General features: G+C 40.0%; 3 protein-coding genes across 3 annotated transcripts; all 3 read right to left on the bottom strand.

The window, feature by feature from the left end:
* Positions 1 to 560: 560 nt before the first annotated feature.
* On the bottom strand, positions 561 to 1977 carry LOC137907045 (probable pancreatic secretory proteinase inhibitor). The gene is made up of 4 exons (XM_068751350.1): positions 1926 to 1977; positions 1578 to 1609; positions 1309 to 1418; positions 561 to 662 (listed from the first exon to the last, which is right to left on the bottom strand). Exons 1-4 carry the CDS (start codon positions 1975 to 1977, stop codon positions 617 to 619), a joined length of 240 nt encoding a protein of 79 aa, XP_068607451.1. The 3' UTR covers positions 561 to 616.
* A 207-nt stretch (positions 1978 to 2184) lies between these two features.
* Positions 2185 to 29623, bottom strand: LOC137906817 (phospholipid-transporting ATPase ABCA1-like). The gene is made up of 49 exons (XM_068751107.1): positions 29564 to 29623; positions 26773 to 26881; positions 25758 to 25851; positions 25164 to 25305; positions 24804 to 24922; positions 22057 to 22178; positions 20939 to 21130; positions 19701 to 19790; positions 16798 to 17041; positions 16560 to 16699; positions 16353 to 16469; positions 15189 to 15383; positions 14385 to 14593; positions 14125 to 14301; positions 13811 to 14033; positions 13432 to 13653; positions 13046 to 13250; positions 12819 to 12932; positions 12552 to 12726; positions 12291 to 12422; positions 12067 to 12206; positions 11813 to 11950; positions 11458 to 11687; positions 11230 to 11302; positions 10920 to 11122; positions 10754 to 10805; positions 10544 to 10657; positions 10174 to 10322; positions 9895 to 10019; positions 9532 to 9630; positions 9211 to 9400; positions 8946 to 9040; positions 8790 to 8822; positions 8584 to 8689; positions 8290 to 8364; positions 7944 to 8113; positions 7669 to 7846; positions 7368 to 7483; positions 7124 to 7268; positions 6893 to 7016; positions 6669 to 6798; positions 6379 to 6562; positions 6108 to 6214; positions 5793 to 5934; positions 5576 to 5710; positions 5358 to 5461; positions 5129 to 5221; positions 4788 to 5031; positions 2185 to 4704 (listed from the first exon to the last, which is right to left on the bottom strand). Exons 2-49 carry the CDS (start codon positions 26836 to 26838, stop codon positions 4561 to 4563), a joined length of 6816 nt encoding a protein of 2271 aa, XP_068607208.1. The 5' UTR covers positions 26839 to 26881; positions 29564 to 29623; the 3' UTR covers positions 2185 to 4560.
* A 34329-nt stretch (positions 29624 to 63952) lies between these two features.
* On the bottom strand, positions 63953 to 142671 carry LOC137906594 (zeta-sarcoglycan-like). Its single transcript, XM_068750880.1, has 7 exons — positions 142462 to 142671; positions 124898 to 124999; positions 108117 to 108204; positions 94416 to 94538; positions 92836 to 92908; positions 73781 to 73904; positions 63953 to 64159 (listed from the first exon to the last, which is right to left on the bottom strand). The coding sequence occupies exons 1-7, from the start codon at positions 142669 to 142671 to the stop codon at positions 63953 to 63955; spliced, it is 927 nt and encodes a 308-aa protein (XP_068606981.1).
* Positions 142672 to 144179: the final 1508 nt, after the last annotated feature.

The following is a 144179-nucleotide window of genomic DNA, read 5'->3' as shown; positions in this document are numbered from 1 at the left end:
TTTGACCGCGGGATTCCACACTTTATCTCTGTTGGTTTTTTTATGCCCTCTAACTGCAATAAACTTTGTAAACTGGACACTTACCCTTTCACACACACACACCCACACACCCGCACCTACATACACACCCACACACACACACACACACGGTGACGCATGTGCACTTTACTTTATTGACCACTATGTTACTCATTATAAAGAGTGCAAGTATTTGCCTCCAAGCAGACATACCCAGCCGATTATTCACCTCCTCCTGCCTCCACATTACAAAAGAACGGTTTCAGATTTAGCTTAATTTCAGCTTAATTTACACCGTGTGTAATGACAATAAAGTACTATTCTATTCTATTCTAGATTTGTTTTGATTTCCCTTTAAATATCTGAAATGTAAAAAATAAAAAAACCTTTAAGATTCCTTTTCCCAATGACGCTGATGACTCAATGACTGTCAGGTTTGGTGAGATTTGATCAAATAACAAATGAAGATATTAGACAGTTGTTTACTGCTGCTGATATTTAGTATTTATTTCAAACAAACATTTTGGACTAATCCATGTTGTGTTGAAAGTCAGATTGCCACTGGTGACCGTAGCGGTGACATCATCCCTGCTGCAGTTCAGCAGCTGCCGTCTTTGATGATGAAAATTTCCCTCTGGACGTCTCTGCAGAGAGAGAGATCACAGCATGACTGTCATTCATTGTGTTCTTGCTCATGTAGGATACATTTAGTATAGTAGTAGCACCTCATATAAATTAATTATGTCTGAATGTGGAACCAAGTTCTAATTGCAGATAAACCACTGAACAAAACACAATAAGTACATTTTTGGTTATTTCAACAAAAATGCTAATTATTATATTTGTAGTTTCTCTAATGTGTCATTTTTTTATTTTTTCATGACTTTGTCATCAGTAAGTTTCATTCCCCCCCCCCCCCCCCCCTTTTTTTTTTCTCTCTTTTGCTCTTTTGCTTTAGGGTCCTTTTTGATCGGACACATCCTTTCCTCTACTTTGTAATGTTCTCCATAGTCTGTTTTTTTTTTTTCTTTTTCAGCAATGAACACCTGTAAAGACCAAGTCAACATGGACTAACCTGGAAAGTTTTCACACATTTGAATTGGCTGCTCTGGTCAGTTAGTTTTCTATTAATTCATCACCAGAGGTCAATATTATATTATTCATATTTATTACATATATTTATTAGTCTTAGTATTAGTATTTAATTATTTCGGTCACATTGAGTCAGCTCAGAGCGCTCATCTGTGAACGTGTGAACGCTGGGAGAGTGGAGCGGCAGCTTGTACTCACTGAATGTGGGCACACAGGGCACACTCGTTGGGATAGGTCATATTTTCGCTGCTACAGACCGGAACCAGGTTCAAAGGGCATGCTGGTAGCTCAAAGTTTTGACAGGAAGGCTGTCAGAACATAAAACAACAAAAACAGGTGGCACCTGGTAAGACAAATCTTATTGACAAGATTTTTTCATCATTCTCCTTTTCTCTTCCCCCCCACACTCACACACACTCACACACACAAACACACACACACTGTCACTCTGAGTAGAAATACAGCACCTCTCTCATTTGACTAGAGTTGTTCACAGCATCTGCAAAAGGAGCAGACAACTTCTGAAAAAAACTTACATAATACATTCCTGCTTGTAGGATATATAAACTAAACAAAAGCAACCATTCATTTTGAGACTAGATACTGTAGAGACCTATAATAATCAATAAAATGTACATTTAGGCAGGATTGTCTAATATGTAAGAACATACTGCATATTGCCTATAAAGAAGTATTTCATAATTGTATCTTTTTCTGGTATACGACAAATCGCTTAAAATGGCTCTTTGCACACTTAATTCTTAATTCATCACGTCCCTCAAACCAACATGTGAACATTTGTTTTGTTTTTTTACCTGAAGCCACACAGATGAGCAGAAGCCCCAGAAAAACAGCCCGTCCAGCCATGATGTCGGTGATGAATAACAGGGTGAATAAAATGTTTTCTAGCAAAGTGCAGGACAAACTGTGTGCGTGGGAGTGGGGGTGGGTGGGATTGCAACAGGTGAAAACAACACACACACACACACAGCAAACATAGCCTTTTCAGTCATTAACTTCCATTTGACCTACATTAGCTTTATGGCTGCTACATGAATAAATAAAAAGTTGTCGTTTTTTCCAAATGTACTTCTTTATTTCTGAATGCAAAGAGCAACTATACACAATGAGTAACAGAACAGCTGTATAATACTTAAAAATGTAAACAAATAATAATAATATAATAATAGAGCGCAAGAAGAGGAAAAATCACCATCGTGTCCTGCATTTTCTTCCCCCATCCACAACCATCTTTGCTTTTTACCGTTTCATTCGAAATCAAAGAAGGCGTTCGTTCTTCATTTCAAGTGTCAAACACATGCAGTGACGTGGCTTCGTCCCGTCTTAACAATATCTGTGCTATCCAGTGAAGACAATCGTTTTGAAATGTCTAATTTGTCATACCCAAATGCCCCCACTTCTACATCTCTGACACGACAGTCTATAAAGTGCTCACATTTTAAAAAGGGCAAATCTGAAGCAGTGATTAGATCCCCGAGATAAAGGAAACCCCTTAATTGGTTTTATATGACACAGAGCACCAGAAATGACAGTCCGTCATCGATGGACGACTTTTTGGCCTGTAAAGCATTACAAGTCCAGCTCTAATTGGCGTGGTCCCTCCTGTGTACGCTAGCCTTTGGGCGAGCATTTGAAACTGGGTTCCTGGCAGTACAGTTAACTTCAGTGATGTGGCTCATTAATGTGAAAAAGCACAAATATTGGAATATCACCAGAAGATAGATTAAATCAAATCAAATATGCGAGATTGAATGAGAACAAAGGAGGAGAAACCTAAACTTAAAAGACAAATAAAACTTGAAAAAAAAAATGCATTGCCTCTTCAAGATTATGCTGGTGAATCAAAGATACATATTTAGCTCCATTTGGCACAAATATTCGCTCACTCCACTGGTAACATTTTTGTTTTTATACTCCACATCACAAGATACTGCTGCTACTGTACATAATATCCACACCGATGATGAAGACTCAGGTCTGTAATGCTCCCCCCCACGGAGGCACGTAGAAAACCACACAGAAGCATATAAGTTACCGTCTTCCACACCAGCAGAGTAGCCGTCCTCCCCTGCATGGGAGGAGTGACAGTTTCATCTGCTGATACAGATACTTTTTACTTTTTTAACAACAGAAGCTGAATTTAAACTCCACATCATGTGTGCTGGTAACATTGCAGCTTGATTCTGTCGTATATCCAGTCTTTTACAAGCTGATCTGAAATCATGCTCAAATGCTGATGAGTCCAGATGTGCGGCCCAGCAGAAAGCATGCAGTAAATATATATCCACCATCCCTTCAGTTCAAATCCTTCAACACGCTTCAGTGTTACCCTGCGTCCATGCCGTTTCCGTTTCACTTGAAGAGGGCAGCACAAGTAAAAGCAAGCCGGCATAGCAGGCTGCGTCATTCGCAGACATCAAGCAATCAAAAGTAGTTTTTAATTATAATTTTAACAAAACATATGAAAAAGTAACAAAACCGTATTTTGCTTTTGCTGTCTGTTTTTCTACATTCCTTGGCAGCCTGCATATGCTGTTGTTTTTAAATGGAGTGCTCAGTTTTCTCTCTCAAACCACAATACAGTATAGGCACCGTGCTGGCCAATGTCAAGGACACCGAGAACGGCGAATAAAAAGGACAGCTTGGCTATCAATCAAATTATTATCCATTTAAAAAAAGAAAATAACGGACTTATAAAGGTTACTCTTGTCTATTAGAACGACATTAAGCAAATTAGTAAGAATGAAAATGTTGCATGATAGCATGCTTGTGACTGAGACCACTTGCATTATAAATTCTCTTTAAAGATGAGCTGACGAGAGATTTGACCCTAATAAAGTAGTCAGTCCACCTTTAAGCAGTTGGCAGTGAATAATCTGAACGTTTTTCTTATCTTTTTTTTTTGTTTTGTCACATTTTCTTGATACAGCCTTGCACAAACACACAACTGCTTACTACTTTTAGGAGCAAGGATTTAAATCCTGCAAATACTTCCTTCTCCGTGAAGACAGAGGGCCCATGGAGTCGTAGGGCTGCAAAACTGTCCAGTCTGACATGGCATTTGAATCCTGCTGTCGCTTCAAGTGTTCTCTCTCTCTTCCCATCTCGTGAAGGAGAAGCACCAGTCTCCTACCCTCACAGGAATATCTCCTCACTTTAAATATCTCTATTTCTTGCATTGATTTGCATTGAGTTCTCATTGTTTCAGTGTTTGTCGCTATACCTGCAGTCTCTGCCTTTTCATCAGGCTGTGCACTGAAATGCAGGTCCACTGAGAAATGGTAACAATTAAAAAAAGACTAAAAAAAATACAAATACAAACAAATGAACACAGTCAATCTCCCCGACTGGTTTGTGGTCCATTCTTAATGGATTGGGGTATGTGTGTGTGTGAAAAAAAGCAACTCCCACTGATGGCATGTTGTGGAATCAGACACAGCTCTCCTTGGTCTTGTTGTCCACGAGGAACGAGTTAAGCTGGGACATGTCCACTACCACAGCATCCCGCTTGTTCTGATGGACATCTTTCAAATGGTCCTCATCACTTTGGTCCTTGGCAAAATTTACAAACACCTGACGGAGAGAAAAATGGGGAAGGAATAAGACGGAATCTGGTACAGCGGTTGCAGTTAGAGCTCTTGCTAAGACTGTCTTACTTGGTCTAATGTTGTCTGGGAGACGGAGTAGTCCTCTATGCTGAGCAACTCCTTGTTCGTTGACAGCATGGAGAAGATGCGGGCAAGAGAGGTGAGGGAGGTAGGCAGCTGGTACTGCAGCATGTTGCGATGTTTCTCCTTCAGTGTGCTCCCAGGTAGCTCCTTCTCTATGAACTCCATTACTGGCTGGAGGTCTGGGTCTGGGCCAGCCACCCGGAGGATGATAGTGTATCCGTCACCGAACCTGAGAGGACATAATGAAGGATGTTTCATTCTTGAATTGAAGTGATATTCTGGAAAAAAGGGGCTCTTTTAAAAACTATTCTGATTTGTGTTCACACCTATTTTTGAGGTGCTGCACGCTTCCCAAACAGCGGAACCTGCCGTTGACCATGATGGCCATTCTGGTGCAAAGTGCCTCGCACTCCTCCATGCTGCAAAAAAACAAACAAACAAACCAGACACACCCGTATGGCTTAGTCAGAATAGCATGATGCATGGAATCTGGCTATGTACGGTAATATTCAGTTCCTTTATCTGAGCAGATGTCATAGAGCCTGCCGGTCTAACCTGTGAGAGGTCAGGACTACAGATCGTCCCTCTTTGATGATGCTCAGGATTGTGTTCCACAGAGCACGACGGGCTTTAGGGTCCATGCCTGTTGTTGGTTCATCCTGTGAACGGAAAAGAACCAATACTCGGTGCTCCAGTCATGATAAATGCTATGGTCACATTTTATGAAAGACCATTCATATGTATTGAAGAATAAAAGAACATGTTCAACTGACCAGAAAGACTACAGGTGGTCCTCCGATGAGAGCGATGGCGGTAGAAAGTTTCCTCATGTTTCCTCCACTGTAGCTGCCAGCAGCCTTGTCCACGTATTTGACCAAGCCCAGCTTCCGTATGCCCCACTCTGCCACCTAGTGCACAATGCAAATATAAGCCTGATCTATTTTTAAAAGAAATTAAGAGTAGGGATTGGTATATGTGTTTGCTGCTGACCTCACAGACTTCCTTCTCAGGAATTCCTCTCAAGATGGCATAAAGCTCAAGGTGCTCTCTGCCAGTCAGCAGGTCGTTAATGGCGTCAAACTGAGGACAGTAACCCATGTTCTGATGGACCTCATCTATCTCCGAGGTTACGCTGCAGAAAATAAATAATCAGATATAATAAGAGATAGTAAAAGTCAAAGAAAAAAACATTTCTTGCATTTAAGCAAGAATATGATTTCCCCATTCACAAAAGGTCATTATATAAATCATTATCTTTACTTTCTGCAAATGACTGGATGTATTGCATAATTAAAAGCATCTCACCTCTTGCCAGCCAGGTAGGCCTCACCACTGGTGACCACAGAGTCTCCTGTCAGCATTTTAAAGGTGCTGGTTTTTCCTGCTCCATTCACCCCAAGTAAACCAAAGCACTGCAGGAGAGGAGGAGAGACTTTCAGCACCAAGGAACGTTGTGGATTTACACTGAAAATGATGTCCATTACTTAGTCTTGCATATTCATTGAATCAGGGGAACCTTCTCAACCAATTACACGAACTAGACATCAGAAAGCCTGGTCTGTGTTGTGTATCGTACCTCGCCAGGGGGGATGCCAACACACAGCCGGTCCACTGCTGGCTTCTGTTTCCGTTTGTAAATCTTGGTGAGTTGTCTAAGCTCCAGGATGTCTGTTTGTCCTGTTCCACTCAGAATCCTTTGCCGCTCTCTGGCCACGTCCTCGTCTTCTTCTCCAATAGGTTTCAGATGACTGGTGGATGACCTGCAAGGACACCAGTGGAAGAGGAAATTAAATCCTCGTAGTTTCATTGTGGGGGATCTTTTTCATTTGCGTGAATATTTTAATGCAGTAATCCAAATTCACCCACCTGGCCTTGATGCAGAAACGGTACTGAATCAGGACTGTAATGAAGAAGAAGATCACGCCCTCTATGGCCATCGCAAACAGGTTCTTTCCCACCATGTCCCAGGCCAGAGGGGAGCGGAAACGATTTTCACCTATAGGGACCCACAACCAGAGCCACAGATCAGATATTATAAACATTTACATAATATATAATATTTCAATTGTGACAGTCGGTGAAATACTGACCAAATCTCTCCAAAGCGTCTGCCATTGCCTGATTCTTCACCATGTCAATCAGTCCTCTCCCCAAACAAAAGTGCGGGAAGATGAGGAACACATTCTTCAGGATGTCATTGATGCCACCAATCTCCTTAAAGGGGAAACATGTCAGTATTCACTCAAAGAATACAGGAATCAAAAGCCTTGCTCTCAACACACTGTTGGGATCGGAATGGAAATGATTTGATTATTATTTACATTGCTTCCAAACAGCTCCAGAACAAAGGTGGAGACACTCCCGTTGATTCCTATCAGTATGTTAACACTGGTCAGAACCACATAGGCAGTGCTGGGGATCTTAAAGAAGAATGAGGCCGGGTACATCAGAGGGGTGATGGACCATCTGGGAAGAAACGCAGAGATCATTTAGGATGCAAACAATGGAGAAAATAAAAGGGAGGAAGCAAAAAAAAAAAAAAAAAAAGAATGTGTAAGAATGTACCCGTAGAGCAGCAGCAGAAGGGCCAGCACGGGCAAGTTAGTGGAGGAGACGTAAGCATCTTGTTGGAAACACACAAAGATGATGATGACCAGTGTCGCTGGCACAATGTAGTTACACTGCAAAAGAGGAAGAGGAGGGGTTTTGAAAAAGTGGATTCAGTTAGATTTGACAGACGATGGTTATGGACCTGCATTGTTTCCTGATGAGTTCAGATTTTTCTATTCTTTTGTCATGTAATTTGGACGAGAGGGAAAAACGGGACAAAATGTCCAGCCTTGACCGATCTTAATCTGAATCTTACCATATCCCAAACAAAGTTGGCCAGCCAATACAGGAAAGGCTGCACTCCGCTGATGAACTGCAGGTGTTTGGCCTTGTTCACTCGCTCCTGGATGAGGAAGACCACAAAGCTGGCAGGGACGAAGGACATGGCGAAGATCACACAGATGGAGACCAACACATCGACTGATGTTGTCATCCTGAGAGAGACGGAGCAGAGCGGAGGAAGCAATGAGAATGGATGTGTCTTCAAAGCGGTCGTTTTTAATGTACTCCCAGATTAGCACTAAAACGTACAGAGCAACTTGGGACAGCTGCTCCTTGGTGAGGTTGAGGGGATGATTGTGGACAGTGATGCCAAACTTTGTGGGGTCTTTGCCAGCTTGCAGACTTTCCCGCAGGATGCCGTTGTTCATTACGTTGAGGAAAGAACCGATGCTGTGCCAGCCCTTGTTGTTGAACCAGATCTGAAGAGAGAGGAAGAGTCAGACATTTTTGCCAATCGTGCAAGATACTTGTAATATTTATATGAAGATATTAGATACAAGACATGTGCAGTAACAAAAAGAGCAAGAAATGCAATTATTATACGAACAAATGAAAAACTACGACTGTGTCTGTGTTCGAGTGCCTGTGTGCTAACCTTGACGTTATTCTTGGTGTCCAGACCTTGAATAAAACTGGAGAGACTACGAAAGAAACGATCTGCTGCAGTTCCCTGGAGGTGGGCGAAGAAAAGGACAATATGCGTAAACTGACACTGTTTAAATCTGCAGTGGAAAAAAACAAAGCTATAAAGTCTAGTTCCTACACAGCTGAAACTATAAAAACACTGCACACAGCAGCTGTGAAACCGTAGTAGTAAAATCTCTGACGTTAAAGAAACGTATTACGGTATTTAAGTATATATTTAAGATAATGTCATGGAATCTCATACTCTCTCCAGATCGAAGCGTCGCCTCAGCTCGTCAATGGCACCATCGATTTCATCTGTGTGAGGCAGAAGCTGAGAACTCCTGGCACCCAAAGAGAATCCACCGTATCTGTGATAAGAACAATCGCTTTAATATCACACAGCAGAGACGCCATCCGATCAATACTTATGACAAATGAGCTCAAAGTAGAGAATTTCTGTTAATGTACCTGAACTCGTTGACCCAAATCTTGTTCTTCAGGCTGTAGGAGTAACAAAAATGAAACGACTCAATGTTAATGCAGCTCTTCATGAGGAATAATATAATGAAGCAACAAAGCGCATAAGCACAACAACTGCGTCACACAAATGTGTGAAGCTGGTACCTCTTGCCAATGATTTGAGCGTAGGTTTTGACCAGATAGTCTGAGACATTTCTGCCAGTCAGATTTTGCAGAGTGTCGTTGGCACTGATCTTCATCTGGATTCACAGAGAACATTTACATCATTAACAACGTGTGCGCTTAAAAGTGATAAAGGTTCAGTGTCCATTTAAAAAAAGATTTGCATTTTGTGAATGACTGGATGGATTGATGGATAGATGGATTGATGGATGGATGGATGGATGGTTAGCGGTGAGGCTACACCGACCTGTGGAGGTGGCAGCCCTCCAGCACCAGCAGGACACTCTGGAAGCATCCTCTTGCGTCGTTCACAGCTGCACGCACACAGAGGCGAGGGATTCTCCATTGACCAGTTGCCTTTGTCGAACATGTGCTTCACACTTTCGGAGACTTGTGGGACCTTCCATTCATCCTCAACTGGTGTACAGGCACTGTTCCTGAAACACAAAGAGCAATTTATTTACATTTTCAAATACAGATCACATTTTTTTCCTATGTATTTATACCATATATGTGATCTGTATATGCTTTTTAGAATTCTTTTTTAATTTCTACTCTGAAAACTCACAGTTTAGCTTTTCCTTCCATGCAGCGTGTCCCAAATCCTGGTTTGTCTGTCAGAGCTTTCAGTAGTTTGTTGGTGTGAGGGTCCTCAGGTAAGTCGTTACTATAAAGACAGAGAGCGAACACGTTGCCTTACGATACATACCATCTTGTATTTGTATTAACTGCTTTGGAGTGGAAGCAGTCAAACCAATGCATAAGCCAGGACTATCCGTCCCTGGCTTATGCATTTAGTTGTTAAACTGATAAGTTTAATTAATTGAGATTGGGATATTCTTTGATAATTAGCTTCTGTAGTACAAAGACTGCATAGAATGAGCAGACTTATGAACAAATTACTGGAAAGGAAGGAAATGCAATATATCACCTGATGAATGTAAACTGTTCTCCATACATGCTGGGTTCTAGAGCCAGACTTGGGTACTTTCCAAATGGAGGAACAATCAGACTGAACACCAGAGCGATGCATACGAAAACGGCTGGAAGAACAATCTGAAAAAACATCATTATGCCTTTTAGTATAAATGACAGAACTAAAAAGTAGCACAGCCCAGAACTATTGCTTTGTTCTAACGGGCTTACAACTCTTACATAAATCTTGCATGCTGGCATTCACAAGGACCTTATGGAAATATTGTCAACATACCTGAGCAAAGAAGCCTTTCCTGGAGCGGCGAGCATAAAGGAATCGTTTCCAGAGTAGTGCAACAAACTGCTGTCTCTTCAGACTCCAGCCTTTAACCTGGAATGAACCTTTGCCATCTGTTCCGCTCAGCCAGTCGGTCTCACGGGATTCTGGACGCAGTCACATCAATGGCAAATGAGCAAAGTTACAATGTTGAGTCTATATACTCATTTTATACATCGTACAACAAGAAGATAATGTTATATGCTGTATGTCAATGTCAACGTTTATTATGTTAAATATAGATTTGGTTACAAACAAAAACTAAAAGCAATGATAGCAACAAGCTTGTCGGTATCATTACACTGCATGCTGGGTAGTGCAGTTCTACCTGGGTCACCTTCAGAGTCGTTGAATTCGAAGTCATCCTCAGTAAATGGCTTCAAGCAGTTCTGGTGGTCTCCAAATGCATGACGGCGACGAGTTCTGGTCGGCACGACTCCATCTGCAGACACATGTTCGTTGAAACTAACTGAGTTTAAAGTCTTCTTGAGATGGGCTGAGACGGAATATAGGACTCCAAGAAGGGCATGCACCTCACCTGAAAGCTCCGCAGAATCAACGCCACTGTCCTCGGCTACTTTCAGGAAAATCTGCGTGTTGCAAGACACGTGATTAAAACATGAGCAAAGACGCATATAAACAAATAAACCAGACAATAAAACGACCAAACAAGAACATTGTGCAAGCGCTTTACTGCTCCTCACCTCTTCAAGGGTGGTATCAGATATTCCATAACTGGATATTCCCAAGTCGGTTAGCCGGTCATCCAGCTCGTGGAAGAGCTCAACAAAGGCTCCATCTTTAGCTGACTGGTAGGGCAAGACATAGGTGAGCTCGTGTCCAAGGTCTTCAACCAGGCGAGCTTCAGAGACATGCTTAAAAATGACGTTGGAGATGAGGGACACATCTGTAGGAAAGACATTGGTAGAAATAGAGGGGTTGGCGAGAGAAAGCAAAGCAAGACGTTGCCATCTGATATTCCCTTTAAGGAGCCATTTGTGCTCCAGTTCTCACCGATTGTGGTGGTTTCACTCTCGGGTTCACTGCCAAGACCAGCATCGGAGCTGCTTTCTGATACGCAGTCCTCCTGAAGCAAACAAAGAGCTAAATCAGTTTAGACAAAACAAAACGTCTCCCTTCCTGATATTCATCTCGGGCTAACTGAGAAAGTAAGTGGCTATTTTGACTGAAACTGATAAAACCTGTCTTGTGTTGTCTTAAGCTGCCTGTAATATCCTTTACCTTCTCAGTCTTCTTGCTGTAGGAGACGGTGCTGGATGAATTCCTGCAGGACTGAAGTGTCAGGTCGTAGTCTTTCTTGACCAGGGTCAGGTAGTAGCCTGTCCCCATCTGGGTCTTCAGGAAGAGTGAGGACCCGACACAGCACAACTTGCCGTGGGAAATTATGGCAATGCGGTCTCCCAGGATGTCAGCCTCATCCATGTGGTGAGTGGACAGGATGATGGTACGGCCTGACAGCGAACAAACATAGTACAGAAGTGATTGGATTTATTACATCAGTTGTGAAATTGTATTTAAAAAAATTAATGTATGACTAAGAACCGGCTACAACTATCTAGATATCAAATGTATTCACCTTGTCTGTATTTAAGCAACAGGTCCCAGATGCCCCTGCGTGCATAAGGGTCGACCCCAGCAGTTGGTTCATCCAGAATTACAACCTTTGAGCCACCAACAAAAGCCAGCGCCACTGACAGCTTCCTCTGCATCCCTCCTGCAAAGACAACAGGAAGAACAAGTCCGTTTTAGAGAATCTTGCTCTAAAAATTGTACTCTAAAAATATACTTTTGTGTAATATACAATCCAATTTGTGAAATAATCCAACTGACCAGACAGCGTGCTGGTGCGTGATTGACGTTGATGAGGCAGTCCAACATCATTCACTATTTGCTCCATCTCAGCTTTCACTTTCTCCTCTGGCAGGCCCTTCAGACGGGCATAGAACCAAATGTGTTCCTCCACTGTCAGCCTGGAATACAACAAATCACCCAGTTCAAAAACACAAGACTACAACTGTACAGAGATGATTGGCGCCTCGTGATTTTATACATACATGCTGAAAAGGACATTATGCTGGGGGCAGACGCCCAGATTTTGCCGGATGGTGCTCAGCTCAGTGCGAATGTCCTTGCCGAGAATGTAGGCTGTACCGGACGTGGGTGGAAACAACCCCGTCAGGATTGACCTATTTAAATAAATAAATAAAAAAGCAGACAGGGACATAACAGTCACAATTAATTCCCACTCCATTGATTCAAACATACAATTAGGAGGGTTTATAGATCTACTGTAGATAATGCATGTATTATCTTACATGGTTGTGGTCTTTCCAGCACCATTGTGGCCAAGAAAGGAGGTTATCTGTCCGTTGTAGAACCTCAGAGACAGCCCGTCTACAGCCAGCTTGTTGCCATGGCTGTAGACCTTCACCAGATTCTCGATGTAAACTCCTGGTTCAATGTGGCCTGGCTCCTCCTCAATACACACAGCTATGGATTAAATAAATATGGGCACAAAGTGTTTTAGGAAAGGCATAAACTTAGGTTAAATAATAATAACCATCACCCATTATGCTTTTTACCTTCAGCATTGCCCTTCTTAGACAGATGACTGGAGAGACTCCGATTTTGCCTTTCTCCACACCAGTATGTCCTAGTGAACGGAAAATACCAAGGCCTGGGGATCCCATACTGACCTGGAATAGAGCGATCCAATTATCAATTGATTGTTTTATTTCTCATAACTCCCTGCACCATTTAACCGTACGTCACTTGTGCATTTTGACTCAATTGTAAATCCGAGACTCACCAGGGAACACGGCTTCGATGTACCAGGTCATTGTTGCATAGAGGAATGCATCAAACAGCATCAGGCAGATAGAAGTGGTAAGGTTGTAGCTGTCTTCCTCAAGTGGACTGGCCAGCAGATTTGACCACTGGATGCCCACTCCTTGCTCCTCAAAAAGGGCGAAGTACTCACATCCAAAACCAAAAGCCACAGGGGACAGCAGACTCTGGGAGAAAGATGGAGAGCACAGAGGTTAGCAGAGCCAAATACAATCATTCCAAATATACGACAGACCTTCATCGTATTTAACAGTGAAGTATTTCTAGCCATGGATGTAAAGGTGGAATAACACAACTCAAATCAGGAATAATGAATATCCCAGTGTGAATTTGATTTCTTCAACTCACCACCACAACTTTGGCTCCAAAGCCTACATAGTCTTGCCAGGCAACACACAGCACATACGGCAGGTAGAGGGTGAAGTATATAATGCCACCACAGGCAGCTGCCAAATTGGCACGAGAAAACAGGGTGCTGATGAGGAAGCACTGCATAATGGTTACTACGCCGAAGGATCCCAGGAAAAGAAATACCACTCCTGGGTCGCTGTAAGGCAGCAGGTTGCCCATCTGAGAAGGGAGGCAGAGGAGAAAAAGAAATAAATCAAGCTTAAATGGTGTCCTGATTGGAGCAGTATGATGTCACTTGTTTTCCACAATTCGATGACATTGCTGCACGATGACAGAAAGCATAGGAGAGCATGTGTGTATTTGTGATAACACCAACCTTCAGTAACACCACCAGCAAGCCAGCGCTGATCAGGAGTGGGATTAAACTGCTGATGAACCAGCTGAGCCACAGGGTGCCGTTGTTAAGTCCCATAATCCTCATGGTCTCCTTGAGCCTTGCCTCCTTCTCGTACACCACACCTTTGATGATGATGGCGACTGAGTACATCCAAGCCAAGGTCATAAAGAGAGGCATTGAACGACTCATCACCCGCAGGAAACTGGGAAAAAAAAAAATATTTGAAAAGTTGATTAAATATATGTTACAGTATCAGCAGTGAGATATAGAATATTCCTGTACTTTTCACTTACATGTCATCGACATAGCAGGGATAGGGCATCTGCTGGATGTAGATGCCCGTCTTTTCCTTCGTTCCAGTGAGAGCTCTGATGATTCCATGTTCAATGACGTCTTGCAGGTAAGAAAATCCTCCCCAAATGTATCGAAGGTCTTCGAAGGGGTCTGCCCTGGGACCAGGGTCCCAATAGCTGCAGTGAAAGAAAAAGTTAAAATCAGTGCACTTAAAAAGCTAAAGATGCACCAAAGAGCTGAGATTAAATTCAACTCTCACCCATCTTTGATCTTGTTTGTCCTCTCCACATTATCAATGTCCATACGGATCTTATAGTTGACTTTGGGAGGCAAGTCAGTGCTGTTGTTATGGTCAATGTCCGGAAATACAATTCCAGCCCAGAACTTCTGGTTGTTCAGGAGCCCCATGGACTTGTTGACCAGTCTCTCCTCATTAGCTACTGGTTCCAGCTTGTCCAGGTTCACACACTGAAAGAAAAGAGAACAAGTGGAGTTGTGTTGCTATGGGGTTGCGCATGATGAAGGATGGCTTGTTTCCCCTAAATAAAACAACAAACTCTAGAACATTTTATCAGCAAATTATCAGCAAATCAGCCAAACAACTCAGAGTTGTTTGGCTGATTTGCTGACTTCATGAAACGACTGGGTTGTCACGGCGAATACAGGCACGACAAACTTAGACGGTTGTGTAAGGCCATAATATAGTTTCACAAATTCATTTTACAACAGCAGATAAAAGCAGTTCAAGAAAAAAAAAACAACCCTTGAAGATTTTGAATTATGGCTGCCTATTTGTTCAAGCATATTTTCAGACAAGCTTGTCTTATTTATTTCGAAGATATGTGATATGTAACAAATTTAAGAAGCAAACAAAGATGCATTTACTTCGAGACTCTCTGACAATTAGCATCGCTACGCAACATAATGATTTTGCACATCAGAAGTACACAGACTGAACTTGTCATGTGAAAAGATGTTCCTCTTCACAGGGTTCACGTTTTTTCTGAAATCTAATTTGTTTGAGAGGAGAAACTGTTGATGACTTCTGCATGAACTTACTAACCTCCATGAAGCGTGAGATGGTCTGTATGGCATGATCCGTTTCGTTGAAGACGTCTCTCCAGGTGTAGGCGGAGCCGGCAGGTCTTCGGTCCTCTGAGACTTTGGTCAGAAAGTCTGAAATGTCTGACACACGCCACTCAGTCTCGCTGAGTTGGGCATTTAAGAACGCAGCGCTGGCGTTATTCTGGAGCAGCGTCTGCAAAAAAGAAGGTTTACATTGGTTGCTTTTGTCAGTGGATGGATTACGGCCTTGCAAAATAAATACAGATAAAGAAAGGAACTAATCTTACTTTACCGTCATTAATCCTGATTAACCTGCTTTTTCCTCTTTCTGTTAAATGAGTGTCAACAAACAAAACAAACATGAATCTCTCTCCCTCTATTATGTCTTAAGGCATGTTTAGTTTTGTGACCTTCTATTCTTCCTAATATGCCCTGTGACTCTGTTCGTGACTCGTGACCTATTTTCATTATGTTCAGAGCCTTTCTCATACCTCTCCTTCCAAAACCATTTATTACTGCACAGTGGTTAAAATGTTACAGAAAGCCATCTGTCCTCATTCTATGAAACAGAATATACGACTGCATTTTCAAGAGCCGAACAATTAGACCTTTGACCACTAGGTGGAGGTGCTTCTTAACCGTTGGACTCAGGAAGGGTGGAGCTGTGACTAAAAGCAAGAGCCATCTTGAGCACCTGATCCCAGCTTCTTTCTCTAAACACCATGAGGTAGAAGCTCTGACAGAGCGACTGTAACATTATGTCCCTTAATCTGTACAACTTTAGTTCTCCTTTGTATAACTAAATGCACTCCTTGTGTGCTTGCCCAGTGTGAACATGATTTGGGGCTTATAATTCTCCTTTCAGGCTGCTGCCAGATCTGCATTTTAATACGACACTTTATTCACTCATTTCTATGGCCGATCCAAACCTTTTATCCCTTTACGCTGAATATACCAGTCTCTCTTTTTTCCTTATCTCATCCTCTATTCTAGTCAAATAGTCAAATTTAAATAGTCACAAAGATGGGCCAAACCTGAAGTGGTCTAGCAGAGAGATAATTACACTTCACTCACAGGGTTGCAAAGAAAGAAATAATCATATGTTCTGAAGTGTGTCTGTGAGTGTGTGAGTGTGTGTGTCTGTGAGGACGTCTGGACTCACCCTGACAAAGTCCATTTCCTCGCTGTTCTCCATGAAGTTCCAGATTTTGGGTCTCATCTCCTCCCACATCCCACCGAGGTCCCTCAGCAGGCCGAGCTCCTGGAAAGTCTTGTTAACCTGCAACGAGTGCAAACACACTCTGTGTCGTTCCATAGGACTTGCCAGCGATTCTGAAGGGGGGCCTTAAGGGAGGGTTAGATGCTGTACCTCTTGGATGATTCGTTGTGTTGCTGGCGTGTCTGGGGTGTATAGGATCTTCCCCATGAGCAGAGGCTTCAGAGCTCTCCAGATCATCCTGGAAATGGGGCTGGACTCCAGGTTCCGCATCATGTTGTTACAATAAGGAGCTGGGGAAACACACACGTTCTGAGTCTGTTTGCTCTGCAGACAGATTGTTAAGGATTTTATTTCTTTTAAATAGCTGTTAGCAGATTTGGACACTTACTGGAGGTGTTATCATAAGAGGAGAGAGGTTCACTGTCATTGCTGTTGCCATGGTTTCCAAACAGGGCCTTGTAGTTATTGTCTTCATACCAGTTGAGGGACTTGATTTTGAGGCCACCTCCCTCAGGGTGTCCGCAGACGATACGCGACACGGCCTGGTACATCTGGTTTGGCGAGCCTGTTGCGTTGGCTGTGAGGTACAGGATCTCCGTACGCATATCCTTCCAACTATTCATACTGGAAAGCTAGAAGAAGGAAGGAAGGCACACATCTTAGCTCGCAGCTGCAATAGCTTCGTTTATCTAAAGCAGGTAATCAATGAAAAGGAAAATATAAATGGCTCAACACCAAAGTATATAAACACATATCTGAACAGCTTTTTGTGCTTTTGATGACAATATAATGAGAACATTACAATGTAATCTTATAATAGGATTGTATTCATCCTGTCTACAGCCGCTTATCTGACAGAAGGCACCTTGTTGTGAGGCAACAGAACTACCCACTGTGCCACCAATATGCATTATAAAAAGCTTACATTTAAAGTCTGAAAAAAAACCTTTTATACTATATATGCTTATAGTGTGAGAGTGACAATAAAAGGTACTCTACATACATTATACTATCATCAATTATAAAAGAGGGATCTAATATGACCCCCCCCCCCCCCCCCCTACCCGCGTGTGTCTGTGTGTGACACTGCAGGGTTTGAAGCCATTAAAGGCTATCATCTGTGCTATGAGAAGCATTTTAGACATGGAAGTCAAGCGCCATACTGCAGGGTGGAGACGCCTCACTCTCAACTGTCTGCATGACAAAGATAAATTTAACAGCTGCTCTCAGCTCTGTCTCTTCCCTCACTGGGGCCATGACGTGCAAATGTACGAGGTGTTGTATTTCTGTACAAATAAGCAGTCAGATTCCAACCAATGTGGCGTGTCGGTTTTAAATCAGCATAATGTATGAAATATAGTGTAGATAAGTATTTAAGTTGCATTTGCCGGTGTTCAAGAGTACTTTTGTTTTACTATTGTAATAGGGACGTGCCTGTACTGATTTTCAGCCACTAATAACAGATGATTATTTGTATTAATGTCAGAAATTAAATATTTCTGCAGTATTCATAGCAGTATTTTCATTTTGCAGGATGAGCCACTAATTTAAGAATGGTAGTCGTGCTCTTCGGCGAAGCAAAAAAATAAATAAATAAGGGGAAAACAACTGTCAGTGAAAACAAAATCGAATTATATTTTCCTTCTGGTCAGGAATTCTTTCCTCCATTTTCCTCAGACAACTGGTGCAGTATTTGTCTTTGTCTTGTGACATTTAATTTTGTGGAATAATTGTTTGATATTTACACAAACCAATAAGTAAACAATAGGCGTCTTTGTCGCATCCCTCTAGATTCCAGACAAACTGTCCTTGATAATCTGGGAATGTCGACTGGAGGGAACAGGGAGTTCCGTTTGCTTCACACAGAGGTTACTACAGGTCAAGAGACAAGTCCCAACGAGTTCCCGGTTACTGTTACCAAACACGTCAACAGCTCTCACTGTTATGTCACCAGCTCGTGATACAGGAGGAAAGACGTGGGCGGTTTTGTCCAAGCTTATCCAACAAAGGGAGAACGAAGCGAATGGCTTTAGTTCACACTCCAAAGGAAAAAAAGAGCTGAGGTGTGAGAGCTGAGGAAGGTTACTGTCGGCCATGCTTCTAATAAGCGAACATCCACAGGCTCCACCAGCATAACCAGATTAAACTAATGAGTGTACTGTACATACACACCAATGGGCAGGGATGGCACCGGAACATAATGATCCTGACCCATTTCATCAAGGCTGTTTGAGAGGAACAGTGTGTGAGTTTTGAAATCAGCTTTCTGCAGCATGCAGTCCTTCTTCTGTCCGACAACAGGAGATTCAACGCTGCGTCTGGCGTCTGCCGCTGCCTCTCACGGCACAGACACACGTTCTATACACGGAACCAGCTCCCACATCCGTCACGACAGCCTCTCTCTTTCTCTGTGTGTGTGTAAATATATGTCTTAATGTCCTCACACATTTACAGTAGCTGCAAAGACAATGACTTTATTCTGCTCTGTTGTTAACACACACACACACACATAAATGCATAACTTAGTAGGTGTGTGTTGCTCAGGGTATTCATTCACCCTTGCTGAAGATGCTTTTATGAGACTGAATAAATGAACCATTTCCCTCAAGCGGTGATGACTGTGTTAACTTGTGTGACTGGGCGGAAACAACACCTTGCACACATTCTCTCTTAAACACAAATTCACAGACGGGGCAGGCAGCACGACAGAGCTGCGCCAGAGTAACCCAGAGAGGTTACTAAGGTTCAAATATCCGCAGCGATAGACAGCGGTTTAGAACGGCGCAGTGCAGTGTGCCTGTGTGTGTGTGTGTGTGTGTGTGAAACGGAATTTTAACTGCATCTAATCTGAGCAGTGACCTGAATCTTGCTAAACATATCTCAAAATAGACACAAACAAGTAAACAGATGAAAAATATTTGTTAATAGCAGCAGTACAGACGGAATAGATGAAATAAATCCTAATAATTAACCTACTGGTTTTGTTCAGGATAAAATAACATGCATTTGTATTTTGAGTAGACAATGTCAGAAATGACAAACAACAACAATCAACAAAAAACTTGGTGTCGGTATGTTTGTTATTTGGATAATATTAATCCATCTGTAGAAATAATGATATCAGACCCATAACATGAACGGCCACAGGCGATCGTCTCTTGATTAAAAATAATTTGCATTAACATTCTCACCGGTTTGTTGCATGAACACAACAAAAATATTGCTGTTGTGTTTGTGTTTGCATCTCTTGCTGCCTCTCGGCGTGGGCTTCTGTGTGTGCCGTTTGCCTACCTCCACAGCCAGCGCTCCCAGGCTCTCCAGAAGGTAGTCGGTGGCAGCGGAGACTTCCCGAACGACTTTGGGGTCGGACCTCACGTCCTTCTGTTCACGAGAAAGGGGATCGTGACTATGTTGTAGAAATTGACAATGCATTATATGACTAAAAAGAACAAGAGCAGAGCAACTAACTAATCATTGTCCTTGATTAAATGACAGTCAGATCAAATGAAAACTATACTTACTCTACTAAGGACAGTTTCTAATTTGTAACCCTTAATTGTTAAATAACTTCTATTTTTCTTGTGAAAAGTTTAATTTGCTATCTATTATACATTATTGGAGTAACATGTTCCATTTCCATACACGGATTCATTTCACATTTTAATGCAAAAATTTCTCAGGGGCAGATAAAATGCAGAAGTGGAAGAAAGTCGTGGGTAAGCGGATGTGAGACAAAGAGCGGAACAAATATTAGAGTCAAAGGTGAAGGAAGGGGAACTGAGAAAGAACAGCCCAGCCTTTGACCCCCTATGTCCCTGTCAGTCAAACTGTGTGTGTGTGTGTGTGTGTTTGTTCTCTTCATTTACACTCAACTGTCACATGCTGGAATTTCCAGTAGATAGAGCACGTGTCTCCGAGGATAGAACAACTCTCTAGGAACAAAGAAAGCGTCTCTCGCTCACTCTTCAGTTTCCTTTTTTTACCCTCGATCCCTCTCGCACATTCACGCACCCACATACAGAAAGAAATTCGATAAAGATGAACAGGGTCTTGCTTTTGTAATTCTGTAAAATTCTGAGCTCTTTCCACTCTTGAATTAAAGTTTTGAGTCTAAAAAAAAAAGAACACGGTGCTTCAGGGAGAATCGAGTCCACAGAGAGCCACAAAAGAACTCAATGTGATTTTTAATGCCATGTGTTTCTGTCCCTTTGTCTGTTTCTCCTTCTCTCAGGATCGGCAATAAAGCACACGGTGTTTGTTTTAGCACTTGCAATCCGTCAACATCCTGACTCATGCTTCGGACAGTGGTTTTATGGGAAGGGGGCTGGCTGTCCGGGAAGATAATGACGTGATAGAAAAGAAGAAGTGCAGGAGAAGGGAGGATGAGAGGAAGGAATTTGCAAGTAAAGAGCTAACAGATATTTGTGAGGCTGACAAACCTGCTAGTTCTTTTAGTCATTTTGACTATCCTCTTTGAATCTAGAGTCATTTTCAAACTACAACTTCTTGGTCTAGTCCACACAACTCACCCGGATTGGTTTCAGGAAATCCAAGTTGGACAGGAAGTGACTTTGTGCCTTGTTTAGCCAATCTCTGGATGATTTGCAGATGATTTCTCGAGTCATCGCTGACACGTTGCTGTCAGCGATGCGAACAAAGTCCTCCAGAGGTGTGGTGTTACAGAGATCTCTAAGGTGGAAGCCGAAACCTTTAGTCAGCACCTGGGAGGCGAAGAAAGGGACAAAGTGGTTCAGAAAAAAAAACAAAAGAGAAATAAAATGTGATGTTTTTGTTACATGCTGCTTCTGAGAAGAGGCAGCAGAAAGCAGTTTATAGATAACACAAAGAAGAAGACAAAAAAGAAACAAACATGTCCAATAAGGGGAGAGCCTCACCCTCTGAGATGAGATCAACCACCGAATAACAGGAAAGATGTTCTATGTTTTTGAAATGTTATGTCATTATTTACAAAGCAATGCTCAATATAGTCTAAAGGCTGCCGAGTTAAATCGCAGTCTGGGGCAGCCTTGTGCAGAAGTTATTTTCAGTTTAATAAAAGAAAGGTGGATCGCGTGTCTTGAGATGCCGCTGAGTCAAAAGGGCCGTTTCAAGTCATTTCATCACAACCGGTTCCTTGTTGGATATTTCCAACTCTGTGAAGATCAGCTTTCAAAAAGTTCATCATAAATAGAAAACAATGTTTTCAGAAAGTTTCCACCAGAAAATACAAAAAAAGGAAATCTTCAGAAAATAAAAAAGTGTCTTTTCACAGTACCGGTAGTTGTCTTCCACAAGAGTCTAAATGTGTGTGTGTGTGTGTGTGTGTACCGGAAGAGAGCAATAATGGGGCTGGTTTTGTGAGGAACATTTTAATTAGGGGAGGCAGATGGGAGGACGGGGGGGGGGGGGGGGGGGTGGGCAGACTCTATAACCACTTACCCCCCACCTACTTTGGTTTGGGTGCTGGGTATTAAGATCTTAGCCGGGCCACAGCAGATACTGGGACAAGCCAAGGTCATTGGATCTAAGCATAAGCACTGCACTCAGGGACTCGTGATTATCTTGTATGTGAAAAGGGCTGCAGTAAAAAGGCGAGCAGACACAGCAGCTGATACAGACTGACAATGCAAAAATGAACGATATCTACCTTTTCAAGATTGACATCAGCCTCGACGATCTGCTTCAGTGCGTGTCGAGGAAGCGAAGCATTGTGGTGCAGGAAGTGGGAAAGGGTCTCATTGTCTCGTAAGAAGTCCTTCAGCTTGAAACCTGTAAAAACAAACGGATAGACTCAAAGTGAGATTATAAAAGCGCATCATTAAATTACGTGATGGATTCAAAGCTAATGCTAAAAATGCAATGATGAGTTCACTGACACCATGTCCTTTCTGCACCGTGCAAACTTTTTGTCCTTTAGCAACAAAATCTTTAGTCAGCTTTGTAGTTAACACACACACACACACAGCTCTTGTGTCCTTGAGGTTACTACAGGGCATTCTACTTTGCTGAACAGCAGCAGCCTCTCTCTGTGTACTCCATTAATTCCTGCTTCTCCACTGTCTCTCGTTTGCTATGAGGAATCATACAGAACAAGACTCATGTGAAAAGCCAACAGGCCACAGCGTTGTCTCCATCTGATGCCTTTCTTTTCTAATAGCATGTGTCAAAACAACACATTTTACATTTAAATGTAAGATTTTTAGGACCTACTACCCGGCATTTCCACGATGTGAATTATTAGTGTAGCGCTCTGTTCACACGACCAAACAGGAAACAACCTCATTCGATTTCCCTTGGGAGGAAGTGAAGGCGGGCAGAACATTTCTTTGTGGTAAGGGGGCTTCAGGGTGTAAGTTATTTTACTGCGATGTCTGTCTGTTCACCAGGAACACAGTTGGAGTTTAAAGTTTAAGTGTGTGTCACTTGTATCTGCACGATTACTGCTGTGTGTGCACGGTGAGCGCTTGTGCCTGAAGTATGCACATACAGTATGTAACAGGAACTCTCAGAGGTGAACGGCAAGGGAGCGTTAATAAGGCCTAATCAGTGTCCCTGAAGGAAGTCACAGCTCCCATGGTGCATTGCATTCACAGGCTCATGAGGACAGATTAGACTGTCTGACTGTGGCTCAGATTGTAGCGCAATGCATCTCCAACTTGTCCTTGGGCAAGACGCTGAACCCCAGTTTGCTGGTTCATTCAGCCATAGTGAATGAATCAGTTTACATTTGTGAAAATAGATATAAAGATTAAAAAAAAAATGCACTAAATGAAAAGCTCAACATAAACAGTCTATTCAGTATGAAGAGAACCTTTCTCGTCTCAAATATTGACGCAATTCTTCAACAGAATGTCCTCCTTTTATCTACAATGTCTGCCGTGACAGAATTGCATTTTTTTTTTTTATCTCCATGCTGACCCCACTAGTATATTGAATTATTAACTGGCAGGTGAGGGGGGCTAGACTCTCAGCTGGTTGATTCATGCTGCTATCATCATCACACATCATAAGCAGTAGCCTCTGCTTCTCTACACATCACACGTGACTGTACACAAACTGCATTAATCAATTCCCTCGGAAGGAGGGATCGAGCACCATCAGGCAGCTGGCATTTAAAAATCAATTGTGATGAAATCCATCGTAATAAACAGGGCCAAAAAAAGAGACAAAATATCAATGCATATTTCTGGTACTGTTGACTCCTTTAGGAATAAAATGGACCTCAGATTGTAGACAAGATGGCGAACTAACTGGGCTCTAACACGCCCTCCCAACATGATGGACAGGAAATACTTATAAAGAAAAGAAAGGAGACGTACTCGAAAGGCTGTGGAATTCAAAAATAAACAGGATGTGTGTCCTTTCCTTTGCTCTGATTCGTCATCCCTCTGCTCTCTCCAGTTTATGCTATTCTTTGTAGGACCATTTTGCATAAGGTTTTGTGCACAAAGGATTTGTACTCTGTTTTGATAACATTAGTTTTTTTGGCTTTTTGCCTTTTTACTCAGTTAGCAGAGATTACTTGCTGCACCATCAGTGGAATTGATGTGTTTGCATTCAACAAAACCCAACTTTTTCTTTTCATGTTAATTTAACTGACTGGCTGAGTCATCAAAAAGATGAGAGTCAGGATCGTTGTGATGATTGTCTTCCTCTAGTCTAGTGCTATATTTAATAAAATATATTCAATGTACTGGTTGAGCAGCTTGAACTTTCATTTGTGACATGGTTCTCAGTATTGCAACTTGCAGTACTGACCAGATCTATGCAGTGATTGTGCAGAAACTGACTGGGTGGTGCACATTTTTCTGTGCTTCCTGCCTTGAAAGATCACCTCTAGTACGTAAAAACAGAGTACTGTAACCCCCACTGGCCTCTGGAAGCTGCCCCCCCGCCCCCACCCATGGCTGGCAGGCAGTGATAAAGGCATTACACACAAGACTGCATCAGCTAGTACGCTGAAAATGTGACCTCAGCAAGCCTCTTTATCAAGTTCACACATGCCGATGTTCTATTTTTGTTAGCCTTACCGATCATCTGTGATCCGCTTCATTTACTTTGCACTTTGTACAGTAGGAATGAGAAGCATTGGTTGAACAATTTAATCATTCAAGTAGCTGAATGGGCAAATTACCTCCAGGTTTTTGTTTTGTTTTTCATTGAGGTAAAGATAATTCATGATATCTTGACTTTCTTGTACTTCATCATGTACTTTCATCAAGTCAAATCTTTCTTGAGGCGAAAGGTCAGAGGCATTAACGGCAATGTGTGAATAAACTGTATGTCTGCAACACCGAAGCAGATCTAAAGGAGGGAGCCGACTGTTTACATCAGATAGTTCATCGGTTTAACATAACCCCAGATTAAGCAGAACAGGGAGGGGCGTGTCCTTACGAGCAGTGTTCTTCTGCAGCTTCCTGAGGCCGTTCAGCAGCTCCCTGTAGCCCTCGTAGCTCTTATCATTCTGAGTGTACAGCAGAATCTTCTTGACATCAGTGAATAGACGGGAGATTCTGGTGAAAATGTCAGCGAGACAAGAAGGAGACAAAATTACATCCACTGCATTTCATCCCTCGAGAAATCAAGCCCCGAGACACCCTCTCCTCCTTTCTATCATGCTGATCGAACGAATAATAAGCAAATGAAGCAACATGCTACACAACTCTTTGTGCTGGAGTGAATACTGGGAACGAGTGAATGCAGCGTGCTGACTTAACTCTGAATTGTTAAAAAGGCCGCGTTACTCTTACTCACATAGAATCGTTGAAGTTTCCCACCACCCCAGGACTCTCTCCAGGGGTGGGATTACGAAAGCAGGGGTTGTTGGCATTACAGATGATGCCTTGTACCCAGGGAAGGGTACCCGCTGAGGGCATGGCCTTGTTAGGAAAGTGGCCTGGGAGGGGGGAAACGTGTGATTTAAATAGCAGAGAAATGGAAAATCAGCAGTTCAGAAATATTTCTAGTGTCTCACTAGACTAGAGAATAAAATAAGTTAGCACATACACGCACACACACACACACACACACACACACACACACACACACACACTGTTGGCACTGCCTTTGGAATCAGCTTTAACTGCCATTATCTTTACAGTTGTTTGCAATCTTATCAATCAATTTAAATGAAGTTAACAATTTATACCCCTTTATAATGAGTTTACTCGGTTAAATGGTTTTGTACTGGGCACAAACTACAGCAACACATGCAGGTTTTGGATAAATATTTCTGATGTCGTTGATCATTTTCTTGTGCTTGACAAATCCAACTGATCCGTATTGGAGGACAACATGAAAGCCTTGGATGAGCAACATGTTAATCCCCCCCACCACCAGTCTGCTTACATTCATGCTGCTCGTAGGGTGGATAATGGATTCGGACAGAGATCAAGATGAAGAAGATGAAAAGGGGCCAGATGATCTCGATCACCAACTGGATCTAAGGAAGGAAGACAAAGAAGGATGATGACAAAAGTTAAACATGCAAAAAAAATGAGGTTTTACGCTATTAAGAAATGGACATTTATGACACAAAGTCAACCAATCAGTCGTCTCAAACACATTGCATTTCTTTCCTTTGAGCTTTGCAGATTTTGAGCATTTTAAATCCAACAAAAGAAGTGCGTGCGTCTGGTTTACATGTAATCCCACGATGAGTCCGGGTAAAGTCTATGGGTTATGAGAGAGGTCTGTGAGTTTGTCCATCTGTTCCGCATGCACCCCTCTTCTCGATGTGTCTGTGAGTCAGGCTTCACCAGCATGGCAGACGTGCACTGCACTGTATTCTTTTTGTTGGAAATGAATGTCCTGATTGTCAAACAAGCTTGGTTGTCATTCTGAGAAGAAAGCTCCACTTGATGCTCAAATGATCTGATTGTGTGCAAATGAGTCTCTTCGTGTAGAGAGAATCATTGTGCTACTACTTGGAGCAGAATTGTATTTGCATAACTTGGAGAGTGTGGGACTCAACAAGCACATGATAGGAACTGGACAATGGACCTGACATGGAAATGTGTCATCACCGCGTCTTTGACTGATTTACAGTATGTCCAAACCGTAACGGGAACACGACTGTGAAGCAAATTGACAGTCATATGGCGCTTCACCTTCTGCGGCTTCACTTTATCACGGGTTTTCTTGCCGAGCATATATGCATTTATATATCATGGATATGTATAAATGTTTACATTTCCAATATTTTCGTTATTTCATTGATAAAATAAGTATTTTCTAGCCTAAGAAAAACAAAACAGTAAAAAGATAGTCGAAAATAAATGCATTCAAACATGTTTTACTACACATAGAGATGCGCCTCAGGAAATGGCGCCGCCGTCAGAATTTTTGAACCGCTCCTACTTACAGTCTGCCTCCGTCTGTAGGTGAAGTTCTTCCAAAGCAGTAAACCCAGTTGAGTGGAGACTGCCATGTTGCCGTCTAGCCAACCTCACTGAGCACGCTCCAGCTCCTCACTGCGAAGTCAACGAGACGAAGAGAAATCAGCCATTGTCATCTTGTCATGATAATTAGATATAACTAGGGCTTGCACAGATGGCAAATACTTTCATCAAGGCTACAGATAAAACACAAACAGAAGAATCCCCCTCAACAGCCTATCTTTGTTGGCATGGAAGATAAAATGTTCACAAAGGAAATTACACAATTGCAAAAAAACACTAAATCCATAACCAAACCTTTGAAGATATGAAAGTGTCAGATAAAGAATGAGTGTTAAGTGAGCGTTTAAAAAACAAAATGCAGTAACGTCCATACAAAACAAAATAATTCACCTAATCCACACAAAACGGTTTGACTCTGAAACACAGAAGAGTCAGAACTCGAGCAACAGTCAGCGAATGACGTTAAATGATGACTGAGGAAGGAAGCTTATCACTGCTGACTTGGGTCCGTTTGATGCATTTGTCCAAAGGTCGAGTTCTGGCCCACACCCACAAAGAGTGGGTGTGGGCATTTCACACGTGGTGAAAGTTGTTAGGAACCTCATAATTGTTGAGTACACAGCGGTCCTTTCTACAGCTTTCCACCATGAGATCTAGTGGAATCACAACGAGACATCTAATCCCTCTAATATGTAAAGCTAATTTAACTTCACCACCAGATTTCAAGCCTTCCAGCTGTCACTGGAGCAAAGAGACAACCCTCAGAATAAATGTAAAAAATAAAAATGAAATAAAAACCTGGTACATGTGTGAATATTTTACTTTTACACCACTTGCTCACTGGCGTAGCAACGCATTTTCCACACTTACACACACTGTTGGCTATCTTGAGTCAATCTATTGGAATGCATGAAATGTTGCAATAAAAACAACAACATCAAGTTCAGGATCAACAATCAACACAAGGAGCCATGCAGGTATGCAGGTGTTCTGTGCTTCCCTTGATCTAAACGCAGCATATCCAACAGTTTAAATGACCCAATGACAAACAGACATCCACCAGCAACCAACAATGACACAAGATACCCTGGAAAAACCACAGAAAAAGCAGCTATGCTTTTATTGTTGCAGGCTTCTGCAAAAACAACATAACCAGAAGAAGTGAATATTTCCATCACATTCGGAACAAACTGCACTGCGTCCCCCCCCCCCTCTCATTTCCTCATATTTGGATTCTAATTTTGTCTCTCTTTTAAATTAATGAATGAATTATCTTTTTTTTTTTTATGACTCTTTAAGGTATGTGTGCATTCAGAAACATTTAAAGATGAACTCTTCCCTCCCAGTTTCATGTGAAGACTGGTGCCTTGAGGAAAAAGATTATAGGACCGTATTTTTAATCTCTTACGTCATCTGGGTTCTGCTTGCAATTTCTGTAATCATCAAAACTGAGGAGCCCGGCTCGTTTCAGTTCAAGCTCGATGCATTGTGAGCCTTTGGTAAACACGGGTAGGAAAATGCAGAGAAAATGATTGGATGAGGTTCTCAAATGGTGCAGAGCCAGGGCGCCTCTGCTGGTGCAAAGAAAAATCGTCATTATTATGATACTTGTTTACCATCAGTCATCGCTCACCTGTTATATCACATTCACACAGAGTTTTTCCTCCCCTGAAATCTTTTGTCTTAATTTCTTCTTACTTATTTGACTAATTATTTCCAAAGAAAGACGAGATCATTTTTGCACTGACGAAGATGTACGCAGTTTTAGAGCGTCGATGCTCTGCATCGTATAACTGCTTGTTCAAACCCCAAAGATAAATCAGGATGAATGTATTATATTACACTCTATTTGCACCACCACTGCAAAAACAGTTCATTATCCCGCAGATAGGACAATAGCACACACAAACAAAGCCAAAAGCTGAATTTCATAAAAGACATTGGCTATTTTCATAAAATATATGTTTTTACTGCGACAAAATGACAGCATCAAGACATCGTTAAAAAACGAATCGTCTCTTGACCGATTGATGCTGCTATGTTTCATTGTTCTTCTGAAGTCAGGTTACTGTCGGTCATTCCGTTTCGCGATGCTTCGTTAAGTCCGACAAAATGACGCCACGTTCACGTTATTGGCCTTTCCGCACCCCGCTGCAACAAAGGTGCTTCATCATAACGCACGCCAGACATCCCTTATTGTAACATTTAATACGGTTACATATGTTTTTGTTGAAGAGTTGCGCACGAAAATATTATATATGATTAAAAATTGAACCTTTACTCCTTAAGGTTTATCTGGTACGACAAAAAAAAAGAAGTCTCATTTTATTTTGAAATATGTAACCGGAGGTTATGCGCTTAATGTGTTGATTCTGCTGTGAGTCACAGGAGATGATACCAAGGATAAAAACAGTCAAATAAAGGAATAAATAAAATGTGAAAACACAGTACAGTCAACGCTTATCATAAAAAACAACAACTTTAACAAACAGTATCCATTCATTAAATTGCGATTTGGTCCAATTTTGAAAGCTAAAAGAAAAAAAGAGAGAAAGGAAAACTCGGCACATAATTAACAGGCAGTAATTATTTATTAAGCAGCAATTAATTGCGGATGGATTATTAGATACATTTTTCATCAAAAAATGAGCTGAGAAGAGTAATTTGAAATAAATTCTAATAAATCTCTTTGTTGCTCCAACAAAGGAACTCACGAATTTCCCAAACTCCTTCACAAAATGACTTCAAACTCACCTATCGTGAACTCCGTGAATATCCACTGTTTCTCTTTTCATAAAGCGGATTCCTTTCCCCACATCAAGTAATAAAAGACAAATGAACTGTACTCCTTTGCGTTCCTGGGTTTCTCTGACCCTCAGTGTCTCTGACAAAACAGTTTTTTTCTCCTCAGCAGCGTTTTATAGGGCTGCTCGATGCGGAGCAGAGCGGAGGAGAGCGGAAGAGAGCAGAAGCAGAGGTAACTATCGGTCAAGTGTGACGCTGCTCCCATATAAGGCAAGCACGTGCTGAGTCAAAACATGACTTAAAGGGCCAGAAAATGCACAATAATTAGAATCATAATAATAATAATAATCAGTAGGATAAAACTAGCCTCACGTTCCCCATTAATGGGAGAACAATACAACGTTTGGTGAATTCTGCTTCACATTATTAAAAAGAGCTGACATTGAAAGGATCAAACATTGACTCAATATTATCCACCCATCTTCTTGTAGATGACATGACCTCATTCTTTGGGTCATGAGTGTTGCTGGAGCCTATCCCAGCTGACTACGGGCGAGAGGCGGGTTACACCCTGGATGCATCGCCAGCGCATTGCAGGGCTTATTTCCATATGAAAACCTAAAGTCTTTTACCTGTAAATCCAGTTCCATAACTTCTGTTGTAAGGACAACCACTGCTACTTAGCCTTTTATGTTTCACCATGCTTCCCAAAGTTCCCAGCCTTGATACCTCTTCTCTCATATAGATTTTAACACCAAGCATCACCGTGAAATGTATAATGCATTTTATGCAATCGTGCCAAAAGTCAAACAAACAAATCTCAAATCAATCAAACAAACAAACAAAATAACCTAAAGTATAGTAGTAGTAGTACTAGCAGTACAAATGTAATAACTATATCTACATTACACTTTTCAAAGACAATTTACAAAGTTGGCTGTTTGCTGTTCTGTGTGACCCTGTAATGAAAGAGTGACTTATCCGCGGTGGGTACTTTCCACCCAATTCAACTGGATATAGACCCCATCCTTTGCAGAAAATGAATGAATGAATGAATGCATGCAAGGGAAGGCAAGGCAAGGGAAGTTTGTCCTTGCCTCCGTTGCCAGAGTGCTTGCTCGTGTGGGTCAAGTTGGGTTCTGTGTTTCCCTGCAGGTCTTTTCCCTGCTAATCCTGTAAAGTGCCTTCAGATAACTTTATGTTGTGATCTGGCATTATATAAATAAAACTGAACTGAATTGAATTGAATGAATGTGTGAATGAATGAATGAATGAATGTGTGAGAGTGTTCTGTCAAAAGAACTCAGTTTCCCATGATATCATTACACTTACAAGCAACAGTCCTGTCATATGAATTTTGGACAATGAAAATCTCCCATTTGCAATAATATAGTTTTCATTTATGGTGGCTTTGTTCACACTAACAACAAATATAGTTTTTAAAATAAAATAATTAACACCAGGTTAAGGAGAATATTACTAAGTATCACTGAAATTATCTGTGTATGCAGCTGGAGTAAAAAACATCAACGAAGATATCAAAAAAAAGTACCGGTAACACACTTAACATGCATAGAACAATTTGTAGAGCACGAAAAATTTGGTAAATACTCAAAATGAGAAGTATCAACTAAAATTTGATAATGGAACATCAATTAAATCAAACGTATGTGTCATTTAGATTTTATGGGGATGTTATTGTGCATTTTTGGTCCAAGCATTGTCGATATTATCAACGCAGGATAGACAAACACATTTTACCTACCGGTACACACATCCTTTGAAAGTAAAGAACCCTTATAAATAAAAGACCAGAGGATGATCCCGATCACAGCCAAAATCGAATGCATTGTTCTTTTCAGAATATGTTTTTCCAAAAGAACCAAAAATCCATTCATAACTTTTGGAGTTAAACCTCTAACACACAAATAAAACAACCAATGGAGGCCACATCAAACGCTCTGTTCCACCGAATCGAGCCCAGAGACAGTTCTCTTATGAGGGACAAATGCTCTACTTAAATCTCAGATCTCAGAGCACGCCACCCAGCTCTCCTTAATTTACCTGCAAATTCTAGTTAGAATCAGAATCGGAACCAGAATCTTTCTTGTGTGATGGCAAGAATGTCTCGCTTTGAGTTCGAGAAGTCGCTTTTTATTACACTTGATTATGTATTGTATGTTTTCAGGTTTATTTAGTCCTACTTATTGTGTAAAATGGTTTGTTTTGGCTAGCACAGTATGAGATATCTCTTTAGCTCAGGATTGGGATTACTTGACTGTGTCGACCATTTAAGATATTAAGACTCTCTTTAAAAATCTTGTAGTTTTTCTTGTGAAGATATGAAATAGACAAACCAAGTGTTCAAATTCAAATGTGCACCAGACAGCAGAGAGACACAAAGCAGGTTGAAGCAAGTGTCTGTTACAGCGAGTACACATAAAGAAACAAATTACTAATTATAGGAGGATAATAAAAAGGTAATAATAGTCTTTCACCATCAAAACTATTGAACAATCTTGGTATGTATCAAATGTTAAATGTTAAATCAAGTATTTTGCTCTAATGAACCACATTGGATTATTCAAGAGTTTATTAAAGACAATTTAGCTTAAGCTGAAAAATGTATCAAACAAACAGTATGATACAGACGTGAAGATGTGAGCATAGAGAGGATCAGGCAAAGAACCTCGGCAACCTGTTTCTTTGACAACATCAATTCAAATTCAGTTTTTTTTTGTGGACTCGAGTCAAACACAATTTATGTTTGCACTGAGAAAAACAGCCTGTGGCTCATTTCTCTTAGACAGCGGACGAAGAAGGAAGCAGTGACTTGATTTAAATGTTGAAATACTTTTTTCACATTACGGATGAAAATATATCAGCTTCCGCATTATTTTCACCCATCGTAACCCCGGATAGAACTTCAGCTGAATGCATACAACAATGTTCTGTGTGAACCTGCAACGCATCTCGGATTTCTCTATCATTTCTGTTACCAAATAAATAATGCTGCCCGCAGGAAGGACATGTCATTGATAAAACATCCAAAATATTCCGCCATGCCAAAATGATGGGAGTGCAGAGCAGCAGAGCGAGAGAAGGACGAGGATTGAAGCTTTGTCCGATAGTAACCCCGAGACATAAAAGGAAGGAGGAGGGGAAGTTTGTCCGATAGTAACCCCAGCACAGGCTTGGATGAAGGGAAGCAGGATTGGAGGGGGATGGTGCAGGAATTGCCTATATTTATCGACACAGTAAAAATGTGTCGTATTTGTTTTGTGGACTAATTATGTTCCACTTGGTTTTATCTGTCCTCAGATTGCATGTATGTAATGTAACACATATTTACGTTACAGCAAAACTCGAGAAGAAAAAAGCAAAAAAAAGAAAGAAGCTGACTCCACCGGGAAATATTTATATAGTGCTCCTAAACTGACACATCATACACGCAAAAAAAGCAGGACTTCAGTGTTAAGTAAACATTGATGCTGCTCGACTCTTCTCCTGCATGCAGCGTCTGCAATGAGGTGGCATTGAGGAACTGCCGGATATCTAAGAGGATGGCGGCTACAGATTTACAGGATGCCGTCAAAGCCGTTCATTCCTCATCAACTCCATACGCAAGCCCCATGAAAATATAACTTGATGCATATTAAATTGACCACATTAATAACCTTGTGATATATATACGCATTATTCCCTACGATGAACACATATGTAGAAAATCACAATGTTAAATATAGTGTGGGGGGGGGGATGGATCCAGAAACAAGCAAAAACCAGACATATAGAAATATAAAACTAAAACTTGACTGTTCTATCAAAGTTCCACTTGCATCTTTTGGATATTTAAGATTTACGAGCCTTTGAAGAGCCCCTGAACTCATCATAGTTCGCCCGCAAGTTACCTCGCACTGCAGCCTTCGTGGAACTGGGTGAAAGGGGAATGATGTCACTGGCTGGCTGGATGGGGTTGTTGGGTAGAAATACAGCAGCCAAGGAGCAAAATTTAGCTTTTTGTTGATTATGTCTACAAAAACTACAATCATTATTGAATATTTCACTCGTGAAAGGGAAGCATTGTACCAGAAAATGTGTAAAGTGGCCGGATTTGGATTACATAAAAGACACAGGACCTTATTTTTTTAATTGCTTGGTTTGGTAGATCAGAATTATACGGACAGCTTTGAACAAAACCTTATGAAAAGATAGAGAATGGGCCACCCCCCCCCCCCCCCCCCCAGCTATTAAATTTTGGTGTGGATCCACTATATTTTCCTTACTTTCTTCAACATTATGAAGTGTGGTAATTCATCTACCGGTAATTACACAAAAACTACTGAACCAATTTACCTCTGTGAAGAGGTGGGTTTACTACTACTACTTGTTGCTGGGAAAACATGAGACAATTCAGCATCAACCTTCATATTTAAAAAAAAAGCTGCGTGTAACGTTGCCCGTGTCAAAACATCATTATGCAGTAGCCTTAAAAAATTTGTTGTTGTTATATATCAGAAGCAATGTCACCATAGAATGCAAATAGAAGCAATGTGTGTGGTTGAAGGTGATTCGTTTACATTTAGTTCACCGTTATCAACAAAGGTCACTCGGCCATAGCTATAATCCAGCTGTGAGAATGAACTTCGGTCTGTGGTTCTTTGACCCACCAGGCCAGAAATACTCCAGATCACACATTAACTGTCAGCAAGTATATCTACTTGACCTGTGAACACAAATGAATTGCCTCCCTAGACACACACACACCCACCCACACACACACACACACACACACACCTACACACACACACACACACACGCACACACTCACATGTTGCTTCCTCTTGCCTTGACCTGGAAGCAGGATTGAGTCACATGGGTTTGTGCAAACATTTGATCATGTGCGTGTTTCTTCTGGTAAGACTTCACTGATCTACTTCCTGCAGGTTGTGCTGACATGAGCAAACATCCTCCTTCTTTTAACGGCGTGTGTTAAAGCGTTAAGTTTGTGAGCAAGTCACATGGTGTGAGTTAATGCTAGATTACAGTAAGTATAGGTAATGTGTTCTTAAAGAAACAGAATTATCCATGTTGTTATCAACAGTTATGAACCGTCATAGATTTTCTGTCCCTGATTTTCTGTTCCTGGTTGGATTACTCAAGTATCCAATTTACTGTGGGATGAACAGAATATGAACGAATATGAAGACTTAGAACGTCTAACATCCCTTTAATTATGTTAACCAGATTAGCAAATCATGCTATTACATTACACATTTAATGCACCTGCCATAGATAAACAAAGATTTAAACTTTATTTGCACATTATCGCTGTGGATTATGCTACTTTATTTGACCCAATTTGATTCAGAACATCTTCATACAGACTTTACAATCATTAAACTACTCTCCAGTTTAGTCTCCTTGTAGAAAAACAACTCTTAATGTCTGGAGAGAATGCAACATTTTAGTTTTCCCATGAATTCCTCAGGGCGTTCGGTAGCGTTCATCTTTTCTGTGCTTTCCTTCTCCCTCAACTCTCTGTACCAAAGTTAATCTGCACCTGCCGATCAACTTCCAGCTCTTTTAGCAACTCTGGTCTGCGTTTGAGAGATAATGCTCTTTTGTTGTGTTTCACTAATCCCATATAAACCCTATCTCACTGTTTTGAGCCTCTCCCAAACCATCAACATGAATAATTGTCCCGTATTTTTCTCTCCCTTTCTGCTGCAGTGGTTGTTTTCTATCTGATCCATGTCACGTCTAGCACACAAACAGACACACACCCTAAAATCACATCGCTGTTTAGGAAACCTCAATCTGATGAAGTGAGCGGTTTTCCATCAGGTTATGGCTACAGTCAGTGAAGGCCTCCTTGCAGCTGTTTCTCTTTCAGGATTCGGGGGCACACACACACAAGTTCTGACAACACTATTATTATAGATTATTTATGTAGCAGGACAAATCATTCCAGAGGAAAGGTTTCACTTTTTTTCCCCACATGTTTTTTCAGGTGCATATGTTTTTTTACATAATCTTTTTTTATTTTTAGGTTATTCATTGTTTCGCTCATTCTGTTTTATTCTCGTTTGACCTTTTTTAAGTCTTTGTCTAGATAAAAAATACATAGAACTAATGGAACTTCTGAAAACGCACAGTCGCAAAACCAAATTAATTCATGTTTCATGCACCTAAAGTATCACATTTAAGCTTCAAGTTTTGATGATTGAGATTATACAACACATAACAGAACACTGATCATTAAAATTGGTCTAATTCTAGAAGAATAAATGTCCTCATTAGTTTAAAGTCATCATGGTGATCATTACAGAAACAGCAAGATCAACTGTTAGAACCAAAGGCTTCATTTTTATATCCTTGTCTGTGGCAAAAACACCTCAGCAGCTTTTCCAATGTAAATGAATCAGCAGTACACCATGCAGCTGGATCTATTTTTGAACAGGAGTTATGCTGATAAATTATTTCTTTCTCATGAAAGGAAGCTCTGTCAATGAGAGCCCTGCAAGAACTAAAGTGCACGAGTGTTCAGCCTGTGACCTTGAAGGCGACTCATAAAGCACACAAAGATGAAAACAACGAGGAGCTACTTGACAAAATGAGGAGGAATAAAAAGCAGAACAGAAAAGGTGTGGAGGGTACAGATGCCCCAGAAAACTGCTGAGCCTCTTTATCCATCTCTCCTCACGCTCCCATCACTGCATCCATGTGAGGCAGGGAGGAGGAACACAAAGGGGATCAGGACTCATGCGAGGAGCTGCCGGCGCCATCCTTTGCCCACAAATCCAGCTTCATCAGTTGTTTGGCAGAATATTTACACAGACTAAGTTACTGCTGCTATTATTGGTAACAGATGTAAAAAAAACCCCATCAACATTTGAACATTTAGTACAGAAACACAATTAGACAAGGCTACATGATTATAGATACATATTTGCTGTGTTTACTTCACATAAATTGAACTAGGAACTCATAAATAATGTGCGCCAGTTCTTAGAGGGGAATTATGTCTTCTGGCTGCAAAGGACTGCACCTGTATAAAACATTTTTTGAGTGTGTTTTTTAAAATGTATTCATGATCATACCCAGGTACATGTTTTGTCTAAAACCCGTGTCCCTGTTCCAAAACATTTCACCTAAGGCACCGTGAGAATCAATTCCTTGGAATGACTCATCCTCATCTCTGTGGATGGCAGAAGCAGAAAAGCTTGACTCTAGCTCCATCTGCTGTGCTGCTTGTGGAAGAGCACCTCTACGAGGAATAAACACCTCTCAGCTCAAGCTGCTACAGAGGGACCGATTGGGTTTTCAATGTCCTCCCTCAGGGCACTTTAAAACGATGGAAGGAGGAGGTGGGATCAAACAGTTAACCCCGTGATCTATTTCCTGAGCTGCGGCCTTCACATATCTCTCCTAAAGGTCATGCCAAAATGTTTGCAAAACCCCCAGAGGGTTTTGCGCAGATCAGAAGGTGTCGCCAAATCCTCAATTCATATCCTCCAGGGCAGAGCAACAGCATGACCGAAGCAATGAAAGGAGGACTCACAGTGCTCCGCTGCATCTTGGAGGATTGCATCCTGGAAAGGGACTTTAAGGAGCAGTTTTTCCACCTCAGGAGATTAGGACATGATATTAAAAGACATCCCACAGTTGCAACCTTCAATGTATTATGTTGGTTAGAATGTTACGTTTTATGTTTGAGTTTGTGCTTCTCCAAAGCAGAAGCTGACACTGCTGGGAGTTTTTGTATTTTTTTTCCCCACTTGGCTCTTCAGAATCTTAATATCCTCTTTTGGCTGTTGGTGAAATGATCCGACCGTAAAGAAAGTGGACATAAAGATATATTATAATAACGTGTCATAGACATGTACTTAGCATTGTGTATTACATACAATTTGAATTTACTGCCAAGTTTAAAGTACATTATGAAAGCTAAACTCAAATTTACTTATCTTTACTACAATATGCTGACTTAAATCCACAAATTGACAAATTGATTTGCAATCACACACACACACACGCACACACACACACGCACACTGGTGTCAGATTAAAATTGTGAGAACACTATTATACTACCAGGGCAGAGGCTAAAAAAAGGTGCCAGGAGTGATAACTTGTGGGAAAACACGATGGTAGAAGAGCCACGAGGATAAATTTGGACTCAATATCTCTGCCAAGGACACTTTGCCTTGCAGACTGCAGGGGCCAGGGCTTGAACCACCACATTCTAATTAGTGGATGAACACCGCACTCCTGAGGCATCAGCTGCTACTGAGTCAGCAAACACACCCTGCCCCTCATGTCCAGATGCCCGGAGGGTGCAGCAGGCATCTCCTGTACTCGAGTGGCCTGTAAAACAAAAGTAACAGGCCCCAATTAGAGCACTGTGGAAAGCTGAGGTGGAGCTACGAAGGACAAGACTGTGGTTTCCTAAACTTTCACTTAGCTTTGACAGATATGTAGCTAGAAGACACGATAATCATAATGAGGGACATATGGCATCCTGAGTATAACTTATGCTGTAGTGAAATAGAAAATCATGCAACTAATGGCTCCTTATGAGGCTCTTATAGCAGCAGCTATCAGCTGCTGGTTGCTGTGGCAAGGGAATGAGAGGATAGCACACACGATTGATGATAAACTTTCATTTAGACGAATGCTTAAAATCTCATGCCACAAGGAAAGAGATGGAATCTGTTCATATCCAGCCAAGCGCTAACTCAACATATGCACGGTGAGAATGTGAGAACTCATAACCACGGCTTTAATAATAAGTACATATGGCTCATGAATTATTCATTCATCCCATACAGTCACGCTTGTTAATGTGCAAACGTCGTTGCCTGGATATATTATTTTCTTTTATCCTCTTTTGTTTTCTCATCAAACAGATGGGCCAGGATCAATATTACATTTTTTATAAAGTATTCTATCTTGGCAACACGCAGTCATTTCGTCTTGCTGTTTGTTCTCCATGAAATTGGGTCTTGGCATGGGGTCAGACACAGAAACAAACAGCTGGGTTTGGTTGGCGGTGCAGGAGTCGTGATGAACATGCTCCAGTGTTTTCCCATCTTTGGAACGAAAGAATCCTCCGACGTTTGCAGGGGCTTTACAGGTTACACAATCATGTCCAAGCATACAGCATTTATACACACAACTAAAGCCCTTCGACTCAATTTCCTCTCCTCACCGTCTCTCCTGTCACTCTCTTCACAATTTCACCAGCTTACCATCTTTCGCTGCCATTTTCTACTCCATTGTCTTGCTGCCTGTTCTGCTTCAAAAGCAATAATTATCTTTGCGTTTGAGTGCTCAAATAAATAAGGGGAGGAACAAGTTGTGTTTTCCATTTGGAGCTGGAAGCAGCAGTCTCTTTGAACTGGATGATCTGCATCAGAGAGCAGAGAGCAGCAGCATGGGCCAAGGAATGACCTATTACATTTTGGAGGGGATCCATGGAGCGGATACATAATCATTTTTCATTTTCAGAGAATAAGGAGGATTCGGTTGGTCTCTGGTACAAGAAAGGAGAGGGGATCAAGTGAGCTACTGAGTGAATGAAGAGAGAGAGAGAGAGAGAGAGAGCACAGCAACAACAAAGCAGCAAGTCGAAAATAGAACGCCATTGTCGTTTCTTCCATGACACGGACAGAGCAGAGGAGAGACAAGGGCACGCCGCTGGAAGCTAATTAGCCCTATTGAATGAAAACTTCTGAGGGAGTTCAAAGGACAATTGTGTGAATTAATCAAATATTGTGTCACACAAATATCATGACAATTACCTCCATCATCACCGATTTTTATTTCGGAAGATCAGACATTTTCAGGGAGTCGGCGCATAAACACGTTGTAGGATGCACACGCACGCACGTACGCACACACACACACACACACAGACTGACAGATGCTGAACAAGGGGGTCATAAATATTTAAAAGGGGTACTCACCAGCCCAGCTCCCCTGTTGGAGCTCTGGGAGGTGCTCTGCCCACAAAGTATCTCCATGACCTCATGACGCCACTGAGAAGTGTGTCAAATGAATGATGGAAAGAAATGAAACGAACTTGGACTCATTAGGAAGGATGGAGATGCAAACAGTTGTGTGTGTGTGTTTGCTGAAGTATGCTAATTAAGACGGAGTTTGTTTGAAAGTTTACCTCAGGTCTTCAAGTCACTTCAACAAACGGCAAACTTTACTCTGCGTTTTAGAAACCCATTTTCTTTCTTTCCCACCCTTTCCTTCTGGATAAGGCTTCAACATGAATTGTTTGTGTGACTGAACGGCTCGCCCTATGAAAGACTTGGTGACCTGCGTTATTTGTTCTACAACAGCACAGGCCTCATGAGTAGCCACCCAGCCTTTAGCTGTTTGGGAGATCAGACAGAGGCCACAGTGAAAGTGGATTTTTATTTCCGTTCAACTCTCTGAAATTCCATTTAATGCATTAAAAGTGTGTGTGTGTGTGTGTGTGTGTGGGGGGGGCACAGATGATGTAGGCATGCAACCCCCACAAGCAAGAGGACTGTGGCCATGGGGTCAATTCCCATCCACTCTGTTCCATGCCAGTCCCCCCCCCCCATCTAACTCCCTTCAATCAAAAAAAAAAAAAAAGCCCCCCCCAAAATATTGTTAAGAAAGGCATTTTCAAAAGTTTAGATTTATGTAGATTTTATTTAAAAAGTAGAGACCTCACCCTTCCTTGGAATATTAATCCTAGTCATCTACTGTATGTTGAAAACTGAATCAGAAGTTGAGTTTTCTTCAACAACAGAAAACAGACGCTCCATCTTGTGCTAGCGAGTCTACTCATCGTTCTTCTACAGAACTTCCAAAAGGATCCAGATCAAGTAACCTGGGCGAGTCTTTTCTGTTCTCGTTTGCACAAAGAAGGAAGCAGCTTCAAAGATGTAAGCCGTCACATCACGGAAGTGGGTTTGTGCAATTAACTGAGCTCCGATAGAACACCAACACGCACTGTAAAGAGGACTCTACTAGACTAATCCATTTAAATGGCGCCAAGATAATTAGTGGAGCCGTCTGGGAAGAAGATGCTCACTGGGCCATTTGTACACGAGTGACTGTGGTTGTGTGTGTACGTGTGTGTGGGTGTGGTTGTGTACGTGTGTAACAGGTTTATCATAAGACAACTGAATGTTGCTTAACAGTGCTGATGGACTTTGATTCTGAGGATGAAATGAATTAAAGGCAGACACACTTCTGTAAAACTCTTTTCAGCTCAGTACCATTATGTTACAGAGAGCTGAAATTGAGATTCAGTGAGCCTCCATTGCAGCGATGCTTAAGTAGACCGAATACCCTCATCTAATCGCAAAGTGGGACCAAACACAGAATGAGAGCCTCCCGTGCCTGCAAATGGAGACACTGCAGACTCACCCTATTTACCCGAATGAAAGTCTGGTATTGAGCGTGATAGCTGCTGGAGATTTTACTTTACACACAAATCGTGACAAGATGAAACCCATTCAACATCGTCATCATCAGATCACACGGCAAGGCAGGCATTTAATGGAGAGGATTTCTTGTTGACCTTTCCTCTGCGACCAATTATTACTCAGTGCCACTTGGAGCCAGATGCAAACCTCCTTTGTTAAATAGTATCAAGGGAGGTGAGTAAAACAGGGGCAGTTAAAAAATGTGGCACAGTCAGCGAAAGGCAGGGACTTATACTGCAAAGTAATGTCAATTTCAAATGTTATTATAAGTAAGCTGAGGAGATGAGGGGGGGGGGGGGGAAATGGATGAAAAGAGAAGTGCAAAGACTGCACTTCAGCGGCTCTAAACTGTTTGCATGTGTCGATCACTCATCCGTTATGGTGTATGTGTCTGAGACTCAACCATTAGTCGCTGAGTACTTCCTATTGCTCGCGCCTTCCTGTCATTCATCTTTTTCCTGGATGTTCCCTTTCAGTCTCTCTCTTTTGCTGCACAGTTGAGTTTTGTGTCTCAATCTGGGTTTGGCTTTTCCACACAGTCAGAGTTGAGCACATGCAAGAGTGCATGACTTCGAGTATTACTTTTCGGTCCTGTATTGTGTAATGCATTACAGTTTTGAATTCAGTAATTACAGTGGCTAGTTCCAACAATTTCCCAATATGCAAGCAATTCAGGGGTTTATGTTCCTGCTAATTATCCAGACCTCAGAGGAGAGTTTGGTCTCAGAGAGACTGAGCTTTTTAGATTTCAAAAGAGAAGAGAGCGTACCGTTAGCAATCCTGATTTTAATGAAGCACCTTCTTAGGAAACACCAATGCATTTTTTATTTGGTTTTTGATATTTTTCCTCACCTTGTTATTTCATCACTTCTTTCATTTCACCTCTCCTCTCCTGTTATAGGACTAATCCATCCACTTTTCCTCCAATTGGACAAACTACGATGCAGTGCCAGGATTCAAATTTCGGTTCAGTACCGAGCAAAATAAGTTTAATGAGAATTAAAAATCAGATCATTTGTTTTATACATTTTACACAGAACCTTTCCTAAAACATTGTTGGTTCCGCTGCCATTTCCTCGTGTTCTTGAAATATCAGGCATTGAATGCTTGGAGTCCTAATCTTTCGCTAACATCAATGCTTGCTTTTAACCATGATTAATGACTTAGCAACGGCAAATCTTGAAACAGATTGTCACGCTCTCACGGGGAAATGAGGCTTCAAATAGATGGGATATTTACAACACCGTCATTTTATGCACAAGCAAATGTTCCTCTCCCGATAATCTCTACACAGTTATTTTGGAAAATAAGGCATTATTTCCTCTCAGTTTTCATGAAAAGAAATGTAATAGGAAATGTGGACGAATCAGAGAAACTAGTTGCAAATCATTGGAAGAGGTAAATCCAAGGAAATACATTTTATTATAAATGTGCACTTTACTAGTTCCAACCTGATAACTCAAGCAAATTGCAAATAGAGAAGATGACTTTTAATACAATAAATACAAGGCAAGGGAAAACAGCACAGTTATCCTGAAGACTTTATTGCAATTTTCTGTTGTCATTCCTCTTTTTAATGTTCATCTTTTGCATACAACATTTACTCAGATGTATTTAAAAACAAAACAAAGTTGCAGACTTTAGTGGAATAAAAACTGTAGTAATTAAGAAGAGCCTGATTAGATTTCATGGTATAATTTTACCCATTATGCTATTATGTTGAATCTTTTTAATTGTAATATTTAATTAATTAAATACATGCTGCATCCATGAAACCACAAGCCTCTCTGCATACTGCTTTACTATATAATGCAACAAAAAACTATCCACTATTTTAAAGAATATGCAAAATGAACACAATATTTGAAATTACAGCCCATGTCTCTTTTGTAGGAAATTTGATAACATTTTGGCTTTTCTCAAAGACCAATAAATCTTCTTGAACTTGTTCTGGATACTTCGGTTATCTTCCATGCAATATTGCATTAAATGCAAGGCCACTGTAACAGCTCTATTTTAGTATAAAATGCTGTTGTCATGGTTCATGGCTTTGAAAAGTTCTTAACTATGAAACAAAATTTTGACCACTGAGACATGAATTACACACATTTAAAATAAATGCGTATTAATTAATGGTGTTACAAATGAGCAAAGCCCCCCCCCCCCCCCCACACACACAATTTCTCAGTCTCCAAGTTGTTTTCCTCTGCCAGTAGATTATTCTTCTAATCAGTCTAATGCTCTCCAACACCAAATCTACTTTAAACAATTAGTTTTGACAGTGGCACTATTAAGAGCAGTTCAGTAATCCTGTTTGCATGGACACACAAAGTGGTGGTGGTGGGGGGGGGGGCTGCAGCGGTGAGGACAAACACATCAGTTATCTGCTGTCCCCTTGAGAGTCGCATTAAAACTCCAACTCCCTTCTTGCATGCCATTCCATACAGCATGTGGGTAATTGCCACAGAGTGCAGGCATCTACAATCGGCTATAATTAACCCCACATGTTCACCATGCCGCCGCTTAATGACCTGCTCTTTTAACCCTCTCTGATCTGATCACTCTCTTCAGACGACCAGTCTTCCACCACATCTCACTCTTCAATTACATTTTTGCTAGATGCTTGGTACAGATGACGGTCAGTGGTACTGTGTGCGTTACTCGGAGGTTGTTGTCAGATATTGGGTCTCATTATCATGGATTACCTAAAATAGGTTGTTTGATCGATCAATCCACACTTCACATATGATGACTCAATGAGTCTTATCTATTTACTTTTGTCTACTTTTGTCTTTATTGTATAGTTAAAAGTGAATTTTACATTTAAAGATGGTAACAATAGTAAGATGGTAGCAGTTTGGTTGCCGTTCCTGTCGTCAGTACTTTCTGCTGAATCAGAACATAAGAGCCTTTAGCTGACAGCTTGCTGTGTTTCTATGTACAGGAATGAAATCAGACTTTTTCCAACACTTGCAGAAAACACACAGGCGCACAAAAACACAATGTCACAAACAATAGAGTGTGGAGGCAAGCCCAATTATTCATATTCACATGGAATATGAAGACACAAGAGGGACTCAAATCATGACAGGAGGAGACGCAGATAAATGTGTGTAAGAAATCACAAAAATATCGCGGAGGATTTGGAGGGAAAATGTTCATCACGCACAGTGAAAATGTATCATATTCAAGAATCAACCACATGGAGGCTTTGCCAGTTGTCAACCTGTGTATGCGGCAGCAAAAGCTGTTCTGCCAATCATTGCTGAGAGGCACTTTGATTATGTATGAACATCATTCAGCAGACTATATATATCAACTCTACTGCCTTTGGTACAAAGACAGTTCAACCTCGATTCCAGTTTGCAATATGAAAAACATGTTTCCCCTTTATCTCATCTCTGATGAGCACCGTCCGTCAAACTGCGGTTTATAGCTGAGCCGTTGTCATTTTGAAACAAATGACTGCTCAGAGCTTGGGTCATCTTACAGGCCTGACAAACATTTTTTTATGTAAATGTTTCCAGGATGCTTACGCACCACCTTTTCCTTATTTTATTTTGTGTGGCTGTTGCATAAAAGTGTTTACGTATAGATACGAGAAAATGATCAAAGCATACAGGTGCAGAGGTGAATTAAATCCTTAAAATTATCTTTTTGCCAACACTTTGCCACATCAGAGACCGACTCAGCAAGAGCTAGACTGGCAAATACATCAGTACAAAGAGTCAGAGTTGCACTCAGTAAATTGCATGCATAAGTATAATGGCTTGGTGAGCCCTCTGCGCCCTTACAGTGACAAATTATCAGTTAATGCAAATATTAAGGATTCGAAGGACATGTGGCATCTGAGAGTCTCACCCCATGTTGATGGTCTATCCATCCAGTTTGCTTTCTGTGTGTGTGTGTGTGTGTGTGTGTTTGTGCACTACTTCCCAAAGCTCAAGGGTATTAACTTTCCCACCCTTGAGCTAAAAGGCTGTGACTGTCCCTTTATTTGTTTTTGGAAAAGCAAGGTGGCGTTTTCATCCGGTGCACATTTGTGGGAAAGAAAAGTTACTGATGCAAAAAAAAAAGAAGGAAAAATAAGTACTTTCTTGGAGTTAGTTAGATATATATATATATTTTTTAAATCAAATACAAGGTCAAAGAAAGCCGCAAATAGATGGAGATTAAAGTCCGGTGATTAACTGAAAGGTTTTGATGATGCAAAATGAGATTTTTTTCATGTCTTTGTGCACGTTGAAAGAGTTCAGCTTTTTTGAGTAATTTGTCTTGAATACATGTCTGGAAGCAAAAATGATACAGAATTGTGTTAAATTTACTTTTATTATGCTCTTGTTTTTCGTATCTGTTTAGATACACGTAGTTGCATATTAATATAACTGTAGGCATGTACATTTATCTGGTGCGTAGGAACAGATTAATCCAGTTTCCATTATTTCATATGGGAAATATAGTTTCAGATTGTGAACAAATCGGTTTTTGAATAGTATTACGGCACTAATTATGTTCGACAACAGAGTTTCCACTGTATAATATTAATAACCACATTAATTGAATGTAAACTGGCCTGCTCTGTACTGCAAGAAACACCAAGGAAACAGAGCTAATCCATGGCTGGTTTCACACCTTTGCATGATGGATGCAGGTGGAATAGTTTGATCAGTTCTTCTTTGTCCACCTACATCAGCAGCTATTCTCTGTCTTCCTGTCTCCTGAAGCGACTGAGCGATGGGAGCTCTTTCTACTGCATGTCCTGAGCTCATTATTTTCTGCCCCCATTTTCACTCACATCTCGCACTGTGACGCATAACGAAAGCTCTGTGGTTGTTTTTCCAGTCACAGCCACGGGGTGGCCACACAAACCCAGATAAGCGTTGCCTCGCCATTTTACCAGGGTCACTGTGTCCAGCCCCCTCTTCCTCATCTGCATGGATGTCTGCCACCTGACTTACATTTTAGTCAAATTCACCGGCTGTACCGGCAGGTCTGGAATAACAAGTATGACCAATTCAGAACATTACATCTGCGAGAGTATGCTTATTACTCAAATAACACGGACAAGCCAAAGTCATCAAATATACAGCAAGAGTAAAGATGAAAGGAAGACTGAAACTTGAAAAATGAAAGCTGAATGAGTGCTGGCTGCGGGTGCATTCATGGCCTTCTCCACACACTTTTTGCACTCATTTGCTTTTATCAGCAGGACCCCCCACTGTACTACATGGCGTATGCTGTTCCTCTCCCCTGTCAGGTCACAGCAGGCTCTTTCCCTGATCTCTCGCTGCTCACTGGACAGTAACAGCCTTCATGTCCAGATTCTCGCTTGTATGACATTTCAGGCAAATTCTACTTGCAAAAACTAATTTAGCAAAATAGTGCTTTCCGAGACAGGCATACGTTCCTTCTTTTCCTACCACACTGCCCTCAATAGAGAACTGATGCCACACTTATAGCTCCAAAATGACTGAGACAGAGAGATGCCATTGAGCAAGACCTTGACGTGCTTATCCCCCATTCCATTCGGGTTGTACCATTAGTCACAATTACTCCTCATCTACATGCATCCTCCGCTGTCTCCTTCAGTTTAAAATTACCCATCGTCAATATTTTACAAAAGCTAAACTGTTGAAAAGGCTTTCAAGCGCTGACGCGAGCTGTCTCAGATCAGTCGCCTGGGACGATGGGCCATATTCCTGGTCATTAATCAACTTCATTACCTGAATAATTGATGCATACTCTTATATTTAAAAGTGGACAAGAGTTCCAAATCTATACAGGATGATAACTGCAGTATCCACAAAATAACATAACATAAAATTACTTCATACTAATGATATTTATCCGCCAGCAATATTTAATCCTCATCAAATGGAAGGCTTCCTGTCCCCTGCTTCCAACTGAAGCAGTGCTGCGTCTTCAAATGGAGGTCTCGTCTACTTGTTTATCCGTTTCCTCCCCTTTTCTAATATCTATATTCCCACATGTTGATGATGGAAATGCTCTACTGAAAATGGATGGATTCAGTCTTCCAATAAGATGCTCAAATGGATGTTACATTTGAATGATTTCATATGATTGTAGTTATTTTTTTAGCTTGAGATTGTTTTGATATAGAGATGCCTTATGGCTTATTGTCTTGTTATTTTGGATGTTGTCACGTTATATTATGTCTTGTTGGATGTTGTCATGTTATAAAATAGCATCCTTTGAAAACAGATAAAAACTAAATACAACAGTTCAGATAACATCATCTTTACAAATCACAAAGTGAAGTCTTCCACCCCCCATTTCATGCATGTCGTTTGATAGAGGGCAGCCGACAGTGAACGGCCCTCCAAACCTTTCAAACGTCGCTCCACTGTGCAACCCTGATGGGGGCAGAGCCATCAGAAACTGACGGACAGCGGGAAGGACTTCTCAGTGATGGATCTGGTTTGGGATATGTTGTGACACCATGGCACACACACATCATATACGCACAATATACTCTTAGCTGTATACATTGATGCACACACTCAGGATGACATAATTCTCTCATCTCACTCTCTCCAACTGGGCTTTTTCAAGTGTGTCTGTGTGTGCACCTCTGCACACTGGCCAACTTGTATGAGTCTCTCATGTCCAATCTCACACCATCAGGTTGCAACACCATCACCCAATTTAGGAAGCACAAGTGTCAGCTTCACAATAAAAGCCCTCCTCTGCCTTTTTGATTGGATTTGATGAGGTTTGAGCCTGTAATATAAAGCTCTCTTGGCATTCTCTCTTTTCCGGCCCTGCCTGCAGGTATTTCTGAAGGTACTCACTCAAACACAGAGCACTGCTGAAAATGGGGGAATGACTACATCATAAAGGGTTGGTTTGTGCTTCGTTAGAAAAAAAAAGGGAAGTTAAAATAGAATTATTGGGGGGAAGTTTGCTTGATCTACTGTATCTAAGAACAGTCTCTAAACTAGTCTCTGAGGTGAGATGAATCGATTGTGTGGCCTCAATCCATCCATTGATCTGTTCCCAGTTCATCACATGGCTAAAAGGTTCGTGATTTGTAGTCATGAATTAATTATTCATCATGTTTTGAGTCTGCAGGAGAAAGCCAGGGAGCCCTGAGGTAACCCATGCAGACACAGCCACCTAATATATTTGGTGCCACATTTCATCTTTTTTTTTGCATACATTTTTTATCAGTCTGAGAGAAAAATGCTTGCAGCACGGTGGCGTAGCGGTTATCAATCTGTATACACGAGGAAAGATATGAAATGTGGTGCCATATATATATGTGGTTATTAGCATACAGCAGCTTACCTGGGTATAGCTGAGAGACCTGGGACAGAACGAGACCGAGAGAGGTGCTTAATCTGTGGTGGGAAAAGATGATTCAATTAATTCATGTGTGGGAAACCCCGTTAAATCCTGCTGTGTGCTGTCTATGCAGCCAAAGATTGAAACTGCTCATTCCACTGTTGCCTTGAATGTTAATTGTTGTCCACAAGTTACACTATTAAACTGTTATTCTGGGCGGCGTGCTCCTCTTTACTCACTGGAGTTGAGTCATTCCTGTATGTGATGTACTGCTGCTGTAAATACTCAGCAGCGCAGCAAAGGGGTATTATTAGAAATAATCTCAAGGCAAGTGATGTTAATTAAACAACATATTTCCAAATAATTGGGTGTCCATTAATAAATGGTTTCCTTATTGATAATAATAATAATGTGTTGGTTTTATACAGTGCTTTTCAAGGCACCCAAATACGCTTTACGTTGTGCATTATTCATTCACTCCATACTTGGTGGTGGTGAAGCTACTGTTGTAGCCACAGCTGCCCTGAGGCAGACTGACAGGAGCGAGGCTGCCAATTCGCCCCATCGGCCCTCCTTACCACCACCGACATTCACTCGCTCACTACATTCACACAGGCAATGCAGGTGAAGTGTCTTGCCCAAGGACACAACAACAGCGAAGCCGGGAATCAAACTACCACCAAGATGCATCCAATCCATTATGCAAACACATCCTTGGTCCCTTCCTGCCATAGCGATGGAATTCTAAAATTATATGGTCTTTCACATTCTCTCCACTTGTTTCCAACTTATTTATAGAACAGGAGTGCAGCGCTATACTGACTCTCACCATCTACCTTCATCCCACTCATGGCAAAGACCCTCGTGAACTTGGTAATCTGCGGTTATATAAAAATAAAGAAAACGTCGAGAGAAAGTGCATCTTGAACTTGGGGTCCTGCTGGAGTGCTGTGCAGTTCTTAATATTTATCATTGCTATCTATCCGTGTTATGTTTGCCAATGGCAGCATGACAATATACCAGAGTTCTCCTTCCCTCATAAACACACACGGTTCGATATAGACCTTTGGCAGTACAGACAAAAAGAAAAAAGTTTAGCTGTTGTAGCAACAAATAATAACAAAAATGTGGACGAGTTGACACTGTTGTTGTTGAAATCCCAGGATATTAAACTTGGATACCACGCTGATAAGTCTCCTTTTTTATTTTTTGATTAAAGGATGGCAAATAGTGCTTGAACAGTAATTATCCATACATGTTTTTAGTGCATATTTATAGTTTGTAGTGACATATATTTGCAACATTGGGTTAAAAATGTGGTAGATTGTTGTTGTTAGCAGCAGCAGCTCACTTTTTAACAACATGCAACTCTAATTTTATCATGCAAGGAAGAGACGAAGGAAGTAAGATAACTTCAATGAAGCAAATTGTCATTTAGATTTAGAGAACTGCATAACATGTAAGACTTCACACAATGAACAAATCCTGGTGATGGAAGGAAATGAAATGTCTTTGATTGTAAGGAACTATTTGACCATAGAGTTCTCTCCCTGTCTCGCTCCTGTTGTACGGCTTAACTGCACTTGACATGCATCAGTCTCTTTCGTTCTGCATTCCGGACCGCCTTTATTGATGTACGCAGAAGCCATTTCAAAAGGAGTGAACAGAATTTTGAAAAGCGGTGAAAATTCAATGCTGGAAACACAGCTGCATTTCAAAAGATGAAGCCCTGTTGGACACTCACTGAGGTTTATTCCTTTGTGATTTTGCAGCACAATATTCAACATGTTGTTGAGCAATTTGTTGTTGAGCAATTTCAACCCAAGCATCTCAAAATATGAGTGGAAAGGCCATAAATTATTTAACTGGAATGTTAGCAAAAAGAAAAATGTTCATAGAATAAAGGGTTATGCACCTGCTTCTTGAAGGATGTCTTTTGCCACTCACTTGGTCAAAAAACATAAACTAAAAAGCGTTTGGCCATAAAGAAGCCGCAGCTTTACAGAAATGAAGTGTACTATAGATACACTGCGACCAATGGTTCACCTTATTCACCAGTCCCCGGGTCACGGGTCGTGCTGGAGATTATGCCGGCAGCCTACGGATGAGAGGCGGGGTACACCCTGGACAAGCCGCCAGTACATCGCAGGGCGCAGTGGGACACATATTTATTAAATCATTTACCGTTGCAGCTTCTTCAGGAAGAGATTGCTGGAAAGCAAGGATAGGAAATCTTAGAACAATGTCTTAATATCAAAACATAGATATAGACAAAATATTTGATATTAATGTCTACACTACTGTGTCCACCATAGCAGTTGCTTCCTTGTTTCCTTGTTCAATTTACTAGTGCCTTCACAGTCAATGAACAGTGTTAGTGAATGTGAACAGAGGATTATGGGAGTTTGAAGTTTGTCAACATCGACGTGTAGCAAGGCCAAATTCACTATTGTTATATTTGCTTGTCTTTTGCTAACATGCAAAACTATACATTGGCATAAACACCCGCCGGCTCTTTACTTCTCAACATTTACATTTCACAAAAATACTTCAACGCAGACCTATAAATGTGTACAATTACACAGCTGGAAATGAATTCACATCCACACATGCTCAGAAAGACACACATACTCACATACACACACCTAAATCCTCTCTTGCTTGTTATGAAAACCCACCGCTTTCCAGTAAATCCCGAATAAGCTGATCCCAGAACATCAACAAATGCAATTTTCAGCTTAGTATGAAACACACACAAATAGAAGGCGACCTCGCTTCACCTTCAATATAAGAATGCATGTGAGTGGATGTGTGGGTTCCTCAAACCTGGAGGTGATCTCGGATAGAAATGGAGAGCAGACGAGGAGGTGACCAGTAATAAGAATTCACTTTTACGTTTGCAAAACACTTGGATTTGCTGAGGTGTGAAAGAAAAAGAGAGGAAGAAGAGACAATGTTATTGAAGAAAAGATGAAATATTTTGTGTCACCAAGAGTTTTTTGCAATGAATATCAAAAAATGAGGGCTGAGTCGAGGACGCTAAGGCATTTTATTAATTGATGTTACAGCGTGTCACTAATTGCGTGGGCTCCACATTGCTCACAGCCGTGATCCTATTCTCAAAAACCGGCTAGTCGTATGTGCTTACCCTTAATGGCAAGAATCCAAGAGGAAAGAAGGAAATAAAAAGGCAAACACTGAAACTAATCTATGCTGGCTGTGGGAGATGTGATGTGGTGTGCAGATATTCTAAAATGTGGCGACCAACCCGGGACTTCTCCTTTTAACCGTGTGTGCTCATTTGCAGGACATCAACAGAGAATGGCTCGGTATGGCAGCACTTTTGCTTTGTTTTGTTAGTTCGGATTCAGCATTTCATCGACTGAATGAAATCCCATTTCAGATGGACTCTGCTCATGAGAGTCCGCAGGTGTAAGGGAATGCCTCTGTGTGCTTATGGACATGTCGAAGGGAATGTTGTAGTGTCTCCCAGAGCTATGTCTGCATTAGTGTGTGAGTGTGTGCGTGCATGCACAGATACATCTGGTGTGCGATCACATTAATCATTAGCCCCACCATATGGTGTCCACGTTCATGAAATCCCCCCCCTGGCGGGAAGGGTGACCTATTCTGCAAAGAGGACACATATGTTCAGGTGACAGGACACATGCAAACACACACACACACACACACACACACACACATGGTTGAACTCACACAAACCCAAAGGCCTAACAAGAAACTCAATCTCCTCTTGCTGTCACCTTTGGGTACGAGTCAGTCTGCAGATATAATGCTCCCGATGCCAACAGTTGTGAAGAAGAAGAGGAATAAACCAGATGTGATCTTTCCTTCGCTCACCGAGATCTGTTTGTAGTTTCTGCCCCCCCCCCTCTTTGTGAAGACTCCTGACCCATGCAGAGTTAAACCAGACAACAAAGGCATCAAATCATGAATCATTCAACCAACCCAGATAAGACAAATTTCAAATTTGGGGCACAATCATTGTTAAAGTTTGTCTCCAATAATAAACTTCATCAAATAAACTGCAGTACACAGAATTATTAAACGAGCAGTGTTAAATCTCTAACAAATGGTCAGTTTTAAGTCATACGTTAGCACACATGTTATAAAGATTGTGTGGCAGGAACACCTGCAAGCCCTGGCCATTAAAGGGAATGATTTGTGTGTCGGCCACAGACACGGATGTGTTGTGCTTCAGGATACGACGCACAAGGGTCTGACAAAGCTTCAGAATGTGGTGAGCCGGGATGTGAATATGTTGGCTGCACTACACGCAGGAAAGATTAATTGGGCTCCATGGGCCTCTAAATGGTTAGATATTTAACAGTTCCCAGAGCATGTTCATTACAGAGGAGCAGTGGTTTTAACATCTGTCTCACATAAAAAAAACAACTTAAATTCTAGCCAAGGTTTGTAAAGTTTTATCATGAATACATATCTGTTTGCGTCGTTTTGCCCATCCTTACAGGTAGATGGGGTTGTTGTTAGTGCGTTTGCTGTCCATACATTTTTCTACAACTTCCAATTCTCATCATTTAAGCATCACATTTTGACATTTCGGATCTTCCACTTTTAAGGAGATCACATAAGAACATTCCAAATGCACATGGGGAATGTTTGGGTTTCAAAAAAATGTCTTTAGACTTGAATGGCACTCAAAGAGTTGAAACGTTCTAAATTTGATGTTTGATGCAAGTTGTTCAGATAATGCCACAAATCCACTCTAACTCATATGATATGCCCTTTATCTGACAATTAAGAAATTGATTGATGGTCCAAGGTGTCATTTTGAGATTTTCTTTGCCGCTTCCTTTTTCTCATTCCTGAAAAACAAAAAATAAATAATTCAATGACTTGTCAGCCCTCTTTGCTTACATGTGTGTGAACTTACTGGTGTGACATTAAATAGATCTAATCTATTTACACTCTGTGTGAGTGTGTGTGTGCACGCGCGAGACCCTTCCTCAGCCCCGTCTTGTTAAACAGAAATAGCTACAAGAGCAATAACATCCCCAGCAAGGCAGCAAGGGATTCAATTCCCGAGTCATTTTACAAAAGCGTGGTGTGATGAGACGGCCTGCCGATTGAATTTAGTATTTAATTTCCTCAAGGTCTCAGGAGCCATGTCTCTGTTTCCAATTTCTTCTCATGAGATCAGAATGGGGTGCTTAATACAGGGCTTTTTCTTTCTCTTCTCCTTTATTCAGTCCATCATTTTCCCTTCTTCTGTAAATGCTGAACGCTCAGGGTTGAAGAGCAGGGGGCAGGTTAATGAGTGTCCTTGGTGTAAAAGCTCTTCCCATTATCATCATTTCTCTCTCCTTCTTGCCTCTGTTAGAGCTTCAACAGTTTTAATTCTGGTTTAATTTTCTTTTTATATTTGTATGCTATAAAATGTATGTGATGCATTACAAGTACATTCTAGTGTGATTAAATTAAATACATCTACTGGATTGATCTAGCAAGAAACAGATGCTTACTTTCACACTGAGCGATTTGTTTATCTCGAATTTTGGACTTTGTCCAAAATTGGACTTTGTCCAAACTTCTCTCTCTCTCAGCTTTATTTTTGGTCTCCGTCAGTTCTGAGGGAAATATGCGGCTCATTTGCACCCGTATGCTCCACAAAGTCTTTGACTTTTTCACTGAAAACAACAGCTTGCTGTGGGCAACAATGAGAGAATGAAAACTGAGTAATAATGTCACAGGCCAAACAACTGAGCAAGGCGTGCTTGATACTGCAGATAAAAACTTGACATGATGAAATATATCACAGGAGCGAGATACAAAAACACAATTCGTGCCCAAATTCAAAATGAAGTGGTTAGTATTTCATAAAGATAAAAAAAAAAGATGTGAGCCTATATGTTTAATGCTAAGGACTCCTCCTGTAAACAATAGCTTCAGAGGAAAATGGATACGTACTAATAAAAGGCAAACATTGTCTTTGTTTTTGTTGCAGAGGATGTTCTCTGTGAGCCTCTAGTCAATAGTATTGACAAAAAGCCAGACGACTACTAATGAACCAAAGTTGAAAGCCCAAATTACTATTCAATCGCCAGAGGTTGTACTTGAAATGCATCACAAACTCTTGTACGTAACAAGCAAAATTGATTTAAATTCCAAAGGATATACCTTAAAGTCATTATCCATCCCTACACTTGCAGATAATTGGAATGTAATTGCAATATGTCGTAACTGGGTCATAAGGCCACAGAGACATTCAAAGCTGCATCTAAACCAAGGAACAGAGCAATAAACAAATCCAATGGAAGGTGAGGAATCGAATCAGAAGAAACTGTTTTCATATCACCTGAATCTTTGATGTCTCAAAAAAAAAAAAAGCGTGGTATCACCTTTTATCCCGGGGTGAGTCACAGTGTGAAACACAGTGACATCGTGGACAGGTTATTACATTTGCCAACCAATATACGACATTTTACCACAGGAGTCAGGGGCTTTAACTTCAACAAAGAATCAAAGAAAAAAGACACATGGAGAGCCTGAGCATTTGTTTTTCTGTTTCTTGAAAAATATCTGGAAAAGTTGCATCCAGTGATCTTTGTCTTATGTTAAATGTTCTATTTTAGTTCTACGATGTAACAATGAATAAAACATCCGTTAAAAGAACTGGAGTCATGAAAGCGATCTGTGGGCGGCACATTTGGTTTTTATTGGAATTAGACAATATTTTCCTTTTTCTTAAAAAGAAAATGTTTTAATCTCCAAGACATTTTGATTTTTTTTAAATCTTGTAGTTAAACCACAGTTAATAATAAAATAGAATAAGTAAAAATAAATAAAATAGTTCCAGTTTAAAGCGTTATTTTGATGGTGGACTCACCCCTGCAGTCGGAGCGATCCACATGGCGTTTGAGTGATTTCAGGACATGGATTTCAGGTTGTTTGTGTGTGACAATAGATCTGAAAACGTGGCAAGGGAATGCATGATATGAATCTGAAATGAGCTATAATTCGCTGACATCAGAAGTGCAACTCAGGGTGACCAGGTGGTAATTGTTGGGTTTGACCTCAGGGGCATTTTGAGTGGCTATTAACTAATTAGCTTAGGGCACTTTAGGACATCGGCACGCTTCTAACCCTGTCAATTTAGTTTCAGAACAGAGATGGGAAAGGTGTTTAACTGGCTAAAGTCCAATTTCATTTGAAGTAGAGTGCAATATGGAGTTTTTCTTCCAGATGAATGTAAGGAGGAATTCCTTCCACTCTTAAGCTGATAGTGTGTCTCATTAGACTGAGTAGGTCTGCAACTCCCTCTCTGTCATTGTCTCTGTCTTTCTACCTCTCTCTCTCTCTCTCAACCCAACCGGTCAAGACTGATGGCCGCCCACTATGAGTCTTAGGTTCTGTTCAAGGTTTCTGCCTGTTAAAGGGAAGTTTTCACTTGCCACTGTCACCAAAGTGCTTGCTCTTGTGGGACAAGATGGGTTCTATCTTTCCGTATAGGACTTTTTTCTGCTACACCAGTAAAGTGCCTTGAGATAACTTTCTGTTAGGATTTGGTGCCATATAAATAACAATGAATTGAACTTAAATAATTATATATGTCTTCCGCTTTTATATCAAGGGTGTTAACATTGGTTGGTTTCTTTCCAACCTTTTGGTCTCACATCAGATTATTGAGGCTACACTTCCTTATCTCCGTCGAGTAGGCATGCTTTCATGCCATATTGCATGCATAGCTGCGTTGCGCTGTTCCCATTTATTTTTGCACTACAGGGAAGGTTCTCAGGGGCTTCCCCTTTTTGCACAGTACTTGTCAGACTGGCTTATCTCTCCTCTGGAATGAATCCCCCCCAGAAAGCATTTGAACCCGCTCTGCCAGAGGACGTTTTTCCTCCGTGGAAAAATGGAATGACAGTAGAAGACATTTCTGCATGTTCTTTCATTTGTTTTTATGTGCACAATGTTTCCCCGTTCTCTATATATCCTACTTATTTTATGAACTGTGCTTATTCTGATCAGGAGGGTTTTTTTTCGTACAGGATTTCTCTGTCCCTATCCTGCCTGTTAGCAGACCTGAGTTTCCTTCTACGCTGCTCCTCACTGGATTGTTACAGTGAGTAACATGCCCTCAATTCCTTACAGTGAGAATATTTGCTTTTTCTCAGCTCCCTTATCCCATGTGACAAATATTGGATATTCTATTATGCTATGCAATCAGTTCTTTGTGATGCATGATCATGCACAAAGCTTCAACTGATCGGCGCATACTTAATGCAGGTGTGGTCATACTTGCTGTAAGAGAACCTATCAAGCATAGACTTACATTCTGCTTAACTCCTAACCTGCTAGAAATTGCCCGAGGCCTATAGAGGGACAAACCTGTATGAAATATAATGCTAGTTCTGCACTAAAACTCCAGATTTTAGCCCTCAGGGCGTGTCTGCTTCTGTGCGCAGCTGAAGAAAACTTGTTATTGGGAGCTGATAATGTGGCCTCATTACAACATATGCTCAAGTTCAGACTGTAGCAGCCGACACAGCAGGTGGCCAAAGACCATAAGATAAATCAGTGATCTAACACTATTATATGTAACACAATGCTTTGGCAGTCTGTGCGGTGTTATTGGCTGGGAGCTTGAATATATTTAAATATATGCTGCATCAGAAGTGAAAATTGAGACAATTGTAAATTCTTTAGCAGCAGAAAACAATATTTAGGTAATAATTGTATTACTTTAGGAAGATGTTGACACGTAATGATATCAGCCAGAAAATATTGTGTATGACATTAATAAAGCAGAATAAGATTCATGTAAGTTTACATCAACAGCGTAGCTGGACTTTTTTAAATATAAAATAATTTACTTATAAATCTTTGAATGGGATATGAGACTTGAATGATTAGCTGTTTGTATTATGCGCTATTAGAAGACACCAGCTGAGCACACACACACAGGAAGTAATGGTCCGGTCTGTCTGCTGCATCCTATCCTGCTGACAACGCTCCATCTCCTGCTGTGACTCCGCACCAGCCGGTGCTTTAGCCCCAGCTGCTATTTTGTGCTCATGCTTCAGTTATCATCCCTGTAGTCCCCTGAGAGCTGGATCTCAAGGAGACCAACTGTTTGAATAAATAAATAAGCTCTGCATAGCTGATTTAATTGGTTAGGCACAGGTAGATGACTATAAATGAGAGTTCTGAATCAGAACAGGATGCTATATTATAGAACAAAACTTAACATTTGCACAATTATTTCTGTACAAAATCAAGTCATGCAAAAAAGCTATTTTATTATTTTTGAAAGACTTCGGTTTTTGCATTCATAAACATTCATCTTTCCATTAGTATCATTATCGGATGCTTGCTAACATCAAACATAATTTAATATTTAAATTAGAATATTGCGCTAGAATTTAATTTCACGCAGAGAACACACAGTTGAGGCTGTCAAAGTTACCAGTTGTTTTTGACACCTAAACATAAGCCGGGCTTTACCATAGACCACGTTGGTAGAAGAGACAATCTTAGCTGACAGGGGCATTTCCCATGATTATTACCTCTCTGCTGCCATTGCTGAGTTCAACAGCACTTAAAACAGAGCAAGTAACAGTGGCCAATGAAAGCAACAGCATATCTTGTGCAACCAAGGTTCTGAATTTACGGCATGTGGACATCCCAAAGCAAATATTGACTGAAAAGTGTTGTGAGTAGATGAGTTGTTAAAATGTATAATTTATCACCAGTAGGTTTATGCAAGTGCATGAGTTCTATAGAACCAGATCAGTCCATTTTTTCATATTTTAATAAACTATTTATGTTATAAAATGTATGATCTGTACAAACACGAGTATGTTTTGATGCTGAAGATTGCCGATCCTCTGCTCTGGGCTTTGCTTGCTCCTTTCTTTGCTGGCCTTGATTTGTGATCACTGGCGGTAAAACATTGACTCGTTTGTACAACCAAACACAGATCATCACTAACAATCATCAGTCACCGCTGTGGGATCAAGTCAACGATACATCGCTGTCCTCACTTTTCCCACTGCTTTGCTTCTTCTTAGTTACCCTGAGATGGCAGCATTTTCATTTGTCCTTCATTCAAGACATTTTGTAATGCCATTTCCCCCCATTTTGTTTATTTCTCAGGCTTGGGTTGGACTCTCCTCTCCCTCGATGAAGCTGTCAGCATCCTATCTATCCCAAAGGATGCATGAAGATGATTGAGCCAGCAATGAGTGATGCCAGCTATCAGAAGGCTAAATGATAATCCAGTCCTCAACTCATTCCACAGTCGTGCCTCTGGTTATGGAATGACTCAAAATGTGTTGGTTATTCATGGGAACAGAGCAACTTATCTCACCTCAACCTCTCCATCGTCATCACAAATCTTTCTATTCTAATCCTCTCACCCCGCTTTATTCTCTTGTGCATTGTGACAGCCACCCCCATTCTGTTCTCTCAGTTAATGTTCCTCAATGTGCACGGAGGAAATGAGGGAATGTTATCTCTGTCCATTCCTGGCTTTGACGGGGCTTGTTGTTCAAATACACTCTTTCATAATCGACTGGTTTGTGTGTATGTGTGTGTGTGTGGAGTCATTTGATAGATAAAAGGAGGCTTGTCATGGCAGCTCAGTTAATTCTGCTGCTTGACACTGCAAGAAAAGGGCTGACTGCCGTCATATCATCACATTGAAGTGAACAATGGCTCTATTGATCAACAGTGTCTCATTTATGTTGTGTATAATCTAATGGATGTTGTCCACAATCTGGGAAAGGATCACCCCTGATGGTCATGTAACTCTTGCCCACTTGATATGCTGAAATTACTGATGCAGGTTCTTTGTATGAATCTGACCCCCCCAACTAAGATTTTGTTATTATTTACTCCTGTAATTTTGATTTCAGGTTATATTTGTTTTCATTAATAATCGAACTACATCTCTCGAGTCAGGATCCTCTGCTTTGCTTTAAATGTGACCCGATGTTCTTCATATGATAATACTTTCAATATTTACTTTCTAGCTTTTACCCTGTCAACTTATTTTAGCATGTAATGATTTGGATATGTCAAACTGCATTACAAATGATCATGTTTTCTACATCTGTTTCATTCTAGCCTCAGTCGGTTGACTTTAATAATAATAAGGATTATTATCTTCCACTTTTGACAAGTATTTTTAAATATGGCATGACTTGTTTCATCACTTTGCATTATTTCCTTATAGCTTATATGTTTATGCAAATTTTTGGTCATGTTGGTGGCTTCCACTGACATTGAGTAAATGTAAAGATGACACTGGTGTCTAGTTTACTTAGTACAAGTATGGCAGCCTATAGTCTGTTCATGGCTGGGTAGGTGAACGCTGTTAGATTTAACCAGAGTAATTATTATCTTTGCCTTATGTCTGCATGTAGAATATAAACAAAATTTGTGATTTATCACCAGAAGATTGCATGTTTGAAAATGTCCAGTCTTCTCTTCTAGCATTTGAGGAAATGCAGACAGAAAACAAATGAAATATATCAAAGATAAATTTGCTTAGAATAATATAAAATTATCTCAAATTAAATCATGTCAGGCATTGAAAACAGAGAAGGTCTACATTCCATACTAAAGATGGGAAATGCACCTCACTTTTATGAAGTTATCCCATAAATGTGAACTGGCTTATGTATCAGTGGGCACACTGGAAATGATAATAAAAAAGAGGTGTCCATTGAGCGCTTCACAAAGCATTGTAATAGAAAAAGATTGCAGCGGGACGCACGCATTTAGAGGCACACCGTGCATTTTGGTTTGCTTGTGTGTGTGTGTGTATGTTCTATTTCATGGCTGGTTCCCAAGCATGAAGTACTTTCAACACCATTTTACTGCCACTTAAAACCAGTGACAGGGAAGAAGGACAAACAGAGGAGGAAGGGGGGGGGATTCCTGCAAAGGAAGGACGAGGCAGTGTGGAAATCAGAAAGAAAAAGGTTAGACAATGAGTCTTGCTAGATCAAGATGAATGAAGTGATGAGAGATTAATTAGAATTAATCGGCACTTTTTGCCCCGAAATAAATTGTAATAGAGAATGCATTAATGAAAGGATTATTATCGCTTGTAGAGGAAGGAAATAAACAGGGTGCACATCCAAAACTATGAGAAATGGAACAATGATGGCAGAGAGCAGGTTGTGTACTGTGATCAATCACAATATTATTTTTCCCCTTCAGGCCAAGACTGCAGCAGCTATAACTACATATCCATTAGATGTCGTGAAACCTGTTATTAACAAGGCCAGGTCAGAATAAACCTGTTATAAATTATTAAGAAAGCTTTAATGGAGTTTTAAAACACTCAGTAAGATTTTATTTTCTAATACTTACACATGCTTGTCTTTGCTTAGCTCCCTAAATAAATCAAAGGTGCTTGATCCTTTTCATTTTCAGTAATGTGTGATTCGTTATTAAAGGTCAACCCAAACAATTTGTACTTTCAGGGATTTATAGGGGTACAACAGCTGCTGGCACCGCTTCAGTTTTGTGCAGACAGTTTCACGAAAAATACCGAATAGCGTTTGAGGTATTTGAGATCTCATTATCCCTGTCCTCACTCCATTCCTTGTGGGGGATAATAATGTCATTGAGGGTTGGAAATAATTGTCAGCCAGTGACTGATTTTGTTCAACCGTTGAACTGACAGGACTGTCAGTGTGTCAGCCAACCCTGTGAGACTGAAATTATGTTCATACACTGTGACTTCAGTATAACAAATGTGCTGACCCCCCCCATACTCGCACACACATTTCCTAGATTAAATTTCCCATCAACAATTTGAAGAAAGGTTTTTAATACTTTAACGCTTTTGAACAGAATGTTGATACTGAACGTACAAAAAAAAAAAAAAAAATCCTCTCTATCCAAATCTAGGCAAATGTTTCCTTAACCTAAAATCATGTTGGAATCAAGTGATGCCGTCTTGCCATGGCTTCGATTCAGTCATGCCACTATAAATAATTACAGCACCTTATTACCATGATACAAAATAAAAACAGTATTTACTTCAATTATGTCAGTTGGGAAACTGTACACAGACAAATCATGCAAAAAGCATGAAAAAGGAAAATATATGCCAATTTTCTCAACTGTGAAACAGGATATAGGATAGATTGTATTTTTATTTTAAGAAACAAAATAATATGGGTATTCGGTAATCTGGGAATGATTTAATGTTTTTCTTAAAAAGACATTTGAACATGATTAGGCTCCAGTTGGAAACATAATAGCAATAATTTGGATTCATCCTAAATAGAAGACTCCAGAGGCTATCTTTGAAAACATTGTTTTATTTTGTATTTTATATGTATAGTTATATACATGGCATAATTTGTGCTTTTTTCTTATCAAGAATAAAAGTGGGAACATATTGGAAAATTAAACCAGGACTGAACTGTTCTTTCTTCAGCTGGATCTATTGAGTTCTACAAAACAAGGAGAGCAGGGGAGAAGAACACAGGAAAATAAATAGATAGTTAGGCAAATTGATAAATACATCGATTTTTCCAGAGACACTTGCAGGTCCACTGAGAATAGTGTGAGGGTTCAGACTGTGATGTGCTTTTACCAACAGCAGCAAAGGCACCTGTGTATCGCATTGTTTAAAAAAGAAAGTATGCCTCAGGGCCTTTTACCAGTAGAGTCCATACATACACCATCATTCATGATAATATGATTAATCCATAATTACCTGGAAGGGGATTGTGGGATTTCTGCCACAAAATTAGCCAATTTCCTATCATTTCCACCCAGGTTAGCCGTACTGAGGCCATCACTACCAATTCCACATCTGAGACTGATTAAGTATATAAAAAATAGGCCCCCCAGATAATATTGTGGACCTTTTTAATTATTGGTGTTTAGTTTGCAGAACCATTGCATGGGGACTTACTTAGGAGGTGAATGGACATTATTTTTCCTGATTGTTCAGTTCAAGATGCCCGAGGGAGATTAAAGACTGAACACATAACCAGTGTGAAGAAACAGCATCACAATCAAGACATTTGGTGGGTGATGGTTAATCAAGGACACAAGATGATTATAAATTTAAGTGAAAGAAAATAGAGAGGACTGATTAGGTTGATGGAGATATTTGAGGTATAAAAAATATGAAGAAGATGAAAAGGGACAATGAGAGCAGAGACAAGAATCAAAAAGTTCTAACAAAACAAGTGAAGCAACTCATGATGAAAAGTTACAATGCATAATTATCCATAACTCACCTGAATACGGCTGCAGTCTGATTGGCTGGGCTCAATATGATAAAATGATTGGTCTGCTATAGTACCCATTTGAGCCTTAATTTAACTTAGGACTTTCTTTTTTAGTCCTTTTACCGTCTGTCTGTGACAAAAAAAAACAATTCAAATTCCTAAAGCATGCTGGAAGACTGAAATATGTGGGGGTCATGCAGGGAGGGGCAGAAACTGTGCAAGTTTTTTTGGGGGAAAAGCCTGCATGTTTTTAAACAAACCCAATGGAAAATGAAAAAAGCAGAGATAGATGCATAGACAGTCCACCAGAAGTAATTATACAGAAATGAAAATAAAGCCCCAGCAGCCAGCAGGAACATACTGAATATGAAAAACTACAGGAATGTTGAATGGAAAGTAATTGGACTCAAAGTCGCAACAAATAGAATGAAAATAATCTAAAAGTGCATGTCAAAAATTCAGAAATATACAGTATGAGGGAAGAGCTGGTGAGGCAAGGTTGAAGCACAATTATTTGCATTAGTTATTATATGAAAATTGGGGTCAGAAAACATATTGACAATCAGATGTAGGTGAAACAATGCAGAAGAGCCATACATAAACTTTTGACGATTCAAGGGAGAGGAAGGGGAAGGCCTTTCCGGTATAGATTGGTCCATTAGCTATCCTTAGCTTTTTAGTACACTAAACCATCGTCGGACTTACCGCCACCCACAGGGCTGAACCAGGAGCCACACTGATGCCTGTTTGACATCAGACAGATTAAACTAGAGTCCTTCTCCTGCTGTCGGTGTCCATCACCATATCTATCAAAAACAGGAGCACGTTTTCCAAGATATTTTGGTCATACAGTGAACACACCACCCACATTAACTGCGAGAGAGTTTCCCCGTTTATAATATAATCCTTATGACTTTCAGAAACTGGCAGCAACAATGGCAAAGAGGGGCAAAGAAAGCCGCAGAATGAAATCGTCCTTCCATGTTCACAGGGTCATACGCATCAGTTAACCTTGTTGGCTGTTGCTTCCAACAAGTTATTCATCCTCTTAACTAGCATTAGCTGCTGACCAATCCATATTCATTTGGTTGGTGAGCTCGACTTGAGTCTGTTGCTTTTGCTGGCAGTAGCTTCACACCAAACTGCAGTCTGTGTCGATTTGTCCTGTTGGCAAGAATTAGCTTACTCCTAAACTGTAATCCATATCATTTGATTTGTTAAAGTGACAATCTTGTCATGTTGATTCGACCTGTTATTTTGGATTATCTTCTTTCCAAATCATAATCCACACTGATTCAGTCTGATGACCTGCGTTAGCTTCAAACTCTTATAGTTCATGTGTCCTGAGTGTCTTTCAACCCCCCCCACTCTCAGCTCCAGAGACAAAAGTTGCTGGTGGTTTGGCAGGTAGACCCCTTCTCGGCTGGGGACAGGTAGACCTTGCCGTTAGCACAGGAACAAAGCTCGTACACAGTCTGTTTGGTGTAGGTGGTGCCTGCTGGGGCTCCTTCTAGGGGGTCCACAGCACTGCCAAGAGGAATGTTTCCCAGCCTGATGGTGTTGGCGTCCAAAAAGATCTGTCCATATAAAAGAGATAACATTTTGAATATTAGAGTACAATGTATGGGAATAAATAAAAAAAGAGAAAGATAAGTAAAGACTTAAGTTATACATGAAACACACAGATTTAACAGTTATACATTTAAATGCTCCCACAAAGGCTTAAAATAAATGAGCAGGAGAAATATTTTTTTTCTCCTTCCCAAACAGTTTAAAGAATATGGAGTTGGATACAGACAAAAAGAACACATTTCACAAGGGATGAATACACTTGCAGTGGTCGAGAGGGAGTGTCACCAAGAAAGATCTATGAGAGAGAGGGAATACCTATTTAGAAAAAAGCCTCTGGCAGAGGAGAAAAGTGGGAGTAAATAAGGTAGAGGGCTGGTTTTATGAGGATGGAAGCAACGGGACCAGCGAGAGAAGACTGCAGGGAAGAAAAATAGACACAAGAAAATATACAAGCAAGAAGCAATAACAAAATTACAGTATGCAAAAAAAAAAAAAGACAATCTTTATGGATGACTCACTGAAGTACATTATTTAAAACCATCAAACAAGAGAAATCTGCCGAACAAAAGTAATCACTCACCAAAGAAACAGTGAACTGCAGTTTTCACTGACTTGGCATTAAAACAATGGACAGCTAGCTCAACCCAATGATTTCCAGTTCCAGACCTTCAGCATAGTTTCACCCTGCTTGGGCCAAAGGGGTTCAAAGTGACTGCATTTTGATGACAGCCAGTGCATTTAAAAGATCATGTGCCGAGTCGGGTATTTCTGGAATTACTTTATAAAAAAAGCATCTGCAATGCACAAATACCAAAGGTCAGTGAAGAAGATGCCCTGCACTGCAGTTGCTAGCCTCCTGCCATGAGCAGTACCACAGAGAGAAAGACTGCAGTGAAACCGCTAGTCAGCGCATCCCCAAACCTGCAGCTAGGTCTTCTACATTTCCAAACCATCAACATTCTGATGACCTTTCAGAGTGGCTGATGCATGTTTCCAAAATTAATATATTAAACTTTTTTTTTTTAAACCTTCCACAGATGCTTGATTTTTGCAAATATATTAATTTTAGTTTTAAACTACCCAATAATAATTTGCTAATTAAAATGAACTACTTTGTTTCTCAGGAGAATTATGGATGATTCTATGATGTTTATGCATCAAAGGCATTTTTCTTTAAAAAAAGTTAGCATATATATTCCTTTGCCTGCCAAGAAATATTGGAAATATTGTTTACAAAAATTAATAAATGCCACTGAACCCATGCTAGATATAAGCTGTGAAACAAGTGTCTACTCTGATTACACCTTCAAAATAGTTTTCTATTTTCTCCAATAAGTAAAACTAAAAACAAACCAGAAAATCAATTCAAGAATTGTCAGATAATGAGCACATTGGTTTTAATCATAAATAATTAATGCAATCGTTTAATGCAGTGTTATAACATTCACATAACAGTGTATATCAATATGTGCACATCTCTCCCTGTGCACTGGGCGCACAAAAATAGCACACTACCTTTCTGAATGTTGAGGCATGACTGAAACAGTTCCCTGGTGCACCCCTGTCATCTTCCCTTTTGCTCAGCAATGAAAGTTGCCAGGGCTCAGTTACAGCCTTACAGGGGAAAAGACTCAGTTACAGCTCCCAACATATCCCCAATTTAATCCCAACAGGAAACTTGCTAGTTAGCAAAAAAACAAAAAAAAAACAGAAAGGTTGTGAGAAAAGTAGAAATAGTCATTGAAATAGATAAATGTTTGCTAGTTTGCATGACTAAAGGACCAGGTGAAGAGGGAAAACTCAGGTATTCAAACAATTTGTGGTGAATGACAAGTTGTTTCTTCTGGCAAAATAAGATTTTGTGTTTCAAATTCAAATAAGCTGCTTATATTGGGGGTTTAACGAAGATGGGTCACTTTGACCGGGAGGACACGGGGTGCATACAGAATATGAGGACAACAGGAGGGTTAGAATAATGTCAATGAGAATTGGCACAAAGGAGTACTTTTTTGGAAAAGATGATTTTATGTGAATGTGTTCAGCAAAATTTCTCCATTAATTAAACCTTCAAAGGAACAAACAGTCTCTATTGTTTTAAATGCGTATGTTCATATAAATTTACAAAGACACTGGCAGTGAACAAAATTCTAGCCTTAGGGTGTGTTACTGCAGGGCTAGTAGGGGTTAATATTACTGTATATTCTCCACTCCCTGCACAGAAACATACATCTATACCAGTCTTGTCCCTCATGCATTTTCCCAAAATGTACAAATCTGTGCTGTGCCATGAAGTGTGCATACAGTATGTTTCTGAGGCTGTCTCTCTCAGGCGGTTAGTGAAAGCACAGTTCCAGCATTATGAAGATGAGAGGCATGCAGGAAGTGGCAATTAAGGAGGGTCAAAACATGTTTCATGGATGATTTACTTTGGCACAGCTGAGGAGCAGGCACAAATGGGTGGGAGGCGAATGGGCTGGGAGAAGGGGAGGAAGCACAGTAATGAAAGGAAGCGGGAGGAAGGTGGAGTGAAACAGACTGCACAGGAGAATAGAGGGTTAAAGTGACTCTGGGGGCAGATTGCGAGGGAGAACAAGTGTTGTAGAGTTTGCTGAGAAGTAGCTTAGGAGAGAAAACGAGTTTACGAAAGTGTTTAGAAGGAGACCAGGAGGAGGAGGGAGTGTGGTCTGGGAGGAGAAGACAGGAAAAGAGTCCAAAAGGCAAGATTAAGGGAGTTATTATTATTATTTTTTTTTTACCATTTTCTTAATGTAACCAATGTGGTCCAATATTTTAGTAAAGTCATTATAAATTCAGTTGCAAATACCCAAAATACACTTTGACAAAAGATTTAACTTACAATATATTGTTTTAAGCTGTCAGTGTCCCTGTACAAGAAAAAGCATGTTAGTGTTAACACAATGTTCCCCCCAAGGGAAAAACAAAGTAAAGAAACAATAGCTGCCTCTTGTATACCTGTGGAGTTAAAATACAGCAAAAAATAAATAAACTAAAGTAAATAGAGAAAATAGGAAACAGAAAATCAAAGCAAATAGTGTGCATCTTTAGAGCATTTACTTATATATGTTTTTACAACTGTAATGTTCATTATACCCTCTGAGATAAAAGTGACATCACACATGATAGTTTGTGATATCTTAGTAATTACAAACGTACACAAAACTTGAAATCTTTTTTGTTGGATTCTTTGTGCGCTTTGGTTTTTTTGTGACAACTTCAGCTGACAGGATGATAAAACAACATTTATATAGATATTCACTGAGATGATTGTTTTTCAAACATTCCAGCTTGTATTGCTGAATTTACAGACTTCATGTTACAGTTTGGTCCAATCAGAATTTAGTACAATTCAATGTCAACTGAAAATTATCCACTCTATATTCTTTGAGATGGGCTAGGAGTGGTGGCGGGCTGTGAAAGAGGCTGAGATGACAATAAACATAGAATATCACCAGTATACATACATGAACACACACACACACACTGTTCAATCCATACATTCAGAGAGCCGCAACTCACTCTGTCTGCTATTATCCTTTCCTTTCTCTCTATTGTTTCCGTGTGCATTCGCATGTAGAAAACACACACACACACACACCTACACACACCAACAACACAAGCAGGTGGGAGGGGTTGAAGCCATCTGAGCGTATTACACAGACCATTACTTGTGTTGACTGGACAGGTGCTGAAATGGGACCTGACAATGGACTAAATGACAAAGGCTGTAGTAACCAAGATGTAATGCAGTCATAAAGTGATATCAGCTCACCTGTGCTATCCATACACACACCTGGAAACACGTGCATTCACACATATAAGTCACCAGGAATAGCTGCTCACAGTAAAGCACTGCGAGACCAAGAGAGAAAGCGAGTGAGCGAAAGAGAGAGAACAAATAATAATGGGGAATAGATCAAGAGAGAGTGAGAGAGAGAGAGAGAGAGAGAGAGAACTCCCACACACACTGAAAGACTGCGACAGAGTTACATCACACCCAGTACGGGCGAGTGCCTTGGGTGTGAAGTACAGGCTAATGAATTTTCCGACGTTAATCATGCCTTCCGTGCCGTCCACTCCTTATTGACGAGTGTCTGCTAATCTGTTGCCTCTCCTTCACAAGCACACACGTTCACATTTTTCAATGCACACTCTCAAAGAGTGGCTGGGCTGATGAAAACAGAGGATCTTGCTACTGATTGTGCATGTGTGTGTGTGTCCCTGCATTTTCAGTTGGTATGCATATGTGCTTGACTGGCTGCCAAAATTATTATTATAGAGGCTGATGAGAAGTGTGTTTCTGAGTATGTGCGAGTATTTGTGCTTCATCCACTTGCATTATGCCTATTTGTTTTACAGTGTGCATTTGTATTATTATACTCAATTATTCCTGCGGCTTAGTGTATTTTTAATGTGTAAACAAAGATTAACATTCAATAAAGCCACCTCTGGTAATAGTTCCTGTTGCTAACTTGATTTCACTCAGCATCAATGTAATGAGATTCTTGTTTTTATGTATCGAATATAAACTGATAGAAACAATCATTTTTCCCAGTGTCTGTCATAACATTAAACTAATCATGTATTATAACTTGCTACTTATATTTTTTCAGGTTCTGTATGAATGAATTCTTGAAACTAGCACAATTACAATTTTAGATCTGTCAATCAACCTTTACAAAACATAACTAGTTTATTACATGTTCGACAGAATGCTCAATTCTAAACATCAACCAATCTGATAGCCTTTAATAAAGAGTTAGGGTTGCTTATTGTATGCTGCAAGACATTTTAAAGGAATAACATTTGCCAGTTTAGTGTGTGTCATTTCTTTCCTTGAGCAAAACAATGCCATTTGCCGAAGTGATTTTTGCTTGCTTATTTTATGAACAATCTGCTATTTTCTTTCAACACCATATTGCAATTAAAGTAAGATAATTAAATGGTATATAGAATGACAAAAAGGAGAAACCTGGATTCCCTCTGGGACAAAGCACCTTTGTTTGTTTCTTGACTGTCTGATTCTCTGTCTGACTTGTGAATCCGAATGCTCTGTAGTCTCGCCCTTCTTAAAAAACATCCAGCACCTGGTCGGGAGAAGTCACTAAAATTAGTGTGTATGTGGGGGGGGGGGGGGGGGGGCATTATTTATGGTAAAAACAATACTCTTCAAAGAGGTGTTTCAGATTTAATTTAGCTTTGTGAACTTTACCTGCATAAATACTGATTTATTTCTTCCCAGTAAAAGCATAAATTGCACTGGAGCTCCTGCTAAAGGCAATTTAGACAGTATTGAATAATTGTATTCTAATATAACAACCATTTCCAGCTGTCTGTGTCTCAGCACACAGCAAAAAATAAAACAACCCTCAAATGGTAACCATTTTGAATCTCAAGTGGTGTTCTCGTGCCCTGGAACTTTCCACTTGACTGCAAACGTAGCCTTTCTGACACTAACTGTACTAATGAAGGGAGTATTTGACTACTAACACTGCTGACAAGGAGCCTGCTGAATATCAAAGCTATGATTTAACAGAAGTCTTGAGTGGAGATAAAAATGCATTCCACTGATGTGATCTGGCTCGACTGACACTGACGCAGGAGCTGAGGCAATACTGCACAGCAACATTCTCCCACTCCTGATCAGTAGCCTCATTAAGGAAGTCATGTTGTTACTGACAAAGTCAGCTGTCCAATACAGAGAATCCACAGATCCAAAGATGTTATCAGGCGGGTAATTGCAGACTAACAAAGCTCTGGAGTTAGCTGAATACAATGACAGTTCTACTGGATTTTATAGCAAGAGGCCAATTTGGGATAGATTAATTCTAGGGACAAGGAATGACCGATAGCAACGTCTGGTCTCCCCGCCTCTTCCAGTCACTGGCAGCATGAAATTAGACCGAGGCAGGCAGCTGCCACTCCCAGCTAGGGTGAGATCGTTGCTGCTGCTGCAACCGGACATGGTCATTGCTTCAGAATTTACCAAGACATTGATCATGTTGGAAGAAACCAAACTGTCCAATGTGTACAGAAGTAACAGAAAAGAGCATGAAGCACACAAAAAGACATTTGTGAAAATTATAATCAACAAAGAGATGAGTATAGACATAGCTGGCAAGTGATCAAATGTGAAAGAGAGAAAAAGAAGATGACAAGAAGAAAGAGATCATGATCGTAGGTTAGAAAGAGAGTTGGGTGAAGAGAGATGATGAAAAAGAGCCAGGAGTACTGCAGAAATCCTGGGAAGATCTGTCAGGTCTTGTTGGCTTTGATTTTAATGGAAGCCAGCACTCCCCCACCTCTAACCCATTTGGTCCTAATTCCAGCACTGCTTTCCAAACTTTTTAAACTTTAATGGCCCTTTCTTAAGTGCCAGCTGCTGACAACATTGATTTGGCTAAGCCTCGCTGTCTGGCAAATTTTCTCCTGCAAAATCAACAGAAACATCTATTTTCTTCCATTCTCTTCCAACTTCTGCTCATTCGATCCTCCTTCCATCTTTCCGTCATCCTGCTCTTCATTTTTCTCTTGTCAGCGGTCGGAGGAAAGTTTGTGTGAGAATGGATGAAAAGGGGTGCTATTAGGATAAACTGTTTATTCTCAAGGAAGTATATTGTTGCTGTGATGGCAGACTGAAAGGGGATATTTTCCCTTGCAGACTGTGGGTGAGATATTTCACCAGCTGATATACAAAGACAAATGAAATGGGATAGGTCCCACAGCCCCGATGGTCCCAGCTGGGCAGGTGGGGACAGGTAGGGGGATATTATAGGTTGTAAGACTACTAATCAAGAGAAACATGTGGATATTAACGATTGGATGCATTATTGCTTCAATGAATTTGATTTTGCTGAGCCATAGAGAAGATAATTAATTGAGCCATTAAATGTCATTCTCTGGAGTGAAAGGGTCTTGCATGTTATCCAAGCATACTGCTGATTAACCTCCCTGGCATTCAAAGTTAACATGCAGCATGGACAAGTCTTCATGTTTGCAATGAGGTTCCTGATCTGGACGGTGAGACAGTGCAGACAACTGCTGGAGTGTATGTGAAATTAAAAAGAGATGGGTTTAATCAATCGTGGGCGTGTTCTGTCAAGGAGCGAGATAGCATCAAAATAATTAAAATAATTTTGATAATGATAAACGTTTGCACTAGAAAATCTTCCACCTCAATAGCAATCAAATGATTTCCTCCTGTCTGAAAGATAACAGCATGCCCTCGTAAAAGATGGACCCTTAGAAAATGGATTGTCTGATGAAGAGATAAAAAGATACGGCATTATTGCCATAAAATAGTTTATGGGTATCGCATAATCTCGAGAACAGAAGTGCCACCAGAGGACTATAGCACATGCAGGAAATAGGCAGAAACATAAAACAATAGTTATGCCCGATAGAACTTCCATGAATGCCAGCTTCTCTTTGTTGAACTGATCTATCTGCCGTTGATGTTGCTTTTCCTTGGCCTCTCTGTCATGTCAGTTTCTATTAATTTGCCTGACTATTTGTGCCCTGTTGTCTCCATAAAATACCTTTAAAATTTATTTTTAGAGACATTTGCCTGTTTTATGGCACACTTGGGTGGTTTTTTACTGACGTATGTCAAACAGTGCCAAGACAACTAAGGTAATGTGACTGATGTAACCTGGAACCTGGTATAAGCATCAAAGAAAGTTAAACTCCCATGTATTTGATGATGTTGGTGTCAAATGTGTATGTTTTCCAGTGTGTCTTGACCGTATGGAAAATAATTTCTTTATAAATGGAGAACATGTGCTATGCTAAAGGGTGTCAATAGTGGTTCAGCATTTTCACTAATCGAAGACCATTTCAGGTTACCCATTGCGTCATGATGTTGTTGACCATCAAGAGAAACCTCTGTTTATGTAGGAATACAGATATGAGCGAGAGAGAGAGAGAGCGAGAGTGTACATGAAATGTAGAGAAATGAGGGGAAAGAAAGAGATGACAGAAAAGAGGTAAACATTATCCTCCCCCTCCTTTCCCCTGGGAAGTGACAACTTCTGTGATGTATAATCCTGGCGGTGGAAAGTTAATTAGATGGGCTGGGCTACTTAAACATCAAGGACCAAGAGGCTGGGAAGGAGAAGAGGAAGGGAAGAGAATGAGAGGAAGGCGCAGAATACAAAAGTGAAAAAAAGAACAATTGGAGAGAACTGATACCAGTCAGGGAAGATTTAGGAAAGAAAGTGGCTGACAGTTACTACAAAGTTACAAAAATAATCGGTATGATTATGATAAAGTTGCAGTTGCTGTGAGAAGCAGGCTACGCTGTCATTCTCTGGGTTTAAGTAGAAAAACAGTCTCCTTCACACTCAGGAATGTGTGCAGATACTGATAAACCTGGAGGACGAGGAAGAAACTCTGAAGACAACAGGTCAAACTGGCCGGTACTTAAAATCAAAAATAATAATGTAGATATTACAGAAGTATTTTTTGTTAAAATGTAAGTAGTAGATGTTGCACTAAAAATATTCATTAAAATAAAGTATATCTACACTTCAGATGCATATTTTATGTTCTCCTGTTTTTTACCAGTGTTCTCTGGGGTTTATGCTCACCTCCACACAACTGTAACAGACTGCACGCTACGCTCACGAGGCTTGGGTGCACCAAATAACAGTATATTTGTAAAGTCCATTATCTCTTGCACAGCTGGCGTTCTTCCTTATTATTTTGTTATCACTATGACAAATGGTGCCGAGGGTTTGGTGACCTCAGTATGCATAATTTAACTTCAAGTGTCTGATACTGTTGATGAAGTTTCTGCTTTTCAAAGGTAAGGTCCAGCAGAGGAAGATAAGGAAATGAGAGGGACGAGGTGGGGAGCAGAAAAAGACAAGAAGGAAAAAAGCTGAAGAGGAAAAACATGTGATAAAAGGGAGGAAATGAGAAATGAGTTCGAGCATCAAACTTTCAGTGTTGTTTTCACAGAATTCTGTTATCCTGTGTGTGTGTGTGTTAGTGTGAGACTGACAATGAGAGTGTGATTAACAAGGGGGGGGGGCGGCGGGGGGGGGGGCATTCTACTGTTAATTACTGAGGTAATGACACACTATGCTCCAGCAGACATGACTGACATGCAACATGGCAGGTTTATGTGCACACACACCTACACACACACACACACAGAGAAAAGATTACTAATTCTGCTTTGGTGCACACCCAAGGAGGCAGGCTGCTATGCAAAGAGCTTGACAGTGAAATAGCAGGATAACACATCAAAAACAGACACAGAGCAGCGGTTACTGACAGAAAACCTCATCAAACCAGCTTTAATGAAGTCACTTCCTCCCAACTGAAGAGATGAGGGAAGGGGGATGAGCGGAGGAGGGGAGAAAAGGAGGACAAGGTCATCTGGATTGATGATGCTCATTAGCCTAATAAGGTACTTTAATGAAGCAAACCCAACACTGTAGAGTGTCACAGCATCTAAAGACACACAGCCACATACACTTTCTTTCTTATAGTGCTTTCTCAAGCATTTACTGAAACATACAGCTATTTTGTGTTATTTTCTTTCCTCCCACAAACACCAACACACCCTCAACTCAGTTGTTTATTCTCAGGAACACACTCACCTCTCCTTCTGATGACTGCAGGAGGAGATCTTTCCTACACAATGCCGTGAAGTCTCCCACTCCTGCATTGACCTCCACCCCTCTGGGGGCCTCCAGGGTCAGGGTCCGAGTTGGAGACTCCAGCCTGAGAACCATGCAGGTAATTTAGTCACATACTTAAAGCTGTCCAAACAGTCCAATCACACAACTGTGGAAGAATACAGTGCAGTACGAAGAGACGGAGGGCTTTAAGTGTGACTCTCCAGCTCCTTTTATAACAGGATCAATAATAAGTTGAGTGTGAGAAAGCTTCTCAATTCCTCGGCTGCTCAGTCTGAAGCAGCAGAAGATTACCTTGTACTGGTAAAGCAAATATAACAAAAGAGAAAATCAGCACTTGTTAAATTAATGTTTAGTCTTGAATAAAGACCTCAGTGGAGTACAATCCCCCCGGAGTTACATGAAATGGAATCTTAAACGACATTCTTCTCTTTAATACAGGACGTTAAACTGAAGATATTCCTTTTGGAATATCTCACAATATTTCCCTTTCACGCCACTATTTGAACTCCCTCAGCCCTGTTGGGTGTGGACTTGCACGGAGGTAGGAACATGACACTTCACTTTATCCTGTTTTACATGTTAATAGCACAATTTCCAGACTGTGACAACTAATTGTAAGATGTCTTGACATGTTAAATTATCTCTCTGGGTGGACAGATAATTTGAACAGAATTAAGTCATTCTCTTCCCTTTTGTAATCTATCCACTCTTTTTTGCAGCGTGTGAAAGATTAAACAGTTTAGGCATGTTAGATTAGGACAGTGCTGCACTCAAGGGCAATCTGGCATGCAAATTAAATAAAGAGTGCTTTGGGCAAAGCTGACAGAATTCCTATTTGTTGAAGGGGGACCATAGCCTATAATGAGCTAAACAATCAGACACATATAAATATAAAATACAAATAATAATAAAAAGATCTGCCTTGAGGGCCATTTTCCAGATCCTTTTCACTCAATAAGTTTCTCATTCCCTGATTTAAGGTTATACATCTATCTTAGGGGCAAATTAACTGAAGCCATGATGTACCGCAGGTCAACTGAGATAACCAGGAATCAGTGCCTTGCTTTGCGGTACTTTGTCTCAGAAAGATGATCCTGGGCTTTCGCCGTTAACGCCGTTCCATTCACTAGCGACATATTTCAGGGCTGCTAACTGAAAAACTCAACATTAGCAGACAATCGTTTTCCATGTTTGTTTGCACCCAAGTAAGGAACATTGATTTTGTACTGCTTTTATTTTCGAGTTAATAGTTCATTAGTTAGCTACTTTATTTTCCTCGCAAAGATGCTTTAACTTGAGAACCCATCTCACTGAGCGCTGAGTTTTAAAAGTCCTCTTTCTAGACAAAATGAACACATCGACTAATTGATTCCATTAACTTCAAATTGAGATTCTTTGGGTTTAGATGTTCCCTCCATTAAGGTGCAATATGCTTAAGGAGACCACAAATATTAAGATAATGTCACTTTACTTGAGAAAAATCCTTCAAGCAGAATAGATTGCATCAGAATTAAGTCATCTCGCTCCACTAATGTCCCACTTTTATGTTGATGAAATTGGCAGTTTATGAATGAAGGACTTAAAACAAGCTGCGACTGGCAAAATGGAAAAACAACTACATGAGAATTGGTCTATTTTAATAAGAATCTCCATCTGTCTTCTATATGGAAAATCCAGTCTTTAATTTAGAACTTTTGAATAGTTTGTACTTCACACATGAAACCTTTCCTCTGTCAACTTGCTCGAGTTTACCGTGTGTGAGAGTTCACAATGGGATTTTATTTTCCTCCCTTGAAAGTAAAGCTATTTGAGGTGTAGAGGAGTTCTGAGGTGGGTGGCTGGGTGAGGGAATGGTGCCGTGTACAGCATCCAAGTGATATAATAAGTGCTAGAAGCTGTAAAAGCAGAGTATATGCTACAGCGCTCAGGCATAAACAGGAGAGAAACAGAGTGACAGGGAATAAGACAGATTAAAAGGGAGTTTGAGGGAATGAGAACAGGGAAATTTATCCTATCATTCCCTATCCTAAGGTTTTGCTTCCGCATGAGAGGGACAGAGAGCGAAAGAGAGAGAGAGAGAGATTGCTTGTGTAGCCAACAGTGAAGTGAGGCTCTTTGGCTGTTTGACATTGAGGCAATTACAGTGACACTGCTGAAGGCTTAAACCAGCTCTGATGGGCAGGCACACACAAGTAAACTGGCTATCTGTCGTTCAGTGTGCGACGGTTTCTCACCCACGATCTCTACCGAGAGAAAATTGGCTCTTACTACGCTGCTATTTTCCGTATTTGGACGCAGTATAATATACTTACGGTAATTTTAAATGGGGGTGACTTTACGGCCGTGTCAGCACACGGCAAATCCCATGGAAACAATTGCCGTCGTACGTCGACAACACCATGTAGTAATGTATTTAAATTTGTGGAAAATATTGTTTAAATATATATATATGTGGGTGTGTGTGGCCTAGTAGAATTTATCAGGACTTGGCCTTTATTGATAATACTACACTGATTATTGAGAAAGAAATGTCCTTGATTAGATTGATTAATTATTGAGATGGTAATAAGTTACAGTCTGGTTATTCAGCATATTTACTCCATAAGGCTGGTCTATCTCTAGAAGAGGAACAGTAATAATAATGGTGGTTTCTGCTGTATGATTGGCAGACTTATCCAGTTCCATTTTAGAGTACATCACACGTGAACAGGAGCAAATGACTTATATAAAGTACCGGTATGTATTCTATGGCACTGCTATTCATTGATTGTCACTTACATTCCTCACCTTTACTTCTCCTTGATGCACGGCAAGCTGAAATAAATGCCTCTGCTTAGCCTATCATATATCTCCCGAGACCTCCGTGCCTCAGTTCAATAGATTTCCTTCACAGTTCCGAAGCAGAAATTATATAACATGCATCGTGACCGATGGCTGTTTAAATCATGTTAATGGCATAGGTCTAAGGAAAGCAATGAGGTTGGTCACTTTGGACCAACATGCCTCACCTATTGCTCTGGAATTTTGCAGAGGCATGGATAAGCGTGATGGTGATCTCTTGACATTTCCTCTAATGAAGCTATCAAGATCCTAATTCTGAAATTTCTTCACAACAATCTGCCATAGACAGTCATGTCCCTCTTGGGAGGAGCTTCACTAACTTGATCAATTCCTTTCATTCCATTATCTTGACTAGAACTCATACTTCTAAAGATACCTAATACGCGAGAGACTGCATGCATTGCCATGAAAGGTTTTACAGACATTCATTTTCCTAATGGAAGTATTCCTACTTTCTTCAATGATACTTTGTTTTTCATTCCAGCAAGGTCACTTGTGGTTTCAAGTAAACTGTCTCAACAAATGTTCGATTGATTTCCAAAGCTTCAGGCCCAGACATTCATGTTCCCTGCAGGATGAACTGGAATAACTTTGGTGATCTCCTGACTTTTCATCTAGGGGTCTCCACCAGAGTGTCATTTTCTTTCTCCAAATACTGCCAAATACTTCCAAAGATTGTGGCTTCCCTTCTAGGCATAACTGTATGCTCTTGTTAGCACATGTTAGTATCCTAACATGATAAACCAACATTACGCTTACTTAATATTGGTCTGAGCATACCAGCATGCTGAGAGTGAAACCCCACATAACCCCAGGATATAGACTTATCCTAATGGTCTTGTTAACATTGCAGACATTCAGATAAATAATAGATTTTATGCCGAGGCTAATGCTGAGACTCATGCATACATCCTATCTAAATCTTTCAATAATACAGAAACAGAGTCACAGAAAGATACAAAAAGTTGCTCATCATGACTACTACTACTTGTAGTTGTTTTTCACAGTACAGATAGCAACCCTTTGTGGCTAAGCTGTTATCTTTTCAATTCATAATGATAAAAGAAAATGTCTTCCTTCCCTCCCTGCTTCCAATTCTTACGTCATTCCCTTTCTCCCTCGGGCTCAAGCAAACCGTCTGTCCCCTCCTTTCTTGCATAGATTTGTCATAACCTTCAATTGCAACAAGGCCATTTCATGCAGCGTCCATATTTGTCCAGCCTGACAAGATAAGCAAGAAAGAAATACATCAATATGAATGGTTTTTTTTTTATCTTAATTGATTTTCAGGGAAAAAAAGAATTGGAGGAAGAAGGATAGGGGATGCTCTAAGATAATAAAAACAAAGGCAGTGAAACAGAGCAGGACCTTTTCTTTTTTTTTACCCTTTTTGAATGAGCAATAATTAATCTAAATAATAATAATCTTCAAATTTCAAGATAAATATGGATTTTTATGGTGCAACTAGCAATGATTCACTCATTGTATTCCTTATTTCCATGAAGATTAAATACTATCTGAGCCTTGATGGACACCATGGCGTTACAGCACCATATAGACAGAGCATCTGAGTACAATTTGTAGACTGAAATATTTAAGTATTTTGTTTTTTAGGTCTACTTAAATCTTGCCAGTCACTATCAGCATCAGCAGCAAAACAGAATAATTGCACACTTTGCCTTTGCTGTTGAAAGTGTGTGACACAGGTGGATGATGGAGGAGGAAAACTACTCATTCTTATAGGTTTCTTAGCCCCACCAGCAGCAGCACCTTAACGCGCTGTACAAAGCAGACATGAAGAGTTTGATGACGCCAAGCATGGGAGTTGGTGTGCTTGGGTGTTCCTACACCAAATCTTGTTCCCCATACGAGTTAAAAATGTAACTTTAAATTGTGTTAGTATAGAGAAAGATATATACAAACGGCTGGTCCTCACTTAACGACAACTCAGAGTTACGGCAGGCTTTCCAAAATGTAAAAGTATGTGGTCAGAGACAAGGAATCACTGTGATGAGCAGAATGCAGTATGATTGTTGAGATAAACTTTATCTTTAAAAAAATTGCATAACATTTGTCTCAAGTAATACAAAGGATGCAAGTTGCATAAACTGGTAGGGACACATTTTTATTCTGGTATGGCTGCAGTGATATATGGAAGAGATTTATCCAAAAGGTTTAGAACTGCTGAAGGTTGGGGGAAAAAAAGAAACAGAAAATGTTTTATGTTGCTGAAAATATTCAAATTGCATCTTTTTTAGTGTGATTTATTTCCCAGAAGTCTTGGCTGGCATTCATCCTGCCCTTTTCATCGTCAGTTGCAATGAAAGCCACATCACCTTATTGCCACCTTGCCATTTGGGGTAAAAACCTTTAACCTTTTCATGTTCCATCCTCTGCCTCGGCACTTCCATTCAAAACTTTTTAAGTTTCAAAAACTTGTACTGACTGCTGCATTGAAACAAGATTGAAGATATGAAACCTGGCAGCTCTTGGGTTTTATGCAGGACTGAATGCAGAAATGTTGCCTTTCTAAGGCTCTTGACTTTTGCAGTCTTTGGATGATTGAGCGTAATGCGGGTCTGAATTGCTCCAAGAATCCCGCAGTTTCTTTTTTTTTTAAAACTAACTTCAGTTATTCAGGTGGGACACGAGGGAGTTGAGGTACATTAGAGGTTCGTGTTTGTAGTAAGGTGTGTGTGTGTGTTTGTGATGAATGCTTAAGAGGAAGTTATGTCCACTGAAGAATAAATGTTGTACTTCGGCAACTCTGGGTGTTTTTATATTTGAATTACATCCGAAACACGTGTGTGTTAGTGTGCACTATTTATGTGTAGGTGGGAGTTGCCGTGCTTTTGCAGCAGTCTTTTCATGGTGCTCAGCGTCCCGTACATCTGTTCATTTCGGCACAACATTCTGCTTGACGAATCCTTGAGTTTGTCCAAAAGGACTTTGCTGTCCTCCTCACTGTGAAATGTAGCTGAGGAAATAGCTAATGGTGGAGTGCCACAGAGAAAAAAATGTGAGGCAATTTCATGCCTTTGTGCCTCCAATGTGGCACAAAGCTGATAATTTAATCAGTGTGGTGAAGGACTATTTTCACTCCTCTGCAAATTGCCATTCCATCCATTGTTCATTGACTTGTTTTTGGCAGAAAATAATCTAAAATAATAGCTGTCATGATATCTATGAATAATGCTTGAGTTAAAATGTATGGAAAGCAAACAGTGAGATCGATACAAACAAAACAACTCAATATAACGCAGTCCATGCATTTTATAGGCTTCGTCCTCTTCTGGCCAAGGGAAACTGATCTTGTCCTACAACCAAATCATCAGAAGGTGATGACCTGATTTTTCTGATGAGGACATCTGCCATCATCATTTAATAACTGACTGGTATAGATCAGTTAATTGAAGAAACAGTGGAATGTGTTTATGCATAAATACTGAAATGACCTTTTTCACAAATTGTGAACTAAAAGTCATAATTGAAATGAAACATAGCAAGTATTGTATGTAATTTGGTTTTGTCGTATGCTTTTTTCTCTTCTTCAAATTAAAGGTAATATTCAAAACCAAATAGGTGATAAGATCAATGTTAATTTTAGCAACACCCAATAATACATACATTTCCTGTGACATCATCTTAGAATGCGTACCAGAGTGATCATCCCCGAAATGGTATGCTTCCTTTTATTTTACCAATCTAAATTTGCACCATGAAGTTGGGTTTTCTCCTGAACACAACACTATACTGCTTATTTTCTTGGGAGCACGTGCACACATACATACAGGTTGTTTGATAAGCTTTGTACTTATCTGCTGTGAGTTCCCTTTCCAGCCAAAACAGCCTCCAGCCATTTTTAATAGTCTTTAACCACAGTGGAACACTTGGCTCAGTCGCAAAATCTGGCATTAACAGCAGTCCTTTTTTGCAACCCACCCACACAGCCACACACAACCACATATTGAAACAAGGAACAGATGCATGTGGCAATATGGCGAGGCTGTTGAATATTTACTGGGTGTTGTTGTGTTTACATATGTGCACAACAGTACCCAATGATAAACAGCACCTGATAAGCAATACCTTAAAAGAGGATAAACAGCAATCAAAAAACAAAGACAGAACAACAATGCACAGTTTACTGTCATGGTGTATTAAAGCTTTCTCAACTATTGAAAGAAAACTGAACAGTTTTGTCAATTATCGAGAAGTCACCAGCTGACCTCATTACTTGAGGTCACGGAAAATTGTGGTTTTTGGTTAAATAAAGAACAAGTCTACAATTGTTTAAAATCATGTGCTGGATGCATATACTTTATCACCTATGAACTAAATCAACATTCCATGTTTAATCCTTAATCTCTCTCTCTCTCTGTCTCTCATTTCAAATTGGCTAAACATAGAAAGAACAGGCATCATTTAAAAGCCATCATGCTGGTGAACTGCTATTCTTTATTAATGGGAACTCTAGTGTGGCGAGCGTTTCCCCGAGGTACAGCCCAACGAGATCGTGGCTCCTTCTCAATGTTAATGATTTCCAATTAGTTTGACACAAACCCCAACTTTTTAATCATAAAACAGCTCAGGGCAGACTTAGTCTCTGAGGTTTTTATTCTTAATTTTTGTTTTACAGCTAATTAGGTGGGGTTCTTTGCCAGCCCACGCCATGCCCCTCCAACAGGCTGCTCATAGGATAACCTGGTTAAAACACCTGCGCTCGGAGATTCCTCCAGAAATCATGTGGGAAGTGGGTCTAATTCAGATCACATTGCAGTTTCTACTAGGCATTTGAGAATTGTAACTTCAAATGTGAAGTACTTCTTTAATGTGAAGGTATAACACACTGTAATCTGTTTGTTGAACCCCCGACCCCAAATCAAATATATTTTTGTCTGTAACTGCTAGTTTGTAGTTTATCTAAACTGAAATGTTTCATGCACCATCACAAATGTTTATATTTTTCACAAAACAATAAGATTAAATAATTTCAGGTATTTTAGGACATCAACTTTAACTTGTGTTGTGTTGAAACTTGTTCAGAGTTGACTGAAATGTACACATTGGACATCCTGGGTAGAGAGAAATGGAGCGCACAGTGTGAATTATTTATCCAATACCCACTTTAAGGACTCATACAATTTTACAATGTATAATTCGGTTAAACTGGGAGAACCCTTAGGCACCACAGCCAGTCCCGTTTGCATTCTTGCCATTTAAAAACCTGTAAAACAACTTTTGGTTCTTGGAATATTTTTAATGTATTTTTTTAATGTTAGGAAGAAAATACTGTAAAATGGAATTAACCTGATTCCTTTCTAAAAAATATGTGTTATTCTTGTTTGGGATGGAGAGATGAACGGTGGATCTCTCTTATGGACACAGACCCATTCTTCATATCATCGTGGATGCTATTTTACAACCTTAGTCATGATTACTTTTTCCTTGAGGTAACCCAGTTCATTTCTAATCCACCACTATGATAACAACCCATGAGCAACCTTCCCATTTCCATTTTGTATAAATTACCAGTAAACTTTACAACCTGAAGTGAATCAGTTAACTTTTTCCTCATTAAGAGTCGTTAAACAGAACAATCCATCTACAAATCTAAAGTACAACACGGCTGATGCATTAGCTGAATGCAACTAATTAATTCATTACCTGCCCACTAATGGCTGGCTCACTCAACTGGAGTTTTAAAATCCCAACTGATTTTCAAAACCTAGAATAATGGGGTATCACATCCCACAGGGTTTCATTAAGACTACTGTTGCGTGGCAGCACCATCAACTGCTACAGGATGTCTCTCATAGGCTAATGTGATCTCGCTTGGAATGTACGCATGTTCCTTCAAATTTTCTGAATCTGAATTTTCCTTCAAACATTTTCTCAATCTCAACTAGTGCAAGCCCACAAAATCAGCAGCCATCCTGAGACTTTCGATGAGAAAGACCAAACAAAGTGAAAGGACAGACCAATTACACCGAAGCTCCTTCGAGGGGTTAATCTCACCATAGGGGGTTAATTTGAATAGAAACATACTATGGCGATAAGGGCACAGATTAAATTCAGCTCTGATTTGGTTTGAACTCCATGTGTGAAGAGACCGCTGGCAAAGGCATATCAATTACCAAACACAAGGGTGAAGTAAAAATCTTCATATGCAGCGTTACTCTGAGGGGGCATTTTTAATAGTTATTTTTAATATACATTATTCTTGTGAAACACCACAAGGCTTTCCACAAGGATAAGGATTAATGAATAAAGCAGTTCACCCAAAGCTGTTGCAGTGCCTTCATCTAGAGCAGACAAGTCCAAATAGTGGCCCACCGGCAAATCATGGTCCAACGTCAGATTTTATATGACCCGATTGTTTTGTCCAAAAATGTGCTACTTTGGCCCGCCATAAGACACACTAATTGAGTATGCAGTTCCTCTTCTCAACTCATGGAGGCAGGGTCGTGTCACAGATGCCTGTCATTTATAAATCTTCAAAAAGAAGAACACTGAAAGACGGACCAATCCCAGCCCGTGCTGTGTGCTGCCGCTACTCTTGCTTGGGAGGGGATGTCACTGCAGAGAGCTCTGCAGGTGTTCGCAGCTGACAATGAACTGTGCGAATGAAATTTGCTCTGACCCTTCAGCTGTCAGCTGAAAAAGGAAAGTTGACAATGAAGGCCGGCGCTTCCAGGAAGTGTGGAAATCACAATATTTTTTCGCTGACAGCGGAAATAACTGTCCGTTATTAATACTAAGACTGTTAATATATGTACACGCTACCACATTTGACAAGCTATGTGAGAGCAACCGTGGAGGAAAATTCAAGGAACAAGAATACATGGATATGTAATATATATCACAATGATGTGAGGTGGCCCAGCAGGCAGAGATCTTTGCAGTCATCAAAAAGGACATGCTTTTCTCCTCTCCCTTCACTGTGGACCCTGATGAGGCTCTGCATCACCTGCAGCTGAAGCTGATGGAGCTTCAGTGTGACAGTCAATGATGCAGCAACACCTGCAGCTCTCTCTTGTATCTTTTGACCGGCAGCTGGATAAGGGCAAGTTTCCAGACAGGCACACCGTTTGTGAAGAAAATATTAAGCTTGTTTGACTCATATTTGTGAGAGGAGACTTTGTCAGTTATGAACTTGAGGAAGAACCATTTGAGATTAAGACTAAGTGATTCCCACCTAATGCAGCCTTATGGGTAGCACGGGTAGTGCAGTTAGCAGGAGCTACTGTAGCCAGTTTCTCCCTTGAGCGGGTCCCAAGCCCGGATAAATGCAGACGGTTGCATCAGGAATGGCATCCGGCGTAAAAATGTGCCAAATTGAACATGCCAGGAGATTTACGTTGACTTTCAACGCAAATAAGAAAGTCATACCCGATCGGTCGTGGCCCAGGTTAACAACGCTACTGTGCATATTTAATAAAATACAAATCAAAATCTTTGGATTTTATCAAGTATCAAAAAAGTAAATTGAATAAATTAACCCGATGTGGCTCCCAGAATTTCATTTACACATTCTACGAATCTACGTGAAATGTTGGTCTTGCTTGGATTCATACAAAATCCATAACTAGTCTCTGTAAACGACAGCATCCTGAACATTTTCTGAATGAGACAGACTCAGGAGGTTGTGTAGGTTTTTAAACAAACTGAAGAAGCGAGAGTGGTGACAAAGTCAGTCAAATGATAAACGGGTTCATTTGTTTGGCAAAATGATGCCACATAGACTGCTGGCCTGACCATCAGGGCTATGGTTGTAGTATGGATTTTTATTCCATGGTGAAAAAGCAATGTCTCCACATGGTTGGGCAGCTTATAAAATATAATTATGTTGTGAACAGTGACAGAAAGCAGCAGAGGAAAGAAGCCGAGTGGAGGAAATGGTAGTAGTAAGTCGTCGGATGCAGCAGTAAAGGTATAGTACAGACTATAATGTGTCAATTTATGCATGCACCAGACCAAGAAGTGTGTGCATTATTTCCAAACTGCTGGAAAAGTGAAGTTATATTTGAGAGCTAATGACAAAAGGCTAAAAATGTATTCATTCTGTCTCTGGTCATAATGCATCCCTTTCTGAAGTGTGCTAATCCTGCATTGAATTGCAGTGTCTGTCTAAAAAATAAACAAATACTGTTGGATCCCAAAATGGCGTGGGTTGACTGCCAACCAGTCAGTCTTTCTTCATGTATGAACAATCAGTATTTCCTTCTATCACATCCTCTTCTTCAATACGGTGCAACCTTGTGATTCAGGGTATCATAATTCAATAAAATGTAGCTTTTTTGAAGCTAATGTCTTGTCATGTTTAATTAATTAATCCAAAAAACACTGTCAGAAATTATTTTAGCCATAACTTCAAGTATAAATCAGAAATATTTTGATGACTGAGGCCCCTGAACACATCCTCTAAAAGTAATACTTAATTTTTATCCACACCAAGGAAGTTATGGTTATGACAGCATTTGTTTGTACGTCTGTTAGCAGGATTACGGAAAAAAACTACTGGATGGATCTTGATGAAAAAAAAAAAACCTAACTAACTAACTTAGTCTAATAACTTGGTCTAACTTAGATCTAATTAAATTTTGATAGTGATCCAGATACCCATCTGGATACCAAAAAATAACAAAGATCCAGAGTTTGCCATTTACTTATACAGTGGTACTTCTACTTACGAATGTCCCTACATCCGAAATTTTCAGGTTACGAAGTTTCTGAATGGGAAAATATTGCCTCTCGTTACGGAGGCGTTTCAGGCTACGAAGTCAAAAATAGCTGCTCGTAGCTGCTCTGCCATTGGCTATCGCCTAAAATCTGCCTGGCAACCCGTTGCGTATGTGTGTATCCCAGCACGCTATTCGTGTCCCCCTCGTGTCACCCGGAAAAAGTGTTGACAAGTCGGGCTATTGCTCATTATGATGACGTCTGCCTCGCACATTTCTGACGGATTGTCAAAAGCCGGCAAAAGCAGACGTCATTGGATCAGTTTTTCAAGAAACGCGAGGCAGAAAACACCGCAAAGGACCAGTAAACAAAGAGGACAAAAAGTAACAGCTAACCGGTAGATTAATATTTAAAAAAAATATCATAATGTAGCGTCCGTCGGACGCTGGAATAAGCACACGACGGGTAACTCTCTGTGTGTGTGGGTGCCGCGAGGAGGAGGAGAACGGGAGAGCTACGGGAGCTACGCAGCTCTCCCGTTCTCCTCCTCCTCCTCGCGGCACCCACACACACACACCGCCCCTCCTCCCTGGATGCCTTTGCGGACTCTCTGCAGCGTAGGAATAATGAACACTCCTAAAACATGAACCGTTACAATACTTTTGCGGGGCTCGGAACGGATTAGTGCATTTACATTCAAAATGCGTCTCTACTTACGAAGTTTTCACGTTACGAAGCTAGTCCCGGAACGGATTAAATTCGTAAGCTGAGGTACCACTGTAATTGGGGCTTTATATTTAAAAAAATCACAACTTCACTCAACGAAAATCACAGTCATAAACGGGTCCAATATGCCCAACTTTGCAAAATATCTTCTGGATGGGGAAAAAAACTTTCCGATGCACTCTATTTACTACATTCTTTCCGAGCTGGAAGAATTGATAGATACAAAGAAACAGATGGGGGTAAAGACAATAGAGCACAAAGCCCTTTCCAATCCCTTCTGCCTGTATCAAGTCTAACGCTCTCTGAGGAGTCTTTGCATAACTCCAAAACTTGGATAGACAAGAAAAAGGCCCGGAAAGATAAGGGGATGAAAGAGTGGACAGAACAGACAGATATTGATTGTGCAGCAGGTTTTTTCTCTTTGCTCTGGAGCCAAGCATCAGATGAAGTTAGTGACCCAATACAACCGGATGTCCACCTCCATCAGCTCAATGTTGCTGTGCGGGACTCCTCAAACTTTTTTGTTGCTGTTGTTAGGGATTGATTTATGTTCCAGTTTAAGCAGTTCTTTTTCCTTGCAGTTCTTTTGGTGTAGTAGTGCTGTGCCTATGAAGCATGCAGGTGCAGACCTGGGTCAGCTGATGGATTGTAATAGATTACCCATGTTGTGGCCAAGGTGACTGCTGACTATCCTGTCCCATTTAATTTGATCCTGCCATCTGCTACCTTTTGTGTGTCTTTAATTTGCGATTGTGTTATTGCCCCGTCAGCACCACATACCCATCTGCGGTCACTCAAGACAAGATTGTTTCCTCTCATTTTACTTGGACCATTTCATTTGTCTATTTGAGGCAGTTCTTGTTTATTTATTTTATAATCCTTGTAATTTCATCAGATTAGCATTATCATTATTTAATTATCATTGCGCGGATCCTATATGAGCTGTTACAGTATGCTACAGGGAAACACATGATTATGGCTCCTTGGCTCAGATGGTAAATAGTTATCTATTCATCCAAGGTTGTTGGCTCAAAACCCCAGAGTCTGCATCAATGTTGAAGTGCTCTTGATCAAGAGACTGAACCCCAAATGCTCACCCAAAACTGGACAAAAAGGGAGGCTTGCTTTCAAAAGAGTCTCCATCGATCTGTGGCAAAATCCCATGTCAAAGGATCCTTGAATGGCCTCTGATTTTCTTATTTGTTAGATGCTCAATACTGCACATGTCTGCTAGTCTTATCCAAAAGCACTCTCGATAGGACATGCAAGTAACACACTGGTTGAGCCGAGCCAAACAAAATATCCATGACTGAACCTTCAGTGATAACATAATAAGATCAGTATTAGATGATCTCGGCAGGAAAACTGTTTTATGAAGCATGGATGTCTTCTTTTTAAAAGTTGCTGGGTAAAAAGATAGACACTTTATGAATACAGGGGCATAAAGTTCTAAAACAAAGAAAACAGAGCATGTTGAAAGTGTTTGTGTCTCCGTACAGTGATAGTTATTAATGCTGATGGTCTCTTTTAGTCACGACATTAATCAATAGACATTCCTTGTCAGAACATTCAGTCCAAACAGTGATGATTACACTGAGGCAAAGTATCAGAGATACAATCTCCAATTACTGGATAAGGAAGACTGCTCATCTTGAGGCAACTCGTCTGTAGTCATCAATGATGAAGATGATGATGAATCGCCATGTAACGATAAAATAACCAACCCAATGCAAATTCCGAGTCATCTCACCCAAACATGAACCAGTATGCTTTCGACTAATGCTGCATTCAGACTGTTGTGGTGCTGATAATGAAAAGCGGTTTTGTTATCGCAATGAATTGCTGGAGTCAGTGCTTCAGAAAACTGTACAAGCTACACCTCCAAGTGAATAAACAAGAAAGTTGCAGCATCATGTGCTTCACAAACACAAACAATAAACTCTTCTACAGATACTTTTCATATTTTGCCTGTTGTAGTTATTGATGGCTGCCTATGTGTTGTCAAATCCTGTTTCCTTTCAGGTGTTATGTAGTCACTCGCTGTCGTGAATATATATGTAGACGTTGAACTGTGCTGCTCAAGTGACTGTTTTCTGTTTGCCTCTTGGCTTCTTTGTACACTTTGATGTGGGAAAGCATTGTGGCGATCACAGCAGATACTTTGAAAAGACATTGCACAGCATTGCTGTCGTGCTTCTCTCTGGAAAGCATTTTATTTCTGTGATATGACCCAGTTTTAGCTCTGTGTTGTGGATTCATGGCTGTTTACCCGCAGTCACATCTGCTATCCGAGACTGCAGAAGAACTGTAAGCAAAAGTGATAGACACTTTCACTGCTTCCTACTCTGGTCAATACAATTGAATCGGCACATAACATCAAGCCTGTCTAAAGTTAGTGTTAATTCAGTCACTCGGGTGGCAACGCAAATTATGCTGCCATATTTGATTTAACTTCAGTTTGTGGAAATGCATGAAATGCGTCACTACGCACTGGTACCGCCACTTTTGATTTTTATCCAGTTGAGTACCCTTACTTACATCTGAACAACTAAATGCAGAACTTTGAGAAGCAGCTGGATTTGTCATAACAGTCTTGTGAAATTACACGATAACTTATCTTTGTCCAAGCACGTAGCTAGTTAAAACCAAGATGTCTGATAAAGTGGATAAATAGTTAAAACAAAGCACATATTTTATGTTAATGCTTCAGTCTACTTGTGTACTGAACAAGGGTTACGGTTAGATTGAAATTTTACCAAGATAAATGATTGTCTCGTTATGAGGGATAAGACGATAAGATATTAAGAAGGGTGAAATGTGCACCGTGAGCAAGGCCGGAAAGTAGTGACTGAACGGGATTTGCATTGTTTGAACTTTGTCATGCATTTTGGCTGGCATTAGTGTGAGGATTGTGAGTTTGTGCATTATCAAAAAAACAACAACAGCTAAAACTTTACACACCAAATATATTAATTAAATCTAAATTCATGTCCAAACTGTGACATTTTGTTTTGTACATAATCAGATGCACAGGGGCATTGCTAGACTTAAATCTTTATCGGAGCACATACTCCAATAAATCAAATACTACCCTCAAAAGGCTGCTGTTTTATGAGATTTGTTACAGAACTATATGAAGTGGGTCTTGCCCTCTTCCTCTCTCTCTACGTATTTATACCAACTTTATCAGACAGTGTTGATTAAATATAACAATCTGGTTCTGCATTACCTATATTCTCCTTTGGGCTGTCTTATATTCTACTTTGGGCTAAATACATTTTGGAGTCTAGGTCTCAGGTTCTGGGATTTCCAGGTATCAAGCATTCCTGTAAAGCCTAACACAAGACTCTTACATGTGTCTATATTTAAGACGGGCGAACAGCGGCTGAAACCTCCAAGAGGCAACGGAATTTACATTAATTAAGTCCGACAGACCTTGAAAAGAAGAAGCTGGGGTGGAAGGTGGGTTGCAATGCTGCTTGGAGAGGAAGAGGCATGGGCAGGCAGGCTAAAGTAGCTTAGATAAGGTGCCCTAAATGCAATTTGCCAATCGGGAAGCCGGGGAATTAGCTGAGCCATCAGCTGATGTGATGGTGGCTTAAGATCAGCTGCTAACAGCTGATGTTGCTGGGGCTGTTAAATGAGCTTGCGTTTCATGACCTACTTGACCCAAATAAGATTTACTGGAGTGCCATATTTTAGCTGTAATATGCATAACGTTTCATAGCAGACTGGCACATTGAGAACCAACAAGGGCAGGACAGAGAAGGTGTCGCATGCCCCATCATGCACGGCAATACTCCCTGTACATATGGTGGAGTAATAACCGGAGTAGTCTCTGTTGCAGTGAATCACACTCAAAAGAGTGTGTGCAGATTATCTTTCATGAAAAGGACTTCTGATCCTATCCTTTGCCATATCAAAAGTGGGTATGATCCATATTTCCTTGTTTCCCTCCACTCCCCTTTCCTCTCTCTCACTGATAAACTGAGAGAAATACCATTAGCCTTCAACAGACCTCAATCCGCTCATTACACTTACCATTTACCTTCAACGTGTAACCCTCTACCTTTCATAATGAGACAGAAGAAAGAGGGGAAATATGGCCAGAAGGAATGTGGGAAGGTCTCGGAGGACTTGTAAATGAGAAAGACAAATTTGCGTATGTTAACAAGAAAGTTGTTAGAGAATGGAGACTATATCAAGAAATAAAGAAAATCCTAGTTGAAAGACAATTCCTGCAAATTAGGAAAATAGTATAATATATACTTTTTTTTAACCTCTTCAGCTAGTGTGAATATCTACCTCTCTTAAATAACCTCAATTAAAACCTGAAAAATAAAATGATGATGATGATGATGATGCTATGCCCTTTTGGAGTTGAATCTTTCCCTACCATTGAATGTCTAATGACTGAAAATGGAGAGGAGGAAATATTTATCTTTCTTCAGTGTTATTTTTGTATGGTTTTCATCCACTGCACAGGAAGTGATGCAATCGTGATACCAATGAAATTCATGCAAGTCTGCCTGACAAAGATAAAGTGCAGTATCTGCTGTTTTTCGCCACCTTTCAACACCATTCAAAAGTGCTGTATATTCGTTTCAAGCCGATAAAGTGCTATTATGCAACAACAGCAGTTTTCAGAGATATTGAGGTGTTTATTTGTTTTTGCTTACACTGGGTGAAAGAAAACACGAAGAGCAGTTTCTTCACTGTGACAAATGCGACGATAGAGCTTTGTATCTTTGTAGGACAGACGTGTTTGTTGTGGTCTGTATCATTGTGATGTGCTCATTTGACTGCATTAATGATGATGCATTTGGGTTGGTAAGTGTTGCCACTTATATTGCATCCTTTTGTTTTGTGTTTAAATCCATGAGTGATTTACACTGAGCTATGCTTAAAAAAAGATTACATCCAGCTTTTTAGATACCCTAATTGAATTAAAAACGTCTTAAAGCCATGATTTCCATTGTAGCCTCCACACTAAAAGTTGTTGTGGGAGACAAAACGTTCGGTTATCAAATAAACATGGAGATGTGAAGACATGACAGATTCTCACTGATATTTCTAAGGGTTGAATGTACATGCACCTACTTCAGGAAAGGCACATGCTAGCACTTGTTCAGGGGGATGCAGCAATCCTGATTTACCCTGAAGCTGCAGAAATGTTATGTTGACATGCTGCACATGCTGTTAGGCATTGGTAGTCTTGTTTGTCATCACCAGGTTGATTCATACAAATCAGATGCATTTTGAGTTTTCCTAGCATCACATTTGTTTAAAATCACTCCACAAAGGAACGAAATGTAAATCTGTGAAAAGATGTGGGTCAGAAATGAGCAGAGGCTAAAGCTACTTCCAATTTTTCCCAGGAGACGTGAGTTTCCTTTGTGAAGCCAAATGTGATTGATCCACACAAAACGACAGTGTCTGACCAACTCAGATCAGAATGAGTTGGTCGCCACTGAGGCTGACGCAAAGTGAAAACAATCCATGGATTGATATAAAGGCTGCATCAATCTTTGCATGGTTATCGTTATTTGAGCTTGCTAATGCTTGACAACAACTTGATAGTGGCATTAATCCCACCCGTGACGCTGATTGGATTGTCAGGCTTTTCAGAGGAGACCACTGTTTCATGTTACAGCGGATTGGGCGAAGTAAACTTGTTTTGTGTAGCGTGCTGTTGGTGGTGTGACTGAGCTTCAATACAAACCTATTAAAACATATTTTGGAAGAGCATTTAATAGTCGGCATTGTCTTACAACATTGTCAAATTAGTTACTTCTTCCTTAAAATATGTTTCCAATAAAGAGGATTCCACACATATTTACCATATATCCTCAATTTCCACTCTATTTTGCTCTGCCTCTCTTTCCCTTTATTCCCGATATGCAAAATGCTGCCTGATAAAACCTGAATGAGGCTTAGAGTCCACTAGTTTGTTGAACGAGTCTAAAAAGAAAACCAGGACACACATCGGGAGAGAGGATGAGGCATTCAGCTGCTTAAACCCATCATAATGCAGTAATAGGGGAACCTGCAGTCTCAGGAGTTGTTAGGGCAAGAGGCAACTTTAAATCAGACTGAATTGAAGAAGAGCACATTGAATAATAATTATTGACTTGCAGGACCCAGTGACACACATAATTCTTTTTTCTGTTTTCCTCTCTTACTGGTAAACTGTAAAAAACATAATTAGCTTTCTTTGTGGAAGGATAAAAGCAGAATCAAAACTTGCCATTAGTTACCATTTTGAAAATAGTGTTTCCTCATTAAATCCCATCAGTGTCAAAGACGTTCATTTTGTGCTTTATCTTTTTTTTTTACAGAATTCAAGTAACCACTAAAAAGCAAATACACCGAGTGTATACCCTGCACTACATTTGTTCAACATGTAACAGTGGAAGGAACCACTTGGTAAAAGCATGACCCTGATACACTACAGCCCTGGGGGCTTTTTTTTCCATCTGTCAGACCTGTCAGACTGCCAATCAAGAAAGCGCTGCTTAGTGCAGTGAGCTGATTATACCTGAGGAGAGCACTGCGCCACAGAATGGGGGAGTCTGCCAACTCAGTAGCTTAAACTTTTACGTAACGCATTTCTCTATTTTGGCAATTATTTACAAGAACATACACTTTGTGAATATTTTACCAATTAAATTATTAACTGCAAGGGGAATTATTAACATGGAACTGCTTGTCTGATACAAACATATACAGCATTGTATACTACATAAACTATTCAGAATACATACTTAAGGTCCTGGAAGGGTTCCGCCCTCACATGTGATGTTTCTATGGAATGGCTGAACACCACGCCTTCATTCCCTGTAGAGATGGAAAGAGTGGATGAAAGGGAGGAAAAGACAAGGCATACATCTTTATAGAAGCCTACAAATGTTATTATATGTTATTGGCACCAAGGCAGAGACTTAAAACGCACATCACAGAGCCTGTTATTCTGAACTGATAAATAAACCAAATTGGAGTTATTTAATTTATATAGCATTTATTAAATATTGTTTTACCTTTCTATTGAATTTATGAGATAAAAGCAAAAGGAAATTATGTAGATTATTATATAATAAAATAAAATATCATAGAAATTCCTGTTCATGTTCTTCTTATTCCTTTTTTCTTATTCCAACTGTGTGAATGTGTTTGTGTTGCTAATTTTGATTACTGTTCAATTGTGTTTCCAACTCTGCCAACCATAAGTCACATTGGCTTCAGCTTCTGACTGTGTCCCTTTTGGTTCCACTTTGTCCAAGCTGCCATGAAAACAGACTGATTGGCTGATCCCCGTGAGCAGCAGGCTTACACGCAACGTTCCCCTTAGGTGTGCGGCCCTTGCTGTACACCTCTCACTGCTGCAGAGGGCAGCAAGTTGTGGAGACATTGTTCATCAGAAATACAAAGAAACCTGAAAATATTTAGCATGAGGTGAAAGGTTGTATTCAATGTGCATACTTTATCTGACCTCTCTCTCTCTCTCCAACGGTCTCCTCTTTTTCCATTTAATAAGATAAACTTAGTTTAATGAAAAGTGTAAGGTGTGTATTATATCTATCCAAATGGCTTTTCCCCCATCGAAGTTCTTCATATTTCATCTCTTTTCACTCAAATTACTTTGCCTTTTTCCTCTGCCATTATCCTCACTTGGCTTCACTCAGAGCTCTAATTGATCTTTCTCTTTTCGACCTTTATTTTGATACTACCCTTTTAGCAACAATTCAGAGATGTAGCAATCCAGATTTTTACAAGGGGCACATTTTATAAGCAATGCACAAATTATAATATTGGATATAATATAATTATAAGGAATATAAGGAAACAAAACATACAGTATATATCAGGTTTGAACCTGTGATGATCTGGGAAAATATACAAAGGACACTGGAATAACATGAAAGTATAATTTATCTGCTTATTATTACAAGGCTGCATCATCATTGTAAGGACCTGACTGCACTCCAATGCTGTGTGTTTAATAGTTTCAGCTTTTTTCTTTCAGTTCAAACCATGCTAACCATAAATACTGCATTGTACTGCAGCACAGGCCTCTGGATTGTGTCTATTTTTTTAACTTTCTTGCAGTCTCTCAGTTTCCTGCTGCTGTTGGTGCAAGACTCCATACCATAATCTGTATCAGTGAAATAAAGTGCGATATTGGCAGTACGGAGTGTTGGGTCACCACCCCATGCACACGAGCGCTTGTGCAGCTTTCTGTGCATGGGCAAAATAAACAAAACAATAAAATATGCTCAGTGGAAAAATCTCTCAAAGCAGAAAAAGAAAAGAAAACTCTGCTGGTGATTTGTGTTTGAGCTCCCACCTGTGACTCTGAGCTTCTCTGTGCCGATGCTGGTCTCCTCTTCGTCTGTTGAGAATAAAACTCTCTCCCCATCGGCACTTTTCACCTCAAATCGCTGACACTGAGCCTCTACCATGTCTGAACCTGAGAGGGAGGGAGAGAAAGAGAGAGAGAAAGAGAAAGAGAGAGATTGGAGTGAACTGAGTAAAAAACTTGAACAGAAAGTTTATATAGCATGAATTGTTCCAGCTGGAAGACTTTATTATATTACAGAATTGAACTCTCGGCTCTAGCATATCTGCATTTAGTTTTTCTGTGGTCCTTGTATAATATCAGTACAGAGATATCGGGGCTCTGTCCCGGACTCCTGAACATTTCATAACTGACAACTTGCACTGTTCCATTTGCACTGCGTGATTACGCTAGTTTACTGCTGCTAGTACACATCTGTGTATCCACTCCTGCTGCTGCTGATGTGTCTGTAGTTGTATGGTGTTTGTTTTTTGTCATTACTGTTAGATGTAGCACGACTTCACCGAGAAACATTCCTAGTCAGTGAACACTCACTGACAATGGCAATAAACTACTTCTGATTCTGATTCTGATGAGTCGATCCTGATAATTACAAGCAAATCCAAAAAATAAAAACAGACAAGCCTTGAACACACACAACAGCAATGTTAATGTTTGATCTTTTTATACAAGTTGGGTACAAGTGTGCTTTTACTCTACAGCAGCTTTCTTTCATCTTCTTGACCGCTTTTGTCCGTTAACGGGTCGCGGGTCGTGCTGGAGCCAATCTCGGCAGTCAAGGGGAGAGAGGCGGGGTACACCCTGGACAAGCCAGCAGTTCATCGCAGGGCCACACACAGGCAGACAATCATTCACACACACATTCACACCTATGGACAATTTAGCGTAATCAATTAACTTAATTTGCATGTTTTTGGTGGTAGGAGGAAGCCGGAGATCCTGCAGAGAACCCATGCAGACACGGGGAGAACATGCAAACTCCTCACAGAAAGGCCACAAGTCGGATTCTGGCTGTGAGGCAACAGCGCTAACCACTGGGCCACCGTGCTGCCGACAGCATCTTTCATGAAATTTTTAAATAACCATTAAAGAGAATAATCTTCATAGCACCAAAAATCCTGTCAAATGCTGTTAAGTAATGCAGTTTTACATGTTTGTGGCTTTAAGCATGCTCTCGAGATGAGGATGAGATGCACAAGGCTATGAGAAAGAGTATTTGACAAGCTGGAATAACAACTTGAAAACCATAAATCACTGGTTCCAAGCTAAACTGTGATGATCATTTTCCAATATTCAATATTCTTCCTTCAGGGTGGCTGATCCTTTTTTATTTTTTTTACCACCACTACTATATGCAGGGTTGTTTTAGGCTGTTCGACTGGGTGATGTTTGGAATCTGATGTCATCACATACCTTTTATAGCTGCAACAAACTAAATATTGACATGTTCCCAAATATTTCAAATAATTAAAACTAGATGTGGTGTTGTTGTCTTTCAAATAAAACTGATGCCAGCTTGTCTTTAGATCATTTTGTCAAACCATGTTTCCATTCATTTTGTGAACTGGAATGAGATATATGCTGCTGTTTCAATGCAGCTGAGCCGAAAGCCAAGACCCCCTGTCCTCTTCCTTCACTGTCTGTGCTCTCAGGCTATCACAAGTGTCAATTAGAAAACCAAAGTGCCTTGTCAGTAATAATCAAACTTTATTAGTTGCCATCAATGTGGGATTAAGTTCGTCTTCTCATCTGTCTCTCAGTGTCTTTAACCTGCCTCTCTCTCCCCCTTAAGCTTCTTTCTCCTCCATCAACTGTGTGGAAAACAGCAATCCACATTTCTGTTGTAAAAGGCTCACTCAAATACAAGATGTGTGTGTGTGTGCGTTACAATTGGATGGAAAGTCTTGGAGATGGAGTGGTGGTGGGGTTTAGAGAGAAGTATAGTGAAAGAGGGTTGACATTTGAGAATGAATGATAAAGAGAAAGAGGATCAGGTTTAAAATGAAGATTGCCTTGCAAGTTACTGTCTCTGACATCATTCCTGTTTGTCCGCATAGCTCTTGTACTAATGCAGCACATCATGACTATTTTCAGCGTGGGTGCTGATCAGCACATTTAGAAAGGTTAGAATTTTTGGTCCTGTCTTATCTGCAAGAGACTTGGAAGCAGCAGCAGCAGCAGCTTTATTTTCTATAACGACTGGTGTCCATCCCAGCTGTGTGTGGGTCGGGGGCAGGGTGGACCCTGGGACAAGTCAGGAGCCACATGGAAAGACAAACAACCATTCACAATCACATTCACACCTACGGGCAATTTAGCGTTACCAGTTCACCTATATTGCAGGTTTTATGTGATGGAAGGAAGTCGAATGACTTTCAGGTGGATTCGACCTTCTTGCTGTGAGGCAACAGCACTCCCCCCTTCATGCTACCAGATGTAAGACAAACTTCAGAAAACGTCTGTCATGTGCCTTTCATAGCAGATCAGCAGCATCAGACAAAGCAATTACACAATGAAGCAAAGGCTTGCGTTTACTTTAATGGCTGTTTTCCGAGTTTTTCCACAGAAGCAGACAAAGGTATTAAAGATCATCCCCAAAAGATATATCATCATCACTTAGTCACCTCACCTGCTAATCCTCAGCACCTGCTCATATAATACAGGGTAATACAGTCGAATAAATACACAACTCATTGCATCAAACTAAATTCAATGTCGATGCTTTGAAATTACATATTTTCTTTGTGTTAAATGTCAGATTGTGATCGATTGATACATTTTAGCTTGCAAATATACCAGAGATGTTCTGTCTAATATCTAGTACCTTGTTGTTGTTGTTGTTGTTGTTGTTCATCTTGTTAGCAATGTGCAAGTAATCCATTTTAAATGAGGTCCTTTTGGTCAATTAATATACTCCTGCAATTGTGTCTCCCACTGATTACCTCAAAGTGATTTTGCTGTCACCAATAACAACATGAGTTCTTGTTAGGTAGACAAGTTAATTCATGCACTGGCTTAAATAATCACTTCCTGACAGGATCCTTCTGTTGTCACAAGTGCCTCCCTCAGCAGGAGCTCTCACTAATAGCAATGCTTCTAAACAATCTGGCTGATGTGAGATGCCACCGAAAGAAATAAGGAGAATTCTAGAATGCTGCATCATGTCTGGATGTTTTTAAATCTCATGCATGTGACTCTAGTCTGATGGGCAATGAGCGTAACTGCAGACAAAAAAGGCGTTTTATATTCATTTATTTTTGCGGCTAAAGCAGAGTGTTTGGTTCGGTATCAGTCTACAGACACTACATGCTCAGTGTCTTGCCTATTGTTCAGTAGGTGTGAGACAAAGGCCTTCTGGTTACAGTAGTAGAAAATACTCTGGACAACGAGTAGCAAAAAGGACATTTAAGAAGCTGAAATCAATAATTTTGCATTAGCAGTGGGTCAGATGACTTTGCATAAAGCGAACAAGGTCATCATAGCCAGGAAGCAACACACATTTACGGCCCAACTGCGGTTCACTTCAGTGCTGCAGAGCTTTATCCTATCTTTGGGCTCAATTTTTATTTAATTTTATGGCCACAACCTGATCCGATTGTGTCTCACTGCTGTGATCAGCGGTTTCCAGATGCAGCCAGCTGTGTTTAGTGGAAGAGCTATGCTACCCATTGATCGCTAACTTTTAAACAAAGTGAATCATTTACAAGCCAAAAAGATGAACATTTTCTTCAGATATTTTCCAGTGGAAATCAAAGCAGAGCTTATCAGAGACTGAACAAGGAACTTTCATCCTTGGCCAGAAATATGGCTTTGGATGAATCTTTTACAGATGCAAAGAGCACAGAAGGAATTTGATATTACAGCCTTTTACTGTTGGGACTGAACCTGAGTGAAACAGCAGAGCCATTCTAAAAATAAATAAATAAAAATATTAACAACAGTTTAGAAGCTGAGACTTGAAATATCCAACAGCGTTAGCTGCCAGAGGCAGGGCAAGTTAACAAAACCACGAAGGTTGTTTTTTGTATACATTTGTGTGTGTTCAGTAACGTTCATTTTAACTTTTAACTTTCAATGAACACAATTTCAAGAACTTATTAGACCGTAAACATATTTCAATGGAATTCTAAATGCAATTTAAATGACTGCACATTAAAGCAAAGATGACATACATTATATATTAAAATGTTTCCTCCTTAGATTTTTAATTACCGGTAAATGTTTTAAAATAAGACTTCTAGAACTGATTGGATATGGCACAAGAAGACGCTGCAAAGGGATTTGGGATGCAATGGAGAGTGGGGATAAGTAATAGTTGCATGAATGCTTGAGTTTGCCAAACAGGTGAAGATTAGTTTTTAATTAAAACCAGCTCTTATATGCATCGTGATTCCCATCAGCCTCATCTTTCTTTTCTTTGCATCCCACTCTTGCACTCCACTACACACTGTAAATAATGTTCATGTTAATTATTTGTCCTCTGTCTGTTTCTGAGATGTTGCATATGCCCCTCCCCATGAATATTTGCATTTGTAAATGCTAATACGTTCTCCAGCCAAGACACACTTCTACAATTAGGCCATTTTTGTCCTTTAGATATGTGGAGTCCATCATATTTAGTTGTTTAGTTTAAAACAGCCTTAGGGTTGTTCAGTAAAACATTGGGTCATGCAACCAAAGCTTTAGTTTCTCGTGTTTAATACATGGTTGGGCTTTGGCCATTGGCAAAGCCATTATTCATCTTGTATGACTTTTAAGTATACCCCCTGTTTTCCTGAGGTATGACTCTCTTGAATAAACTTTCTGCAGCTTTTATTGTTGGCCGAAAGGGACATTACGAGTAAAACAAAAACAGTTAGTCAGTTTATTTACATTCTGTGTAGATGCACATTTGTTCTTGTGAGCGATGGATGTCAAGATTTATTCAGTGCTATAAGCAGGAGTTAATCATCAGTCAGATTATCAAATGTAAAGATGCAACTATGGGTGGAGGTGCCTTGATGGCAGTGCCCAGCTGTTCTTACCAACACACAGTTATAGCCGGCGATCCAATAGCTCTAAAAAGCATTTCTGTCTGTGAAACACACGCACAGGATGAGACTTCAGGAAAGAGAAGATTTGTTTGTTTATTTGAAAATAAAGTTGGCTATCAGTCTTTTTAGCATTTTTGTCAACACGAACAGCTAACCCTCCCTCAAGTTCTATTGGCATGAAGCCTTGGATTGGCTCTGCTCCAAATATCATCCAACTGCAAATACACAATGTATGGCATGATGCAAGGCACATACTGCCACAATATGACACATATCTGATAACAGCATGCAACCTCTGCCCTAAACCTCTACCAAGTTTCCAAAACTTGCTATACTATGGAAAGTTATTCATAAATTACAGGATTAATTCATTAATTGGATTGACATGTGATGGGTTTGTTCCTGATTTGTGCCCCACCCTTCCACAGAGTTTAATGGAAATTGCTTCATTACTTTTTTTTTTTTTATGATTAGAGCTTTATCACATATTGGAAAAAAGAGAGCGAGAAAACCCCTCAATCTACCCCTTTATCCAGATGGACAAGCAAAAATAGTGTTTTTGATGTGTGATCTGTGTTTAACCACTAACAGTTAGTACAAAGAACAAAGGACTATAAACGGCACTATCGGACATTTCACAAGGAAAAACAAACCTTCCAGAGAAAGTGTTGACTGGATTTCACTCACTAAACTTTATGATTAGCAATTTAAACATGGAAAGGCTTATCAGTGGATTAAGATGAGCATTCCACAGAGCAGGTCAGGCTGATATGCTTGTCAGTTCTCCACATGTCTTGATTGTCAAATTCAATGAATATCAAAAAGCCCAATGGGCTCTTCTGTGTGTTCTGCAAGAGGAAACATTCTTGAAGGGGAATTTGTGCAAATCGCATAATGAAAGGCACAGGAAATGTAAGAATATTGAACTAAATGTTGTGTAAAATGCTTCTCTGTATTCCTTTGGAAATAACACCAAAGCAAAAGTAAAACTTGAAATCCAAGATTAAATATCAGTCATGCCAACATTAGCCTTTTATTTGCTAGATGCCGGATCGATACAGAGGCAATCAGGAATTCTTGTTGATGTCATCCTGTTACGTATGCACCAATGATTGAGTGCTTACAATCGCTTCAGAGACAGCATGGGTTAACACTTTTAGCTGAAGCTGCATTGACGATGCTAACTTGACTTTAATAAAATATATGCAAATGGTATTTATAAGCTTCTGGAGACTGTAAAAGATATAGAGTCATTTTATGTTTGTTTTTCATTGTTTCTACGAGTCAAAGAGATGGACAGGACCTCTGCTGTGCCCCAATACACCTTTAATATCTTCAAGATGTCTCTCAAAAGAAACTAATAATGATAAATGAGGAAAAAGACCTGAATGGGATTAGAGGGCTAAAAAAGAAGAAACTGCATCACCAAGCAATTTCTTAACTTTGAAACTGCACAGGTGGGAGGGAGCGATTCATTGATATTCATAGTGGAAATGACTTAATGCAGGCAATGTTGAATAGCATGCAATGCTTTATGACAGCACACAAAAGTATTTCAGACAATGTCATGCCAATTTTACTAATTAGAGACAAGGTAGCTTTCACAAGTTGCAAGGAGCTGACTGGCATGTCGGTAATGGGGCAGCATAACGCCCCATGCATGTTAAGAGATGGTCTTCTTGTCTTTGAAACTCACATGTAAGTCCCAGTCCAAGATTCAATGATGTCCTACTTACTGCATATTCATTATATGGCCTAGGAAAATTTAAAACAGCCTAAAGTTCCTGATTCACATACAGAGAAGGCAGTCTGGCATGGATTTGGTCTTGGATTTATCTGTCAAATGTGCCTTTCAAGTGACTTACATGCCTCTGTTAATCACATTAATATCCTGAAGTCAACGCAAGATGCAAAAAGATAACAATCTTGCATTTAATTGTGTTGGTGATCTTTAACAGACATTTTATTAAATGACCTTTTATATTTGCAATAAAAGCATAGTGCCAAGTTATAGTCCCGGCTTTTATGCAGCTTGGTGCTCACATTAAATTATTTTTGGAAAGCATACAATACATCTGACATAAGAGCCTGTGCATATTGTCCTTGTACCTGCACAAGATCTATTTAGCACATTCTATCATTTGCAGTTACTGAGTGTCCTCCTGGAACATTGTGCTACTTTACTGCCTAAAATCTGCCAAGTAAAATAATGTGGCAAAAGTGCCCAAGTGACCATCGTGTTCAACATTTAACACAAGTATAGAGGAGTGTTTGGCCATTTTGTCCTTGCATTTGATTTGGACACAGTCAAAAAAAAATGCATTTCAAAGAGAAATATATATACCTTAAGGAATATTGAGTTATTGCTTAGTCCTTGTGACCTTTTTATGATGCATTCTGCATTATTCATGTTTAGATAATGCAGAAAGAGAAAAAAAAACGCTGTTAGACATAATACGTATCCCAAAGAATACTTTTATCAGCTTGGATTATTATTGGTTCTAAACTTCCTTTTGGTTATCAAGCTTAAATATATCATCTTATTATACACGAGGCGTCCTTACCAACAGCACTTTTGATTTGCCTCTGGGGAAAATTGAATTGAGCATTTTGTGGTTGGATGGTTTCAAATGTAAGAATTACCATTATCAGTAGAGATGGTATAATAAAACAACTTTTCCATTCTTTACAAGGTGATTGTGAATTGTACATTGTCGCTTAATGGTAGCGTCATTTTCTGCTGTCCTTGCAATACAAATTCCATACTTGGGTTAAATCACCTTTATTGCCTGAATATGACAGTTTTCTCACTTGACTTAAATTTTACTGCAGCTCTTATTTTTATTTTTATTTTCATTTTATTTTAATGTTATTAGGTAAAACACAGGAAATAGCAGACGGCTGTTGGTCACTGCTGTAGATCCATAAAGAGGAAAATAATCTTGTAGCTTTTACAACATAGAAAAAGCTAATCATGATATGATGCAGCAGTCAATGTGAGACAAAATGAAAGAATGCCTCATAATAAAAAAAAGGAAATAATAATAATGTTTTTATTTAATGCATTGGTTCATGATTACATCGTGTTAAGTATGAAAACAGGCTGGGCAATGAGGATTGCAGAGCATGTGAGATATCATTGTGACTCTCAGCAGAAGTGGCCTCAACCACAGTAAAATAAAAATAACTTATTACTAAAATATTTTACTGTATATTGCTTCAACACCAGAGGCACAGAGAGTGATCTCATGCTTGACATAATATAAATGTCATTTTATTATTGTGTCCAGCCACCAGTAAACAGTATAAAGTTCACTGATGCAGAAGGATGATTTATATAGTCCATTAAATCCATTCCGTTCGGCAAACATACCCACACATATGAACAAGGAATGAAAACATTTTCCATATTGTAGCCACAACAGTATGCAGGCAATTAGCCTTTGCTTAATTAAAGTGCCATCATAAGGATAAACGAGAACAATATCAATAAATCCATGCCTTTATTGAGCCCTTGATGGCCCCTTAAGTGTATTCAACTTTGTTAATGCTCAGCTCTATATATTTTTAATTGCCTCATTAGAACCATTGATTTGATCAGAGAGAGGCAGTATTAAATGAGGAAGACGTGTTGTAAGAAACTTCACTGATTGATAAGGGAGTAAAATTAGACTTCTTAGCATCTCTGTGCTTCTCAGCCAGCCAAATCAAGCCAGAAAGATCACACTCGAGCTGAAAATGTGATCACTGCAGAAAATGATTGTTATGTATATCATTCGCTCCTCAGAGGGGGGATTTGTTAAGCTGTATATTCCTAATTAGACTGTGCGTAATGAAACAATTGAATTTCATGCAAGGCTTTGCGAGTGCTCACTCTGCACACGGATCAGAAAATAATTTCAACCAACATTCAAGAGTTTAACCACCATGTTTATAAGACTGAGGAATAGAAACCAAGATAAGACTTTATATTCTTACATTACAGTTATTAATGCACGTATCCACACACATCAGCACATGCTAGTATTTGACTTTCTCTGTGAAGTTCACCCCACTTGAAGGTTTTCCCTTTCAGTTCCATAGTTGTGGAGCTTTGGTAATTCGTTTTTTTTTTTTAGATACATCAGCTGGACAACGGAGAATTGAGGTGAGTGATTACACACAGATAAAATGGAACATAATTAATGTAAGAGGGCAAAGATAATGAAGTGATAAATGTAAAGAAGGGTTAAGAAAAAGTTAACAGGGTCAGTGGGGAATTCACTGCTTTAATAAGAGATGAGGTCCCTGCATGATTAAAAAGGGGGAGAGTGAAAGGTAAAACTGACAACAGAACAGAGGAGGCGGTGATAAGAAACGGGGCACAGAGCAAAGAGAAAGAAAAGGGCAAGCTGTGGGGGAAGTATACGAGTGTGTAGAATAATGAATGAAAAATGCCGAAGAGATGAGATGATGAACTTTAAATATTAGTTTTTAAGTGGAAAGGTTTTACAGGTACTGTATGAGTGTTTCACACACACGCACGCCCACACACCGTGTGAGTTGTTTCTTTCTCGTGTCACAGGTTTAAAAGAAACAACAACCGACACTATTTGCAGAAAGTCTGACTTGCTCTGTAGTTGCAGGTTTTCCACTCTCATCTGTTGCAATCATTTTTGTATTACAGTTAGAAAAAAGTGTCTCAGCACAATGTTCATGTTCATTTAAGTAAATAAATGACTGATATATTTTTTTGACATATTTGTCAGAGAAAGAGTTATCTGGGAGGAGAACACCCAAAAAGCTAATTTGTCCGCAAAGGTTATGAGCCGAGTTAAGCACTAAGCGTATCTTTTCATGGTACAGGTTTATGGTCTGTAGATACCCTCGTCTTCTACTGTATTAGTATTTTACATTTTATAATATTTCCGTAGCCTCTGAGAAAAATCTCAAGATGATTATCCTACTACTATTTCAACACCATTTCACTTCCCCGCATGCTGAGCCATCATCACCAAGGGAGGGAGGGGGGGGGGGGGGTTCAGAGGGTACAGATACAAACCTTGGACATCACGTATTTATGGTCGACCATCAGAAGACAAAGATGACAGGTTCTCTCTCACATTAATGAGCTGACGGCGATGGGGGATGAACAACAGAGGGCAATAAAACTGAGAAGAAGAGCCCAAGGCCGACACATGTAGCCATATCTCTGTCTAAAGGTAGGACACGAGCTAAGTGTATGCGCGTGCATGAGTGTATTTCTCCTGTTTTATGTCTTATAATTCTCAATCATGTAGCAAGATGTTGGTACTACATAACGACTCCTTCACTTCAAATACAGTTCAAAATACAATCCACTTTTTTCGTACTAATTTCTTGTTAGTCCCTTGTGCTTAGGCTCCAATGATACATCCACAGGAAGTGGATTTTAGCATCCAGTGTGTATAAAGACAACATTATCTCTGCAAAGTAGGTTACGGTATGTGATTGGCTCAGATTCTTTGTCTCTTTGCGATCAGGCACATGCACAAAAAGCAACAAACATATTTGTATCTATGAAAGCTGGGCCCTTGCATAGCCTAGAAGGGATAACATCTTGGTGATCCATGTGATCCCATTATCTCAGCTGCCCACTAGCTCTTCCTCAAAGTTATCAAGCACTCCTGTTTTTCATCTATCCAGTATAATGGCCTCCTAGTTGTCCAACGATGTGCAGTCACCCCTTTGGGCACGTCTGCTACTCAGTCAGCTGCAGATGAAAAATCTAGTTATCAGTGGCACATCTCTGTTCTTCATTTGCGCCCAACACCAAAGGCTTCTCTGCATCCTCCTCCTTTCGTCAAACCACCTCTCCAGCTGTGCCTTTTCAGCATTCTCCCACTCTACAGAGGTGGAGCTGCTATTTTCAGCTGCCTTACCCTTTCCCCCCTTCTCATCGGATTGTTTCACTGCTCGGGGAAACATGTTCAGGGAAAGCAGCTCATTCCTGTCCAGCTGAGGGGAGGATGGCCGTGGGCTAGGATGATTCGGAGGTGACTGGGAGGCAGACCAGAGGCAGAACCTGATACTGGGGCATACCGGAGGATAGCAGTCCTGTGTGTGTGTGTGTTTGTACACACAACGTGACCTAAAATAATCACTACAATGATGTGCCTGTCAGAGTTCCACATATCTGTGGAATCTTAGTCCAAATGCAAGGTATCTATATGAATATATGAGACACAGTTTATATGTTCGGTATGCATGACAGTTACAGATAGAGGATATCAGAAGCACAATTAAAAATTTATGTCGGTATAAATTGAGCAATTCTACGACTTAGGTCATTAAACACGCTTCATCCTCTACCATCCTAGTCCGCTGCAGTAGGTTAGCTGGATGTCTGGTTTCTGCTGACTGCAAGATCGACACAGAGGCACCAACTCCCACAGACACGAGTGAGCACTAAAGTGCTTCTCTTGGTGAGGAGTACAGCTTTAAGGGGATTTAACAGCAGGAGGTGAGCTGTCAAGGACTTCAAACACGATGCATGTCAGCGAGGGAAACAATGCATGTGCAAGTAAAAAAGGATATGGCGCTGGTCAACTACAGGCATCTACAGCCACTTTCTCAGTGGTCATTGTCCAGCGCTCGTGACCAGAGGTGTGGGTCGGAACATAGACAAGGCTGTAAAGGAAGCCCTTCGCTTTGTGGCTCATTTCGCTCTTCATCACCACGGACCGGTATAATGACATAAGCAGAGCGCCAGCGGGCTTTGAGTAATCCCACACCAGTCCTCTGCCTCTCACCTGGCACAACTCCAGCAAAGTAGAGGGTCCATATACATCTATATATATGTATGTATATTTTATCTGAGGGCTGATTGCTATAAGGCCATTTTGCCAGTGAGTTCCTAACCTACTAACTGAATGGCTTTTCATTCTCACCTCATTCCCAAACCACTATCCCCACCCAAACCTGAAATTAGGACTGGAAAGGAAAACTACATCAACCAGTATTATTTTTTTCCGCTCCACCACCAAAGCACTCACTGTCAATCTTTCTCATTTTACTGGTTTTACTGGCACCCAGTACAGTTATACCGAGCTGAGTTAACAATTCTTCTAAAAATCAAAAGATCATTGCCTGACAAATGTACTGCTGAAGCTTGACACTCTAATGACATATGACAGACCATCTGACAACCAAAGAATGGACATGCCGTGATGCTCACCGTGAAAGGAGGCCTCAGGGAATCGCAGGTGCACCATGAAATAAATGAGACTTCAACTTATCCCAGCTTCCCATAGCCACTAGTGACAGAATTTCTACCTAAAGATAATTTTTAAAAATACAATCCAAATAAATCCTTTGTTTGTATTTGCTAGCAGCCTGGCCAGTAGTGCTTTAAAATGAGAAACGCTTGGAAGGTGGCACAAATTACTTTGAACAAACAACACAGACACACTGAATCAGCTATATTAATCTGCAACCCATCACAGACACTGCATCCGAGAGTAACATTTAAAGGACAGGTGAGATCTAAATGTATACATTTATAGAAAATACTGAAAATACCCTAAGGCATTGTAACAAACAGAAAAGGTTTAATGTACCTTGAATCAAGATAACTTTCTCATTAGTGGGTTTTAATGTCATAGCTGCTAAATGATAACACATTTGATGCCCGAATGATGCATTTAATTGCTTTTGCTTTTTGTCACTGATGAAGTAGATAATATGAAAAACAACATGTTTAAGTACAACCGCAGCTCCCGTTGCTGGTCTCTTCTCATGTTACTAAGCTGCTACTCTGAATGCGATGGTGGATCTGCTCATGGTACAATTGTTGCGTTATTCCTCCAGGGTTGAGTACTAAGTATGTTTATTTCTTTGTTTTTTCTGAGAGAGTTTATTTCTAAATTTAATCCAAATGACAGAAGGTACTCTTTAGAGGTCGTGAAAACGGAGTATCTAAACGTGCTACTGAATTACTCTTAGTCTTCATTTCTTCCGGTACGTTGTACATATATGTGTACGAGGTGCAGGGCAGGCTGCTGATTGTTTGATAACTGAAACAGACTAAGCCCAGACACTCAAGCTATGCAGATCCCAAATCTGTTTTGATCTTTGACCTTTATTATCTTGGACGCCTCTTTCTTGACTTATTTATTGTATTTGTTCCTGACTGTTGTGTTGTGCTTAATTAAAGAAGTAAATTGAAACTTTTCCTCTCTTTCCATGAACCATGGCGTGAAACACGATAAAAATGTAATAAAGCCGAACAAGAAAGTACACATATTCTCACCAGTTAATATTCGCTGACGATTTCCACATGCACATTTCAAAGTATCAAATTTTATCCATGTTCTGAGACTGAATTAGGTTTTTGAGTCCCATAAATATGTCAAAAAATATAGGTCTTCTAAAATGACGGCTTCCATTGAACACTGGGCACTTACAAATCCAATAAGAATTTTGGGGAAAAAATAATTTAGTCGAGACAAAAGAGAGAGTAAGGCTGTCAGCCTCAGTGAGATACTCTAATGGAAATAGACAATACTTAGGCGGTACAATGAATTTAGGAATCCAAGCAAAAACAAAGCAATAAAACTGCCTGCCTTTGAGAAGTGATCAAGATTGAAAGGATCAATGCAGTAAGTGGACAAATCACCGTATGGTGTATGCATCTTACCCACGGTCAGCTGACCGGTCAGATGTCCCTGATCGTTCCTGGCATTGACAGTCACATTTCTGTCCGACTGAAGGATCAATGGACTGTCCTGAGAAGAGAGGAATGATGCAGATTGAATATATTCTCACGCTCTCACCAACAAATACATCTAGCTTTATTTCCATATTCACACACACGTTCTCCAGTACATAGACCGCTCTCCTCCTGTCCTTCTCCTTTACACGTTCATGCCATACTGATGCATGTTACTAACTTGGCGGCGTCTGCGTGTGTGTGTGTGTGTGCTGACCAGTTTCACATTCACCTTGCTTGTTTCCTTTAAAGCCAATTATTCTGAACCTAGACACACTAAATGGAGCTGTGACCCCGACTGCTGTTCTTTTTTTATCCTTTCAGTTTCAAAGTAAATCTAATCTCTCTCTCTCGCTCACTCTCTCATTTTTTTATTGTCTACACTAATCTAAAAATGTATTATACTCACAATCTTAAACAACCTTTCCTTCCGTCCTCTTGTATCCACTGCACTTGGATATTTTCTTTTGAGTCTCTCCCCCTCCGCTTCCTTCCCCCTGTCTTTTAAATTGCCCATTTGTTTTGGCGACACAATGAATAGCTCACAGGTGACCCAATTTCTCTGTTGATTTCCTCAAATTAATATCTAGCTGCATCCTGGCCTGAATTCAAAATGAGAATTGTGCTAAAATTGAAAAGTCGTTGATCCATTGGTATACAACCCCCCCCCCCCCCCCCACCGTCTGCTCATATTCACACTAAATCTCACGCTTTCGTTTTTCTTGTTTTGATGTCTGCTTACACAATATACAATTTCCAATTAAACACACCTTGTCCATGTTCTATCTCGAAGTGTCCAGAGATACAAAGATGGTAACTGATCTCCAACAACAAACCATAAGTGTGTGGGGGAAAATACTAAAGTTAAGCATGCACAGATAACACACACACACAGACACACACACAGAGTGTGTACAGGTGTAAATTCTTACACAAACCATCCTCTGTACAAGTACACTAGCACCCCCCCCCCCCCCCCCCCCAACTCAGGCAGAGTAAGGTAACACATTTGCCAAACAACAAATGAGTGCTCCACACGGTTTATTATGCATTGCCTTCCTCATCTGTTTCCCCACGCATGTGTGCTGGATTAATTATTTTCAACGAGGCATGTGATAGGCTTCACTATATTATCTCTCAACTCCGTTTCAGCACTGGGGACTTTGTAAAGCATAACAAATGCAATGTGCTTTGATTCATTCCAGCTCAATGGGCAGTGTGCATGCACAGGTTTGGTACCATTCAGCGAGTGCAGCACTCATTCATTCATTTCAGTCATTTAAAAATGTGAACATAGATGGAAAATCGTATTTGCTCCAACACTCATATGCAAATACATGATTTAATTGCTGCATTTTAAACAGCTGTTAATATTTATTTACGGAACAGCCGATTGCAGCCAAACCACCTGATTGTGTTGCATACAGCATAATGTAGCACAGAGGCAACCCAGCCAGGGTCATCAAGTCCAACTCTGTAGCCGACTTCTATGGGCTCACAGAATGTTTTCCAGACCCTGCCTCCGCACTCCTCCACCAGTTCCTGATACTTGGAGCGTTTCCTTTCAACGGCCTCCTCGATCCACTGTTCCCAGGGCAATGAGAGTTCCAGCATGCTCAGGTGTTTTGAAGCCTCGGGAAATGATGATCATGTCTGGCCGGAGAGATGTTGATACAATGTGCTGGGGGGGGGGATCAGCTTTTCTTTTGGTTTTTAGAGTCAAAACATTTGGTTTGGTGACATTGTTTACTGTATGCTCAGATTAACTCTTTATCTCACATTCTCTGCAATGTCCTTCTGGCTTTTGTGTTCATTGTCTTTCTCATAAATCCCCGCTGAAATGTCCACAGAGGCATAACGCACACATCACGGGCCCTCTTGTGAGCTAATACAAAATACCATACACTACGGTAATTAGCCATTATTTCAGCTTATAGTTTAATCACTAAAGCACGTGCCTGACTTCATCACAATAAATGCAGGTGCAGGGACGCAGACCTGAGGTAACCAGTGTAATTAGGTAGACAATAATTAGCTATGGACTGGTGGTTCGTCATCACAGCCTCCAGCTCCCTGCTGCATTGTCCTGCTCACTGGAACTGCAAATGACTTCCTGTCTAACCAAGTCAGTTTAATATGTTATGTGGTCCACGTTCAGTTATCCTTCCTGTATTTTATGAGGAAGAATAGAGATAATTATAGAATTCCCAATTTGTATTATATATACTGTGAATAATGATGCAAACTGGGAAAAAAAATAAATAAAAAAAATAAGACAATTATCCAGATGGAAGACCAACATCCTAGTGGAGTATAGTTTGATGAACTGTTTCTTCAAAAGTCCTGACTGAATTAGAGTGTGTGAGTTCAGACAGATATATAAAGTAAATTCTTTAAATGTATCAGTAAAGACAAGTGCACAAGCTAAAACAGAATAACAATTACCGTAAACAGCTTGTGACAAAATCCCTGCAGTGTTCCTCCATTCCTCTTTCAACTTTGATTCCACTGAGTAGCAAAGACTATTAAATTAATAATATGTTTGCTGGGGTACAATGCTAATTTGTTGTTTTCAGTCCCCGCAGTCAATTGACATCAGAAGAATATGGGCAGATCCAAGAACAGAGTCAGAATGGCACTGGCTCCTGCTGAAATCAACCAATCATGTCTTGGTGATGTGCTGAGCAGACTTCTCCACCCTCTGGAAAGTCTGGCAGTTCAGGGCGACTGCTCCTCTTCCTTTTCCACTTTGTTGTGGTTTTTGTACCACCTACATGTTTCCAGACTTGAATCCCTTGGAATAAGACTCCAAATTATACCTGCATTGGACTGCATACCGAAATTTCCTTTGCTCACCCAATTCTCCTGTGTTAAAGGCATTGAGTAAAGTTTAAAGTTTAGCATGTACTTCACCAATAAGACAGGAACTTCTGATTTGGGAATATTCATAAATATATTATCTGTAACTAGCCTATAACTAGCTCTGGCTCGGGGCTTTAAAGGAGAAATGGAATGCAGATTGCGTGCCTATAAAGTCTGAGGTGAGATTGGCAATTTTGGAGGAGTTGCACATCAGAGCCCCCCCAGGACTGCAGTGTATATTAGTGTCACTTTTCCTTCTACCTGTTACCGTATAAGGTTTTGCCTAATTATGAGAATTTCACTTTGAATTAGGCAGTAAAATTGTCATGTGAAGTAACCAATCATATTCCTCCGCTGGCATAAATAATATAAGATCCAGGTAGCAATGCAGAGAGACTTTCTTAACTGTCATGTTGGATGAAAAATTAACCATGCCAAGGGCAATACAGTCAAGAATATTAGGGTCGTGAGGTTTGGCACTTTGAGTTGAGTTGTTAGAGGGCTCTGACACCAGAAAAATGAAAGGCTATGTATATCCCGGGCTGGGATATATTAAATCAACTGTGCTTCATCACAGTGAAATTTCCAAACACTGGAAGACTACTGTACAAACCAGCAGAACTGATCTATGACCTAAAACATCAGCAAAGTCATGAATGATTGCACAAAGGCCACTGATGTTCAGAATGACGTTTGAATTTGGGGCCCTGAGACTTGCAGATTGTGTTCACAGAAACATTTACATGAAAGGAAATTGATAAAAAACTCGCATTTAAGCAAACACTGAAAGAGCAAATACATCAATGGACAAAAGTCTACAGCTACTTTATAACGAGATGCTTTTTTTCTCTCTCTCTTTACAAGTTAATTGTTCTTCAGGTAAGGTGTATTGCTTGAATAGAGGATGGAGGACTGCAGCGTAGATAAAGTTGCAATGCTCCATTTGCCATGAAATATTCCCTTGTAGTGCAAATACTTCAGGAATAATATGCGGCATCTGGAGAAGTGTGTGTTTTGTGTGTGTGTGTGTGTGAAAGGAGAATGTAAGATGATACAACAGTATGTACATGTGTGCATGGGACTCACATTCATCCCGTCGCAAAGTATACATGAATCCACGTTTGAGTTCTCTGTAAGAATTTATGTCTCCTCAAGCTAACACATCTTGCTGCTAATAGATTATCGATCAGGGTCATTTTCTGAGACCTGCATTTGCTGACACAAACACCCATCCTCCTGAATACTATAATGGAGAACACCTTAAGATAACTACCCCCAAGATATATTTGTTTGCTTCTTACACACTTCGCTTTAAGGCCTTCACGAGCCACGGTTTCGTAACAGCAATCTTTGGATTTGCTTTTTATTGCTTTTAAAAATTTCACGTGCAACTGTGTCTCATGTTTAATTGCTGGGATCCTTGTTTTTTTTTTCCTGTAGTTTCTTTGTCAGTTCCATCCAGTTCTCCTTGGGATCATAAGATATCCTTTTTCATTTTGTACTGATCCAAGGGGTACATGCCGACTTGCATGTGCATGTTTAAACCCCATTTTCTCTCTAATGCCTACACAGACTGTTCTCTTTAAACCCGCCACCTCTCCAAAGTCAGGACAATCCATTCAATCAAAGGAAGACAGATCAGGTAGATAGCAAGGCTTGCAGTACATTGCACTTACATTACTGGCTTTAAGGCTGCCGTGTCCAGCAATAATCTAGATCAGTTATCAGTGCTGGGGGAAATATGTGCTGCCTCAGCATTATCAGTTTCTAACCTGATCATCATAGAGTAGTGTACTTAAAAGAAATCCAACAATTAAAAAATACATCAATGTGAGAAAAGAAAATGGCACCAAATTGTCAAGGGTATAGATTTAATAGTGTTTACCAATTGATGAGCAGAGGAGTATGCCACGCTGAGAGCCTAAATGCCTTAACATGTATCACGTTGCAAAATGTCCATTAAATATATATCTATAACTGCTCTCGACATTAACTTGTCCTTTATCCAGCTCAGCCTCACCAGCTTGTTATCCCACAGTCATAGCTGTTGCATTATGTATTCTCTCTTCCCCCAGAGGCACAGTGTTGGAAGGGATGTGGCTGCTTCAAACTGAATACTCTAATTCTCTGGGGGCTTGAGGCTGGCAGGAATTTTCATGTTCTTATTTTCTATAAAGACCCCAATCCTGTCAAATAGTACAAGAAAACGTGCTGCAGAATTCTTTGTCATCCTGGAAACACTTTGAACAATTGTTTAGTACTTCCAGATGGACCAAAAGTTTCAGTGTCTGGATTGCTGGATTCTTGAGTTTATGATTTGGCAGGAAAAACCCCCAAAAAACAATCAAATATAACACGTATCTCCGTTGGTGTGAAATTATATCCGTTTTATTTTGCTTTGCATGAAAACAATCATTAGATATAAATAATTGATTTCCAAATCCTCATCTCAAACCTTATTTAGTGGGAAACCTTTGTGTCTGCATTTGATTTCTGAAGAGAACACTTAATCGCCTTTCCCCTGGGCTCTTTGGCTCATTTTCTAGCAGTTCAATATGTGTTGTGGTTTGGCATATCATTGCCGTGACAGGGATTTCCTGATGCTGGCGTCTCCGTAGAGCTCTCAGCCATGTGATGAAATCCCTAGCCGAGTAGCTGCTTCCATAATTAGTTGCTCTGTAAATTAACATTGTTCGACATTTGCTCTTATCCTCTCATATTGGTGTAGATGTTTTCCCCTTTGAGAAATTTATAGCCACGTGATCCAGAAAGACAAGGTTACCTTTTTGCATAACACATCCTTCCTGTATTCTTTTTCAACCTTGTGTAAATGGTATACAAGTAGCTCCAGTTCTGCATATTCATAGGATGCATTTGTGTCAATAATTTTACTGCTCATACCAGCACCAATGACATTACACACTGCCTGTATATTCAAGTTCTTGGCTCAAGTACATGGATTTAGCAGGTGTCATCTTTACAAGAGTCTTTGGAGGCATTCCATTTATTTTATCTGATAATTGACTTTTTTCTTCAACAGTTTTGGCAGGAACTTCAGTTATCGCCCCCCCCCCCCCCCCCCCCCCCAGACGGACATTTTCAGAGTCTCTGGGGTTCTAGTATTCTTATATAGACATATCTGCTGAATCATTGTGTTTGTTCTAGAGACAATTTACATCCATGTTAAGGAAATCTCTTTTACTAGGAATAATTCGCCATAATATCAAGGGAAAACACATCCAATTTCTGGTAGTCTTTGCACTCCTGGAAAGATGGGGAGGCTGTCGAAGAGTTCGAAGAACTTTCCTCATACAGTACCTCCAAGGAAAGGGTTGTCTATATCTACAGTAACAATTGTCTGTCTCCAGTCTGCTAAATCATATCCTCTATGTCAAATTCATAGTACAATTGTGTATAAAATGAGTCAATTTCTTGGTCACATTCAATCAAGATGTTCATTCATTCATCATCTTCACTGCTTCATCAGTAACCGGGACCAGGGTCATGCTGGAGTCTATCCCAGCAGTCTGTGGGCAAGAGGCGAGGTACACCCTGGACAAGCCGCCAGTTCATCGCAGGGCCACACAGACAACAATTATTCACACACACACCTATGGGCAATTTAGTAACCAATTCACCTAATTTGCATGTTTTTGGTGGTGGGAGCAAGCCGGAGAACTCGGAGAGAACCCACGCAGATGCAGAGAGAACGTGCAAACACCTCACAGAAAGGCCAGAAGTTGGATTTTAACCTGTGACCTTCTTGCCATGAAGCAATGATGCAAACAACTGTCCCACTGTGCTGCCCTCAATTCAGACAGGGGCAAGCAATTTACCTCCCCTGCTCCTCCATTACAGCCAAATATTGATCCCTGCTGCACCCAAATAATCAAAGATGATGAAAATCACTGTGCCAAGGCTTCAAATGGTAATCCACAAACCAGAGTCTGTGGTAAATCTTTACTAGATCACACCATGTGTTTTAAAAAAAGGAAAGCAGAGCCTTGAATTCCACTACTCCAATTGTGTGGGGGTCATGGGGTAATACTAATTGATTAGTTGTTAATTTACTCATTAGCCTATCCCTATAGTCTACAAATAGTCATCTGCTCATACAGCCTCATCTGCCAAATATGCGTAAAATAAAATGGCTGCAGCCTAACACTTCACCATGGTAGTTTGGCTGTTTCAGTTGGCGCCGTAAAAGAAACCTGATGTAAGGCAGATTGGCAGAATATGCCACTTAATCAACAAAGCAGTGTGCGTATTCATCTCTACTGATGACACAGGACTTTCTTCAAATTATCCACTAGACCTGGAGCGCTTAAGCATCAGGTGTTGCCACTTTAATTTACCACAGTGATTCTGCTGCATTAATAATACTGATTATAGATGAAAAAGGATCCTCAGCCTGAGGCTGCTTTTGTGATGACAGGGGACTTGCAGCTTTTAAGCTACCGCTTGGCAAAACATATTCAACCACTTCAGACGAATGTAATGAAACTTTGGAATCAGATTTTTTATTTATTGTTTTACCTTAAACCAATGAACTGAGTGAGTTAACAAACAATGCAATTTGTGGATGTCACACCGAAGCAGCAGAAAATGAGGCTTGCTTACTTTGGTACATGCAAGGAAAATAGAACTGATTTCTTTTTATTTCTTTTTGAATTATAATTCTTCTTGCATGCACATAGAGAGGAGGAGTACAATATGTAATTAAAGCTGAACCACATTGTACCAATGAGCTGCACAATGGTAATTAAATCTAGCATGTGTGTTATACATGCAAGTCTGTATGAGCATGCATGTTTAATGTCATAAGGCCATGCAGTGTAATGTCAAACTCCCATCCAGTTAATTAATTCAAATCTCCCACCTTAATTAATTTCACACTATGGATTGTGACCTTTACCTTGGAAACAACCAGCAGAGAAAGGGTGTGAGCTGGGGTCTATAAAAATCCATTATTATTAATGTCTATTCAGGCTTGTTTTTGGGGAATGAGAGTGAGTTTTCAGCGTGAGCATGTCAAAATGTATTTTGTTTATATGCATGTTGATTAAATATGTGCATTATTTCCTGAACCAATATTTAATTTAATTTTAATACAAAGATGACAGAGATGTCAGAATGTCAGCTGAGGATAGGAGGATACTGTATAAATGTATGTGTAAAGAGATTTATGTTAACTATTTATTAAATAAATCATATTATATTTTGAATTTATCCTGTCAATTTATGTATTACTTCATGACATCATCACAAGTTGTGTGTGCAGTGCACCAGCTTTTCTGACCCCCACTCAGTCTGGAAATGTTATGATTTGCCTTTTTATAAAATAAAAATGAGATGAGAGCTACAACAGCGACAGTAGAGTTGTTGTATCATGATAATTCACATGCAATTACTGAGAAAAAAAGTTTTATCCGAGGAAAATTCATGTAAAAATAAATGGAACTGAGACTGAAATCCTCACAGGCAGTACACAGATAGTATCTCGTATCTAGCTTTTACCTCTCGGCTGAATAATGTTCTTGATGAACTGAAGAGTGAGGTCACACCAACACCACACATGATCAGCGATTGTAGGATATTCAAATGTAAATGAAGAGACAACAATGCACCAGTCAACAAGCACCCTACTTTATCCTTAAAGTGCATGGTTCCTATTCATCTCTTAAGTTTTACTACAATAAAGTCTATTCTCTGTGCATGTGCCCTGAAAGTTCGTTGATCCGTCACTGGATCAGACTCGACTTCCAAACTACTAGTGATTACGCAAATCATACTTGTAGTGTCAGCCTCTTAAAAAAGCAATTTTCAGTGAGGACAGATCCATTTTTATCCATCAGTTAATGTGGCAACAGCCTTATAGTATTAGACTCGGCACATACATCACTCTCCAAAGGGAAGCACGGGCATTCAGCTGCAGAGGAAAAGGATAGACACATTTTTGAATGAAGGGGGACACATAGTTCACAAACCAATCAGAAGGTCCAACTCCTTGAAGCCGCTTGTGTTGAACAATATATGTAAAACTGTTAGAAAGCACTTCTCATGAGGAGTAAATCTATGTTAATCTGTTGAGTGGCAAACGCTTGATTTAGCTTCAGTGTTGCTGTGGAAAAGCCACGCAGCGGTGAGCTAGACGGGTCACAAAGGGCATTATAAGGCATAAACTCTACGCGTGTCACTTAGAAGGAAGTGAAGCTGCCGTCTGAACACAAATCATGATGGCTTGTTATCAACAGGCCCATGAAAGGGATTGTAGAAGATTTCCGTGTTATGCTCATATGAGCACAGAATAATGAGATATTGTTCATTCTACAATATTTCTCAAAATATTCAGACCTCTTTTCTTTAACATAATATAAAAAAAATGTCTTTACCATAAAAATAAGTTGTCCTTTCAAAATAAGCTATTGTCTCTATCGTGTACTATTGACTTCTCTATTTTGCAGGCTATGAAAGCAATATCAACAAGTTCTGTGCTATAAAATGTCAAATCAATGGACAAGAGGTTCATTTCGAAGCTGATATGCAGTCGTCGTAGTGAACCCGTTGAACTTTCAACCATTATTGAGCAGACATCAGCTCAGTCAGACTGTAACACATCAGTATATAATTGACTCAACAATAACATTGGAAAAAAATACGTATTTCATGACTCTAATTTACATTACTACAATATAATAGTGCACTGTGCACTTAGAAAGCGAAGGAGGGATAAATGTAAATTAGGCTTTATGCTTGCAATTGTAGTTAAGATTAATCTCTCTTATGTTAAATATACACTCTACATGCGTATTTTGACGTGGTGATCACATGGAACAGGTGCTCTAAAAGATTTCTATGAATGCTTAGCTTCGGCTGTGGATAAACCTCCCCGTCCTGGCTGTCCTGTTAAATATAGGCCCTCATTTTCCCACCGATGCTATCGCTGAAAGGAGCTGTGGGCGAGAAGATAATTTTGTCGGTACAAAGCTATCTCCCCTTCAGATCATTATGCCAATTACAGCAGAAGCCAGAATTAGGGGGTATTCAAATTTGAATTTAAAGAGAAAAATGCTGAAGCAAAGCATCACAATACCCTTTGCAATGGTTCCCGTCACATTGGAGCTGAATCCATGGTTGTTATAAAAGGAGTTAATCCATCCATCTATCTATCGTTGGTACACAGCTGAAGACCTTGTGATCAATGGTTACAGTATTTACAGACGTGGATGGATAATCAGTCTCGGATCAGTATTCAAAACATGGAAGGGATTTTTATTTTTATTTTTAATGACCTCATGAGCATCCGGAATGGTGCGAGAAAGAAGGTAAAAAGGTGTTATTAATAAATGACTACAGGTGTAATAATTAGTAGTAGTGATTTAAACAATACAATATGAATAAATCAAGCTGAAGAAATGTCATAATCCCATAATACATGTGTTAAATCTGAAGTCGTGTTATATTTTCTTTGACATGAAATTCATCCTGACAAGCTTTCGTTTTTGACAAAAGAGCCCAAGAACAAAAACCTCAAAGGCTTTGACCAATTTAGCCTGACAAGGAAGTGTCAAGAATATTCTGATGGAGTTTGGATGAAGCCATATCCATTCTAATGACCGTGTCATCAAAATGCTTAGTTTTAGCCTGGTGTGACATTATGTGCCCTTTTGCCTCAGTCAAGTTTTGTGATGAGGGGATTTGTTGTGGCTTTTGGATGACGTGACCTCTGAGACAGAAGCTGAAGGGAGCGCTGGAGTGATCTTTTAAAGCAAGGGATTCATATTCTTATTCATTTAGTCTCTTTTCTCTGTCCCCTACAGGGCCAGTGTGACTTTCATTCTCCTGACATTCTAAAATGCTCTTAAATGTTAATGGAGACTATTTTTACAGGGGTCGCGACCATTTCTGGTGCACACATTTATGATGGACAAACACAGGCTGGACATTTGTCTCTCTATCTCTCTCTCACACACATGCACACACAAACCAAGACTCCATTCTTTGCTCAATTTGACTCATAAAATTATGACCATCTGGCTGCTGGAAATAAGGCCCCAAGCCTTGTTGCTTCACTAACTGCTGCAAAGGTCTTTGAAACTTATAAAAAATAAAATTCTGAATTTTAATGAAATTTAACATATGCGTCAACCTGGTGAATAGAAGATATGAAGATCATATAAGAATCAAAGGCCAAGGGTGACGAGTAAAAATGCATGCGCAGAAAAAGGTTTCATCATTTTTATCATGTTGCATTAATAATGAATGTCCATCAGATGCAGCTACGTGATACTCCATCTCAACAAACATGAAAGCTTGTTAAAGTCCATCTACCCCATTTTGTTTTTTACAACACTCAAATTAATCACTGTACCAGAGAAATATTATTCACTACCTTGCATTATTAGAGCTATTTTAAGAAAGCAAAGATCTGTTGTATTACTGTAGCTGTGGCACAGATAAATGATGGTTACCAGAAAAGGAAAATAAAATAAAAATCCCTGCAATGCCCGGGAATGTTGTGAACCGTGAGTGAACTTTCCTTTTTCTGAACACACTTATTGGTATCATCAACCAGGGAGACTCCCAGCAAATGCACCAAACAATGCGTCTCTTTACCCAGAGCAAATTGTTGTCTCAATGCCCCAGAGACAAACACATAAGGTTATTTGTCTTCATGCATCACAGTGACCGTATGTAACATTAAATCCCTCACCACTCCATTTGTCACCTCATACCTGTAAAGGATGGCATGTAATTCAAATCAGACATTTCTACCATTTGGACGTTTGGTTCAGTGTGTCAAAATAGTTGCTTGAGAATTTTTTTGTCGTTACATGAATGGCAATCCCTTCAAAAGCACTGTGGACTTAAAATAAATTGACTTTAAACATGAATGTGAAGTAAACAGAAAAAAAAAAAAGCTATTACTCTGAGAGGACTCCTACCGGCATCATGACTCCAACTGACATACAATTAAAATGCAGCATTATTGATAGCTAGAGTTTTTTGGCAACCTTTTCTTTATCCCAAAAAGAAAGCATGAATCCAAAGTAAAAAAAAAAGCCAGCCTCAAAACATTGTTATTATCCTTGAGACAGTTGCAAGTCTAAGACACCCCAAGCAGACAACACCTTACAGCTGGACAGGCCACAGCGCAACAGTTCCACAGCAATAGCGCTGGAATTATAGTCTTTACCAAGGTCCGCATCCGCTCAGTTGCATTTACCTCAGATTGTTTACAATGCAGCAAAGTCAAAATCAATAGGGCCTGCCAAGACAGGAACAGCCTAATGTTCCATTAGAACTCTCTACTATTCAATTACAGCTCCAGAGTTGGAGAAGTTTCAGCTAGCTCAGGTCCCTGGAGGAGAAGCACAAAGTACGAGAGCGAGAGATGCAGCAATAAATCTAAAACTGACAAACAGAAAAAAATACGGTTATGGCATCCTCCCACCTTTATCCGCCCCCGTATTTCTCAGTCTTTCTTGAAGCTACGGTGCGAAATAGGAATGAGACAAGCTCTTCAATTAGGTTACATTTAACTTCATTGTTTTTCAATCTCTCATCTCATTTGCTGCTTTAATTGTCCTTTGTCCATGCCCTTTCATACCATGCATGATAACCCCCCCCCCGCATGCATATGCGCTCCACTTGTGTGTGTGCCACAGATTTGTTTTTTCGCCACAATGTGATGCCCTTATCCAGGTAAGTATACTGCACATAACTAGGCCTGTCTTCAGGGAGGCAGTATCACAACAGGGGTGGGAGGAAAGTACGGAACAAGCAAGGCCTATAAAGATAGTAATGGAGAAAAAGACGTCATTGATGGGGGTGGGAGAAAAGAAGCCTAATAATGGAGAAAATACACACAAAAGTAGAAATGTCAAATGAAAAAGAGGGCAAAGGACAAGAGGAGAATAAATGAAGTTTTTTTTCCCCCTCCTGGGGTGCTGATAGGTCGACATGGGGTCCCTGTGGGAACAATTATTGGACCTAGTGGCAGTTTGTGTGCATCTCAGCATGTGTGTGACACTAACGACAGACCTTTGAGGTAATATAGCACAGGGGACAAGATACAAGTGGTACACTGCCTTCGGGGTTCCTTTTAAAATACACCAGCACACCTTGAAACCTCCCATGAAGCCTGCTGCGTTACAAGATTTTCCCACAGCCTATGGCGCCCAGTGGAGTTACTTCCAAGTCAATGCATACATTGAAACCATAGTTTTGCAAGCTCACAACTTCTTTTTGCAAAAAAGTTTAAAGTTGTGTTCAAAATTGATCTAAGGGTAGTAAATCATAAATATGCCAGCGTGCGATCAACGTGGCAGACATTTGTGCTCTACTGAGTGCCATTTGAAAGTGTTTATTTATTGATTGATTTATTCACATGTGTAAAATATGTCAACATCAGCACAGCATCTATATAGTTACCTACGTGGGAGAATAGAGCATTTTTGCTCACAAAGTTTGTCTTACAAAGTGGCACGTGTGAAACTGTTTATGCCTTATTTATAAATCTAATTCCAGCCCCAGATTTTCCGTTTCGATGTTGACTGTGCTCCCCTACAGGGAGAGGGTATTTATTGGCCAGCTTTGTCTGGGAAAGAATGTTTCTTTTGATTAGAAACCACAAAAAACATTTATTTATTATGCATGCAGAAAATGTAAAATATCTGACAACATCTTAAATAAATTGCTTAAAAAATATAAACATATTAATCTGCAGCATTAATCTGTTATATTTCACAAGTGAAATTTGTCTGTTCCTTCATCCCTTCAATCAGACTGACAGGTGGGGGCGGACACTGTGACTCTTGTATTCCTTTGATTCTCTTTCGTCTGATCTCATCTGGTATTCATAGCCTTTCCCCAACCTTTCTGGATTGTCTGCTTTGCTCTGCATTCTTTTCTTTCCTATGAATTCCATCCACTTTTTTTTTCTCTCTCTCATCCAACCTGCAGTCCGTTGTTGTTTTGATCATATGTAGTGTTCTAGCTCACAAAGTTCTATTTGCTTTTCGCTCAATGCACTACTTGGGAATGGCACTGATTATGCAAAACGTGCATCTAGGTTTATGTGATGTTTTAGAACAAGTGGTAATACAGCTGTGTGGGAGGGAGGTTGTGTTCTTTCTCTCCTCCAGTTTTGCACATATATGGGATATATTTTTATTTGTTGTCGGGCAACAAATAATCATTCCATCATTCAAAAATACCAGGCCTGTGAAAATGATCCTGATAAGACATTGGAAGTAAATCAGTGAAACCTAAAAATTAGGGAAGAATCTACATTTCTGGTTTTGCACATTTTGGAAACTGAGCGATAGCTATTCTATACATTTTCAGAAAACGTAAATCCCTGATCAGCTGGTAAACAATTAAAGGTCTGACATTATGTGCCCTGTCACCATTCTGATTGCCGGGTCACGCAGGTTACACAAATGCAATTAGTTACTCCTCATCATCAATTAAATCTTGTTTGTAAAACTTTTTTTAAAAAAGTTGTATTTGAAAACATGTCCTGTCAAGTACACAGTAAATCTCACCTAAGCTTTGAGAGATTGCAAATGCATGTACACGGTGCAGAAAATTGTTACGAGTGGAAACACAAAAAAACAAGATTATAGGAAGGAGCTAAAAACAGACTCGTGTTTAAATAATTTATCTGACTGCAACAGCAAAATAATTAAAATATTTAATATTATTGTTTGCGTTTTCTTTTATTTCATGTTTCTTTTTACCTTCCTGGGACAAAGATTGGCCTGAAGTCACTTGACCATTTACCCAATGTGATGCGTGTTATATGTGCTAATAGGCGTTTCGATGCATATGACTGTTTGCCTTTCACATTGTTTGCATCATTAAAGATAAGACATAATTCCCAAAAATAGGTAGTAGCAAATAAAGTAGATGACTAACAAAAATTAAGTTATGCTAATGCTTGTGGTTTTCTTCAATTAACTCTAATACAGCCTGTGTGGAATCCGAGGAGATAATTAGTGTTATTTGATTGTGGTCTGAACTGCTAGTCAGCAACTCCGTAGCAACGATCTGCGTCCTAAACTGCCACTCTCCCTCGGTGTTCCTATCCTTTGTCTTCCCATCTTTCCACACAGCCAACTGACAATTCTCTACAGGGAGTTTAATCAATGCTTCCAATTAAACATGATCCCCCAGTGCAACCACACTGCACAGCAGAAACTCTGATTGTTTGAAGTGCTGTTTGGAAGATGTAAGGATTGTCTGCTGGTTGCTATCATGATAGATAATCTGCCTCATACGCGGTCAAATGCATGAAAACTTGCATACTTTTTTACTTTATTATAAAACATCAATAGCGCCTAAGGGGCGTATAAAAATAAAGTTTGAAAATCAAAATCATAACGTGGTTCTCACTATGGTGTGTAACCCACAAACACATTATCCCTCCACACATAATAATTTCAGAATAGACACAGTTTACACTGTGTATGTTATTCTTTCCCCCATGTCAGTAAGCTAGTATGTCCAAAACTAACAGGAGTGGGAATTCCTTTCTAATGGCAGTGAATATGTATTACCGTGTATAGAATAATCAATATACATGTTGTGTGGTCAGGTATTGCCGTCAAGTAGAACTGAGACTGACACAGGGGTTAAAGTCCACAGATGGAAGACGGCAGCATAATCTAACATCTCTGCTCTGTCTATCTATTTTAGAAGCGGTTGCGGTGAAGCAGCATATTACATAATTTTAACTGCACAGTTTGTAGTCTAAACGATTTGTCGGACCAAAATCACTTTACAATAGGAGCTTTGTGCGAAGAGACCTCTTTTAATTCTACACTTAAGGTTTGTTGTTTCTTTTATCTGTGATTATTAGTGAGGCTGATCCTAAGATCGCCACTCAAATGTCTTCAATGTGAAGAAAATAACAACTTGAAAAGCATCTTTTGCATTGCTCCTCGGTACAAGTGGTCTGAACAGCCCTCTGGGTTTTCATGCCATGCATTTGAAACAGTGTTGATTCAAATGCCGCCGAAAACCCTCTCATATCAGCCTTTTCCACTTCTCTCCTTTATCCAGCAAAGAATACATTGTAAATAAAATAAATTATTCTGAGTTCTGCACTTAAATTTGAATTAATTTGCTGGTCCTCTTTTTATCTCCTTTTAAACCCTCTTATTTTGCTCTTGCCTGTATTTGCCTCTTTAGTGAATTTTCTCCACAGCCATCATCTCCTTTACTCAAACTACAACACATCCTGTAATCCCATGTCATCACTGTCATTCTTCATTGTTCAACATTGCTGTTAATATTAAGCTTAATTCCTTCTTATTGTGACATCTTATTTTGTTCTGCTCTTATGAGTACGTCCTTTGTACGTTTGTTTTTTTGACAACTGCCTCATACCACACATTATGTACTGCATATAAGATCCTATAGAATATAGTCTTTGGATTTAAATCCTATTTAAGAACACATTTACATTTGTTGTCATGTGTTTGCTCTGTGGCATATAACTTCGAGTTTGCTGTCTGTCAACTGTCCCATATCCTTTGTCCAGTGTGACCCCACTGAAGTCAATTTTCCTCCTTACTATTCATACCCATGAACAAAGTACGAGTGATACTGAGAATTCTGGTGTGATGAATGGAGGTAAGGAAGAGCTGAATTATATAAAAATAGTTTCTGATTAATGGGAGCAGCATTTGATTTTTTCTCATCAGAGGTTTGAACATCAGGCACACACACACACGCACACACACACACACACACGCACGCACACTCACACAGACACACACATGTGTAGTGGAAGAAAACCAAAAAGACAGACACAAAGACACTCATAGAAAAGTTCTTACCCTACGAGATTGGATCTCTTTGACGTATAAAGGCAATAAGAATTCGGACACTCCCTCCAATCTTACACCTTCCTTCGTCACTCGCAGGTTTCCCATTCCATCCTAACAGCACAGGGGTGCATAAAGAGAGACAGATGCAGTGGTTACTGAGAGAGGTTTCCTGGTCTTGACAGATCATCATGCAGAGAACATTTGTTTCAGAATAAATGGGTCATTCATAAATGCATGCATGGTAGGAGGGTAAACAAATTATGAGTCAGTTATCAGTTCCTTCAGTTATGTGAAGGAAAATGACAATGGGTTGCCCATTTTCAGTAATTAATGGACAAGGACACTATTTCTTGATTATGTACATGTCAAAATTTATTTTTCAGCATCACTTATAATCAAATTCAAAGCATTTTACAAGCTATAATGCAATGATTGTGACAACCCACAAGATATATCATGCACTAATTAAAGTATAGTTTGGATCATTCGCGATGGATCTGGTCACAGAAAATGTAAAAAAAAAGAAACTCACTCAGAACAAACAATTCAAGTAATACTCAAGACCTTCAGCTGAGATTTAACTGTAGCTAAAACTCCATTTTAATATACAGTACCTTTTAATAAGGTCACTGAACTACATCGTGGATGAGATCTCCCTTTGGGGAATGAACACTTGCTTGAATAATTTAACTCAAATGTGATTCCAAATTATAGAGGAGCGTTTTATTGGTCTTTTATCATTGGACTATCATTTAGATGACATAATGGGAAACCAGAACTGCTATTGAGGAGGTTTGGGCTCTCTGAGTGTTTTCCAGTTCTTGTATTGTTGATTGTCAACATTTTTTTATTCAAATATAATTAAAAACTTAGCCGTTGGTCTGGTGCCAAAGCCACACAACATAACACACACAATTGTTGTTTTATCAGTGTCAAAATGACAAGATTCTGAATGTCTCTGTAATAACTCATCTGGCAATGCAAGGAAGACAGAATATCTGCCGTGAAGCCTATAGTTACAGAAGGACCACTAAAAATCCCCTTGCAATATCCCAATAGGTGTAGGACATATTAGGACATTCATTTTTAAACCTGAAGTTGCATTGTAAAAATACTCTGAACTATTGTTAAATAATATTGCATCCAGATGTCCCCAACTCATTTTTGTTACATTACAATGCGGAACATCCATCCATCCACTTTCTTGCAGATACGACGATCGTCTCATCTACAGATGCTTTTCTGCTTTACGGGTCATGGCTATGCTGGAGCCTATCCCAGCTTTTTGCCGCCTGTCATCTTTGGAGTTTGACTTTCTGGTTTATTCCTTGCGCTGCGTGATATCCTTGTGGGAATCCACTAAGGTTAGTGGTTACTGGCCTGTGTGATACTGGTCACGCTGCTGTCACTCAAAAACATGTTAGTTACCTGGACAGCACCCCTGAAAAAACCCACCCGATGTTAGAGGTTTATTTCAAAGCTGGATGGAAAAAAAAAAGTCATGCAGCAAAAACCAAAGAGCAGCATCACCTCAAACTGACAATAAAATGAAACGGAAATTAAACCTAATCCAGCGAAATGTCTCACCACAGCCTGTATTTTAAAAACTGGAACATAGTCTCATTCTTCAAGCTCAAACCGAAAAGGGACACGGACTGGAGGACAAAATAACCAAACTTCAGTTGCATGCGATACCAGGCAACATTGATTAATAGCCATCAAAGTGGGAAGTCACTTTGAATGAACTGCAAATCAAATTGTTTTCTCTAAGAGCAATCAAAACTATGAGGGCACCAATTTGCTGTTTACACAGAAGGTCAGAGCGGTGTGATTCAAACAGAGCTCTCTGCATCTGATACTATTTGTAAAGGGAGTGACTGGCATTGGAAACGGCTAGGCTATCCACCAAATGAGAAGCCAGGGATGCTAATGGAATATTCTATATTATTTTTCCATTGACTGGGAAAGTAAAATATGTTTTTAGTTCCATCCACACACCCATCCATGCTTCAGAGCTGGAGCAAATCCCAGCTCACACCGGGCAGGACGTGGACCGGCTGGCTGTCAGTCACAGGGCTGACACATTCATATTGCATTCAGGCTGACATTTCCACCTACAGGCAAGTTAGAGTTGTCAATTATCCGAAACAGTATGTCTTTGGATCATACAGGAAAGTAGGATGCCTGAAGAAAAATCAGGCAGGCATTCGGATCACATGCAAACTCTCCACATGTTTGCTGTGGCAGTATTAAAAATGTTCAGTATTGCAAAAAAGGCTTAGGGTTATTTACGGTGTTCATTAACTTTCTATGATAGTTAAAAACCTTGTAAATTATTTTCTCTTTTGCCTGTGCTTCTCCACATTTGCATGCATGTTTTTGGTGGTGGGAGGAAGCTGGAGAACCTGGAAAGACCCCACGCAGACACGGGGAAAACATGCAAACTCCTCGCAGAAAGGGGCCGCGTTGGATTTGAACCTGTGACCTCCTTGCTGTGAGGCAACAGCGCAGCCCACTGTGCCACCGTGTTGCCTGCCCCTTCTCTATTCAGACTTTTCACATTTGGTCTCACCAGAGACAGCTCCACATTTGAGCAGGCATAAGGCCAACACATCTGTTGGTGTGAATATCTCACCTAAGTCTTGTTTACTTTTATCCCCATTTAAGTTTTAAATTGTTTTCATTATATTGGTCATTAAGTGTATAAATGTCCTCTAGTTCCTTGTTTGATCTTTAACACATTATTTGAATTAGCAGTTGGTGTTATTAAACCCAATGACACATTGGTTTTACAATGCACATTGATCAGTTAGAATATTTTAACTGTACACTCCGTATTGTGCATTTGCACTCTGTCCAAACAGCATTGACCCATCATGGCTTGGACTCCAGGTTCTGAAGGGGTGCTGTGGCATCTGGCAATAAGCTGGCAGCTAATCCTTTAAGTCCTGTAAGTTGTGAGGGGGGGGAGGGGGACTCCATGGATCAGCCTTGTTTGTCGAGCACATCTCACATATGTTTGATTGAATTGGCATCTGGGGAAGTTGGTTCAAAGGCTAGACCTTAAACTTGACTTGAACTGCTGTGCTTGCCTGACCATTCCATTCAATTGCTGCATAGCCCAGTTCTGGTGATCTCTCTCAAACTTGAGGCATTTTCAGGGTTGGACAGGGGTAAGCATTGCTGTGTGCAGGTTGCATACATTAATACTCACACACTGTACACTCTAACCCCTTATGTCCCTGTGCTGATGGCTCTGCTGTGCATGTGTTTTGCACGCTCTTGTGATATTCAAGACTGCAATATTTCACACAATCTTCTATGTCTGATGACAGACCGAGACTACAGTTGAGGAAACAGCTCTTGTGGCTGATCCCCACAAGAGGCTAATGCTATACATTTGTATTTTGCATGGCAATGTGTGGAAACGACTTCAGAGTTTTAAATGTGATGTGGGATATTAAGGCAAAATGCCAGCAGTCAATGCATGAATAATATCTTTTTTTAAATAGTAATTCTCTTCTCACTGCCTTCGTCTCCTTTCTATTATTATCTTTATGTATCCTGCATGCTCTTCTTTCTGGTGGTCATGCAAATTATGTGAAAAAAAAAAACAGCACTTTAGAGCTTAGCTACAAAGAACATTTTCTAAAATCTTAAATCTTATGAAAATGACTGACAAGTGCCGAGTTGACAGCCTGACTCACAAAGCAGGAACAGTAAAGGGCTAGCAACACTTTCCAAATTGAAAACTCCCTTAATGGAAATGCTTGTCGTGTCAGGTATCTGACAAGGATGGATAGCAACCTAAAAATCCTAGGCTCTGCTTTGTGTTTGAATGAGGCCAAACGCAAGTGTCCATAGAAATGGAGCACTCGAGTGTCCGAGCCAGCAGCTGTGTGGTAAATCACTTCTGACCGATAAATGACAGTAGGGAGTTTCCTGCGATTTGGCTCACTCCACATAGTCCAGAGATCGACAAAAGTCACGCACAAAATCACAAAGGAACCACTTGACAAGTGCAGTTAACATCTCCTCTCCTTTATAAAAAGCTGTGTCTCACTTCACCTCTGAAGCCTGAGCGATGGACTGAGTGACACATTTTTATTTATTTTTATTTTTAACCTTTCTTTTACCAGATAAACAATTGAGATTATCAATCTCTTTTACAATTGCGACCTGGCCAAGAACGCAGCAAAGTTACACATTAAATTGCACACGTATACATAAGGAAACAAATTATACATGATAAGTACAGTAAGGAATTTAAAGAGATGGGGAATGAAGTGGTGGGACGGAAAGAGGAAGAAAATGGGGAAGTACACACAAGGGAGAAAGAAGGAAGAAAAAGTGAGATAAAAGTAGTTGGAGGCAGAACAGGCGCAAGGGAGAGAGCGACAGAGCAAAAACTGCAAATAGAAAGAGAGACAAATACTGTGTGTATGTGTGTGGGGGATTGTTCTCCAGCGATCACACTCCTTACATTATGAAGAATGAGCCAGGGCATTGAAACACACAAACACACTCACATATATATATATATATATATATATATATGGAGACACCTTGGCACTATAAGCCTCCTTCCCCAGCGTCCATTTGTCTCTTTACAAGAGGTGTTCTTCAGCGTAAAGCTGTCACATAAGCCGTTACAATTCACCTAGTCGCTGGGAAAATAGAACATCAAGCCTAAGCCTTCTGCACAATGTCAACCAAAGCTAAATCAAATCTTTGACATCCTGATAAGCTCTATGAATTTAGCAAATACTTAAAATATAAGTTAGACTGTATTTGAATGTTAATGCACTTCATGGATACTAAAGTGTTTTTGATTTTTGATTTGATTTTTTGATTTGATTTAATCTTTTATATTGGGCTTCTGCATAGGATCTGCTCAGTCATCTTTATCTGAGAGGGCATGACTCAAGGGAAGTAACTTTTAAAGTACACATATCATTTGTAAAACAATGTCATCCAGAACATCGACAGGTTGGCGTCTGAAGTCTCAAACCATTTGAAAGACAACTGAAGAATTACCGTAATGGATTCAAACAGAACAAAAAGTATTGTCTTTTGAAAGCCATGTTGATCAAGGTATATATAATTGGTATATATATATATACTGCCTATTGAAACAACGTGGAACACAGCCAGAGATTAGAACCCTGTGGTGTTTGTGATGTCCGAACCCTCACTGAGGGAGGCGAGGCCTCAGATGCTTGGCCGTTGCCGGTCTGCTCTGTCATGCCCGGGGGAAAGTGAATCTCTATTCTCTTCTGCAATTGTGAGATGGTTTGGACAGATGATGAGCGATGTGGATGAATCATGGTCCTGCCTCCTGAACCTAATGATTTAATCTAAAAAAAGAAATACTGTAGAATGACTAAATCTACTGGAACACACAGTGCTGTTGGAATTTAAAAGAAATTCCTCTGACAAACCGCCAGCCGTATCCGTTTCATCTCGTCTTTGTAACAGGCAGTAGGTGGCGAGATCCAGCCTGGAGTCTGTTGCAGTTACTACGAACCAGCTAAACAACCAAATAGACCCACACACTGCTTTCACTTGCTCTGCCTCCATGTTGCTCTCCTTCATACAGACCATCTTACAAACATTGGCTGACTGACTGATGGCTGTTATCGGTTGAAGTACGAGCTTCATCTGACCTCAACATGAACAATTAACCTGCTGCAATCTCTTCAGACTGATAGAATTGGCTGAAAGCCGATTGGTTATCTATTTAACCGGGGGGATTACCAGAGCAGGCCGTCTATGTTTGTGCGGCGAGATGGATGTAATTTGACTGGGCAGAGGAAAAGTAATACGAGACACCGGCAGCAAAATAAATTTAGATTTCACACCTAAAACTGCATCCCTTTCTTTTGACTGTTTCTAAGAACCTATGCAAACAGTTGTGGATTGTAGTGCAGGGCTTTTGAAACCATCTTTCTGTGTCCTTGGATTTTGGAGTTTGGATTATCCGACAGAGCTACACTGTTGCTACCACAATCTTCTTTTCCAACATGGATCCCACGAGGCTTCATCTGGCTTGCATTCCATTTTGCTGGAGTACCTTCAGGTGTCGTCCTGAATTCAGACACACAAGGAAATCACCAGAGCACCAACAGCAAGACAGGTGTCTCTGACAGGATTTTTGAATTGAAAAGACAAAACAGAAGGAGAAGATGAAAAAGAACTTCAATCCATTATGTAACCAAAAAGAGCTCTTCCTCACAGCACAATAGACTGATCTCCAATATCGGATCAAAAATAAAGATGACTCATTAAGATTGTTTATATCCCATTTCCATTCCGCAGAAGGACATTTGACCTCATTATCCGGATGTTTCCTCCTTTGCGTCTACAAGCACATTCAAATTCTATTGTGTGAAGTTTGCGTTGCAATGCTTGGGGTCATTTTCCCTCTGAAGACACGGCAGCTTCTACGACAATGTCAAACTGAGATAAATTATAAGGGAAAGATTCTCTTTTTGATGATGTAATCAGCTCTGCTGGAAACAGTAATTTATTATTTTACCAGTTTTCAGCATCACTCAACAAAAAAAAAAGATCCAAAACTACGTACAACTGCAGTATGTCCCTTGTGTTGTGCAACAGGTAACCCAAGTCATATGACTTGAAGCTAATATGTTTCACTAAATGATAATTCATAGTGTGACATATTAGATAGATATTCGATGTGAATTTTTCTGTCATTCTGATTAATTAAATAAATATAAAGCTCTTGTTATTTGAGAATCATTTTTATCTGAAATCAAAACTTATCTTGGGGTTTATGATTAGGTATTAGCTGAAAAGGAAAAATAAATAAATAGATGAATGGAAGACAGTGTTCCACATATGGTCCATGGGAACTACACCCCTTTCTCTTTATACAGCAGAAACTATGATTGAATACAGCTTCCCAACATATGAAAGTAATCCCCACGAGGCAGCAAAACACAATAAATGTCAGCCCACGCTTATATACAAAGACAAAACAATGCCCATTGATAACACCATTCTTTACTTCCGCTGACCATCTATCATCATCTTTTATCAGTATATCTCAAAATTGCTCCCTTAAAATATTGAACACATCTTGTAAAATGTCAAAAACTCAAAATGAACACTGTTTCATTAAAAACCAGTGTCATTGTATCCAGAGCGACAGAAAAGTGCAGGCCTTGCAAAATCTGTAAAGGCACAGTAAAAGCTTTAATATAAGAATTTGCATAGAAAAACTATTGTTTTCCTGAATTATATTGATCACATTCAACAAAGCAAACGTTCTAAAAGTTAAGTAGAGAAACATTTAAACAATTGAGATTTTTCCTCAATTATGATTCTATACATTCAGGGTATAAAATAAAGAGGAATATCCTACCGTACAAAAAAAAAAGACGTGTCTGGAGAATATACAGATGTGATAAATAAGCATAGAATATATTCTGTGAACACTGTGCACTGGTTGGGCATGGGGTTCTATCTACTCTTCAAAGGTATGCTGGTTCCTGGCCATTGATGCATTTCTATGAGAGGAGAAGGATTTTACATGGAGCCAGTCCAGAGAGGCTAATATGAAAGAAACATTTATGGACTAATGACTGAGAAACAAGGCACTTCTTGAACTTTATTTTAGGTGGGACAATCAAAGATAGCTCTCAGGTTCCTCACGGTGGTGCTGGAGGCCAAGGTAATGCCATCCCGTGTAGTTACAGTATATCAATACTTTTTCCGACATGTTTAGGACCCAGCATAATAGCATGATTTTGTGTCTGTTTTCAGTTTGGTCCTCCACCAGAAGAGGGCATATCACAGAGCATCACCTGTCTCTCTGCCTCATCTTCCTGATGGAGAAGAAAGGAGGGAAAACAGGGGTAGGATGGGGAAACCAGACTAATCTATTTTGATCCCTCTGTTTCAGGCAGGAAGTCTGGCAATGTACACACACACACACACACACACTCTACTGGGGATGGGTACCCTCCCAAGACACAAATGTAGATGGGAGAAAAAGACGAAGGATGTGGGATAAAAGACACGAGGAAGATTTAGGATGAAAGAAGAGGTGGGGAATCTGCCATTGGGGCCCTTGAAGGGAAGTGGAAGAAAGAAAGAAAAGACAGGAGGAAGAGAATGGGAGGAAGCAGAGGAAGAGCGGAAGGGATGAAATGAGGCCAAAGGAAGAGGGGGTGAAATTTGTTGAGATGAGGGATAAAGAATTCAATAGCAAGATAAAGGAAACAACAGACAGTTGAAAGCACAGAATATAAATGTGCTGTAAAATGATAAATGACTGAACCAGAGGCTTTTGTCTGAAATGTGGAATGGAACGCTGTTTGTCCCTGCACCTCTGTGTGTTTTTGTACAAATCTTTATGTAAATATGAATGAAACAATAGCTGCTGTCCCATGCCTGGCAACATCACTTTTCCTTACAACATGCCAGCACAACCAAATCACAAGTTCTATTCTGCAGAGTTCAGATCAATGGGTCTATAAATACGTCAGCAAAGCCATTTAGAAAGCCATAACTTCTCAAAGATGGAAAGGGTTTGAGTGGGGAAAGAATCGTTTCATTCTAATGAACTTGGTAGAGTTGAGTTGTTACACATGCCAGGGTAATCCATATGTGTTATTAGTTAGTTATATATGGTTATGAACATACAAATAACCGTGACCACACAAACCAACCACCTTAAGGCTTGAAAGCACCAGACAATTTGACATTTCTAAGGCTTTGGTGATTATTTTCACTCTTTCTGGCCACACATAGTATTTACATCACCTTACCTGCACCAACAATAAATGATAGTTTCTATTTCCACTAAGCTCTAGTTTAGTTCAAAGATAAACCCCAGTGAGCTCCAATCAAATATTCAGTGAACAACATACATATTGGTCAAGGTTTTGCTGTATAAGGCAAGTCATTCTTTAGATTTGTCTTTTGCACATTTTCTATACTGGTTCTCAGTATGCAGTAATAACATGGTAATAACTATAAACCAATTTCATATTGGAAATTTGGCAGGAAGCAAATTACAAGGAAATGAAGATGTAGCCCACAATGCTCTCCACTGGCCCTCCACCGTAATACGATTCATTACAGCATTGCATGCACAGCGAACTAAGTATGAGCCCTGGCAATTTGAGGTGGTTGTTTCACCTGAATATTTTCCCTCTCATTTTTGCTTTTTTAGAAAGATTAAAAACTGCGTAAGGAATTTAAAATGAATACTTAGGGAAATTACAGATGCTGATAAGATGTCTGAGCTGACTCAGATGCTTGGAAACATGAATTTAAGTTTGCGCCAAATCTTATAGAAAAAGGCTGAAAAAACACTAATGGGCCAATAGAGCATTGTAAAAACGTCGTTTTTAAAAATAATTTCTGATGTATGTCAACAGACTGATTAAGACATTTATTAATACAGTATATGCTTCATTTTATGATTTTGTAGGGCAAAGCTTTTCGTTCACTTTTCCATGATTACTTATGAAGCCTTTTTATAGGTTACAGTGGAATGGAAGCTGAAATAAGTTGGCGGCTAGGGACTCTGTGATGGAACTTTTCTCACGAGGACGACCTGACCTAGATGATAGAATAAAAGTAAAGCTAAATGCTTTGAGGGGTCATCACTAAGATGCTTTATAAAAAATTCGTATGGCAGCATCTGTCTGTGTAAAATCAGCCATCAGAGCTAAAAACATGTGTAAATGTGTGCGTCCAGACATCTTTGACCTACTTGTAATTTGAATCCAAATACTTGAATAGATTATGCAAGTGAGATGTTGCAAGCAAGAGCGCCTCTCTCCTCCACAGCTTGGCTGCATAATGCTTCATTTATTCCTACAAACATTATAAATTAGTTAAATATGTTTGTGTGTAACCATCTAGCAGAAATAACCACACAGTAGAGATTTTGGATTTTAGGGTGACGTGATGGAAGTTTGCTTAACTGAGCGTGTCCGCATAACAGCGACCGCAAATCTCCACATCCCAAATAGACATGCATGCAAACAAGTACAAGGAAGTCTTCCAAAAGGTGTGGGTGCACGCACACACAAACATACGCGCACACACACACTCACACACTCCATTAAGATGAGTGTGTTCATTATTTATCATTGTTTATATCTTTGATAGAGTGCCAGTGGAGATAACAAGGCTGAAACTGCTGACTGATGGATATTTTGCCTTTACACATAGGCACGCTTAAACAACAGACAAAACACATTCTGCGCGCACACACACACACACACTGAACAAACAGGCAGGGGGCCAATTGTTTGACAGTATTTGCAAGTGTGTGTGTGTTCCTTACATATCATTGTTTGACATATTGCCACTGGAAATAATAGGACTAAAGTGCTGACAAATTCAGATTTAGGTGTCACATATACACTGAGACAGTGCTTGGTTCTTATACACACACAGAAATACACCCTTGGGTCGATGCATGGAAATACATATCAAACTGATTTAATGTTGTAGTTCTTGACTCTCTGAAAATCTAGCTGGCTCTTTAAAAAGACATCTTTGTCTAGTGCAAACGGATATTTAAAGTGGTAATAGACTTATTTTCTTCTTTTGTCATCTTTTCTTGTATCTTCTTGAGTGATACACACAGGACTCCTGGTGTCCGGTTCTGCCCTGCATGCTTCTGTGATCAGCCGTTTGTCAAAGAGCGAGGGTGGTGATGGATTGTCTCTGTTAAATGTTGAGTTCAACCGATGGTCTCATCTCTCTCTCTGGCCTAGTTGCCATCACTGCTCATTGAATCTTGTCACTTGAATTTAAAGCTTTGGAGCTCAGAGGGCAATCAACCCTGTAAAGAAGAACTTGTCATTTTAACTGTAAACGGGACTGTTTTTTTATGCAGAAAGAGATCATAAGTGCTGTGCTATGTCATTACAAAACAATAATTAATCACCACAATCCATAACTTCATCCAAAATGCAGTAATAAGACAGGGTAGATTTCTAAATTTAGGACACTACCTAACATTATTGCTCTTATAGTGCTAATAATAGCTCAATCAGGATCCAGACAGCTGTGGAAGTCGCAGAGTAAGTCAATTATTCAATGAAAAAAAATCTTTATACAAGTCCAAGAGAAGGGCGGCCCAATGGCAGAGTTCTTTGGGTTTCCGCCCACCTTCACTTCCTGAAATTCACCTAAAACATGCAATTTCGGTGAATTGATCACTCCAAATTGTCGATAGGAGTGAGTTGTGTGCTCGAGTGCTTGCCGTCTATGTGTGGCCCCGTGACGTGTCCGGGGTGTACCCCACCTCTCGTCTGTAGCGAGCTGGGCTAGGCTCCAGCAACTCCTGTGACCCGCAAGGCAGATAAAAGGCTGTAGAAAATGGTTGGATAGACGGAAGTCCAAAAGGAAATGGAGGTAAATTGACTCTGCTCAATGGCTCAATGTGTGAGGGGAAAAGGACAGAGTGAAAATGTATTGCTCCCACGAGAATACCAAAGCCTACTGTTTGATATCACTGGATCATGATCTTAAAAGAAACCCACGTAAGTATTTAACATTAATCGACAGCTGTAACATTTAAATCAGCTCCTCTAAGGTGAACGCTGACAAATTGACATGTAAGATTTGTTCAATGTTAAAATGCAACAAGATGCTTCATCTTCCTCAGATTAGTCTCTAATAACACAATCAAGGCATCGTTAAATTATCAACTTTATAAACAGAGTTTGGAGTTGTGTTACTTTAATGTCTCAAAAAAGCTGAGAAAAGTAATTATTGAGTGAATGGGTCAGTCTTACATGTTGAAATTACTCAAATCCTTCGTTTCATTTTCTCTCTCCCGCTCTGTGTGTGTGTGTGTGTGTGCAGTGACCGTTCAAGCCGTTAACATCAGGTGTGTCAGCGCTCGAAGTCTGATGGATATATCGCATTGACCTCTCCTCAGTGTGTGTTTGTGTGCGTTAACGTGTGCGCGTGTGACACAGGAGGACAGAGTATTTCACGCTGGACTCTCCCATTACCTGAGGTCAGCACTGTTCCTGACAAAGTGAGAAAAATGCACGTGCGTGTGGGACCGATAAATTACACAGTGCAGGTGTGAACAGCCATAATAACAGCGGCTGGTCTAGACGAAAAGCTGAGTAAAGCAGGTTTGGGAGATCATACTGCCTTCAACAGCACATTTAAGACACACACACAGAGACAGAGAGAGAGAGATAACTCAGTGCCCTTTCACCTCATTCATGCAGCGCTGGTATGCTTTGTTTTATACCATTTATGATTATGATGACTGCATTTTTTACAATTGCTGAAATATTTAACAATTAAAATACTCTTATTAAATGTTTTTTAATTTTATTGCATTGAACATTTTAATTGCAACCATTGTATTTTCTGACAAAATTAATCACTGACCTCACATTGCATCCCCGGCGATGTAGAACATCTACTCAGTGGCACACAATGGTTAACTTTGGCTTTTATCAATAATAGATTTTAACAGGGCGGCTCGGTGGCGCAGTGGTAAGCACTGCTGCCTCACAGCGAGATGGTCGCAGGTTCGTCTCCGGCTTGTGGCCGTTCTGTGAGGAGTTTGCATGTTCTCCCCGTGTCTGCGTGGGTTCTCTCCGGGTTCTCCGGCCTCCTCCCACCACCAAAGACATGCAGCCTAGGCTGATTGGTGACACTAAATTGCCCGTAGGTGTGAGTGTGTGTGTGGCTGGTTGTCTGTCTCTGTGTTGCCCTGCGATGAGCTGGCGGCTTGTCCAGGGTGTCCCCTGCCTCTCGCCCATTCACTGCTGGGATTGGCTCCAGCTTGGCCCGTGACCCGATAACGGAATAAGCGGTTAGGAAATGGATGGATGGATTTTAACAGCATGAACAAATTGGCTTTAGATTTTTATTCAATCATATTATGTATAATGCAACCTAAAAATATAAGGAAACTAGCGTACAGAGACCAAGTGTGAACCAACCTTAAGAAATAGTGATGCATGATGATCACATGAGCAGCATCCAACTCCACACCTTCCGTCTCAGCCAGCTCATCCACTCACTTCCACTCCATGAAGCAGTAAAACAGACACCTCTACCGGTCCCCGAGGACTCCAGAGGCATGGGGAAGAGGGAGACACTGAGTGTAGATGATAGGGTACTATTTAAACCACACACACACACACACACACACTTACTCCCATGTCTCCCTTTTGTCTCCTCGTTCTAATCTATCCCCTTCCTCGCTCCGGTCCCCCTGCTTTGCTTTCTCGGTCGTTATCAAGGTCTTTCTGATTAACTCTTAAGATAACTTAAAGCTACAGGTGGAAAAGTTTTTTTTTTAATATATATATATATAAACAACAACAATATATTTCAACAGCATAAATCACAGGAACAGCTGTGACAGGGGAGAACACTCCACTCACTAACAGGGATCATGTACCATCACCCCACCCTGCCTGAATGAAATGACAAATTCGAACTGTCTGCTAAACAGCAGTGAGTAAATGCTCTTTACAGAGAGAGCTGGATTTCTCTCCTGGCGCTCTTCTCCTTAATCTCCTTTAACATGAAACGTTATAAAATATTTATTTACAGCTCAGTAGTGATACTTTTTCCAAAATGAACATTTAAACTATATGGAAGTACCGAATAAACTACTTCAACATGTTGATTGGATAAATATCCAGCTGAGAAGATAAAATGCTCAACTACGGATGATGGACAGAATGTTTTAAAGTTCATGATCATCATCAAAAGGTTCTAAATTGTTCCTGGTAGCTTTATACACCAACCAAAAGAACAAGTGAATCAGAGATACTTTTAACTGATTTTTGAATCTATAAATGGAGTTTTCAATGTTAAAATTCATGAGAAGCCATTTGTCTTTCAAACATGTGTTGCAAAAATCAGAACAGGACAGCTCAAAGTCAACAGTAATCAAGTGTTCACTAATAATGAGCACTATAAGAGCACCTGTTTCTACTGGCACTCCACTTTGTTGGTCATTTTTGAGAAGCTCCATTCTACATAGCCAGTGGATGCCGGGATGTTCAAGCTATTGATAGACAGCATGCTGGGCAGGGCAGCTCTTTGAGAGACGGCCATCCAGTCCACTCCTCTTTCTGAACTCTTGAAATGGTGAATATTTCTTCCTTGAGTAAGCATAAGTGTGCTTATTCTGCACATGGATGCACAATTCATAACTGTAACTACAATTATGATAATCTGTGAATCATATCGTCTGCACGAATTCAACGCAGGAAGTTTAAAATAATGCATTTACACTTTGTGAGGAGCCATTATGACAGAACGCAGAACATCACATTATAGAATGCATAATGAACCGACAAAACATTGTCATCTCATTTGCTCAGTCGGCAAACACACAAGCTCTAATACGCACACCATAGTCTCATTCAGACCTGGAATTAGGCCGCCCGGTTGCTCAGTGACAATCTAAATTGAATTTGCGTGCAGTGAAAACCCAGAGGACACACATTAAAGTACAAACACACAAACGTGAGTATAGACGCATACAAAAACACACACACACAAACACATACAAGTATCAGCTTTGTTTAATAATTGTTGGCACATACAAAGATACTTCCTCTCAGTTTTTCTCTTCGTTTCCATCTTACACACACACACACACTTAAACTCCATTCCCACAACTCCCTCCTCTCCAATTTACTGCCAAAGCTGTCTCTTCAAAAGCAAATCTCTTTTTCTCCCCACACCATCACAATGTGGATCTCATCTGCCAGCTCGAGACAAAACAAAAAAAAAGTTTGAGAGAGGCCGCCATTCTACTGCAGCCATGTAGATGTGATTAGAATAACGACGATGGAAATGACTCATGGCGCCACAGAGGAAGCAACTCCCTATAGGCTTCTTTGAAACGAGAGATGATGATGCAGTTACGCTATGATCTTTTTTCTATGTTCTCAGGATTCACTTATAATGATATGATTATGTAGTTTTCAGATGTATAACTGTGTATTATGTTCTTGTTATCTTTTTTTTTTGTCTGCGTCGGTGATTACATTTAATCAAATCCCTGCTCAAACTTTCAACATCTCTATGACAAACCTGAAAATGTATGGCCAAAGTAACTTTAAGCAAAAATACTTTCAGAGGAACCAATAAAGATGTTATTTTTGACTAAATATGTGAAAGATATGTTTTATTACTTCGTAGATGTGTTCAATCACTTACAATTATGATCAATCATATTACTCAAGATAAAATAACAGGACAGTCACTTTGTGTTTGTAATGATTTATATGTCAGGCTAAAGCAATGTTTTCCCTCCTTCCAATGTTTCTGGTTCTGCATGATTTCTGCAATCCAAGATGAGCTTCTAAATATTGTGGATGTACCTAATTTGCTTGCATGATGAATAGCCCTTACTTGTTTCTACACCACTGTAAATGGTGTGCAGATCCCAATTTACACATTGCTTTCAGGACAAATTAGTTTTTTACGACTTACGAAAATACAGGTGGAACTAATAAACATAAATGCTCTTCCAGGATGGGGTTAGGTACTATCAGTTAGTGTGGATGTTGTGTCCTGTATTATAGCTCCTTTATTAAGAGGCTTATATGACTGTACTAGCTGAAATTATGGCCACATTTAGTATTTTCATCCTGAAAATGTGGTTGGAAAAGGCTTTACTTACAGAATCTACCATTATAATAATTGATCAATTTTATTCAATTATATTAAAAATATAAATATATTCCCCTTCCATTCATTCAAAGAACCAGAATGGCAGAATTACTGAGACCTGTGTCCCAACACAATACGTTATTTTGGCAGCTTTGTTCACATACACAACTTCACACACAAACCCTGCTACTGAAGCACAACACACAATGAACAACCATCTGCCAGTTTACATAAAAAGCAACTCTTATTTATGAGAATAAAGGATTTGAGGCATGAGTGTGAGAAAATACTCTGATAATAAGCAATATATTATATAACAGCAAAACACCTAGAATGCATTCTTGGAAAAAATATAATTATAAATTAATCTGAATATTTCAATGTGACCTTCTTGATCAACAACAATGATGATTTTATTTATTTTTCATTTAATCTCCTCACAACACTATACAGTTTCTAGTTGTATCAACTAATAGCGTGCAGCTTAATAAATAGTTCAAATACACACGTGACCTGTCTCATTTTGCTCAAATGTAATCAAACACACCCAATTTCCCACTCCTTCCTCTGCCTACCCATGCAGTCGAGTGGGTTCAAGAGGTTTGTAATCGGACCTAAGACACAAAACTTAAACTGTAAAGATGGCAAAGCAAACACAGTGTAAATAAAACAATTTACTTATTACTGCAACTCAGCCATATGGAATCACTAATTCAAGGTTTGTTTCCTACATTACAGTCTTTTTAAAAATAATGACACTATCAATCCCCTCCCTCGCTTCTTGTCTATATTCAACAGCCTCTCCTTCAACTCAACATGGCCACCAAGGATTTTTATTTCCCTGAAAACAATTCAATTGATCTCTCTGTTAAGTCTGTTTTTGTTTAGTTTTTCCCTTCTGTGCCAACCATACTAATTGCAGGCCTTACTTTCAATGCAGCACGGCTAGGGATGAGATTAATAGCTGGGAAGTGCACAATCATTTACAGATCATTCTTCATTCTAGCAGCTGACAGAAAACAAGACCAAGAGGAGCGGTCATGTCTTCTACATGTGGTTCTTCCCGTTATTGGCATTGTTTTTGTTTTATGTCCCTGTCATAATCCCTTTGAATATATAGGTCCACGATGCCAAAAGCATGTTTGTGCAGAAATGCATTCAGATTCAGCTCTTTAAAGAACCTAAACCCAAAGGTTTCTCACCTTTCTAATAGTATATCTTACAGAATCCCTTCCTGCATTTCAAAAACATTTATTCATAGGTGAAGAAGTGACTGATTATGAAATGAAATATTACTGAAATGCTGTGGTCAAGGTCAAATAACATGAAAGATGAGCACTGGTACGAGATGTGATGCAAACACTAATAAACCCATCATTCACGCCAACTCTATGCCATCACTCTTCACTGATTAAATGTTGATTCATAAAATAACTAATGACAATAAAATAACTCTAAATAGACAAAAGCAATTATTGTAATATCCTGCATTGAGGATAACCTACATAATTTCTAAATCGGAACGGTTTTACAGAGGTCAGGAACTAATGAGTGCAATTCCAAAGTAATAATTATTATTATTATGTTATTCATATTAATATTGCTTAATCTTGTAGTATGGCATCAAGTCACTGACCTCTGAAACCTTCTTTCAATCAACTTGAGCTCTGTCTATATAACTTTCTGTGTCTCCTGTCACTTCTCTTGCTCTTTCATACACAGTGAAACCTCCACTCGGTTTATGAACAAAAAACAAATCTGTTTAAAATGCATCGGAAGTCAGATTTTCAAAAACACAAGTGGAGCCGAGGCAAAGCGAGGACACGCGAACGAGAGTGAAGTCTGTTATGGCTTCTTTAATTAAATGTCAGACGCAACCGTTGAAAGGTATAAACGCACATGCCTCTTACCGGTGTGAAGTTCATGACTTTGAGGATCCAGATCGTCAGAGCCAAGTTGACAATCATGGTGACAAGGAGCAGGAGGATGAAGAAGTACAAACATCTCTTCCTCCAGCCATAGATTCCCACCGCCGGGTAAACCTGGGTGCCGCACACTGATGCCCCCCGCTGGTGGAGGGGGTTGGGCTGCGCTGCAAGTATGTACTGCTCCTGGGTCATCTGGAAGAATCACAGATATGAAGAATGCATATGAAAATACTTGACACTTATCATTTATTAATTGTCAATATGCAGGATAGATGCACACAAAATTACACCATTTCCAAACAAATTGAATTCATTAGCTTTTTCTTTCTTTTTTTGAGTGAGGTTTTAGTTCAAGATGATGAGGAAGACATTCAGTTTTCCATTTTCTCTCCATGCAACAAAAGAAAAAATAAAATGCAAAGACAGAGGAGGGCATAAAGTTGGAGGTTTTTCTATCCTCACCACCTCAGACTAACATAGAAAAGGAGGGATGAGGATAAAGGCAAAGGTGATAAAAATGAGATTGAGGCGGAGACTGAAGTGGACCGATCGCATGGCAGCCAGTAGTAAGAGATAGAAAGGATTGAAAGGGGAGAGAGGGAGTGAGGGGGCAGATAAGACAGCAGAAGAGGACAGAGTTCATTAGTTGTAGAGCAGCAGAAGAAGTCATTGGTGGCAAGAGATATGGCCATTGGCTGTAAGGCACTGCTATCTGTCCATCTGTGACTAACTCTCTTTACCTTGAGAGAATTTCCCCTTTCCGCTCTCTCTCCGTAACTCACCTGCTATCTCACTTTCGCACCTCTCACCGTCCTTATCAGTCACTCTCCCACACACATTAAGTCCTTATTTGCTGAGGCTGCATGACCCTACCACATCACTGACTTGAATTTTATTCAAACTTGCAAAGCTTTTTCTCCATGAAGTCTCACATGACTCCAGCAAGCCTTGATGGGCCTAAGAAAATGCTAATTCTTGCTTTGGCTGCAAGAAAAACAGAAAATACAGACTTGGCCTCTTCAAATTGTGTTGGGTTTTTATTGAGAGAGTCTATAGGCCATGTTAATATCAACCTATAATTGTTCCAAAAAGTGAGATAAAAAAATCAGATTAAAAAAACATACATTAATACTTATATATGTGTGTTTATGTTGGGTGTCAGTTTACAAATGGATGCATCTCAAGTATAAAACAATCAATCAAGCAATAAACCAATATAGCCAATGAAAATCAAACAATTTGTGGTATTAAATTATCTAGTTAAACCTCACTTGGTCAAATCTTGTGACTTACACTCCTTACTCATTACCTCACTCATGTGCTGTACGCATCCTGTGACTCACTCATTCAGTGTCTTGTGTGTGTGTGTGTGTTTGTGTGTCATTATACTCACAGCCATGCACGATAATCAATCAAGCTCCTTTCCTCCCCCCTCCGCTGGTGCTCACGCCTGAATCGTACACGCATACTTGAGCCTTTTGTCAGAGAAAATGTCCCACTCCCTCCAGTTTCCATCTTGATACATTATTATGCTCTCATTTTTTTTCTTTATTCCCTTCCGACTTCACAGTCACTCTCATAATTCTCCTTCCTCCAGTCCTATCTCCCCCTTCAGTTTGGATTGAAAGCTTTTCTCTCCCTTTAACTCCACCCTTTAACCTGCCAGCATGAGACGCCCTTCAACCATTACATGTCCATAG

The sequence above is a fragment of the Brachionichthys hirsutus genome, chromosome 17, assembly GCF_040956055.1.
Source record: "Brachionichthys hirsutus isolate HB-005 chromosome 17, CSIRO-AGI_Bhir_v1, whole genome shotgun sequence".
Lineage (NCBI taxonomy): Eukaryota > Metazoa > Chordata > Actinopteri > Lophiiformes > Brachionichthyidae > Brachionichthys > Brachionichthys hirsutus.
Note: the sequence above shows the minus strand (reverse complement) of the source record. Positions and strands in the feature narration are given on the sequence as shown.

Excerpts from the sequence above, each read along its gene's own strand:
- LOC137907045 (XM_068751350.1), bottom strand. The coding sequence starts at position 1,977 with ATGGCTGGACGGGCTGTTTTTCTGGGGCTTCTGCTCATCTGTGTGGCT. Across the intron at positions 1,610-1,925 it reads GCTCATCTGTGTGGCTTCAG|ATGCTGTGAACAACTCTAGT; the intron begins GTAAAAAAACAA and ends CTCCTTTTGCAG. Across the intron at positions 1,419-1,577 it reads ACTCTAGTCAAATGAGAGAG|CCTTCCTGTCAAAACTTTGA; the intron begins GTGCTGTATTTC and ends ATGTTCTGACAG.
- LOC137906817 (XM_068751107.1), bottom strand. The coding sequence starts at position 26,838 with ATGGCAGTCTCCACTCAACTGGGTTTACTGCTTTGGAAGAACTTCACC. Across the intron at positions 25,852-26,772 it reads CCTACAGACGGAGGCAGACT|ATCCAGTTGGTGATCGAGAT; the intron begins GTAAGTAGGAGC and ends TTCCTTCCTTAG. Across the intron at positions 9,041-9,210 it reads GAGGGCTGCCACCTCCACAG|ATGAAGATCAGTGCCAACGA; the intron begins GTCGGTGTAGCC and ends CTGTGAATCCAG.
- LOC137906594 (XM_068750880.1), bottom strand. The coding sequence starts at position 142,671 with ATGACCCAGGAGCAGTACATACTTGCAGCGCAGCCCAACCCCCTCCAC. Across the intron at positions 92,909-94,415 it reads AGAGAAGCTCAGAGTCACAG|GGAATGAAGGCGTGGTGTTC; the intron begins GTGGGAGCTCAA and ends CCATCTCTACAG. Across the intron at positions 73,905-92,835 it reads GAACCCTTCCAGGACCTTAA|GCTGGAGTCTCCAACTCGGA; the intron begins GTATGTATTCTG and ends CATGGTTCTCAG.